General features: G+C 49.0%; 4 protein-coding genes across 5 annotated transcripts in view; 3 read left to right on the top strand and 1 right to left on the bottom strand.

Annotated features, from left to right (window-relative positions):
- Positions 1-2,213, top strand: part of LOC128833599 (antimicrobial peptide THP1-like) — a 9,802-nt gene extending 7,589 nt beyond the window's left edge. The window contains exons 4-5 of one of the 2 annotated variants that reach the window (XM_054021577.1): positions 1,305-1,392; positions 2,002-2,213. In XM_054021577.1, coding sequence (XP_053877552.1) covers positions 1,305-1,392; positions 2,002-2,013 — 100 coding nt within the window. In that variant the 3' untranslated portion in view covers positions 2,014-2,213. The remainder of the gene's footprint in view (positions 1-1,304; positions 1,393-2,001) is intronic. The other variant, XR_008444289.1, reaches the window with a different exon arrangement.
- Positions 2,214-30,727: 28,514 nt separating this feature from the next.
- XKR5 (XK related 5) lies at positions 30,728-52,782 on the top strand. The gene is made up of 7 exons (XM_054021532.1): positions 30,728-30,970; positions 33,562-33,745; positions 39,224-39,405; positions 41,853-42,062; positions 42,856-43,025; positions 43,903-44,014; positions 47,474-52,782. Exons 1-7 carry the CDS (start codon positions 30,913-30,915, stop codon positions 48,769-48,771), a joined length of 2,214 nt encoding a protein of 737 aa, XP_053877507.1. The 5' UTR covers positions 30,728-30,912; the 3' UTR covers positions 48,772-52,782.
- Positions 52,783-63,642: 10,860 nt separating this feature from the next.
- On the top strand, positions 63,643-117,327 carry TRAM2 (translocation associated membrane protein 2). The gene is made up of 11 exons (XM_054022763.1): positions 63,643-63,838; positions 90,247-90,310; positions 100,510-100,619; positions 100,900-101,016; positions 106,090-106,148; positions 107,694-107,778; positions 108,530-108,600; positions 109,420-109,524; positions 110,698-110,841; positions 111,625-111,788; positions 112,914-117,327. Exons 1-11 carry the CDS (start codon positions 63,719-63,721, stop codon positions 112,985-112,987), a joined length of 1,113 nt encoding a protein of 370 aa, XP_053878738.1. The 5' UTR covers positions 63,643-63,718; the 3' UTR covers positions 112,988-117,327.
- A 1,686-nt stretch (positions 117,328-119,013) lies between these two features.
- On the bottom strand, positions 119,014-140,614 carry EFHC1 (EF-hand domain containing 1). The gene is made up of 11 exons (XM_054021354.1): positions 140,504-140,614; positions 136,737-136,958; positions 135,026-135,313; positions 133,699-133,848; positions 132,283-132,475; positions 131,675-131,895; positions 129,697-129,837; positions 123,784-123,997; positions 122,715-122,862; positions 121,217-121,430; positions 119,014-119,331 (listed from the first exon to the last, which is right to left on the bottom strand). Exons 1-11 carry the CDS (start codon positions 140,564-140,566, stop codon positions 119,260-119,262), a joined length of 1,926 nt encoding a protein of 641 aa, XP_053877329.1. The 5' UTR covers positions 140,567-140,614; the 3' UTR covers positions 119,014-119,259.
- Positions 140,615-141,874: the final 1,260 nt, after the last annotated feature.

The raw sequence follows: 141,874 nt of genomic DNA, 5'->3' as shown, positions 1-141,874 counted from the left end.
GCCTTGGTTAGATTGCAGGGTGACCCCAACACACTCTCAGTCCCGGATTTCCCCCCAGAAATGTATGTCCTGTACTGGCCAGCCCTCTCCTAGACAGTCCAAATATATTAAGCATGTTATTCCTTTAAGGGAATAATATACACCAGTTTACTACTTTAAATGGAATTACCCAGACACTTTAACTTAAACACACTGGATTAGATAAAACAATAAAACTAGTTTATTAACTATAAAGAGAGAGATTTTAAGTGAGTACAAGCGATGAGGCATAAAAGTAAAAAAGGTTACAAGAAAAATAAAGATAAAATGCTTTCTAGTGCCTACCTTAACTAACTAGTTAAGGTACCTTAACAAACAGTCTCCTTAACAAACTATATTAGACTCAAGCAAAGTTTCTCACCACATGCTTCCAGAAGTCTTACTGCCCAAACTCTTCAGCTCAGGACCCCTCCCCCAGAGACCAACAACTATTTCTTTTGTCTTCTCAGGTGCAAAGAGTGAGATGGACAGGGAGACAGTGAGGTCTCTTGGGGTGTTTGTACCTCCTTTTTATAGTTTCAGTCCCCCACTTGAAAAGCATTTCCAGCTGAGAATCCGGAGACAAAAAAGTCTGTGTGGACGGATATTCCCTGCTAGGTTTTTTCACCTGTGTATGCTCACATGCAGGTTTCCTTTTGTTTCCTCCCTTCTCGACTCCGTTTACCACTTAAATGCAAATCAAGGCAAACATACACGCCTTTGTTCAAGACAGTCCTGTTTGACCAGTTTGGTTCTCTGTGAGTTTTGAACATGCAGTTTTAACATCACATAGGGGAAAGTTTATAACTTCACACACAATGCTGCTATACACATTTTACCATGATATCACTGGTCAGCAAGTCATGATACTTCACGAGGCATACCTTGTACACAGATTATTGCTATAATGTGTAGGGTGTGCATTCCGTCACGTTGAGGCACAGAGGGGGCTTGTAACACACTCTGCCCAGTGGGTGACACAGGCATATAATCAGAAGCACTGACTCTTCCATATAATTAAAACAGCACCAGTCCACTGAGAATGGAAACCATTTAAGAGCTCATGAATCCTTCAGTCCTTAAAGCAGCTCAGTACAGACTCTTAGCCCTTTATTGTCTCCCTTTTGAAGACCAAGGGAGGTAGTTATGAAAATCTTGGTGACATCAATGTGAACACTGTTCGGAAGTTTTTTTCTAATGTTTTAAACGTGAAGGCTTCTTTGTAAAGTTAACTTGGCCATATGGCAAATCTGCAGCCCTTTCTGTTTCTGCTCTGCTTGTTTCAGGCAGTATCTGTCAAAAACAATACAGAACGCAAAGGCAGGTCAAATTAATGTTGCATCAGGTACAGCTCCCCGAGAAGCAGTTGGGAAGGTGAGAGATTTTCCTACCTACTAAAGCACCAGAGACGCAGATTGAGGACAGGCCGTGTGAAACTGGGAGCCCCTTGGGCCTGTAGGAACTAGGCTTGAGGTGACCAGGGTAAGCAGCTGCAGGGTGACGCTCTTGGCTGATTCACTGAGCATGCCCAGAGATCTGTGCCATCACCAGGCCAGGCTGCTAGCGTGGAACTGCCACCAGAACAGAGTTAACCGTAGATAGAATTGGAATTTCCTTTCATTCATTAAGAGCAAGTTATTTATCACCTAAGTAATTATCTGTCATTTTCGCTTCAGCTGTGCCCACGGTGTGTTTGATTGAACAACTGTACCTGGATGTGAGTCGTGCTTTTCTGCAGTGTAGTTTTTATAGGCAGCCAGTTCACCTGTTTAGATACATGTGACTCTCCTCATTAAAACTCTGTAACAGAATGTCATAGTCGAGGAAATAATTTCCCTTTGCTGGAGTTAACCAGGAACCTCTTCACTCACCACAGAGTGACTGGGCAATTCCTCCTGTGCCTTTTCATTTGGAATCAAACATCATAGTATTCCTGTTCTATGGGAAAATATCAAAAAATCTGATTCTCTTTTCTTTGTACAGGAGAGAATTTGAGTGATTGTCTAAGCAGGATCTCTAGGAATCTGGGAGACAGCAACTTGCTTCTAAAATCATCAGATCCTGCTTGAATGGTACCCTGGACTGCGGGTTATAAAGAACCTTGTGAACTGGAGTAATTCCAGAAGGGAGCTCCTGTATCACCCATATAAGATTTGTTACTCTCCTTTTAATAAAAGCAAGTTGGTTTGAGCTAATCTTGCTGAAGTGTGTGTGTTTGTGTCGGCGGGAGACAAGGGGACTGTTTCTATCACTCTTCTCCTTTAGAAATCCAATTAGTTTATTTTTTTTAATTAAAAAGAAAATACCCTAAAAATGTCCCTATCACATGTTATTTCCACACCCTGGGTAATTGTAGACCAGGGTCCACACATCTCTGTCGGTTCCAATGAGCTCCTATAGGTGGATCTTTATTTCTTATAGTTATTACAAATCCTTTCAGTTTGTGGTGTCAGGGGAACTGGGTTCAGTCACAGATTGACTGTACAGTGTATAACACACACCAGGGAGCTCCGTGGCATCTAAACCTCCTCCCTCTGCTCCAAAACTCATCATCCACATTGAGGAGAACAGAGGAAATTAGGCCAATCTGCATTAAGGTCAAAGGCCTGATTCTCCTCCCTGTTATGCTGACCGCCCTAAAACAGGAGTAACTACAGAATTCATTGTACTGTAGTTACACTGGTTTAAAACTGGTGTACGTGAGTTCAGAATCAAGCACACAATTGTCCATAAAGAGACAATAACAATTTTACAAAAGAAAAAGGTTTCAGGTGTTTCAATCAGTCATATGGTCTCCCAACAGCCATATCTGATCCCACCCTGAAACTGACCTCAGCTCTTGGATTGCGCATCAGAAATTTCAGGCAGATTTGTTTTTAACCCTTTCAATGTGGGGGATCTACATTCAAAAATTTAGCACAGCCTTAATTAGAAACATGCTGCCATCTTTCCATGATTGTGTTCATTGCACCATCACTAAAGTCCAAATTTCCTTCTTTGACAAGGTTACTGGCCTAGTGGATGAGGGGAGCAGAAGATGTAATAAATCTTGATTTTAGGCAGGCTTTTGACAGTCCCAAATGACTCTCATAACCAAACTAGGGAATTGTGGCGTAAATGAAATTACTACAAGGTGGGTACACAACTGGTTGAAAAACTATATTCAAAGAGCAATCATTTGTGGTTCCCTGTCAAACAGGGAGGATGTATCTTGTGAGGTCCCACAGACCTCTCTTCTGGGTCTGGTACTATTCAACATTTTCATTAATGACTTGGAAAATGAGTGGAGAGTACGCTTAAAAAATTTGCAGTTGGCACCAATCTGGCAGTGATTGTAAACACTTTGGAAGGATAGGATTAGAATTTAAAACAATCTTGATACATTGGAGAATTGGTCTGAAATCCACAAGATTAAATTCAATAAAGAGAAGTGCAAAGGGCTTCCCTTAGGAAGGAAAAACCAAATGCACAAGTCCTAAATGGGGAATAACTGGCTAGGTGTAGTACTACCGAAAAGGAACTAAGAATTATAGCAGATCACAAATTGAATATGAGTCAACAATGTGATGCAGTTGCAAAAAAAGGCTAATAACTTCTTAACAGGAGTGTTGTCTGTAAAACATGGGATGTAATTGTTCCTCTCTATTTTGCGCTGGTGAGGTCTTAGCTGGAGCACTGTGTCCAATTCTTGATAGCACACTGTAGGAAATATATGGACAAGTTGGAGAGAGTCCAGAGAAGAGCAACAAAAATGATAAAAGGTTTAGAAAATCTGACCTATGAGAAAAGGTTGGGAAAAAATGGGCATGTTTAGTCTTTCGAAAAGAAGACTGAGGGATGGACCAGACAGTCTTCAAATATGATAAGGGCTGTTATAAAGAGGACTGCAATCTATTTTGTCTCCACATCCACTGAAGATAGGACAAGAAGTAATGGGCTTAATCTGCAGCAAGGAAGATTTAGGTTAGATATGAGGAAAAGCTTTCTAATCATAGGGGTAGCTAAGCTCTGGAATAGGTTTCCAAGGGAGGTTGTGGAATACTCACCACTGGAGGTTTTTAAGAACAGGTTGGACTAATACCTGTCAGGAATGGTCTAGGTTTACTTGATCCTGCCTCAGCACAGGGGCTGGACTTGATGACTTCTCAAGATCCCTTCCAGCCCTACATTTCTATGATTCTATTATTCTATGTCATTGGGGGCGGGGACGGGACCAAGTGTGGGGAAGGGACAAGACCCAGAGATGTGGTTAGCAGGAGTTTGTGGTTAGCTTAGCTAGTAGCGGTCACTGTTACTCAACTGAGCTGTGGGACATACAAAAGCCACATGTTTTAGAAGCTTAGGCCATCACAGAACGGAAATAAGGATGATTTTTCCCAAGTATAACATTATTGTCAAACCAGTCAAAACGGGCAGCACATTGAAAGTTGATGCATGTCCCCATCCACACTAAAGGGTCCATCCAGAATGACCTGGTGGGAATAACTTTCGAGTGAAAACTGAAATTATGAACGTGTGAAAACTGCAGATACAACAGGCACGAGGCAGCATTTCATGGAAAGCTCTTATAGGACATCTGGGCCCAGATCCTGCAAACACTCACGTGAGGAGCTGTATTGAGCATGATGGAGTTCATGCGTGTGTTCCTAGGACTGAGACCCTGCGAGCATGCAGGTGTGACAGCTGCCTGCTTGGCCAACGCACTGAGCACTGAACCCAGGCCTACCAGAGCTAAAGACACGAGTCTCTGCAGCTTGAAAGAGGCTCTGTGGGCAGGGCCTGTGACAGACTGTAGCCCAAAGGATTAATCTGCTTGCTTGCATAGATAGATAGATATTTTATACATTTAAATATTTGATGTATTGTAATAGGTTTATAGCTTTATATTCAAAACAAGTTTGGCTGTAATGCAAGAGACCTACAGGTCAAAAACCTGTATGTTAAACTAAAGCAAAATTAGCATATTTATATTAAGACCTTTTACCCAAAAAGTAAAGTTAACCTTTATTTTGTTACCTACATAGATAAGTACCCACACCTATGTTTAAGACCTTTTACCTAGACCAATTGACAATAAAAAATGGTATAGGGTTTTTTTTTAAAGTTGTACCCACAGACTTAACAAGTACACCACAAAAAACTGATGTGCGTATGTACATGTTATCAAGACACACATACATACTAGCCTATGGGCTAAGTGTACCCTAACATTTCTGTGGGTGAGGAATGAAATATGGGCATAAGAGGAAGAATTTCCGGCACTTGTGCCCTATAAAAGAGGTAACCCACCCTGCTATCTTTTCATCTTCAACTAACTAATGATGCTATCCATCCACGATGGCTATTAACTATTAATAGGTCGTACTTATTTTCTTTTCAAACTTTAAGTTCCAAGGGGACTAGGCTAAGCTTGGCTTCCCTAAACTTTTATTCTCAGTTTTGTTTATTAGGTTTTAATTTTAAGTTAAGTTAAATAAGTAAACTCTAAGGCAGCTTTAACAGCTCCTCGCATTAGTTTCCTCTGCACACCTCTGCAAAAGGTGAGAAACCGGAACCACCAAAGGTGAGGTCCTGTGTTTTTCAACACCAGGTTATCAAAACAGGGTGTAAGTATATTAACCAAAGTTTTGCAGCACATAATATTGTATTATCATATGTAGCTCTTAAATAACAGTAATACAATTGTAATTTTGTAACTCTAACTATTTTACCATTTACTTACTATTTCATTAATTTTAATAAAAAGTTTTTACGGCTATATCTGCCTTAGTGTGAGCTTCCTGTAATACCCCTGAGGGTCCTTTGTAAATTCGGTGGAGCCTAATTCAGAACAAGAACTTTATCTTCTAATCAAACAAACTGGCACGCCTAAAACCCATACTTCATACCAATTAATATTAATAATTAATTATGATTACTATTATTGTTTAATTAGAATTGCTTAAAATAAAATAAAATCAATAAATTAAATCAATAGTATTAACACACCCTATATCAGGCTACAAACAGACTCACATCTTCTGTTGCTGGAGCACAAAGGGGGATGTGTAAGACACACCATACAGTAGGTGACTCATGCATGTTATCAGAAGTGCTCGCTCTTCAATACAATTAAAAACACACCCGCCCACTTTAGGGATTTAAAGGAATTTAAAACCCTGGGTACCTTCAGTCCTTACAGCAGCTTGGTATAGACTTTTAGGCAGGACTTAAATTCTCATCGAGTATTTCCCGGAGACCCCCACGCCCCACCTCAACATGCTACGAAAACACCAAGGGGGTTGAAAATATTTATCGGAGCTCTGCTCCAGTCAGCTCCAGCTGAATTTAAGCCCTGCTTATAGGACCAGATTTTTTAAAGTATTTAGACACCTACAGATGCAGATAGTCACCTTAAAGGTATTTTTGTGCCTAACTCCCATTGACTTCAGCTCCGTTGTGCCTAACTCCATTGACTGCAGCCCCTCAAAGTTATTTAGGTGTCCACTTTCCAGTGATTTCAATGGAAGTTGGGTGCCTAAATCCCTTTCAAGATCTGGGCCTTAGTGTTTTTTACAGACGTGCCTATGCAGGAGTTAGGCACCAACCCTGCTTAGATGCTTTTGAAAATCACACTAGGCACATATCGGCATCTACCTGCAAACCTTTGCAAATCTGGCCTTTATCCTTTTATTTCCCCCTTTTCAAAATCCAGGCCATTCATTGAAAAAATCTTGGTGATGTCATTAACATTGGTCAGCTCTTTTTTTTTTTTTTTTTTTAATATTTTAAGTCTGAAGGTTCCTACAGTAAAGTTAACTCGGCCACACTGCAAATCTGCAGCCCTTCCTACCTCTGTTCTTCTTGTTACTGGCTGAGTATACCATAAAATACACAGGATACCCAGCTTAGTCAAATTAACGTTGCAGTGGCCATGCTCCCAGCTGCAGGGCTACTCTCCTGGCTGGTTCACTGAGCCTGCACAGAGATCCCTGCTATCACCAGGGGCTGCTAGCATGGAGCTGCCACGAGAATAGGGTTGAGCTTTAGGCTTACGTGATCTGGGAGGCTGTGTCACCCTGCCTCAAAACAGCACCCTGGAACCCCCATATTCACCACTGTCATATAATTCTGATATGTTCTGTACAAAGTATGCCTTGTGAGGTATCAATTTAAAACTCTTGATCTGTTGAACATTAATATCCTGTTGGATTGTATGTGCTGCCATTGTATGGGAAGTTATGCTATGTGTGTGTCACTCAAATACGGTGTGAAGTTGGGAACACCCACAACCAGCCTGTCAGGTACAACAATGGAGTTGCCAGATGTGCTGATGGCCCATTAAAAGGAATCCACACTGCCAAGGACTATCCCAGGATCTGTATACAAGGGAGACTTCTCAGAGAGAACACGTGGGCAATGGAAACTGCTTGACTCACGTCATAGCAAAGGATCTTTTCAGCAAGCTGGAAGAAACTATAAAAGAGGGGAAGTGACATCAGCACTTGGTCTCCCCCCTCCCACAATTCAACACCTGGAAACACATCTGGAGAACAACGACTGGACTGGGGAGGGTGGTCCCGGGCTGAAGGAGAGTTTCAGCCTGTGTATTGAAGATCTTAACCTGCTTGTACTATTTATCAGGGTGAGACACTGCATGATTCAAATCCTGTTTAGTTTACAGAACTTAGATGGCAAATGTATTTTATTTCTTAGCTAACCAACTTTGATCTCTACACTCGCTACTTATAATCACTTAAAATCGATCTTTCTGTAGTTAATAAATCTGTTTTATAATTTTACCTAAAAACCATGTGTTTTGGTTGAAGTGCTTGGGAAATCTGCTCAGGTCACAAAGGCTGGTGCATGCCCACATTCCTAGGTAGAAGTGGCAAATGTAATGAATTTACACAGGCCAGGCTTCTGACTAGTGCTAGACGGTACAGTTCTGGGGTGCAAGCCTGGGGAGCTGAGGGGAATTGGCTGGAGCCTCTCTATTGTTGGTTCATGAGTGGCTGGGAGAAGCATTCATGTTACTCAGCTGGGTCTGTCCCTGCCTGTGGATGTCTATGTAACTACAGTACCTGACCCAAGGGTTGTGGATTAGCAATAGCATCACGGTGTGAGAAGGAGGCCAGATTGGTGAGACAGGTCTGAGCAGTCCCACAGTTCAGGCTGCACCCCGGGAAAACCCATCACAGAGGCAGACCTGGAATTTTCATGCATTCTTTAAGAATAAATTCTCTCCTAAGTATCTGTTTTAGCATCAGCTGTCAACAAAAGTGTGTTTGATAGAACAAATGTCCATGTATGTTAGTCTCATTGTTCAGCAGTATATATGTATGGTTTCTTTTTTCTATATGCAATTGAAGTAGCCAAACATCTTCAAAATTTGCAATATCAACTAGCAATATCACTGGACTTATTAATTTAAACAGAAAAAAACAGGATTAAATTTTGGGATTTTTTTTTTTTTTTGTGAAAAGGTTGTATTGTATTTTAACCAGCTCTAATGCTTAAATAGTTGTGGGGTTATTTTTGTATCACATCACAGAGGGATTTTTCTTGTTGTGATCATCACTTTGACTTTGCAGAACATTAGTAGGAGGGACATTTTAAAACAAAATTCATGCTTGTTGTTTACTACTTATCATAACACAAGAATAAGGGTCACCAAATGAAATTAATAGGCAGCAGGTTTAAAACAAATAAAAGGAAGTATTTCTTCACACAATGCACAGTCAACCTGTGGAACTCCTTGTCAGAGGATGTTGTGAAGGCCAAGACCGTAACAAGGTTAAAAAAAGAATTCATGGAGGATAGGTCCATCAATGGCTATTAGCCAGGATGGGCAGCCTCTGTTTGCCAGAAGCTGTGAATGGGTGACAGGGGATGGATCACTTGATGATTACCTGTTCTGTTCATTCCCTCTGGGGCACCTGGAACTGGCCACTGTTGGAAGACAGGATACTGGGCTAGATGGACCTTTGGTCTAACCCAGTAGGGCCGTTCTTATGTTCTTATGTTTCCTTACTAAAGAGTTTGGGGCAGGTGAGAGGAGAGCCATGTTCAGAAGGCTGGTATGCCAGGTAGGCAGCCCGATCACCGGTTTAAACACAAATGACCAGTAAAACACTGTAGCAGAATGTTGCACTATGGAAAAGCAATGTTAAGCAGAAATATTTGCACTGATGGGGCAATTTTTCCAGTGCCTTGATCTGAAAGCAAATGTCAAAATTTCCCTTTTTTTTAATGGGACAAAATATCTGAGAATCTCTCTTCTTTGTGCAGGGCACAGTGTGCCCAACAGTGCCTCTCACTGTCTAGGCAGGATCTCTGGGAATCTGGGAGATGTCCCTTTGCTTCTAAAATCACTGGATACTGCTTCTGTGGAAGCCATATCCCACCCTAAAGAGTCTCAGAAACCTCTGCTCTAGCACTGCACATTAGAAACTTCAGGCAGTTTGGTTTCTTTTTGTCCCATTTAGTAGAGGGATGGAGGTGGGGGAGTGTGACATTACTGACAACCTGTGACCGTATAGATCATTATTGCAACCACTTTTATATATTTGCAGCAAATATTGTACAAAGGTTGTCATGTAAGGTGTCTATGGAAAGGTTATGATTTGCTGGTTATGATTATGCTATCTGTATGTGTGTATCATTTTTGTAATTGAAGTTATGAATATTGGCTATGTACTTGTATCTCAATGAGTTTTGAGTCCAAGTAACCCCAGTGAAGCATTTGGTCAGCTTCTTGAGAAAGGACTATTCTCAGTAAGTGCCCAATCAAGAAACACTTAACTAACAATGAACTTTGGGAGATGCCAATCCACATCTGAGCTTTCCTGGGAACGTTCAAACTAACATGTAAACAATGTCGGCCTATAAAGAACTGAGTCATGCATGGACATGTGACTGGCCCATGTGATTCCAACCGCCATCTTGCTGGTATGAACTTTGCCATTACTGTATGTAATTGATTCCATTTAACCAGTTCTAGCTCTCATCTATATCTTTTTCCTTTTATGAATAAACCTTTAGATTTTAAATTCTAAAGGATTGGCAACAGTGTGATTTGTGGGTAAGATCTGATTTGTATATTGACCTGGGTCTGGGGCTTGGTCCTTTGGGATCGAGAGAACCTTTTTTCTTTTACTGGGGTATTGGTTTTCATAACCATTTGTCCCCATAACGAGCTACAATGGTGGTGATACTGGGAAACTAGAGTGTCTACAGGAATTGCTTGTGTGACTTATGGTTATCCAGTTGGGTAAAACCAAAGTCCTCTCTGTCTGGCTGGTTGGGTGTGCCTTAGAAGTGGAAAAACCGGCCTTGGGCTGTAACTTCCCTGCTCTAAGCAATTTGTCCTGAATTGATACACTCAGAAGTGTCCCACCAGAGACAGCATCGTTACAGGGAGATTAGAAATCTTATCTCAAACTTAACTAGGCAGAGGCTGTGTCTTTCCACTGTCACAAAGTCCAACAAGCTGTGCTGTGCTGGTTCCTATTCCCAGGCTGACATTCCCGGTGGAAGAGCCCCTTTCTGCAGCCACTTTGGTCTAGTGGTGGGCACACAGGATTGAGAGACAAGGGGCCAATGAAAGGCCCCTCTAGAAACAGAGGTAAATTCTCCCCACCCAATCCCTAATGAGGAGACAAGGGGCCAGTGAAAGGCCCCTCTAGAAACAGAGGTAAATTCTCCCCACCCAATCCCTAATGAGGAGACAAGGGGCCAGTGAAAGGCCCCTCTAGAAACAGAGGTAAATTCTTCCCACCCAATCCCTAATCAGGAGACAAGGGGCCAGTGAAAGGCCCCTCTAGAAACAGAGGTAAATTCTCCCCACCCAATCCCTAATGAGGAGACATTAATCTCTCCTTTCCCCAGATGTACAGAGTTTCTCAGCCCCCAGATCCTACCAGAGATACATGATTAAGGCTAAGATTTTCTCAGTGATATTCTTAGTAAAAGTCATGGACAGGTCACTGGCAAAAAAAAAAAAAATTCCTGGAACAGAGGTCCCGACAGATTAAATGACTTGCCATTTACTCTAGAGCCAAGCACTCGGTCCCTGAACCACACAGCCTGCCTGGATATGCAAGAGGAAACTCTAATGGCTCTAGTCTTTTTCATTTAGTTGTGCTGGTGATGGAGTGGGTGTGAGGGCTACAGTGCCACATCCACCCTCCAAGTTGTTATGCTGATTCACCTGGAGCTTGGGATGCGTCACTTAAAGATGCAGTCAATTATCTCCCGAGGTCAGTGAGGGATTATTGCTCAAGCAGTTCTTTTAGGTGTGAATGCTTGGTTGCAGCCATGGGTGTGTCAGACAATGATGGCTGCTAATATTTGTATGGAGGCAGGCTCACATGAGAGAGACAGCTGAGCCCATGTGATCTCTTGCTGTGGGGCATTCAGCAGGGCAAGAGCCCATTGGAGCCCAGGACATTATTTCCTGGCCATTTAGGCCATTTTTCCCAAAAGCCTTGGCCAGTACATTTGGAGTTCAATGGGAAGCTGCATGGAAACTTTTTAAAAACACCATAATAGAGGCTCAAATTAAATGTACCCCCCAAATTAAAAAGAATAGTAAGAGACCAAAAAAATGCCACCATGGATGAACAGAGTAAAAGAGGTGTTTAGAGACAAAAAAGCATCCTTTAAAATTGGAAATCAAATCCTAGCGAGGAAAATAGAAAGGAGCATAAACGCTGGTAAGTCAAGTATAATTAGGCAGACCTAATTAGACTAAAAAGAATTTGAAGAGCAACTAGTAAAGGATACAAAAACTATCAGCAAAAAAATGTTTAAGAACATCAGAAGCAGGTAGCCTGCCAAACAATCAGTGGGACCACTGGACAATTGAGGTGCTAAAGGAGCACTCAAGGAAGATTCTTTGCATCGATCTTCACTGCAGAGGATGTGAGGGAGATTTCCACATTCCATTATTTTTAGATGACAAATCTAAGGAATTGTCCCAGATTGAGGTGTCAATAGAAGAGGTTTTGGAACAAATTAATAAAGTAAACAGTAATAAGTCACCAGGACTAGGTGGTATTCACCCAAGAGTTCTGAAGAAACTCTAATATGAAATTGCAGAACTACTAACTGTGGTATGTAACCTGTCACTTAAATAAGCTTCTGTACCAGATGACTGGAGGATAGCTAATGTGATGCCAATATTTTTTAAAGACTCCAGAGGCAATCCTGGCAATTACAGGCCAATAAGCTTAACTTCAGTACTAGACAAATTGGTTGAAATTATATACTTATTAGACACATAAATGAACACAGTTTGTTGAGGAAGAGTCAACACTGCTTTTGTAAAGGGAAATCATGCCTCACCAATCTATTAGAATTTTTTGAGGGGGGGTCAACAAACATATGGACAAGGATGATCCAATAGGTATAGTGTACTTGGACTTTCAGAAAGCCTTTGACAAGGTTCCTCACAAGGTTCCTCACCAAAGCCTCTTAAGCGAAATAAGCAGTCATGGCTGCTGCCGGTAGCCCCAGGCCCTTTTAAATTGCCGGGCCCCGGGAAGCTGCTCCTTTTGTGCCCTACCCCCCCCCCATCAGCGACCCTGCTGGTACAGTCAGCTGTGTACCCGCTCGTACAGGTATGCCAGACCAGACCAGCTTACTTTCACCTCTGGCTGTAGTGTATACACGTCCTCTCTTGGTGGAAGGGGTATTTCCATCGCTGTAGGTAATCTGCATCTCCAAGAGGTGGTAGCTAAGTCAACAGAAGAATTCTTCTATCCACTTAGCTGTATCTATCATGGGAATTAGGTTGACCTAACTATGTTACACAGGATTTGGAATTAGTCACAGCCCTGTTTCGTATAGCTAGGTCCATCTAATTTCTAGGTGTAGACCAGGCCTGGGAGAGACCTTGAAGCCTTGTCAGGGCTTAAATGTTGCTGGCTCTGAGCCCTGGTGTGAGGGGTGTGAATGGTCACCAGAGCTGGACATTGCAGGCCTTGTGCTAGTGTCTGAATTTGATGGCTCTGCTTGGAACAGGGTGGGATTTTCTGGTATCGATCCTAAAGCCCCCAAAAGAGCCTAGTGGCCAAAGACTAGATTTAAAGGGGTAATCCCCCTCCTCCCACTCCACTGCGCCTACTCTAATTGACTCCAGAGGGGGACACCTCACACTTTCACCCATGACATCGAAAAGGAAACCTCCTTTACCTCCTACACTCCCAGTACCTACAACCCTTGGCTGGGGAGAGGGGTTCCTCACCTTAATGTTCACAGAGACTGGTGATGGCATCGAGACGATTCAGCTCTGGCAAAAGCTCTGACTGGCTTAACACTCACACAAACATACCTGTGATCAAACGACGGATTCCCACCCTACTCCCATTCTCACAGATATACGCAAACTACAGATTCCCCCCGCCCTACACCCACTCTCACAGATATACGCATACGTGCTATACAGACACTTGGCCTTTGGATTTGCAGGCTCCCAGCCTGCCAGAAGGGGAGGGCAAGACAAGAGTTGCCATCCCTCCCACTCCCACCATCAGACAAGGAACCAGAACCGGCCTAGGAATTGTGGGGCTTGCCTGGGCCACGGTGCTGATTACTTTACTTGTTTTCCATGCCGACCCTGCAAACATCGCCATGTCCATGCACACTTACATAAGCACTATTCACAATCTTATTAAATAAACACTATTTTGTTTTAAAAATGTCTTGATTAGAAGGAGAGAATAATAAATATCTGCCATGTTATGATGTTCCCTGTTCTGGTTTCCTGCAGATCAACAGGTTCTTTACAGGTAAGGTCTACAGCACTTTGCTTTTCCATTGTAGCAGGTTCCATTGGCGTTCGTAAAGAACGGACATATCGCAAATGAACATTTGCCCTGAGTGTTCCGACATATGACAGTGTCTGACAAGATGTGTTCTGTAAAAAAGGAAAACACAGTCATTGAACCGGTCAACAAACACAACAGGATTCAACCAGTCAGGTGAGCATAGATATATGCCTAGCAAATTATATCCCAGGGAGTTTATTTTACATACCGTGGCATTTTACTGCAGAGTTTTAAAGGGGCACCGTCCATTTAAAAATCACACTGAATTTTTATTTTGACTATATCTGAAATAGATTAAAATAGGAAAATATTTTTTCCAGTTTGTTTCTTGGAATATTTGATGGCACTTTGTGTATTGTCAGCATCACAATTCCCTCTGTGTTGCCTGTTTAGTTGGCAAGCAACAAAAGAGAGGAAAATGTCATTGTAAAACCACAAAAATTGCCCGAGTGGGCCCAGGGCAGGGATAGCCCTTGAAACTATTTGCAACTCATTATTTTAAACTGACTAGATTTCAAATTGGTGGCTCCCCTTTAACATTAAAGGGACAATTATAATTATGTGCATGCGCAAATGCAACCTCCAGGATCAGTGGAAACAAAAGATATTCATATAGGTGTGTGAGCTATCGTACCTCTGTAGTGCACCTCTGAATATACATTTCCCCCATCCACTGTCTCTCATATCAGGATTCTCACATCCATAGCTAAATTCCATGTGGTTTTTTACTCATAATAAATACAACCAAAACAACCATTCTGAGTTCATCCTGCCGACAAAGGATTCTTCTCTGGCTTCCTCCAGACTGAAGGGTTGAGCAGGTTCCTTTAAGTAGTTGTTAAGTGATTAGAATCAACTCCTTCAAACATGGTTGCCTCCAGTGAGTCACCTGTATTGGTGAGCAGGCACCTAAATAAAAGTGGTGCTGAGTACCCACAACTCCCTTCTGTGCCGAGGGGAGCCAGGGGGATGCTACACCTCTGAAAATCAGACGCCTTTCATTTAGGTGGCGGAGTATGGATTGAGGTGCTTAACTGTAGGCTCCCAATTCTGGACACGTGTTGCCCTGAGCATCACGTCAGGACTGAGTTCCTCATTTTACACTGTTGTTTACTCTTTGCCAAGTGCAAAAATGGCCCCTTCCACCATGCCTAGGTTGTATTTACGTCTTACCTGTAGCACCATGGAACACCAAGAAGAGAAGAGCAAGGAGCAGGTGGAGAATCCTCATAGTGGAAGGCTGACTGAGCTCTGAGTGTCCCAGGAGAGAAGAGGCACCACGATCGAGTGAGACGAGGAGGAGAGACCCTGTGTTTATAGGGCCTTGTGGGTTGTGACCTGTGGAGATGATGAAATCTTGTTTGGAGCCAAGTGATGTTTAGAGTGTCTGTTGCAATCTCTTATTACCCATGATTATTAGGTGTACAGCACTGGAGGTGTGCATGGGGCACACCTGAGATGACAAAGCCCTGCCCTGAGAAATTTCAGGTTTCAGAGTAGCAGCCGTGTTAGTCTGTATCCGCAAAAAGAACAGGAGTACTTGTGGCACCTTAGAGACTAACAAATTTATTAGAGCATAAGCTTTCGTGGATGCATCCGAAGAAGTGGGCTGTAGTCCACGAAAGCTTATGCTCTAATAAATTTGTTAGTCTCTAAGGTGCCACAAGTACTCCTGTTCTTTTTGCCCTGAGAAAGGTTATAATCTGAATATTTACACCTGGTACTCACAGGGCCACACAGAGGTTTCGGGGGGGCAGGGGCATAATCTGGACCTGAGGCCCGCCACCCTTTTAAAAAGTCTGATGCCCCGACCCAGAGTCCCTACTCCCAACGCCTTCCAAGAGCCCCTGTCTCCATCACCCTGCTCCTTAGCTGGTGACTTTCCAGTTGTTATCGATGCTGCTGATTGCACCCAGGTTGTGCAATTTGGCAATTTTCAGATCTGAACATAAATGGGAAGCATGACTACAGTGTCACTGGGCCTGGTCCTACCACCATTTAAATCAAGGGGAGTCATTTTACTGTTTTTCCTGGGAGTTGAATCAAACCCCGTATGCAAGTTACAATGGATGCCAAGCACCTTATTGCCGACACACACGCAGCATTTCCTGGGCCTTGCCAGGCATCCTTTGCAGCCGGCACTCCATGACTGGCCTCAGCACAGTGACTGGCTCCTAGGTGCGTGAGTTGTCTTTTTACTGCTGTGGTCTACATTTAGCTGAAGGTCTTTTATATTAGTTGTCAAGTAAAATGCTATTATTAGCTGTGTGGCCAACTCTCGTGATTTTGTTGCAAGTCTCGTGATATATGTTTTAAGTACCAGCTCCTGGACTCCTGTGAATATGTGAGAGTCTTGGCTTCCATTGAATAAAAAAATAATGTTCAAGCCCTCCTGGCTGCAGAGAAAAGATTGAAATCATGAACTGAGTGCTCTGTAAAGGCTGAAAAAAACAGAAGGTAAATAAAAAGACACCCCAAATCTCATGATTTTTAAGCCAATCATGTGACTTTAGGAAGCCTGAGTCATGCTCTTCGAATGCTTGTAGTTGGCGATGCAGGGTGAGTGAGTTTATTATCCGTACGTATAGCAGTGATAATCTAAGGCCAGCGCACTTGTATATTGCTTCAGGATATTTATTCACAGAGTAAAGTTTTCAAAGTAAGATTTATTATTTGTGTTGCGGTAGCACCTTGGAGCCCTCGTCATGGACCAGGACCCCAATGTGGTAGTTTTACAGAGATTCCAAAATCTTAATATGATCTGTGCAGGAAATGCTCTTATTCTCTTTCACAACCAGGAAGAGATGTGAGTGTGTTGGTGCTGCTATCCGTCTTTCTATATAGAGGCTTGGAGAAATAACAAAGATCAAGGAACACAGCCGAGCTTTAGAGTTGATTTCTAATAGCTGTCACAATTTCCCTGATGAGTTTAGACTTTATTTAAACAGCCTGTTTTTTTTCTCGTGCAAGGTCTGGGTTAGGATTCTTTTTTTTAAAATATGTAAGCTGGGCAATGAGTGTTTTACCTTGACTGTGGATTGCAGTGCTGGAGACTGAAAGCAAAATGGCAGGACCACATACAGAAAGCTGGTGTAAACTGGCCCACGGATTTGCAGCTGTGGAGACTGCATTCATGCCAGCCTTTTGCTTACAGAGGACACTCGAATGACTGGACTCCTTTAGCAACTGTACAAATATCTCATTGCTGTTGCCATCTAGCGGTGATCTTTATGTCGGCCACTCTATGACAATCCAGTGAGTTTGTTGGGGCAGGGCCAGCCCCTGCTTGTGCATCTGGGAAACACCTAGCATGCTGCAAACAAATAATAATCAACTGGCACAAATCAGCATAGCTCCATTGACTTCCATTTACAGTGGCTGAGGATCTGGCCCTAATGAAGTACAGCAGTGTATGAAAGGAAATAAAATTTAACATTGAATTCAATAATGCAAAAAAAATTGCATTGTTGGATTATCCGTTTTCATATTTTATCCAATAAAGCCCTCTGTGTTTTAACTTACCTGAGGCTGCGACTTCAGTCTGCTATGCTGCAGAGCCATAGAGTTCAGGTCAAGCTTGCTACGGCTCACGTAGGGCACTGGTGATAAGATGAAGTATAACAGGGTGCTGGAATTCATCCCTGTGCAAAAGGCTTAAAAGGGACGTCGCTGTATAGGCATCTCTACAGAGGTGAGCTTCCCCCCAGCGAGTCAGGAACCCCCCTGCAAGTGTTTCTTATTATTATCACCACTGCTAAGCCTGGGCTTTTGCTGCTGACCCAGGGACACGGCAGAAGGTTCTAACGTGGCGTCACAGCCGGGGGCCCGATGTCACAGGGACCAGGCAGTGGAGGTTCCATGGCAGTTTGAGGCAGCCGGGAACTGGCAGCCACGCTGCACCGTGAAGGAGGCTGTTGGCAGAAGCTCGAAGGGGCAGGGCTGTGGGAGCAATAGGGTCGTGTCACTGCCGCTGCCCGAAGCAGTGCATCCTGCGCTCCGGTGAGTGCCACTTGCTGCTGGTCCCCCAGGAGGTCCCCCAAAGCCTTGGGTTTTATTAGACAGAACTCGGGGTAAAGGAACAAGGGAAAGGGGATCTGATACTACAGCAATGGGGCCAGACAGAGAGGGATGCACAGGAAAATCCGTGAGGAATTCCCACCCCAGGATCTTTCCCCCTTCAAACCCCAACAATACCTTCTTCTCCCCCCACTTCGACCCCGAATGCCCCCCCGGCCCCTTTCAAAAACCCTAAACCTGTTTTGTTACATAAATAAAACAAATGTATTGAAAGATACAAGAGGGACGTGTGGAACTCACATGCTTGTGAGGGAGCAGAGCGAGGTTGGAGCGCCAGCATTCATCTGGACTAATGGCTGGAGGTCAAGCTGGCCTCAGATATGTGGGTCCCTCTTCTATCCAGATCTCCCACTTCTCTGTAGCCACGACAGGCCAGACACACAACCTGTCACATCCTGCCTATGGGTGACACCCCTGAGACATACACTCTGTGCTCTGAGGTCAGCTTGAAGGCTGCCAAACCTGGCCCCGGCCAACCAACTATGGAGGCTGAGTGACAAGGCCCCTGTTGCTAAGAGAGCTCTGCCACTGGTCCAACGAGTTTGATTCTAGATACGGACAGCAAGAGTGTCACAGCTGATGACGACCATCACTTGAGGATGTAAGGGGTGAGGTGGATGGCCCCGGACACCTGAGTCCAGATCAAACAGGGCTTTAAAGATTGGCGCCACCATCTTGCATTGCATCCAGAAGTGAAGCAGCAAGCTAGGGCAGAGCTCTTGTCCTGGGCCTCCTCTTAAGAGGCAGGGAGCTGCTGTTGCCATGGTTGGCAGCAAGAAGAGGCCTAAGTAGAAGTCATTAGTGTCATCTAACCTGAAGGTGGGGCTGGAGGGAGGCAAGGTCACATTCTTAGCCAGTCTGAGATGATTGAAACCCTTTTATAGTGATTTTAAATGCTAACTGAATTATTGCTATTATCTGTATTGTGGTAGAGGCCCCAGCTGAGATCAAGGCCGCATTGTGCTAGGCACTGTACAAACTCAATTCTTGCCCCCAAAGAGCTTACAATCAAAATAGACAAAACAGGCAGAGCAAAAGGAAGTATAATTACCTCCTTTCTCAAAAGGGTGTCTGAGGTACAAAGAGATTAAGTGACCAGGCCAAGTTCACACAGGGAATCTGTGGCAGGGGCAGGAATTGAACCGCTCTCTCTCCAGAGTCGCACGTAGCCTACCCCTACACGGCAAGCCTCTGAAGTCAACAGACTCAGGCTAGTGGGGCTTACACTACCATACTAAGATAGCAGCATAGCCAGTGCAGCTCAGGCTTTGAAACCCAGCTGGGGGAGGGTCTCAGAGCCTAGACTCCAGCCCCAGCCTGAATGTCTACCCTACTATTTTTAGATCAGCTGCTCGAGCCCCTCAAGCCCAAGTCAATTGACCCAGGCTCTGAGACTTAGTACTATGGGCTTTTTTCGTGGTGGTGTCTTACCCCCAGGCCAGCCTACCTCTGTAAGTTTAACATGGTATGTGCCGTGCCTTGGCAGGCGGGGACAGGGTGTGTGTGCTCTCAACAACATGATTATACTAGAGGATCTCCTGCTCATTCTGCCTTTGCTTCTCTTCTCCCCAGTGAGGTGCCCGTCCCAGCTGAACCCCAGCCATCATGAAGGTCCTTTACCTTCTTTTTCTTGTTCTCTACTTCTTCCAAGGCACTTCAGGTAAGATGGAACGTGTCATAGGTCTGATGAAGAGCAGGGAGAAAGAGAACGCCAAAATAATGATTGACCAAGGAACTGAATCCTGATCCTTAAAACAATGGACTTGATTCTCCACTGCCTTGCAGCTTGTGCAATCATTTACATATAGGCATCATGGGCATCAAAGGCTACCACTAGTGGGCATGGAGAACTCTGACTTGCTGGCATTTTTCACTCACTTTGCAGCAGTGTAAATGACTTCACGAGGTGTCAGCTCATAGAGAATCAGGCTTATGGTCCAGACCCTCAGCTAACATAGATCGGCATGGCTCCATCAAAGTGAACAGAACTATGCCAGTTTACCCAGTTGAAGATTTGGCCTGAATTATTTTTATCATGGTTAAACCACTGGCAGACGGCAACTTGCCAGCAGGGATGGGAGAACCAGTTCAGTTAAATAGCCTACCCAAACCTTCTCCGGAGGTTCATAGTCACAGCGCCTCTATAATGGGAAGAAGAGGATGGTGAATGATGTAATTATAGGAAGTTAACTTCTTAGAAAATATAAGCAAGCAAAATAACAAATCGTACAGGATGGGTAGATGGCTTTAACCAGACAACCAGGTTAGTCACCCGGGTTCTTCCTTCCGACTTCAGAGCTAACCCCAGCCTTCTATATATTAGCCCTAGCTCCGCCCCCTTTATTATCATAACCATTTGTGACGATGCTGCCCATGGGAGCCAGATGAGGTCACTCAATTAGTGTGAACTGCAAACAAATCGGGGCAGACAAACCCCAGAAGCTGGTGGATATTCCAATACTTAGATTTACCAAACCAGCACAAAATAGCCTTTGTATTCCCTCACTGGTTACTTAGAAGTCCAAACAACGCAGTTTCCTTAAAATACCCAGCCTCTGGCCTCCGTCCAGACACACATGTCAGATGTGATGATGATTACTGAAAATCTTATTTTATCATATAAAAGAAAAGGTTATTTCAATCCCAAAGGATCAGCCATACACCCAGGTACAATTATAACTTAGATCTTACCCAAAATACACGCTTACAGCCAATTCTGATTAACTAAGTTAAAATTTATGAAAAAAGAAAAAAGAGAGTTTTAGTTAAAAGATTAATATACATACAGACTTGAATTCAATTTTTGAGGTTCAGATACATAGCAGAGATGAGCTTGTAGTTGCCAAAAGTCCTTTTAGAAATAGTCCATAGGTTATAGTCCAATGTCCATATTCATATGGGCTAGAACCCACTTCATCAGATGCATGGAGTAGAAAATACAGAAGCAGGTATAAATACATGAACAGATGTGAGTTGCCTTACCAAGTGTGAGGTCAATCTAACGAGACAATTCAATTAACAGCAAGATACCAAGGGAGGAAACATAACTTTTGAAGTGGTAATGAGAGTGGCCCGTTTCAGACAGTTGACAAGAAGGTATGAGTAACAGTAGGGGGAAATTAGTATTGGAGAAATTAGGTTTAGGTTTTGTAATGACCCAACCACTCCCAGTCTTTATTCAGGTCTAATCTGATGGTGTCCAGTTTGCAAATTAATTCCAGTTCTGCAGTTTCACGTTGGAGTCTGTTTTTGAAGGTTTTTTATTTTTATTTTTTTTTGAAGAATTGCCACTTTTAGGTCTGTTACTGAGTGACCAGTGAGATTCTGAAACTCAAGCACTCCTTATCTTAAAGTGATGTTTATCTTAGCAACGTGGAGACATACAGGGCCTCTTCCTTAGATGGTTTATATCAGCAAAGCTCTATTGAGCCGGATTCTCATTTACCCTCAGGCCCATTGACTTCAATGAGCAGTGCTGATTTATACTTGCAGAGGATCTGGCTCATATATTCTCCCCCTCCCCCATGGCCTTTCATCTCCCCAGAGTTCTGGACTGGGCATCAAGACTTGTTCTGAGGGTTCCTTCTAGGGAGTCATTCAGACACAGGGTCAGAGTCAGTGGCAGGGGAGAGTCAGCACTGAGAGGCCCTTCGTGTTCCTGAAAGGATTGGGTGGGTAGATAGCCTGCACCTGTGAAGATCATTCTGGGACTCAGGGGAAGAGAGCAGGCTGATTGTCAATTCTGGAGGTGGAGGCCGTGGGAGAGTAGATGGTTCATAGGTTCCAAGAGCAGAAGGGATCATCGTGATCCACCTAGTGTGACTACCTGTTATAGCACAGGCCCTAGGACTTCCCCAAAATAATTCTGAGAGCAGATCTTTCAGAAAAACATCCAATCTCGATTTAAAAATGGCCAGTGATGGAGAATCCACCACAACCCTTGATAAGTAGCTCCAGTGATTAATTCCCCACACTGTCAACAATGTATGCCTTATTGCTAGTCTGAATTTGTCTTGCTTCACCTTCCAGCACTAGATCATGTTATACCTTCTCTGCTAGACTGAAGAGCTGATTATTAAACATTTGTTCCCTGTGTAGGTACTTATAGACCAGGGGTGGCCAAATTGTGACTCGTGAGCTACATGTGGCTCTTTTACCATTAAAGTGTGGCCTGAAAGCCCCCGCCATGCCCCCCCCCCCAATTCTCCACCTACAAGCCTGGGGTGGGGAGAGCTCAGGACCTCTGCTTTTCAGCAGGGTGGTGAGATAGGGGCTTCTGCCCAGTGGGGAGGAGGGTCTCAGGGCTTCAGTGCTATAGGGTATACCTGCCAGGGCTTGGAGCTTCAGCAGGAGTGAGGCTGAAGCCTTGAGCCCCGGCTCCTGACAGGTGCACTCTGGCACTTCAAACTTCTGAAGATTGTCCTATGCGGCTCGGAGGGCCAGTAAGTTTGGTCACCCCTGTTATAGTCTGTGATCAAGTTACCCCTTAACCTTCTCTTCGTTAAGGTAAACAGATTGAGCTCTTTGAGTCTATCATGATATGTTTTCTAAACCTCTAATCATTCTCATGGCTCTTCTCTGAACCCTCTCCAATCTATCAACATCCTTCTTGAACTGTGGACACCAGAACTGGACACAGTATTCCAGCAGCGGTCACACCGGTGCCAAAAACAGACATAAAATAACCTCTCTACTCCTACTCGAGATTTCTCTGTTGATGCATCCAAGGACTTTATTAACCCTGTTGGTCAGAGCATCACACTGGGAGCTCATTTTCAGCTGATTATCCACCTCAACCCCCAAATCTTTTTCAGAGTCACTGCTTCCCAGGATAGAGTCCCCCATCGTGTAAGTACAGCCTACATTCTTTGTTGTACACATTTATGTACACATTTATATTTTGCCATGTTAAAATGCAGATTGTTTGCTTGAGCCCAGCTTACCAAGCAATCCAGATTGTTTTGTATCAGTGACCTGTCCTCTTCATTATTTACCACTCCCAATTTTTGTGTCATCTGCAAACTTCATTAGTGATGATTTTATGTTTTCTTCCAGGCCATTAATAAAAAATGTTAAATTGCATAGGGCCAAGAACCGATCCCTGCATGACACCACTAGAAACACGCCTGTTTGATGATGAATCCGCATTTACAATTACATTTTGAGACCTATCAGTTAGCCAGCTTTTAATCCATGTAATGTGTGCCGTGTTAATTTTATATCTTTCTAGTTTGTCATGCAGAACCTCGTCAAATGCCTTACAGAGGTCTAAGTATATTACATCAACACTATTAACTTTATCAACCAAATTTGTAATCTCATCAAAAAATATATCAAATTAGTTAGACAGGATCCATATTCCATAAACCCATGTTGATTGGCATTAACCATATTACCCTCCTTTAATTCTTTATTAATCGAATCCTGTATCAGCTGTTCCATTTATCTTGCCTGGGATCAATATCAGACTGACAGACCTATAATTATCCGAGTTGTCCTGTTTACACTTTTAAAATATTGGCACATTAGCTTTCTTCCAGTCTTCTTGAACTTACCCACTGTTCCAAGACTGATTGGAAATCAACATTAATGTTCCAGTGAACTCCTCAGGCAGATCTTTTAAAACTCTTGGATGCAAGTTATCTGGACCTGCTGATTTAAAAAGCTACTTTAGTGGCTGCTGTTTAACATCCTCCTGAGATACCATGGAATGGAAAGAGTGTAATCATTTGATATGATTATATCATGAGGTTTTTTTCCCAAATACAGAACAGAAATATTTATTGAACATGTCTATCTTTTCTATATGATTACTGATATTTCTACTATTTCCATCGAGTAATGGACAATACCATTGTTAGGATTATTTTTGTTCCTAATATATTTTAAAAAAACTCCTTCTTATTGCTCTTAACTCTGCTGGCCATAGATTTCTCCTTGTGTCCCTTTGCTTCCCTTCTCCATTTTCTACAGTTCCTAATTTCTGATTTATATTCATAACTATCTATTTCCCCTTTCTTCCATTTGTTATATATATATACAAAGCTCCCTTCATTTCCCCTCTAAACTAGATTGTCTTTTTAACTAATATGGCCTTCCTTGATTGTGGGATTATGGCTTTTGGGGAGCCAAGTGAAATGTTCTGAAACAATTCCCAATTATCATTCACATTTTTCTGATTAAATTCTTCCTCCCAGCTGATTTGGCTCATAATTGTGTTCAGCTTTGTGAAACGGGCACTTTCAAAGCACCAAGTGTATATATCACTGGTCTCAACTTTGTTTGGTTTGTACACCATAAATGTGATCTACTCATGCTCACTTGTACCTGAATTACCATTAATTTTTAGTTCTGTGATCAGTTCCTCTTGATCTGTCAAGACGAAGTCTCATATAGTATATTAAGTATCAGAGGGGTAGCCGTGTTAGTCTGAATCTGTAAAAAGCAACAGAGGGTCCTGTGGCACCTTTGAGACTATCAGAAGTACTGGGAGCATAAGCTTTCGTGGGTAAGAACCTCACTTCTTCAGATGCAAGTAATGGAAATCTCCAGAGGCAGGTATATATCAGAATATATCAGGTATATTAAGAATCCTGAACTTGTCCTGCCTCCCACCAATCCTCCTTCTTGTCCACTGGAGTGTCCTTGTGGCCAGCCAGGGATTAGCTAGTTTCCAAATTCTCAATACCATGTTCGGCCTCCTGGGACTGGGCACTAGTATCGATGAGATGAGAATTCTGACACACTTGTTTCCCTTCACAGGCGCGGGACGATGCAGGAGGCTGAACGGCGTGTGCCGACATACCCTGTGCCACCACATCGAAACGTATGTTGGCCGATGCCATCACGGGATGGGAAACTGCTGTCTCAATGATGATGATGATGATCGAAAAGAGAAAATGTAGAGCCCCTGCTGATGTGGGAAGCAAAGAAAAGCAGAGGAGCAATCCCAAGCAATGCTGATGATTCTGTGCTTCCATGGTGCAGCAGGGTCAAAGCCTGTTTTTTCATTGTTCCCTTAATAAATGATCATTATATAGAGATGCGCCCAGTACGTACCGTGCCATGCTCTTCTAAGACAGCGGATCACAACCTGGGAGTCAGAACCCTCTGGGGGCTTGCAAAGAGGTGTCAGGGGTTGCAGCTGCCCTGCCCTTCCCATACTGCTAAGTGGGAGCAGGGTCTCAGCTAGATCCTAGCTAGATTGGAGGGAGGACTAAAGAGATGGGGGTGATCCAATGCCCAGAAAGGAAGGAGGGTCTAGTGGTTAGGGCACTCACAGGGGACTTGTGAGACCCAGGTTCAAGTAAGTCCCTGCTCTGACTTCCTGTGTGACCTTGGGCAAGTCACTTAGGCCCAATAAACACCTTAAAAGTCAGGTCAGCACAGCTATGGTGTTCAGAGGGGTGGATTTTTCATCCCCCCCGTCGCTGTAGCTATGTTGACCTAACCCCCAGTGTAGACACAGCTAGGTTGATGGAAAAATGCTTCCGTTTACCTAGGTACCATCACTCGGGGAGATAGTGCTCCTACAGCAACAGGAAAATCTCCCATCGCTGCAGGAAGCATCTACATTATGGAGTGATGCCAGCATAACTACAGTGCTGTAGCTATGCCACTACAGTCCTCATAGTGTAGATATGGTCTTAGTCTCTTTGGCTCCAATCACTGAAAGTTAGGACCCTAAATACCTTTGGGGATCTGGGCCTCTGGGCCTTAGCTCCATCTGTGAAATGGGGATAAGAGCACCCCCTTTCTCACCCGGGAGTTGTGAGCATAAATATATTGAAAATGGTGGGGTGCTCAGACACCACAGTGTGGAGACTATATCAGCACCACAGACCAATAGGAATAGGGGGTTGCAGTGTGGGAAAGGCTGAGAACCACGGCGCTAAGCCAGATATGTCGAATCTAAGTCATAAATTAGTGGTGAGCAAACATCAAAAGGTTCAGACTCTTCCCCCTCCCCCTCTCTTTCCCATAAGTTTCCTTGCTGTCCCTCCTCCCACAATGGACAGATTCCAGGGTGGGAGGAGGGACAGCAAGGACCTAAGGATGAGGGCGTCCCAGATCAAAGTGTAATGGATCAGCCTGGGGTACCCAAACCAAAATACCTCAGCACAGGAGTAAACAAACAAAGTGATTTTAAATCAACTGATAATAAAGTTAATAAAAGACCAAACAAACAAAGTGATTAAATCAACTGATAATAAAGTTAATAAAAGACCAAACAGGCCAGAGAAGGATTTTACATCCAAGCAAAAATGAAAGCCCCTAAAAGTAATGCATCTGCCTCTCCAAGACAGCTACTTCTGTTAGGAACTAAACCAAAGGAGGGATGGTAACAAGGTAGTAGGATTAAAGTTGGTTAGACTGGAGCAAGGCCAACCCTGCTCCCTAGGCCCTAAACCAAAGGGATTAACCAGTAGCAATCCAGAGTACATTTAGCATGCTCAGGGAACACTAAGGAGCTTCAGGCTCATAGTAAGGCCTTGTCTCTATCTAGGGGCTTTGCCCTGCATAGCTACACAGGCATGGCTGAGTGTAGTCTGTGATATGCACCAGTGTGGGTTACCAGTGCATGTCCCAGTTTAGCCAGGTACAGATAGATAGGCATAGCCACATCAGTGTAAAAACCCATGGGCGGCAGCTTTCTGCACCAGCTGAAGCTTCACACTAGTCCAGGGATCGGCAACCTTTGGCACGTGGCTCGCCAGGGTAAGCACCCTGGTAAGCCGGACCGGTTTGTTTACCTGCCACGTAGGCAGGTTCGGCTGATTGCGGCTCCCACTGGCCGTGGTTCGCCGCTCCAGGCCAATGGGGGCGGCAGGAAGCAGTGGTCAGCACATCCCTCAGCCCGCGCCGCTTCCTGCACTCCAACCACTATATATATACAGAGAAACATTCTGCATTTGCACATTTAATACTCACGTGATGGTTCTAGCTGTGGTGGAAATGACCTGACATTCCCCCTTTAAAATGGCTTCATTCAGAGGACGCTCACGTCATTTCCGCACCAGAAGGGAGAAGTGATAACAGCAAAGTCTGATGGACTTATTTGGTTTTCCCCCCTTGTACGCTCTTCCTGAGTGGAGTGAGGCAAAGCAATGATTAGCAAGACCAAGTTCCTGACAAAAAGGACCTCTCTCGATGAGCTTCTCAAGGAGCTGCCAGAACCATAACCGTGACACATATGTTAGTTGTTGCTTTGCTCAGTGTGATCTGGGCATGAGTCCATGTTGGTGGGGGATAGTGGTTTTGTTGTCGGGGGTAGTGCCAGCTTTAAGCAGATGCAACATATGACCACTTGGAGGTTGTCACCTGTTTTGGGGCCAAGTGCTGACTTAGGACCCAGTCCTGCAAAGACTTGTGCGATTAACTTTCTGCACATGAGTACCCTCATCATTTCTAATGGGATTACACACAGCCATATGTGCATATTTGAGGTTGGGGCCATAGGCATAAGGGTACATCTACACTTCAGTGTGAACCCAGGGGTAGTGGGACTCGAGTCTGAGGATCCTGGGTTTGAAAGCCCCGGGCTTGAGCATCTGCACTGATTGGTGACCCTAGGTTAAGAATTTTTGAAACCGGGCCCCACACTGGGGCTCCAACATCCACACTGGAGTACGCAGTCCCGAGTCCAACCAACCATATCAAGTTCCTAGCACGCTCCCGAAATGTGTCCGCTCTAGACTTTTGTTCATGGTGCAGGGGAAAACTTGCCTGTCCATCCTGCTTGTTACAGGAATTTATCGCAGCCTGCCAACACATCCTGCCGAGCCATCGTTTTAGTCTGCATGCTCCCAGCAACTGTAGCCAGCAACATGGAGGAGTCACCATTTCAAGAGCTCCTCTTGCTTGTGCTTTCACTTCTGTTTCAGGAAATGAGCAGAGCTTCCCTGAGATGCTGGTGGACATTTCGCCAATGTTTTCTGGCCCACCAAAGGCACCTGATGGAGCAGGTGGGGGACGATACAGACATGGCAGACTCAAACTGGATGATGCATTTCATGACACTCGGCATAGCCGCTGATGCCCCCTTCATGGACTGGCACTTCTGGAGCAGTGCTACAAGCACAGACTGGTGGGATCACATTGTCATGCGGATCTGGGATGACCAGCAGAGTCCAGAACTTTTGCATGAAGAAAGCTATATTCCTGGAGTTTTGTGAGCAGATTGTTATAACCAACTGGAAGCTGGCTACACCAGACTGCTAAGAGTTCACTGCTAAATAGTTTGGGGTTGGAAAGTCAATTGTGGGTAAAGTAGTGTCGGAAGCTGTGGGGGCAATCAGACGTGTGATTTACCCACAGGTGGGAGGAATACATAATATCCCTGAAGTAACTGCTGGTTTTGAGAAAATGGGGTTTCCAAATTGTGACAGGGCTACTGATGGGACTCATGTGCCCATCGTTTGCCCTCCTCAAGGAGCACATGAGTACATAAATCACAACATCCTACAGTATTATGCAAGTCCCCATGGACCACAGATGCCAATTTATGGACACCAACATGGGCTGCGCTGGAAAAGGTCATGATGCCAGGGTTCTCCTACCATCAGAAGTCTACATTCATGGACAACCAGGGACATTATTCTATTGCCATAAATGGAGCTATTGTCCCCATTATCCTAGAGGACCCCGCATATCTCTTTTGCCTTGGCTTATGAAACCATATGCAGAATTTTTCTTATGCATGAGATGACAGTTTATGGGGGGTGGGGGGGCTGTGCATTTACTTTATGGATTCTTGTACATAGACGTATTGAGAGATTGAGTTTGGATATAATTTCCCTATTGTGCCTTACCATGTGTTTATCTTTATTATTCCAAATACACATTGCATAATGTGATGTAATAATGGCAATACATTTTCTTAATTAAATAAAAGCCTTTATTTGTGAATACGGATGTATTACAGGGAGAGAGAGAGGTGTTTGGTGTTCTAATGGTAGCTGGTGTACAGTTTATATGTTAAACCAACACTAAAACCAGTAATAAAACAAAGTGCATAAACCAAACACTGCCTGGTGTAAACAGTGAAACCAGTGCCATCAAAACAATCCCCTAAGTTTGCGAGTCCTCTGGCATGTTCTGCTTTCTCGTTCATGTGCGTTTAGCATGCACTGGGTGCCACTGCTTGGAGGGTGGAGTCTGCAGGGAGGAGGGGTCAGCATAGAGGTGGATGTGTGCTGGGGGAATAGGGTCTGGATGGGGGTGGAGGACTGCAGGGGGTAGATTTGCCCAGTCCAGCTACTGTTAAGTCCTGGTTGTATGGGCCACCCGCCAACCATGGAATTATCCAAAGTGTTCCTGGTCTGCAGCGCATGGTACCGTGGAGGGGACTCAGACTCGGGCAATGCAGGATCCTGCACTCTAGTGGCCATTAGTGAAAGCAGCCTCTCAAACCGGACTTTCCACTGCGCTCTGTCTTCCTCACTCAACTCACGTTCCTGTTTCAGGAACCAAGATGCAAGTGTCAGCTCCCGCAGTGCTATTTTGTCCTCGAGCTCTGCAGCCTGCCTGTTCTTTCAACTTGCCGTGAATCCTTCCCTCTTTGATATTGCACCTGCTTGTTGGCCCTGTCCAGATTGTCAACCATAATTTCATCACGGAAGTCCTTCCTCTTTGACCGATCCAGGATGAAATGAAGACCCAGGGTTCTGCTGGCGTGTGCCCGAGCTGCCGAAGTACAATGGCCAGTTGAGGTTGAGGGACCTGCAAGCACACATAAAACAGTCTGTTATTGTCTCAGTAATTCACGGACAGTTCAGTGCATGAGCACAGGAAAAATCTTTATGGATTCTCAAGGCCAAAAAATGAGAAAAGCTGAATTTCACATATATTGTGAGAGGAATTCTTCAGGTCCCCGAAGCTCCATGGACTGCTTACTTTGCTTAAGAGCCTTCGGTGTGGGACCTTGCCAAAGGCTTTCTGAAGTCCAAGTATGCTATATCCACTGGATCACCTTTGTCCACATGTTTGTTGATCCCTCAAAGAATTCTAATAGATTGGTGAGGCATGATTTCCATTTACAAAAGTCGTGCTGACTCTTCCCCAACAAATTATGGTCATCAATGTGTCTGATAATTCTGTTCTTTACTATAGTTTCAACCAATGTGTCTGGTACTGACGTTAGGCTTATGGGCCTATATGACAGTCTGTACCCTCGTGTTCATCCTTTTTACAAAACTATAAAAAATCTTGTACAAAGCATGCCTTGTGAAGTATCATTTGAAAACTCATAATTTGCTGATCATTATTGTCACGGTAAACTGTATGTGTCAACAAAATCAAATGGACTATCACCTGGTTAAGCGGCCATTCTTTGGCAAGCAGAAGGGTGTAAAGGACAAATTTACCTCCCATGTAAACAGACTGGATGTCACCAGAACTCCAGCTGGAGATAATTCTCAAAGAGGATGAAAAGATATAAAAATGATGAACGGGGCTCAAAATCACCTCTTTTCCCTCATCTCTACTTACGGCCTCAATAATGTTTGAAAGACAAAGGAAGCATCACTGAACTGGGGGAGTGGTCCTGGCTGAAGGAATCCAACCAGACTGCTGTAAGCATATGGTGAGAGAAACCTTTTTGCTTTGAATTCATCCCCAGTCCGGAGCCTACACCCCAATCCCCTGTCCCAACCCAGTGAAAGTGAGTGAGGGTGGGTGAGATCAAGCGACTGAGGGAGGGGGGATGGAGTGAGCAGGGGCGGGGCCTTGGAGAAGGGGCGGGGTCTCGGGAAGGAGGCGGGGCAAGGGCAAAGCTTTGGGGGTTTGTGCCATTAGAAAGTTGGCAGGGAACCAGTGCCAATCCCTGCAAATGCAGCTGCTGCCCCCCGCCTAACCGACCCCCAAGAACTCCCTGGCATTGCATAGGCGGGAGGCAAAGCCCTGGGCGGGCGCCGGCTGGCCCTTGAAGGGGAGCCGGGCTGCTCCGGAGTCCTTGCACCGGAGCTGGGCGCCGCCGGGCTCGGGCCGCCCCGGGCGAAGGAGGAGGATGCGCGCAGCCTTCGCGGGACTCTCGCTCCTGCTGCTGGCGGCGGAGCAGAGCGCGCGTGAGTCTCCCGGCCCGGCGGGACCTGCAGCTAACTAGCGGGGCTGCACGCATACCCCCTCTCCCCCGGCCGCCAATGCAATGCCCCCGTGTAACCGCGCTGCCTGCACCCCCGTCCCTGCAACTAACCGGGGGGGGCGGCGCATCCCCAACACACTTGCATGTCCCTCGCGCGCTGCACCCGTCTGCCTGCAACTAATCAATGGAGCTACACCCCGGAGCTGCGCCCCCACCCGAGCTGCTTCCGCCGCCCCGCAGTGGGCACCCCGGTAACTGCGCCGCTGCACCCCTTCTGCATGCAACTCGCCAGCGGAACTACACACACTCACCGGGCACCCGACCAAGCTGCACCCCACCTCCCCCAGCCCCAGTCCTGCGAGCAGCCGCTGTGACCTGCGGAGCAACTGTGCTGTCCCCCCCCCGCCGCCCTACGACTGCACGTGGAGCATGCACATGGCCGGCTGGTTTGCACGGAGGGGCCGGGGGGAGAGCGTGCAGGGCTGAGCCCCTGGCACCGGTGCAGGATCGGGCCCGGCTCCGGCCGTTTCCTTGCAGCGCACCAAGGAGGGGAGCGCCGCTGGTTGAGCGCGCGCGTCGGTTTTAAAATCTTTAACCCTTTGCGTGCTGGGCTCTTCCGCGAATCCTGCTGCCTTCCCCTTTCCTCTGCATGCTCCCCCGGGGCGGGGGCGGGGGAGGCTTCTGCTGCTAGGGTTGCCAGCCCCCCAGGATGGTCCTTGTATCTCCCGGAATTAAAGATGATTCTTTAATGAAAGGTTATGGCATGGGATGAAATCAGTAAACCTCCAGGAATGCATCCAACCTGAATCTGCAACCCTACCGGGTCCCTACCGGAGCAGGCAGGTGCGTGGGAGAAGCTTCACCCTGGGCAGGCTGATGCCCCTGGCTCAGAGCTGCTGGCTAGGGAGGGTCCCAGGCCCAGCTCTCCCTTATTCTCAGTGACTGTCCTATGCCAGAATCCTGGACCTGAGCAAGCCCAGAGTTTGGGAAGTTCGGATCTGGATTGGCCTGAGCCGTTCCTGGGAGTCCCACTGGGCTATTCTAGATCCATCCCTGACAGCAGGTGACAACAACGAAAGGGCAGACAGAAAGGATTGCTACTTCTTTGAGGGGACAGTGTGGCCTATGTGAATAAAGCGCTAGACTGGGACTCAGGAGACCTGGATTGGGTTCCTGCCTCTACCACCGGTCTGCTAAACCTGAGACAGGTCACTCCCCCTCTCCTGCTCCCTTAATTCGGGGATAATAAGGCTGACCCCCCTGGGTGAAACACTGTGCAGTCTACTATGAGCGCTCTGGGTTATTTATCATTTTACTCATTGCTTTACACACACCCTCCAGAAAACAAGCCCCTACGTGTTTAAAAGGCTTTGGTTAAATTGAGGAGAGAGTATCTGTGATTTGTAATGCCATAGTGCCTAGGAGGCCCAGTCATGGAGCAGAACCCCATTGTGCCAGGCGCTGGATCAGTGGTTCTCAACTTGCAGCCCGGTCAGTACGCAGCTGCGGCCTATGTGACATCCTCAGGGCCACAGAGGTAGTATTGGATGCGGCCCACAGTGTTAAATAGGCTGGATGCACACATAACTTCATCTTTTTTACAAATTATCCTTTGCTAACATGCATAGTTATGTTACACATTAACCAACACTTAGAAATAAGATTTCAAAAGTGTTAAGGAAGAAAAAAACCTCTCTCTATATAGAGTTGAGCCCAAACTGAAAACCTAATCCGAACCTCTTTTGCTTTAAGAGCAGAGAACTTATTTTTATTATTAATTTGTATGGTGGTAGCATCTAGAGGCCACATCTATGGATCAGGGCCCCTGTGCTGTGCAAGCAAGATAATGAAAAAGACGGTCACCCAGAGAATTCGCAATCTAAATATAAGACTGTAGACCAGGGATTGGCAACCTTTGGCACGCGGCCTGTCAGGGAAATCCGCTGGCAGGGTGGGACGGTTTGTTTACCTGCAGCGTCCGCAGGCTTGGCTAATCGCAGCTCCCACTGGCTGCGATTCACCGTCCCCGTCCAATGGGATCTGTGGGAAGCGGCGGCCAGCACATCTCTCGGCCCACGCCGCTTCCTGCAGCCCCCATTGGCCTGGAACTGCGAACCGCAGCCAGTGGGAGCTGCGATCGGCCAAACCTGCGGACACTGCAGGTAAACAAACCGCCCGGCCCGCCAGCGGATTTCCCTGATGGGCCGCGTGCCAAAGGTTGCCGATCCCTGCACTAAATGGATGCAAAAGATACAGACTAAGGGAGCACAAGGTAACAGTGAGATCTTATGCTAAGTGTAACAAACAGAGGTCACAGCACAGGAAATAAATAGCCATTGCTGAGCATTGTGTAGCTATTGTGGGAGAGGTGAGTTTGAAGGAGTTGAATGTAGTGCCTCTGTGGATCTTTATGGGGAGCTTTGCCCCAGGCATAAGAAGTGACATGGGAGAAAGTGATGATGCTTGTGGGCAAATGTGATTTGGGCCACAAAGGCTGGTACACTGTTAGAGCCCAGGTGGGAGAAGTACCCTGTCTGTCACCATCTATCATATTGTTTCTTTTCCCTTTTTCAGGGGTCTGCACCATCGTCCATTATCTTCTCTCTGGCCGGTATCTCTGGTGCTGGTTGACCATTGCCTTGCTTCTACCTGACTATATAGTTCAGCTCCTCAGCTTCTCTTGGTTCCGGGCAGATGGGCACAGAGGCTGCTGCTGTCTGGTGATTGTGCACGTGCTGCAGCTGGGGATTTGGAAGCGGTGAGAAAACAACTCATAACTTTTGAAGCACTAGGAGGCTTGAGGTCTAAACTTCTGAGGACAAATATATGTACTTTGCATGGAAAGTGTGTGCGTGCCTGTGTGTGTTATGTTGCAAGGAGAACCATTGGAGTTGTGCTAGGTCAGGGGTCGGCAACGTTCGGCACGCGGCTCGCCAGGGTAAGCACCCTGGAGGGCCGGGCCAGTTTTATTTACCCGCTGACGCGGCAGGTTCGGCCGATCGCGGCCCCCACTGGCTGCGGTTCGGCCGCGGTTCGCCGTCCCGGGCCAATGGGGGTGGCAAGAAGCCGCAGCCAGCACATCGCTCGCCCGCGCCGCTGCTCGCTGCCCCCATTGGCCCGGGACGGCGAACCGCGGCCAGTGGGGGCCGCGATCAGCTGAACCTGCCGCGTCAGCGGGTAAATAAAACTGTCCCGGCCCGCCAGGGTGCTTACCCTGGCGAGCCGCGTGCCGAACGTTGCCGACCCCTGTGCTAGGTGTCTCTTTCTGCAATGTAGGACCAGGATTTTCCTATGGTACACTGAGACTTCAAACCACAGAACTGTGTGTAGACACTGTCTTCTAGAAAGTTGCTAGCCTGGTTTCTAATTACAGTAGAACCCTGATTTTATGGGCATTGGTCTCACAAATGACTGGTTGTCTGAACCATCTTTCTACCACTGTGTGTGACTCTGATCCTTCAACCAACATAGAATTATAGAACTGTCAGGCTGAAAGAGACCTCAGGAAGCTATCAAGTCATACCCCTGCACTGAGGCAGGACCAAGTAGACCTAGATTGTCTCTGACAGGTGTTTATCCAACTTCTTCTTAAGAAACTTCTAGTGGCACGGATTCCACAACCTCCCTTGGAAGTCTATTCCAGATCTTATCTACTAACTAACTAATAGAAAGTTTTCCTAATATAAATAAAATTAATGGAGATATCCCATCTCCTAGAACTGGATGGGACCTTGAAAGGTCATTGAGTCCAGCCCCCTGCTTTCACTAGCAGGACCAAGTACTGATTTTGCCCTACATCCCTAAGCGGCCCCTTCAAGGATTGAGCTCACAACTCTAGGTTTAGAAGGCCAATGCTCAAACCACTCCTAGCTAACTTAAATTTCCCTTACTGAGAATAGAGCCCATTACTTTTTGTCCTATCTAAGTGGACCTAGAAAACAGTTGATCACCATCCTCTTTATAACAGCCCTTTACATATTTGAAGATTATCAGGTTCCCCCCGTCAGTCTTTTCTCCAAAAGACTAAACGTGTCCAGTTACCTTAACTTTTCCTCAGAGGTCAAGTTTTCTAATCCTTTGAGCTTTTTGTTGCTCTCCCCTGGACTCTCTCCAATTTGTCCACATCTTTCCTTAAGTGTGATTCCCAGAAGTGGACACAGTATTCCAGCTGTCTTACCAGTGCTGAGCAGAGAGGGACAATTACCTCATCATGTTGACTCTCACTCAATTTGTGATCCACTTAAGTATTCCTCCTGTGTCTTGCATATAACCCTTCCGTTGATGCACTCCTTTTTTGCCACTTTATATCAGTGGATATTTGCATCTGCAGATATAAATTTTGTATCCCTACAGGGCTCTACCCATTTTATAGTTGCGCTTTTGATTTTTCCTTCCTCAGTGAAGTACTTTGCACTTGTCTTTGTTGAATTTCATCTTGTTGAATTCAGACCAAGTTCTTTTTAAATTCTAATCCTGTCCTCCACAGTATTTGCAGCCCCTCCCAGCTTGGTGTCATCTGCATATTTTATAAGCACATTCTCCATTCCATTATCCAAGTCATTAATGAAAATATTGAATAGTACTGGACCCAGGACTGACACCTGCAGAACCTTACTAGATATGCCGTCCTGGTTTGACAGCAAACCGTGGATAACTACTCTTTGAGTACAATCTTTCAACCAGTTGTGCACCCTTCTTATAATAATTTCATCTAGACCACATTTCCCAGGTTTGAAAAGACTAAGATATTTGGTGGCAAAGATGAGGTGCAGTTCTCTCCCTCAAAGAAAAATCAAGCACACTGTATCCAGTTGTTACCATTCGTTATATAAACTATCATTGAGCGATTAAAGAATTAACCTATGCACCACACCTCCTGGAATCTTGAGATGTTCAGTTTGATGAAGTCAATCCCCCATAAAATAGGGAATAATCAAATAGGGGTTCTACTGTATGGAGGAAGATGGGACCTGAGAATAAGATGTTGGGAAAGCTGACATGTTCTGGCAGGTTGGTGACATGTAAAGACATCACACCCTTAATGCTGTTATTCAACTTGAGTGGTCCAATATGATGATACTAGTTGAGAATGCTTCTCTCTTCCCAAGTAGTGGAAAAAAGTCCTAGGGACTGTCCATTATTCCTGTTGTTGAAAGGAAGGCTTATTTGTCTAGGTTTTTTTGCTTTGTTTTTGTTCTTATTTTAATTGAAGACCCTAAAAATCCTTCAGATCTTGTCCAGATTAAATTGGGACGTGGGGAAGGGGAGTGGAAGATGCTCGATTAATGCTCACAAAATTTGTTTGCCCTTTATATGTAACTTGTGATTAATGCCAATAATGTGTGGGGGGGTTTTTTTTATTCAATAATGTTTCCTCTGTCGGTTTGTGAAGCTTCTATAAAGTGTATAATAGTGCTATTGTAAACGGATATCTCAAAGGACACATTGCGCTTTTCTTAAAGCAATTAGTCACTCTCAGAAGTTTGAAACTGGAAGCTGTCTCCATAAGGGAACTTCTTATCTCTGCCCTTGAGCGTATGCAGTTACATTTAATAATGTTAGCAGATGATTGGGGAGAAACTGTCACAGATTTCTTTTCAGGCCAGGATGGACTTATCATCTAGTCTGACCTCCTGCATAATGCAGCCGTGGAATCTCACCCAGCGATTCCTGCGTCTAGCCCAGAGGCTCTCAAACTTTTTTACTGGTGACCCCTTTCACATAGCAAGCCTCTGAGTGCGACCCCCCCCCTTATAAATTAAAAACACTTTTTTATATATTTAATTCATTATAAATTCTGGAGGCAAAGTGGGATTTGGGGTGGAGGTTGACAGCTCGCGACCCCCCATGTAATAACCTCGCGACCCCCTGAGGGGTCCAACCCGCAGTTTGAGAGCCCCTGGTCTAGCCCAATAACTTGTGGTTGAGCTAGAGCACTACCTGACAAATGAGATCTAGGAGGGTGTGAAATAAGGTGGTAAAAGCACCACCTGTTGGAGCTCTTTTACAGCTAGATTGGACAAAGTATTGGAGAATAAATTGCAGGGGATGGTGCTGCACACTGCGAGAAGAATGAACTAAATGACCAAACCACATCTATATTACAACTACTTAGTCTAGGGAACTGGTTACAAAAGTATTCCGTTTTGTAATGTAGGTGAAACCTAACCATGGTCACAAACCATGCAAAAGCCTTTGAGATGCCATAATTTGGGGACTCTGTTAACCATTCAAATAGAGCCACATGAAAACAACTTGGTGCACGCACAGCGCTCCACCATTGTAATTGCATTGATTTAACAGCTGACCTTTAGTTGAACTAGTAAAATTTCTGTGTGTAGACATGGCCTTGGTGCAACACAGTTGTAGAGCTGACTGGTCCTTGTGCTGAGGGATTAGGACTCTAGTTGCATGGCGGGGAGACACCCATTGTATAAACCTTTGAAACAGATGGGTGTTGGAGGAAGAAGGCTAAACGTTGGACTTGTCAATTTTTGCACTGTCCTTTCATGATGGCACTGAAGGGGTTATTGGTTTCTCAACACTCATGTTCATTCTAGGGATGTAAATACTGTTGAAAAATTTAACCGTTTAAACGATTAAAAATATTTCATTTAAATGGTTAACTGATTAAGCGGCTGGGGCCGATCCGGCAGGCATGGCTGCTCTGGCCAGATGGGCAACATGGGGTCGCTGCGGCCACCGGCACGGGGTTAACGGTTAAAGCCGGTTACCCAGTAAGACTACTGCTTACCAGTTAACCAGTTAACATTTTACCTCCCTAGTTCATTAAATCCAGTGTCTCTGTTAGGAATGTCTATACAGGCCTGAAGTATAAAACTAAATAGCCTCTGGCTAAGGGCTGGTCTGCCAGATGGCTGTATTTACTGTGTGCATAGGGTTTATTGCAAAACCCCAGTATTTACCTTAAGTAAACACCTCTAAAAGATTACAAGTTGTGACATAAATTGCATTGGTGGGTATCAGTAACAAGTCATTGATTAAAATTGTGTCAATGTTAACAGATTAGCTAAAGTTCATGTATTGAACCGGATCAAATAGTGGCTCTGGAGGTGGAGGAGCACCTGTAATGCACTGTAATGCACTCAGAGCGACTGGAAGGGAACTCTCAAGGGTGTGTGTATAATTAGTGTGTGTGTGTATTTAATAACTTTATCATCTACAATTCCTGCTCAGAATTATTTGTCTAGCAAAGGGATGGGCAGCCTTTGGCATGCGGCCCGTAAGGGAAATCCGCTGGCGGGCTGGGATGGTCTGTTTACCTGGAGTGTCCGCAGGTTTGGCCGATCGCAGCTCCCACTGGCCACGGTTCGCTGTTCCCGGCCAATGGGGGCTGCAGTAAGCGGTGTGGGCCGAGGGATGTGCTGGCCGCCGCTTCCCGCAGCCCCCATTGGCCTGGAATGGCGAATTGCGGCCAGCGGGAGCTGCGATCGGACGAACCTGCGGACGCTGCAGGTAAACAAACCATCCCAGCCCGCCAGCGGATTTCCCATGACGGGCTGCGTGCCAAAGGTTGCCGATCCCGGGTCTAGCACCAGCAACGTGCTAAGTGCTTTACAGGGAAGCATGAAGCCAAGAGTCCTGATTTTCCACTACTTCAAGCCATTTGTAGTCATTGACGCTGGGTGTAAAATGCCCCTGGATCAGGATGTTATCACTTTACACAAGGGGAAATGACTGCACAGGGTCCAAAGGGCCTGATTCTCCTCTAGATCAGGGGTTTTCAACCTTTTTCTTTCTGAGGCCCTCCCAACATGCTATAAAAACTCCACGGCCCAGCTGTACCACAACAGCTGTTTTTCTGCATACAGAAGCCAGGGCCAGCGTTAGGAGGTAACAAGCAGGGCAATTGCCTGGTGCCCCATGCCACAGGGGGTCCTGCGAAGCTAAGTTGCGCAGGCTTTGATTTCAGCCCTAGGTGGTGGGACTTGGAGCCCCCGGCTTCAGCCCCAGGTGGTGGAGCTTTGGCTTTCTGCCTGGGCCCCAGCAGGTCTAATGCCAGCCCTGCTTGGCGGACCCCCTGAAACCTGCTCGCAGCCCCCCAGTGGGCCCTGGACCCCTGGTTGAGAACCACTGCTCTAGATCACACCTGTGTACATCAGAATTAACTGCTGAAAGCAGTAGAGTAACGCTGTCAAGTTGATGGAAGTAGGATCAGAATCAGGCACAGGTCCTCGGCCTCGAAGAGCCCTGATTGTGGTTTGTACTCCTTCAGGCATTGGGACGCTCTGTGGACAGCTGCGAAGGCTGGAGGAAGCTCCATTGCTGGAGATCTCCTCATGCAGCTGGGGGACCTGTCAGTTCTGCGTCTCTTGGAAGCCCTGCTGCAGACCTTGCCCCACCTGTTGCTCCAGAGCTACGTTTTCGTAGCGGTGGAACCGACTGGCCTTGTCCCAGGTAAGTGGGGAGTCTTTAAATGTAGAAGGAAGGTGATGTATGTGTGAGATGTGTCCTCTAATGTATGTGTCTTCTAATGTTCCCAGGGTAGATGGGCACAGGTAGCAGGAGTGGACTTTCAGGATGAAGGACCATATTGCAGACTAACTGGAGAAAAACATATTCAGAACGGTGCTTTTAAAAAATTAGCCTCTTGCGCTTCTTAGCAGCAAAGGCTGGTGTCTCTCCTCTCTCTCAACGGTTCCCCATCTTTTCCCAACCGTTTTCTTGTGACCCCCACGCAGTGGATGCGTTCCTTTTGACAGAGAACAGCCAGAGCGTGCCCTCTTCGCTCCTTAATCTGCCTGCAGTATGACTGCTCTTCAGCAGCTCAGCGGCCAGTTCATGCCGCAGCAGAGAAACGGGGAATTGAACTTGGGTTTCATGTGTGGCCAGGATGGAGGACTGTCGGGAGGCCCGTGTTTGTCTCACCTCTGGAGGAGTTAATCACTAGGTTTACTGGGGTGCGTGATGGCTTGAGGACTGATCTTGGGGTAGGCATAGAATCCTTGCCGTTTGAGATGGACTATCCAGTTCATCGCCCTGCAAAATTCAGAATTATCCTGCAATGGCACAGAGAGCCTCTCTCCTTGTATAGAAGGAGCATTCCACTTCCCCGGCAGGTTCGAATCACGAGGATCGTCCACTGAAAAGATAAAATTAGTGTTCTCAGCCCATTGGAGAGAAGTCACTGTGGCTGATGCTAAGGGACAGTCTTATGAGAGAAGCCACAGACTGAATGAGCATGAAGAATTAATAACCATGGTGCTTAATACTCTCCATGTGTAGCTCTCCAAGCACTTTATAAAGGTCAAGTGTCAGCTCTGATTTGCAAATAGGGAAACTGAGGCACAGAAACGTTGTGAGTTGCCCATGGTCGCACTGTAATTCAGTACTAGAAACACCCTACTAGAGGAACTGCTGGTTCCTTCAGACTAGGGGTATGGGAGGATGGGATAAACTTGCCCTGCCACTGCCTGTGGTATTCCTACTGTGTGTGTGTGTGCGGGAATAGAAGACTCAGCTATCCAGGGCTATCAGTCCCACAAATGCTAGGAGTCCCTCTCTTACACACAAAGATTTCCCCATAGGTGTTCAATGGAACATACTTGTGAGAGCGATTGCAATCGCAGGCAGTATCTTTGGAGGGCCATTGTATTACATTTATGAATGGTTTCTGTGTGAGTGTATTGTAGTCCATGGAGGAAGGGTACGCACAGCGCCTCCAGGAACTAAAACTAGGGTTGGAGGCGGGGAGGGGTTAAGGCGAGTCACTGAGACTAAACAGTTCGGGGACGGGGGGAGTTGCCTAGACTGGCTCAGGCTGGGTTTTTCAGAGACTAGGGAACAAAGAAAGGGTTTTTGGTATAAAAGAATGAAAGGGGCTTCTTTCTGACTAACCCTTGCAGAAGGGTTGGAAAGACTTTGGCCTATGAGAGCCCCATAAGATGGATGGGTGACTCCTGGTATGTTTCGTGTGGCTTTAAATCTGTATTATTTTTATTATGTTTTCTCTGTAATGCTTTTACCTTAAGAATAGACGTGCTTGTGTAACCCACACACTTCCTGGGTGTAGTGTTCTGTCCCATCTAGTGGCGCTGAGACCACTTAGAGAGAGAGAGATTATGGGTCTGCTCTACAGCCTTAGCTAACAGCCAGTGGCTTTTAGCTCTTGCGGTAGAGGCTCATGCACTAAGCTCCAAAGGCCCCAGGTTTGATTCTGCCCGACGACGACCGGGGTCTGTCAGTGTTACACTTGCTCAGAAGGAGTTGCGTGGTAACTGAGGGCAATACAGTGTTCATCACCCTCAGAGAGAAAGCAACACCCAGGGCCTGGCTGTTGGGCAGACTGGCTTGCTGGGGTATCACAGTGTAAGGCAGGGAGCTGTGCAGCCTTAAAACCCCCAGCTCAGAAAGGGGTGGGCAGGGTCCCTGCCCAGAGACAGGTGATGGCTGGAGACCTGACCGGGCGTCCCTGGACTGGACCATGGGTGAGGAGATAGAGGTGCAGTTACACTGAAGTTGTGACAGTACTGATGAAGTAGAACATACATAAGAACGGCCATACTGGGTCGGACCAAAGGTCCACCTAGCCCAGTATCCTGCCAGTAATAAGAAGGTGTGCTTGATGCACTGGTGTGTATTAGCATGAGAACAATTGTCAGTGGATTGATGGTCTTTTAATGGCTGTTGCAAAAGATACTTTTAATCCTAATAAAACTGATAACTGGGGAAGGAAAGAAATCGAGGTGAGGGTTTAGTGGAGAACAAACACAGGTCAGTAGAGGAACATTTGGTCAAGTGCTTCAGCTGGAGTGAAAACCATCTGTCCTGTGGAATGCAGGTGCCGTGGATTTCTGACCCCTCATGGTGCCTTTTGAATAATGTCCCTCCTCCTTCATTTGTAGGTGTGAGTGCTGGACTTTCCCTGCTCTCCCTCTCCTGGTCTTTAGTCTCTTACAGCCGCTTTACATGCCTAATGAAACCAGGTCATCTCTACATGCCAGCAGCGGCCTTCCTGTGCCAGTTGTTCTGGAGGACAGGAATGCTAGGAACGAGGGTCGTGGCCCTGGTGCTCTTTGCCAGAGTCTATCCTGTCTGGGTTTTTGTCGCAGCAGGTAAGATGAGATTTCCTGTGCATGCTTGTGCAGTTAATAGTCTCCTGTGTCCCCTGTTGTGAACAGACACTAGGTGGCGTAAGTCTCCTGTTTCTCTCACCGAGGAGGGTTCATAGAATCATAGAAGATCAGGGTTGGAAGGGACCTCAGCAGGTCATCTAGTCCAACCCCCTGCTCAAAGCAGGACCAACACCAACTAAATCATGTCTACACTGCAAAGAAAGACCCACAGCGCTCAGTCTCAGAATCTGGGTCAGTAAACTTGGGGCCTAGGTCTAAAAATAGTGGAGTAATCCCACTTGGTCTGGAGCCCGGACTCTGAGACCTTTCCTCCTCGCTGGGTTTCAGAGCCCAGGCTCCAGCCCAAGCCCTAACGTCGGCACTGCTCTTTTTAGCCCCGCAAGCCCGAATCCATTGACCTAGGCTCTGAGCCTCAGCGCTGCAGATTTTTCTCTGCGGTGTCAGTGAATCCAGGGTTCCTCTGTTCTTTTCAGTAAATACACAGCTCATGATCAGTGTTGGCTTGACAGCTCTGGGGCCGCAATCCCTCTCCCATCCAGGATTGGTACAACACGGGCAAAGCTTTCCCTGTGCTGCCCCGCAGGACACGGTGTAAGGAGGAGAGTCAGTTCCTTTGCACGTCGATCCTGGCAGTGATCTGATTTCTCCATCCACCTTCAGGGTTTCTTGCCAGTGGTCCCTCACTGCTGATGCTTGTGAGATTTGCTAGCTTCCCCCCCTCAGCTCACCACAGCACCTAATTTGCTTTTTACTCTCTGCCTTCCCCGCCGAGGTGCTCACTGGTTGGTGATGTCCTTCTGGCTGGTGTCTCAGCAAACTGACATCATAGCGAGTTCCTGTCACTGGAGACTGTTCAACTTCCTGGTGGGGGCCGTGTACATCTTCTGCTACATTAACTTCCAAGCTGGCCCCTCCAGGTACAGAGTGGCTGTGTTTTATGCGGTAAGTGCTTGGTCTCCTCTTGGCTCTTAGAGTCACAGTCACTAACAACAAAAACAATTAAGAACTAATCTAACCGTAAGACCTGTGCAGTAAGGGCCGTGGCCGCTTCTGTGTGTCCTACAATGGAGCCCATAGAGTCTGGCCATAATAAACAGTAACGGGTTTCCAGCAGTGACCTTCACCTTATGCTTCCGGTGAGCCATTTCCCCATTTCCTGCTTCTAACAGCAGTGCTCCCTGGGGTGGCACTTACTTTCTGACCCTTATAATGATCAGTCTCTCCCTTGGGGCATGATATTTGACTACCGTTAGTTTAGCCTGCATAGCTACATTTTTATGTTGGCAACATCAGTTCCACTTGAAAAATCCTGCTACGCTAATTGGAGTGGATACACTTTCCTAGAATCGAAGAGGTTATAAAGATTAAGTGAATTTAGCGCTCATGAAAGGTGCAGAGCGGCAGCCCTGGGAGGATCCTTCTAAATACAATAAAGGCTGCTACTATTATTGTTCGTGGGAAACACATGCGCGTTGCTGGTTCTGTGGTGTCTGGCGTTGCTCTCAGATCTGTGCTGAACCCGTTCCATGTTGCTGGTGTGTGGAGATGCTTTGGCACAGAAAAGGTACTATAAAAACTTGCAATTTGTTTTCACAAGCAAAGAGCCGTGTTTCATTTCTATTCAAAACCTACGTGGGGGAGAAGGCCAGAATAGTACCGGGAGCTCAGAGTATGATAGCAAGTGAGAGCAAAATAAATAGGTAAAGCTTAGAACTTATTCATGTGTGTCATTTAACTCCCTCCACAGTAGGAGCCGTGTCTACAACCAGTTGGCGCACATGCAGCTCTGAGTGACAGCTATCTTTCCTTTGCCCTGCAGATAATGCTGACAGAGAACATCTTCCTTTTGATGTTGGCCACAGACCTCCTGCAGGGGGCGCAGCGGGAGAGCCTCTTTATGACAGGGGCTGTGATGGCTGGATTCGTGATTGGTAAGATCTATTGCTTTCTCACGGTCTGAATCAGAAGGTGCTCGGATACTATGCTGATGAGAGCACTAAGAACCTGCCTAGAATAGTGTTGCCAGCTCTCACAATTTTCTCATGAGGGTCGGTATCTTTTCTAAAAGCTTTGGTTTCTGGAGTCATATTGGGAGGATCCGAGGGTGCAGGTCTAGAACCCAGGGGTCTCTGGATCACTGACACTCCCTCTGGGCCAGCCAAGGGAGATAGGCAAAGCATCATCTCGCTGAACTTGGAAAGTCAGGCCCCACGGGAAGTTCTGTTGGAGCACTAAAGGCCTGCAGCCGCCTGATTGGCTCACATCTGCTATTTAAGCCAGGAAGTGACCGAGTGGGCCGTCCAACCTGTTGTGAAGACTTTCTGCTGCGGCCACATCGGACCGTGCTCTTGCCTGTCTCCTGTAACCCTGATCTAAGCCTGGTGCTGATTCCTGCTCCACTCCTGACCTTCTCCTCACTTCCAGCTCCTGCCTTGATCCTGTTCCATGCCTGATTCTTGCCTCTCCCCGATTCCTGCCTTTTCATATTGCTCCTGACCATCGGCTACCAACCCTGGCTTTGACCCTGCCCCCGACTTTTGACTGGCTCAACCCTTGGCTCTGACATTTGATATCCAACCCTGACTCTGATCCTTAGCTTTGGTTCCTGACCCCAACTTGGCTCAGCCTTCTGGCTCCGGTATGTGGGAGTAAATGCCAGCTCCGACCCTTCGCTTCCATTCCCTGCCTGGATGCCTGCACACTAGATCTAACCCCCTTGCTCTCACAGTAGGCCAGACCACCTGCGTCCTGGTTTCTAACATGGAGTCAATCTTGGCCTTCCCTTTTTAAAAGGGTGACTTCCTAGCCCTCATGGTAGCACAGGGATGCTTGAAAAAGTGACTTCAGTGCACTCTGAAGGCCCTGAAACCAGGAAGCAAATGCTATGGTTGGCTTAAAAAAGTCTCGTTATTTTGCAGGCCTGACTTGTGATTTTTGAGCATTTGGGGTTGGTGGTGCTGTAGTATGGAGGATCACTGTTCAGAAACTCTTGCCAGTGAAATGAGTAGGGATACAAGACAGATTGGTTTTGTTAAGGTGTGTTCCTTTCTTCTGGCTGAGAGTATGTTGATGAAGGACTATGCAGCAATGTGGGTGGGGGGAGATCCCCCTCTTTCAGGGACCAGATTTGGCCCTTGGTGGGTGATCGTGCTCCCATTCAGTCAGGTGCATGCGCTTGAGGACTGAATGCGGCCCTGCATGTGAAGGATGTTGGGCATGACTATCCCTTTGCAACAATGTAGTGACTTGCACGGGAAAACGTTAGCCTTGATTCTCTCGCATTGTGCCTGTTCTCCACAATATCCTCCCCATTGTAACTTACTGCAGCTCAGCGACTGCCTGGTGTTCCTCTCCACCTGCATAGACAGGGTGGGGGAACTGGCTTCTCCACAACATGTTCTCCACCCCAAGAGACTGTCCCAGGCATGCAGTGACCTTGGGTCTCGAGTCGGGGGTAGGAGGGGCACAGGACAGAGCTGGGAAGCAGCCACTGAAGCCGTGAGTGGATTTCTCTCTCCAAGGCTGTGACTCCCGAGTCCATAGTGGTGAACGGTTAATGCGCTCGCTCCCCTCCCACCTACCTCAGGAGGGACCAGCTGCCATGGGCAGGGTTGTGAGTAGGGAAGCCCCATGGCTGTCCTTCTATCCGCTTTGTTGTGCTCGGCTCTCCTTGCTGACCCTTGGGGATTTGCCAGTTGCCTCCTCCCCCCCCATCCCGCTCTCCAAGTTGCGCAGCCTTCCATTGTAGAGAGAGCCTGGCTCCAACCTTGTCAGGATCTCCTTGGTAAGTTGTTTCCTTTACTGTGGGGGAGGGAAGCATCAAGCACCTAACTCCTCACTAAACCACCATCGCTGTTTTTCTTCCCTGCTCCCCGTCATCACTCCATGCACTGCAACTCATGCCAGCGGCCGGGACTTGGGCAGTATTCTATCTGGCACTGAGCAGATCCTGCATTTGATCAAGATGAGGCTCAGAGGGAATCGCGCCGTCTAACTGATTCCAGTAACTTCTCTCCTGCCCTTGGCTTTATTTTTCAGAGTGTCTGGGGGTAATGTTTTCAAAAGCACCTCAGTCACTTAGGAGCCTTTGAAAATGTTGCCCTAGACGTCTCCTTTGGGTCTCTCTATTCCTGGGCAGACAAGGAGCTGTTCTTCAGAAGCAGTTCTGTGTTGCTGTTTCACTGTGCGATGGCACCGCTAATCCACTGTCCCTTCCACCAGCTTGTTTTCTGAATGCCATTTCCAGAAATATATAACCCCGGATCCCAGCAGCTCCTGTTCTTCACTGCTGGCGTCTGGCCTCCAACCCAGGTGTTGCTCTAACACCGTCTCTCTGCATACTGAGCTCTGCAGAGTTTGAGGCTGTTCTTCACACAACCCTGTTCCTGGCCTCCTAATGGCTGTGCCCTGAACCTGATGCAGAAGTCTTTTCTGGACTGGCGTCAGGAGTGACGTATGTTCTTATTTTTGAGCTGCTATTCGGCCACCCACGCCTTGTCCTCCTACATCCTCTGCTAACCACAAGCTCTTAACCTCAATCTGCCAGTGACAAAGGACGTTGGTGGCCCTAATAAAATGAGGAACACCCTGCAGCACAACAGGAAGGCTGGAATGCTGGGAGAGTCATAGAAGCAGTTTAGTCTGATTTAAAGAAAATGTTAAGGGGGAGGGAGAGCTCAGTGGTTTGAGCATTGGCCTGCTGAACCCAGGGTTGTGAGTTCAATCCTTGAGGGGGCCATTTAGGGATCTGGGGCAAAAATCTGTCTGGGGATTGGTCCTGCATTGAGCAGGGGGTTGGACTAGATGACCTCCTGAGGTCCCTTCCAACCATGATATTCTATGAGTCAGTACTCTGGAATAATTTCCACTGGCAAGCAGTAAGTCTGCATTGAACAAGTGCTAAATTTGGGTCTAAAACGAAGTGACATCTCTTCTGACTAGGTAGCGATGGTACAGAGATGCTTAGCTCTGCTCAAGTCTCCTGTTGGATCCTTGTCTTAGGTGGATGGTTGCCCCCACATATCATCTCCCAATACTTAGGGACTGCTTATCTCTGCACTTGAACCTGTCGAGCGATGGTCCTAGCAGGTGGTATTGATGCTCCCAGAAGCATTCTTCGGATAGATTCCGTGCAGCAAGGATTGCATCTAACTACTGGTGCGTTTTCCCTCCCCATGACACAGCCACAGTTGCGTCCTTTATATAAGCAATTGAAAATGCTTAAATTGTAAAACAGACCCTACCTCAAAAACTTTGAGTACCACTGAATATCAGCAATGGTACTACTGCTTGGATACCTAATCACATCAGTATTCCTAACTGTTTCGCACTATATGCCACAGTGAGGTGTTGGCAAAAACGTCACCTTATTCCTTTTTGCTTTCTTTCAGGCTCTGCGGCTCTGGTCATCTATTACAGTCTGCTACACCCCAAATCCACAGAGATCTGGCAGAGTTTCCTGAAGAAATCTTGCAGCATCACAGCTGCAAAGTATAACGGGACAGAAGGATCCACTTTCCGGTCCATAAACGAAGCTGGGGAGAGTTTTGGAATTTCAGGTCAGGGGGACATTGTCTCTTCAAATGCAGAAGTCTCGAAGGTGGTGCATACCAGGCCTGCTTCTAGAGCACACAGTGAGACCTCACTTGGAGAACTTGAAGGTCATACTTCTGTGAAAGACACCTGGGTGAACCATCATCATTGGCTGTTGGTAAAGCTAGCCTTGAAAACTGGGGATATGTCCAAGATCAACGCAGCCTTTGGAGATGGTGGAATTGGGGAGCTTTACCCTTCAGGATGGGTGGCAAGCAAACACTGCAGTGCCATGCTTGGGCCGAAGACCAAACTTGGCTTTTCTTCGGTGGGAAAATGCCCTGGAACCCCTAAAGCCAGAGTGGTAGGACAGAGACTTCAGGCAGAAGAGAACAGCACTGGAGAAAGCCTGAGCAAGAAGGAGACTACTTACGTCACTCTAGCAAGCAGCGAACACAACATGTGCTCTGTTAGAACAATGCCAACCCTGCAAGAGGAGCACAGGCCAACACCAAAGGCCCCTGACTGCACAGACTCGACGAGCAGACGTGAAGCTCAGGCAGACAAAGCGGGAGGCATGTCTGCTCCTCTGACTCCAAACAGCAGTGCCAACGGCAGCACTGACTTGGAAGCTGTTGTGGAGCACCCAGAAGGGACAGCTCAGATGCACGAGAGTCCAACTCTGTACTTCAGTGCCAATGCAGAGGCCACTGCATCTCTGAACGGAGGTGGGGGAGCAGCCAGCTGTGTGGCTGATGGCCTTGTGGAGCTGGTGGAGGACAGCAGGCTCAAGCCTGTACCAAACAACATTGTAGGTAAAGGAGAGGGCTTCCCCATTACCATGGCTAATATCAGTCCAATCCTGGGCGTTGGCACTCCTGGCTTTCTGCAGAGCCATCCGTCCTTCTGCTGCACCAGTCAGTGCAGTGCACTGAGTTCATCCGAGGAGACCTCGGAGTTCACGGAGCAAGCACAGTGCCACCACTGGGGAACCGCGTCCCTTGGGACTTGGGTTGCTGCTGTGAAGAGGAGACTACGGCCAGCTGAGGAACCGTGCTACACGTCCACTCCCAAGACTGACCCCCCCAGCCAGGACTGCAGGTTGAGGGAGGCAAAGGAGAGGACGAAACTGACGGGATTGATGGAGCAATTGTAATGGAGTGAGGCTAAATTAACCAGCTAGGGCCGTGTGTTTGGTGTCCAATCCAGTCCTCTGACATCTTGTTAATAATTTACTCTTAAGTCTCCATAGGAGCATACAGCTCCAGTTCTTGTCTGTCTGGAGCTCTAACCTTTTCCTCCTGCTGGGGGTACGTTGCTAGATTCCTCCTTCCTGCACCCACGTACTGTATCATGCAGAGTAGCTCCCCAGTTGTGTGCTGTCTCTTACCACTCCCACTAGAGTCCAACTCTGGAGCTGTGCGCTTGCTCCATCTGAAATGGCCATGGTCTTCTGCAATCTGGGGACATGATGCATAGTAAATTGGCAGTAGCAGAACCTGCTGTAAGTAGTGGGGCAACGATTCTGCTGCTTAACGGAGGTTGTGACGATAGTACTTGGGTATGTTTGGGGTTCTGTGGGTGGGCCAGGAGGGGTGTTCCATTAGATGTGAAATCCTGCGATGGCAGGCATTCACTGGAATGGGCAAGGGACTGTCTCAGGGGACTAACACTGGGCTACAGAATCTTCCGCTGCTCGGGCACGAGAGCATATCCAGCACCAGACATGATTTTCAGTCACTTTTACAGCTTAAAAGTGCATCAAAGCAAAAGTGCCAACATTTTTCTAATGCATTAACTGCTTGGGAAAGGAGGGGGGGCTGATGGAAAACGGGCCGAGTGTCTTCCACAGAGCATGCTAGCAATGCCAGTGGGTACGACGAATGCCAGAGACCCTCTCTGCCTGGCTCTGACTCTAGGGCTGAGGCTGCAGCAGTAGGAACTGTAGTCTCCTCTACGATGGCCTAGCTCTGCTGCCTGCAGCCAAGGGAAGGTACAGATGTTAAATCGGGCATTTAAAGATCTTACTAAGCAACTAAAGCATGGGGCCTCTTACGTATTTGTGACAGCGTCTTGAAACTCGGCCATTAGCAGCCGTCCTTCCAGAGGGTTATTTCCCCAGCTGCTTGCTTCTCCCCACCTTGGAGGAACAGCTGCTGGCTGGGTGGTTTTTGTATCTTGACCTCTGCCCGAAGCCAGAGGCTTTCCCTTTCCGGGCAAACACGAGTTCACAACCAGGCACCGTGATCTTCCCTTCTAGGGTGGGGACGGCCGACCAATCCCTGCTGCAGGGTTCAGAAGGCCTTTGCCCCCAGGGGACTTTTTCACCTCCACTTCCAGGTGGCACCATGAAGGAGCCCCGCTCCTCTTTCTACTCCAGGCTGAAGCCCCTCAGGGTATGTTTACACTGCAGCTGGGTGAGTTCCCAGCCCAGGTAGACAGACTTGCACTAGCTTGGCTTGAGCGAGGGTGCTAGAAATAGAGTGTGGACGTTGTGGTTCCAGTGGAGACTCAGGCTGGCCATGTGAGCTCAGATCCAGTAGAGCCTGAGCTGCTGCCCAAGCCGCAGTGTCCACACTGCTATTTTTAGCGCACTAGCTGAAGCCCAGCTGGCGTGAGTCTGCCTGCCCGAGCTGGGGGGCTCGCTCCCAGCTGCAGTGTAGACATACTCTAAATCAGGAGCAGAATCCTGCCTGTCACAGAGCCGCTTCCTACGCTGGCCTCTGCTCAGGCTTTCTCTCCAGCCTTCTTGCAGTCCTCCACCCAACTGCTCCATCTCCAGGCCTCTTTCCCCGCTCCCTAGGGAAGGCTTCACTCCAGATCTTGCTTCAATCCTGCTGTCTCCCAGACCGAGCACAGAGCTTGCCTGCCCCCAATTCAAACCAGGGCTGACTTCCCGCTTGGTCACGTGATCCGTCGGGGGAAACTGAGGGGCTGAGCCTTGGAGCAGGGGTGGTTGGACCTACGTGTGCCCTTAAAGGGACACACTGCACTACAGCTCAGAGGGCTGCTCAGCGAGCTGCTGGCTTGGCTCACAGTCTGTAGTGTGCCAGTATCCAGCGCACAGACACAGAGAACAGGGTGAATAAATGGCCCCCCCAAAATGTCCTTGCTATGTCTGAGCATTCCGTTAAAATGGATGGTTTGTCAGTTCCAGGCAGTGACTCCAGCCCAGCTGAAGCAGGAACAGAAAACAGGTGGGGATGGAATTGGGCGTTTCTTAGCTTAGCCAGAACAATAATGTTTGGAGTCATTTATTTCAAGCCCAGGCAAATTCATTTCCTTCCTCGTTTAACAAAAGAAGTGAAGTCACATTGGTCTTGGAGCACTATCCCACTCGTATTGACTACACCTGGCAGAATTGTCCTGCTGTGCCGCTAACATGGCCTGCTGCCAAGGAGGAGAGCCGTGATTTACTGACCAGGCGAGCAATCAGTAAAAGCTGCCTTCCCTATTTTGATTGAGTTTTAACAGCTTGGACATGCCTAGTTGGGCAGGTTTCACAAGATGGATTTTCATGTATTTAACTAACGCTTGGGTGCTAATGTCACACTGAAGCTAGTTTCCAGTGTAACTAACTCGGGATTGTATTTTTTTATGACTATACAATAGCATTTTGGATGTACTCGGTATGGAAAGAGACAGTTGTAGTGAGTTCTAATCTCACTAACTACATCAGCAGATATATTCTGGAGGCACTGTAGTGGCTCCATTCTTCAGCTTTTATTACGCTTTTACCTTGGACAGTATCTCTGACTGACTGGTGTTTTAAAAACCACGAAAAGTAACAAATCCTGTCTGAATTTTTGGCTGTGTTGTGTTAACTGAGGGGTGCTCAAGGGACAAAATATATCCCCAAAAATGTAATTTGGGCTGCTCTGTCTCACCTTTGGAAAACAAAGCCACTGCAGAGCTTTACAGCAAACAACAACTAACGGCAGCTCTGATGCAAATACACTGTCGTTCCATTTCCATTGTAGAAAAGAGGAAAAAAGTTATTTGTCCCTAAACTCAAAAGAGTCACACCTAGAATAGCCAATGAAGGTCTCCGCCTTGATTCAATGTGTCTTATTTCTGGTTAGAGCAGGCTCAAAAACCAGAAAACAATATTGAGACAAGCTCAGGTTTTAGATTCCATTTTATTTTTGTCCATTTTTGATACGTGCTGATTGGTTTGGTTTGGTTTGGTTTCGCAAAACAACCTTCTTTTGTTTGAGAAATTCAGCCGTTCTCACGCTGACATTTTGCCCCAGAAAAGGAAATGCGCGCGTGACCATGTTGAACCGTTCAGCCAGACTCGCTCTCAATGAGGAGAAAGGAGGTTTTGCAGGGAGCTCTCCGGCATCACACAACTTCCCCCTGCCCAACCAGGCTAATGAAATGGAGGGGTGATGGAAATGGGTGTGGCTGCATCTCCTGCAGCCTAGGGAAGCCTGGAGAATCAGCCCCAAGAGCACTTGCCTAGGGCTTTAGAGCTGGGTTCAATTCCCTTCTCTGCCACAGACTTTTTGTGTGGCCTTAGGCAACTCACTTAGTCTCTCAGTGCCTCAGTTCCCCATCTGTAAATGGAGATAACAGTACAGCCCTTAGAGTTTAAAGTGCTCAGATACTACTAGAGTGATGGGAGCCAGATAAGTATCTTAAGTATAGCCAGAGGCCTGTGCTCCTCCCTGGGGCCCAAGAGGGAGCATATTGCTCTAGTTGCAGGCAAAGCCAAGGTGGGGGCCTGCAGCCGCTGTGAAGGGAGCTTGGAGGTCAGCGAGGGGTAGGAATGTGGGTGGGAACTTGGGAAAGTCACTTAGCCCTACTAGACTCCAGTTGCTATTGCCATCATATCTACTTCACAGTGAGGATCCATAAGGTTCTTAAAATCCCCCCTGCTGAACTGTGTAATCTAGTGAAAGTGTGACAAGCTGCATGTAAGAGGTCTGCTGGATTCCAGGCCCAGCTGGACCTTCAAACAAAAAGCCAACACGCATATTGTGTGGGAACATGAACCGTCCTCAGCTGGACAAAAGCAAGGAGAGCTGGAGGTAAGCCGGATTCTAGCTTAGCTCTGCTGTATTTAAATAATGCAGCCATTGATTGATTTTCTGTGCAACGACTGCCGGGGACACCCCAGAGGGAGTTAATGCATGTGAGCCAATTTCATCCCAGCAGGGGTGACTGTGACTGCCTTAGTTCAGAATATCCTGGCTTTCCTAGATGAGTCGATGCACTCTATTTCAGCTACTTTTATAGCTCCCTTGACCCTCATGTCTCCCTTACACTCTATTAAGTATGTTTCCACACAACGGCCCTGGGTGTTAGGAAAGCACTATATCCCAAGTTACAGGTAGGACACTGAGACACAGGCTAAGTAACTTGCCTAAGGTCTCACACAAAGTCAGTGGCAGAGCGGGGACTTGAAAGCTCATGTCCCAAGTACTAGAATCCTGTCCTAACTGCTGGACCATCCTTTCTCGTCAGAGAACTGCCTTTATAATTCCCCCATAGGATTCATAGGAGGTTGGTGCCCCCCCTTTATAGCATTGATATACTTTGTCCTTGTGGCTTGTACAGTGTGAATGGTTCTGCCACGCAGGGGATTCTGCTTTGTGTCAGGCTGGAGTTCACTTCACCAGCATCTTGCTACTGGGGAGACTTTCAAAGGAACAGGTGGGAGCTAGGGACCCATCTCCCCCTGACTTGCAATAGGAGCTGGGCTGCTTTGAAAATCCTCGCCCTTGTTTATTATTTAGATGTACAGTAACTCCTCACTTAAAAGGAGTTAATGTTGTTACGTTGCTGATCAATTAGGGAACATGCTCGTTTAAAGTTGTGCAATGCTCCCTTCTAACGTCCTTTGGCAGCCGCCTGCTTTGTCTACTGCTTGCAGGAAGAGCAGCCGTTGCAGCGAGCTGGTGGGGGCTTGAAACCAGGGTGGACCGGCAGCCCCCCATCAGCTCCCCTCTCCCCTAAGTTCCCTGTGCTGCAGCTGCCTGCAGTTCAGCTGTGTCCCTCCCCCCACTGCCATGTGCTGCTCCTGCCCTCTGCCTTGGAGCTGCTCCCAGAGACTCCTGCTTGCTGGGGCGGGGGAGGGAAGGAAGAGGGGGGCTAATGTCAGGGTATCCCTCTGCCCCTGCACCCCGCTTACCCCATCTTCCATAGAGCAGGACTCAGCTGTGGTCTCAGCAAGCTGATCTAATTAACAAGGCACGGTACTTAAGGGAAATGCGCATCTATCCCTCCATTCCTGCTGCCTTGCAGAGTGAGAGAGTTAACTCTTGAGGGTTCAGCCAATTGCTAGTTCATCATTTAGCAGTAAGGGAAATATCCCACCCTCTGACTCCTCCACCACAACCAAGCTTCACAATCATCATCACTGTGTACCAGTATTAAATTGTTTGTTTAAAACATATACTCTGTGTGTGTCTGTATATATATAATATAGTCTTTTGTCAGGTGAAAAAAATTTCCCTGGAACCTAACTCCCTCATTTACATTAATTCTTATGGGGAATTGGATTCGCTTAACATCGTTTCACTTAAAGTCACATTTTTCAGGAACATAACTACAACGTTAAGTGAGGCGTTACTGTATTACGGTAATGTACTCCCCCTCCCCCAGGGATGTGCTGGGTGCTGTACAAACACGTATTTAAAAAACTGCCTCTGCCCGAAAGAACTTTCTGTCTAGGTTACAAGTAGATGAAACCCAGGGCTGAGGGGAAGATGGCGGATGCTCATGAAGCTTAATCAGCCTGGTTTTAAAAGCTTGATGTGTGCAGAGTTAGGGGGAAGCAAAATACACCCCCCACCCCAGGCTGCAGCCCAGTCAATTCGTAGGTTTGATCTACGGATGCAGCTTCTGTCCCAGTAGTGTGGGAGCCATGGGGTTGCCGGATCCATTGAATATTATACCGTGAGCACCTTGGGGCAGGGACTGTGTGTGGTGTTGGTGATAAACAAAAAGATGTTCCCCTCTATCCCACAGGGGCTGACATGGAGCCCACTGTAACAGAGATCACCTGTCCACATGCCCCACCCACTGCCTCCTCCTTGGTGGAGCCAAAGTTGGGACTTATATGGCTAGTGAGGATCTTGCCTGAATCTTTCATCCCAGGGTAGAATCACCCTTAAATGAAATGAGGAATACAGATAGTGAGCTGGGAAAATAACTGGTCCAGGACCTGACTTGTCTTCCCAGATGCACAGGGAACTCTCCTACCTGCGTGAGCGGGGACAGGCTGTCTCCTAGGGCTTAGTGTCTGCTGGGAGCCTGGCTGCATCGCCAGGAGAGCTTTCTCTGGGATTTCATTTCTTCTCAATGGAAATGTTTTCTGACCTTGCTCCAGTCTGCTTTGGCCTCTCATTGAAATCCAGGCTGCAACACCAGGGCTTTTCTTTCTTTCTGCTTGGTTACTGTATATCAAAGGAAGTGTAAACACTTGTTGGCTCGGCACACCAGAGCCTGAGCAAAGCCACTTTACTGAGGAGTTTGGTTTTTGGACACTCCCTTTCTGGGTTGCCAGGCTGAGGGATTTGCTGATGTCTCAGGTCAGCTTCATCCATGGGGGCGCGTGGCAGGACCAATTTTGCAAACTCATCACTGAGCCTGTTGCTCGTTACTGTGAAATTAATGGGAATCGTCATGGTAGCATGCACTAAGGCAGGGGCGGCCAACCTGAGCCTGAGAAGGAGCCAGAATTTACCAATGTACATTGCCAAAGAGCCACAGTAATACATCAGCAGCTCCTCCGCCCCGCTCCCAGCGCCTCCCATCCACCGGCAGCCTCTGCCGATCAGTGTCTCCCCCTTCCTCCCCACACCTCCCAATCAGCTGTTTCGTGGCGTGCAGGAGGCTCAGAGGGGGAGGAGGAGGAGCGAGGACACTGCAGGCTTAGGGGAGGGGGCGGGAAGGAGTGGAGTGGGGGCAGGGCCTGTGGCAGAGCCAGGGGTAGAGCAGTGAGCAGCACCCGGCATATTGAAAAGTTGGCGCCTGTAGCTCCAGACCCGGAGTTGGTGCCTATACAAGGAGCCGCATGTTAACTTTGGAAGAGTCACATGTGACTCCGGAGCCACAGGTTGGCCACTCCTGCACTAAGAGCTGATACTGCCCCCTCTGCCCATGGTGAGTCGTGCCATACCGGGCTGGCTCTAGGCACCAGCCGACCAAGCACGTGCTTGGGGCGGCACCTCAGAAGGGGCGGCCAATGTTGGGGTGGCGGGGGCCGCTCAAGGTTTTTGTTTCGTCTGGGCAGCGCAGGGGTGTTTCCGCGGCGCAGCGCTGAGTGGGGGGGCGGGGGTTTGGGCGGCCCGGCGTGGCGCTCTTGGGGTTTGGCTGGCCTGGCCTGGCCTGGCGCTCCGGGGGTTTGGGCGGCCCGGCACGGCGCTCGGGGGTTTGGGCGGCCTGGCGTGGCACTCGGGGCGGGGGTTTGGGCGGCCCGGCACGGCGCTCGGGGGTTTGGGCGGCCTGGCGTGGCACTCGGGGCGGGGGTTTGGGCGGCCCAGCCCGGTGCTCCGGGGGTTTCGGCGGCTTGGCCCGGTGCTCCGGGGGTTTCGGTGGCCTGGCGCAGCACTGGGGCGGGGGTTTGAGCGGCCCGGCGCTTCAGGGATTTGGGTGGCCTGGCCCAGCACTGGGGGGGGGTTGGGCGGCCTTGCGCGGCGCTGGTGGGGGATTTGGGCAGGTGTTTGGGCGGCCCGGCTCGGCGCTGGGAGGGGGGATGGGGGTTTCAGCGGCCTGGCGTAGCGCTTGGGTCGGGAGGGTGTTATGGCGGGGCGGCGCTCTTCTTTTTTGCCTGGGGTGGCAAAAAAGTTAGAGCCGGCCCTGGTGCCATACTCTGCCGATAGCCAGCAGAATTCAGCCAGGGGTGTTTGCACAATTACACCCGAAGAAGGATCTCTTCATTCTTCAGTTGAACAGCCACATGCACACAGGGGACAGCATATCTGAAAAGGCACTGCCAGCCTTTTCGGCTCAATCCCATTCTGCAGCTTCATTAGAGGATAACATTGCAGTGATGCTACAGCCAAGGCGGGGGAAGCAACTGCATTCTATAGGAATGCCTACCCTGCAATCAAAGGGTGTGATAGCAGCTGGCATAGACATGTAGCTGGAGTATGGGAGTAGCAACATGAGCTGTACAAGCCTGCCAGGAATCCTGGCTAATTACTTGCAGGGCTAGCCAGTGCTGAAGCACATGCTGCCACAGCTTTGCTGCCTGCCGTAGCTTGAATAAAGCTAGCTCGGGTGCGGCCGCTCAAGCTGCAGTCATACCGAGTGATTGTAATGTAGACATACCCTATGCACAGCTGGCACTGGATCAAGCTCTTAGAACCAAACTCCCTGTGACGTTCCCCTGTGTTCTCCGGAACGGTGAGCTGCTAAGTCACTCCAATTCTTGACTGGAAGCCAGCCTTACCCTGCTCTGCTGTGAGAACCCCCGCTCCTGGGCTGTTCACGCACAGCCTCTGGCATGTAAACTGCTCCCAGCTACTTGCAAGCGAATGACACTCGCCGATATCTCTGGTCCCAGACACAACCCTAGGAACCTCCGTCTTGCAGTGCTACACCTGCTGGATGCCGCAAGCTTATATGAGTTTGTCAATTTAACAAGGAAATTGATATGTACCAAATTTGTTATCTCAAGGAGAACCTCTGACACACTTCAAACCAAGCGCATTGCTTCAGGTAGAATAAACAAACAGATTTATTAACTATGAAAGATAGATTTTAAGTGATTATAAGTCAAAGCACAAGAAGTCATTTTGGGTCAGATTTACCCCTTCGGAGTCAGGTGAGCATTACCTCATTGCAGTCCCAAACTGACCAAAGGAAGGGGGGTGATTCCCTCGAGAGTCCAACAGATTCTTTTGTTGCTGTCTAGGCCAGTGTCATTTGTTCCTGTGAGGCTGAGCTGGGTTTCTCCCATACATGCCCTGATGAGGTGTGAACTGCCTCTCAGCTCTTGGAGAGTTTTTACCTGGGCTTATTTTAAGCCCTGAGGATAAATTTTCTGCCTCATAACTACATACATGAAATTATAACCTATAACATTACTGTAACAACAAGCCTCAGTGCATCATGTGCCTTCCGAAGACACCCGCCATGACAAACTTTGCATTGGATCCCACACAGTCATTTTACAAGGATGAACATGGGTGTGTAAGGTGTTCCCCCAAAGTACAGAGCGTCACATTCCCCATTTGAATTTAGGGTAGCACCTAAGAGCCCCTGTCATGCAGCAGGACCCCATTATGCTTGGTGCTGTACCAACACAAAGCAAAAAAGACAGGCCCTATATCTTGAGCTGATGTCTGTTTAGTTCATTCTAAATGCCTAGTTTTGGCTGGAAGATTTCCCAGCTGCATATAACATACTTGGAGGAAGAGGGGTTTGGAATTATCAATTGGGCATAAAATATTTTGTCTGTTCCTGGCATTCATTTTTGTGTCAGTTGAAACCTGTTAATCTGGAAGGGGTTATTTCTTCGGTACATGCAGCTAGAGATCGCAATGGGCACATGTTATAAACTGGACCAATAAATAAGCTCCCTGCTGATCATCTTCCTATTTTGTCTCAGCATTGATTTTCTCCCACTGGAAGTCTAAATGTAGCATGCCTTCCAGCCTAACAAAGGGTACATTGGATCCCCAAATCACCAGGCCAGCCACTCTGACCCCTGTGTATTTAAAGGGACATTGTCACACTACAAATCAGGGGTCTGATTTTCATAGGTGGCCCTACCAACTTCAGCGGGGGTTGGAGGTGCTCATCACTTCTGAAATGGAGTTCAATATTCTCCTAAATTCCTTTTTGCGATTGCTGCTGTTGGTTTTTATTATTCATAATAATGGCACTTGCCACCTCCTCGTTCGTTTGCATCCAATTTTGTAAGGAAAAGGGAAGGGTGGGGAGTTCATAGTCAAGGCCAAAAGCTCTTTTACCCTGGTTCTGATCCACACAGAAACAACTGAGTGGTGGTGGGGCTGAGATTGGTCATGCTGATTTCTCTTTGGCCAGGAGAGGGAGCTGCCGTTCAAAGTCACAAAGCAGATCTGTTACAAACGGAGCATAGCTCGGGATACAGGAGGACGAGAGCTTGCAGCATTGCTTGCACTGGTATATGATACCACCCCGCTCCTGTGAACAGATGGGAGCCGAGGAAGATGGGCGATAGCCAGTGTGTAACACGTATGCAGGATGATATGTCTACCTAATACCTGCAGCCAGTGTGTGTTGTAACTTCACCTTTGGAACCCAGCACTGGTGTCATGGTTGTGATGAAGTTCTAGGTACGCATTGGATTCTAGTGTTAGGATCCAACTCCTCCATGTGTGAATGTCCCCAGGTGCCCTTAAGGAAGTGGATCTCTCCCACCTTACTGCCGTTTATTATGGATTTTTTGCCCTTTTAAAAATCCTGGTGCTCCTACTGTTCGTAAATCCAAGTGCTAGACTCTTGCCTCGGGATGTTGCTGTTGATGTGTAGCTGTTTAGACTTATCCAATCATTGAGCTTTCTGCTGGGGCTTCCAACAAGGAGTCAATACAGCGGAGTGCTCAGACCCAAAGCTTACACACTGGCAAACAGTGCCATATAAATGACAGATCCTCAGCTGGTGCCAACCAGCATCACCGCAGCTGGTCTGTCGTTTTTTAAAAAAACAATTTCACTATAAGCAGCGGGTTCCTAGAAACAGGATTTGCACATTCCAGTTCAGTTAAACAATGCAGCACTTTCATTCTACACCAGTCTAACCAGTAAAACAGGGATGGATCTGGGCCCCTCACCCCAAAAGCAAGGGCTGGGAGTGAGAAGCTAGTTGATGTTTTTCTGTACCATGTAGCTTTGCTGAAAAATGAATTTTTTTCGCAGAATTTTTTTTTTTCTGGTTTGCAAGTGAATGTTTCTTCAGGTTTTGAAAAACAGATTTCAAAAATCAGTGTGTATTACGGGTTTGATTTTTATCAGCCAAAAAATGTTCAAAGGAATTTCAGTGAAAACAAAAAAGCTGCAATTTTTTCAGTATTTCCCGGGAAAAATAATTGGTGTTTTTCAGCTAGCTCTGTCGTTCCTGGGTTTCTGAACGCTCCCAAAGCCTGGGCAAGTTCAGAGCTTAGGCTTTGACTTGGGCCCACCTCTAGTTAGAACGGAGCGTCACCATGTCCAAGTTCACTCTAAGCAGCTTCCACTCCACCTCCAGCAGGATACGTGTCCAAAGGACAGGCCTGGATTGTCTTGCATTTCTGAATATCCCTGAGTCTATGATTCATGCTCATTTGCCCCCTCCTATACCTTCCCTGGCCCTGTAACAGAGCATAACTGAGACCCTGGTCTATCAGTGGTAGTTTCATTCCACTTTTTTTTAAAAAGGCCTAACGTTTTTGGACGTTGGAAAGAAAACCAACTGGAACGGCTTTTATTTTAAAAAGCAAACTCTGCCCAGCTCCATATAGGGTCTGGCTGACACGCCATAGCCCAGGAATGCTGACTCTAACACAGTGCAGCTGATTCGCCAGCTGACTCCCCTGTGAGCTCTTTCCGCCCACTCCAGTTCCCAGCTGCAGACTGAAAGCAAAACAACGGCCCCTGAACATAGACCTGATCCTGTGAAACAAGCCCAAGTTGAGGCATCTCCGCTCCATTGAGGAGCATGCCCCTGGGTCTTGATCCTTCTCTCCCTTATTCCAACATAACTCCATGGATTTAGGTGGAGTCAATCTTGTTCTGCCCCGGTGTCAGTGATTAGAAAATCAGTTCCTCCATCTAGGTGCCTCTAGCTTCCCTGTGGATCCTCTTCCTGTGACACTAACGATTAAGTGATCTGGTGGCTCAGATGGACGAGAGAAGAACATAAGAGCTGCATTACTGGGTCAGACTAATGGTCCATCTAGCCCAGTATCCTGTCACTGCCAGTGCCAGATGCTTGAGGGGGAGTGTACCAAACAGAGTAATATTGGAAAGATCCACCCCCTGTCTTCCCCTTCTATCTTTTGGTAGTCAGAGGTTGAGGGTCACCCCAGGCATGGGGTTACATCCCTGATTATCTTGTCTCATAGCCATTGATGGACCTGTCCTCCATGAACTTATCTAGTTCTTTGAACCCCTTTATACTTTTGGCTATCACAACATCCCATGGCTATGAGTTCCACAGGTTAATTGTGTGGTTGCATGAAAAGGTATTCCTCTTGTTTCCCCAGCTCCAGGTTTTGTACATGTTTTCCCGATACCCAGTCTAAACGCCCCACTTTGTTAATTTCACCCCCCTTACAACCCCTAGGTACTGACCCAGCAGTTCCTCCCCACCCTTGGTGATGGCACTCTTCAGATTAGACTGTTCTCAAGCCCCTCCTTTAGCAGTCGCTTAGACAAGCTATTTTATCTTTTAATCTTTCCTCCTTCATTGGTCCCTCCAGCCCCCTCCTCATTTTTCTCGCTCTTTTCCGAGCAATGTTCAATTTGTTAATATCTTTTTGGCAAGAGACCTGCATCTCCTTAGGGGTTTGGACAGCACCAAGCACAGTGGGGATTGCAATCCTGAGCAGGGCTCCTGGGCACTAACACAGCACAGGCAATACTTAGTGACACAGAATAAAACACAGTGGCTCAGGTGTGGCCATGCCTGAGCTGATCAGGGAGGGACCATCATCTGCCGGCTCCAGGATGTGATGCTTGCGAGCACATAACCCCAAATCCAGGGATCTTTTACTGTATGGCATGTCTAATTCACTGCTATCTACCTACGGTACTTATGTGGCCCTCATTACAATAGTATCTGAGCACCTCACAGTCTCTAATGTAAAACACCTCTGGGAACTGCTATTTTCCCCATTTAACAGATGGGGAACTGAGGCTCACAGAGGCTAAGTGACTTGCCCAGGGTCACACAGGAAATCTGTGGCGGAGAAGAGACTTGACTACAGGTCTCCCAAGTCCTAGGCTAGTCTGGTCTCCCTCAACATCTGTGCTTCCCTAGTTTCTCCTTCCCACTGAGTCAAGGCTTATCAACCTTTTTCTCCTGTCTGACTAGTGTTCCCGGAGCTCAATCCTTTGTTACTAAGTTATATGTCGGGGTTAGCCCTTGATCCATTAACTTCAATGGGCTTTAGATCCAACTCTTAGGATCAGGCTCCGAGCGTTGTTGTAGCTATGCCGCTGTAATGTAGAAAGAACAGGAGTACTTGTGGCACCTTAGAAACTAACACATTTATTTGAGCATAAGCTTTCGTGGGCTACAGCCCCCTTCATCAGATGCATAGAGTGACAGAAAGGGTTTTTCCATCACAATCCCACCCTCTCGAGAGGCAATAGCTAAGCTGATAGAAGAATTCTTCCCTCAACCTAGTTGAGTCTACAGTAGGGGCCAGGTCAACCTAACTACGTTGGGTAGGACACGAAATTTTTCACAGCCCTGAGCGTTGTAGCTAGATTGACCTAAGTTTTAGGTGTAGACCAGGCCTTAGTGAAAGAACCTTTGAGTTTCTCAGTTGCTTATTCTAAGCAGCATCCAGTGCTCAGTCTAAACAACACTGTAGGGGTCTTATGGAGAGGAAAGCACAGTCAGTGGCACCAGTTCATCAGGACCTAATAGGGATGTCTGCTTCAGTAGAGCATAAGGCCAGAAATCTGTTCCCTGTGCTGTATGTGACTGGAGGGGGCACTCAATGCTCTAAGTGTCCGGTTTGAAACAGCGCAGCTCCTTCAAACCAGCTGGAGCAGTCAGTCCTTCATCCTTCTTCTAACTCTCCCAGGACAGAATGGGCCAGATCCTTAGCTGGTGTCAATCAGCATTGTTCCACTGAAGCCAATGGCGCTCCGCTGACTTACACCAGCTGGGGAGCTGACCTAGTGGGTTTACTGTGTAGGTCTTTGAGATGACATCTTAAAAACAAAGTGTCTATTTCCAGTTTTTCTAAGCTATTTGCGGTCACCTGTCTTCGGTGGCCCCCTCCCATGCATGGCATGACCCCAAACTCATCTGCAAGACCCTACCTGGTCCACATTTAAGTCCCTCTTAACGACCCACTTTTGCCTTGCAGGCTATAGTGAACTGATTGACTTGTACGTAAATTGCCTATTGTTGATCCCGCTCCCCTTACCTTTGTCTGCTTGTCAGTCTGTCCTTAGACTGTCAGCTCTTTAGACAGAGCCCAGCCCTACTCCAGTGTTTGGAAAGCGCCTCGTACTTTGGGGTGCTGCCATCAATAAATAAGAATGGATATTAATGAGTCCAGGACACTCTGCGGAGAGTTCTGCCCTGGACGCTTTGGCCAACTTATTCTTGTCCTCCAAATTATCCTCTTTCGGCCTGGCTACTGCTCTCTACCCCAGAAGCAGCTGCATTCCAGTGCTGCTCTGTGTGTATAACTTGTGAAGCACCGTGAACACTGGCGTCTGAAGGGTGTTCAAAATGTGCTGCATTATCCTTCAATAGGTGTTTGTGTCCATGTTAAAAGGGGAGAAGCCTAGGGCAAGATAATAGGGATGTGAACAGGAAGTCGGTGGGACCTGTGTGGGTTTAATGCCTCTGAAAATAAAGTCAGAGGGGCCCAATCCTCACTAATAGGCTTTAGTCAGGCTGCTCACATGAATAATGCTCAGCGGGTAAAGGCTGTATGTTTCTAGGACCTCTGGAGGTGGAATAAAGTGGGCTTGGGAGGCAGCATCACCTAGGCTGCAACTCTGGCGACCTTGCTTCTGTTCCCAGCTCTGCCCCTAGCCTGCTGGGCGATCTTGGGTAAGTCAGTGTCCCGCTCCGTGCCTCAGTTTCCCCGTCTGACCAGCGGGGATCGAGATACTGACCTACTAGGTCGGTGAAGGGGGAGGCTGAACAGTGGGAGGCAGGATTGAAGGCGGGGTGGGTTGAATGCCGGGGGACAGGGAGCCGGGGGAGTAGCTGAGGGACAGGGAGCTGGGGAAGGGGGGGGGTGGTAAGGAGCCGAGCCCGGCCGGCCGGCGGAGAGCCAGCCCCACGGGCAGGGACGGGTTAAGCGGGCGGGGGCGGTCGGCGCAGGCGCGGGCCCGGCGCTGCCGAAGTTGTCCGGGCTCCGGGCCGGGAGAAGTTTGCGGCGCTGGGCGGAGGCAGCGGCGGGCGGCCGGGCTGCTCGCTCCGCTCCGGCCATGGCCTTCCGCCGGCGGGCCAAGAGCTACCCCCTCTTCAGCCAGGAGTTCCTGATCCACAACCACGCGGACATCGGCTTCTGCCTGGTGCTCTGCGTGCTCATCGCGCTCATGTTCGAGGTGAGAGCGGGGGGCCCTACCCCCCCCGGGGGCACCCCCTGCACCTCTCCCGGGGGACCCCCCTGCACCCACCTTGGGCGACTCCCTGGGACCCTTCCCCAGGACTTCGCCCTGTGCACCCTCGGGGTGCTGCCCTCACCACTCTGGGACCCTGCTGCACCCCGTCCTGCAGATGCACCCCAGGCCCTCGCGGTATACTGCCTGCTGCACCCCACGGGACCCTGCTGCACCCCAAGGGACCCTACTTCACTCCTTCCTTGGAGGGGGGACCCCTCTGCAGCCCCCTACCATGGGACACTACACCCCTTCCTAGGGGTATTCTCTTGTGCCTCTCCAAGGGACCCCAAGGCAGTCCCTCCAGCTAGGGTGTCCTCCCTGGGGACCCCAATGCACTGCACCCCCCTGGGGGGTGGATCCCAATGTAATTCCTTCCCAGGGGAGCCTACTACCCCACCCCTATTGGAGGGCTCCCTGAATAGAAGGGTCTCTAGCAGATCCTTTCCTTGTCAGTGGAAGCAAATTCCCACCTCCCATGGTGCTCCCCTGGAGAGTGCACCTTTGCCATGCACCCCTTCAACGTGTGGGGTAGAAGATGACCCCACCGCATCCTGCCTGGGGAGGGAGCCCCAGTGACTCTGCCTTTCGACATTACCCCCATTGCGCCCATCACGGGGAGCGCCGTGCACTAAGCCCCCCAGACCCCACCATCCTCCTTTTCCCAGCCCCTTTGTGGGTTAGTTTCCCTTCCCTACACTGCACTTCCTTCCCCCTTTCATTCGCCAGGGATCCTTCCCACTTTTCCTGTCCTCTCCCATCGACCCCCACGTAACTTCATTTCCCCTCTTCCATAACCCCAGCTGCTTCTGCACTCTGTCCACACCCACAACTTGGACTCCTGCAACTTCCAGTCTCCTCAGTACATCCTTCCCCCTCCCCAGTGCCTCCTTCTCCCCCTCCAGTTTGCAATCTCCACTCGCCCCCTCTTCTCCCTCCCCCCCCCCCCCCCCGCAGCTCCTCTTAGACCTGAATCAGTGCCCACCAGGAACAAGATTTCCTCCTGGCCTCTAGCTGCTGCCCTCCTTGAGTCTGGTTGAGTGTAGGTGGGCATAGGGGGACACTGACTAGCTACTGCCAGGGGATGGCAGTGCTTGTGGGACCCCTGTCCACGGGGTGGGATAATGTCGTTGTGTCAAGAGACTGAATGATGCCACCCTGCCAGTCTCTGTGTTTGGGCATGGTGCAAGCAGCGTGATGACCGCCTTGCACTCCCCTCCACTGGGGGGTGGAGGAAAAGAGGTGAGGCTCTCCCTGAGCCTAGAGCTCCAGGGGAGGGGGACAGCTGGCTCTGGACAATGTTTTCCCCAGGATTTGGAGATGAGCCGACAGATGGCGTTGGTTTGTGCCCCAGAAGTTGGGGGAGCTGATGGGTGAGGGGAAGTTCTGCCCAAACTGCTCCGTTGGGTGTGGCTGGAGTTGAAGTGGAGCGGCTTTATGGCAGGGGTGTGGGGAGACGTGTTGTGATGGGGTCACAACCTTTTGAGGTTTGGTGGGAAACCCTGCAGTGTCCTGTCATGCTGTGGTTAGCAGGGGAGGGGGCAGTGAGTGCCCACAGCCAGGCCACCTGATGCTGTGATCCTGGCAGGTCTCGAGCTAAGCAGAGCAGGCTAGGTGAGGTCATTCCTTGGCTGGGAGACCTCTGAACAGCCGGTAGGTGCTGCTGGGAATGGTGATGGCAAGTCAAATGGAAGGCTAATGCTCAGTCTGATCCAACGCCCCTGTGCTGCTGGATTTCCCCATCTTTCAGGTGCACTGTGGCCGTGAGATGCAATGTTGGATTTCAGGTGAGGCGCATAACTGAGAGAGTGACTGCTCCTGGCCTTTTAAGACCTGTGGTGCTTCCTGCCAGGATTGGCTGTTGATCTTGGTGTCCTTCCTAAATTCTGGCTTGCGGTGTTACATTTACCTAGATTTCCCCCTCCGTGCAGTTCTTTGCCTCCTGTCCTCAGTACAGTGCGGATGGATTGCTGGGCTCTGTCAAAGGGGCACTATCAGATTTTAATTGTTTTTTTAATCCCTTATCTAGGTTACCGCTGATATCTTTGATTACCAAAATCAAAAGAAGTTTAAAAATCCAGCCCACTTTTCACCATTTGTGTAGCTTGCTCTGAGTTTCCCGCAGCTGTCGTTACTTCTGTGTTTGTTTATAACCCCTTTCTCGCTCTGGATTCTTGTGTGCCAGCACCTGGTTGCAACGTTTGGGGTGCAAACTCTGCAGGGGAATATGTAAATCCAGACCAAATGGAGTTTTTTTTTAAAGAAGTGGAAACATTTCTATAAATAGGGTTCATTTAAAGAAGAAAAATGGCTTTGCCTGCAGGGGGTGAGAGGCAGTGTTGGTGGAGGACGTCTGCCCCTTCCCTTTCCCTGAGAGGAGGAGTTAATGGTGGTGCAGCTGTCCCTTTCCTTTGCCCATAAGTTAGGCTTGCCATCTCTGAGGTACAAAAAACGGGGACATTCGGGATGATCCTGAGCACGTTCCACACAACCAGCTGGCCAGTTTTTGAAGCACCCTGACCGACACCTAGGATAGTTATCTCAAACAGTGACAGTCCTGGGAGAATCTGGCCAGGTGGCAACCCTACTATTGAGGTACTTGGGGTTAGGTATCAGTGGGGGCAACTGGCCTACCATTTTCCACCACCTCCTTTTGTTCCCGCCCTCCCTAGCGTTGCCCCTTTCCTGGAGGGAGTTGTGATCCTGACCTTAGAGAAATGTCCTGATGGAGGAGAGCAGTGCCCCCTCCCAGGCCACACGGTCCCCAGTGCTCCTTTCCCCATGCTGGGGGCATCTTCCTCGCCACCAACCCCTGAGCTCGCCAGGAGCCTCGTTCTTCCTCTTTCCAGAGACATCCCAGAAGCCTGAGGTGCTCTCCTGCCTCCCTCCAGCCAGCCCCCACCTGAGGGAACCCCACGAAACCTTAGACACCAGTGTCCACTCCTCCTGTGGGAGGGGGAGTTATTTATCTGCCCCTCCCCAGTACATATGATAACAATGGAACCCCTGGTAGTGGGAGAGGAGCAGACGCTTCGCCTCTTCCAAGCCTGGCATCAGGGCTCTTCCTCCCTGTCCCTAGCAGGGAGAGCAGGCTCCTTGCAGCCCCAGTGCTTTGCATAGAAATGTCAGGAATGTGGAGCTTCCCCCCCCCAACCCCCCTTCCCAGCTTTCTCCTCTCTTTCCTCTCCTCTTTCAGGGGAGGAGACGGGATAGGGAGGGGGCTGAGGATTCCTGCCGAACAACTCAGCCCTTCAGGCTTGCTCCATACATGGAGTCTGGCCAGCCTGGCACCTCAGGGGCGGGCGTGCTTCTGCGGTCAGTCTGAACCATGTGTGTGTGATAGAACCGTGTCCCTCCCGGGCCCCCAGCCGAGTGCCACGTTTCAGGGCAAATGGAGATGAGATGGAAGCTGGTGGTGGGGCGGAGAACTCCTCGGAGAAGCGGGAAACCCGTTTCCTTAATTAAAAAAACAAAACAAAATTTAAAAAAAGACGGTTTCTCCCTCCCTTGCATTGCAATGCACTGAATGAACAAGTAGTTTTCAGTACATAGAAATCTTAATGTCTTTAAAGGAAACATCTAAATTAGAGCCAGAAAGGCCAGCTGGCTGGGGTATAAATTCCAAAACCACATGCAAATGCTGCAGAGTTGGACACACCGGCTGCAAGTTTCAGAGTTGTACTTTCAAAACAAAACAAGCAGTGACTTTGAGCTGGAGGGGGTTTTGTCTCCCACTAACACAGCAGGCCGAGGGTTTGCCCTTTATTGTTGCTGGTGTTCACTTTACCAAACTTCCTTTCTCTAGGGCTCTGTCTACCCTGGCACTTTTGTCAGTATAACTTTGCCAGTGTGGACAGTGCTATGTCTTTGGGAGAGCGTCTCCCGATGACATTGCTACTGCTGCTTGTTGGAGGTGGTTTAATTATGTCCACGGGAGAACTCTCTCCCATCAGCATAGAGAGGCTACACAGGAGATCTTACAGTGGTACAGCTGTGCGGCTGTAAGCTGTCTAGTGTGGACATGGCCTTAGCCTCAGGGCTGCATGTGGAATAAACTCATCTGGGCTCTCTTTAGAAAAAGCTGATTGAATTTTTGCACAGTTGGACGATGTCAGCTTGACAGTCCTGGTGACGGGACTTGTCTGCGTTGGTATTTTCATTAATGTCCCACCGTTGCGGCTGCACTAGTCAGAATCCTTGTGTAGACAGGGCATTGTTACCATCTAGACCTCAGAAGAAAATTGTTAGAAGAACCTAAATGATGCTTTTGAGAGAGCAGGTGGGTGAGGTAATATCTGTTATTGGACCAACTTCTGTTGGTGAGAGAGACAAGCTTTTGAGCTACACACAGTTCTTCTTCAGGTCTGGGAAAGGTACTCTGAGCTTTTCAGCTAAATACAAGATGGAAGAGATTGTTTAGCATCAGTGGTTAGCTCACATTCTAAAGAACCATTCAAGGTGAAGTAGCCCATTAATACATCCGCAGCCATAGGAAAAAAAAGCAGGGTTAGTGGGTTACAGATTGTTATTAGAAGCCCTAAATCCATGATTTTCAGTGTGTGGTGGAGTTATGCATTTAAGCGCCCAGGCTTGTCTTTGGAAAGTGTTGTGCAGGTTTCGTTCAAGGATGCGGACTGATGGGTCAGATGTAGAGCGATGGCTCTGTGAAAAGTGGTCACCCACAGCTGCTGGGGTGTTTGTCTTTTATCATTTTCCTGTGAGAGTTCATTCAACGTAGGTGCCTTGGATAATTTTACTCCCTCATCTAGACCTGCACTGAGACAACACAGTAATAAAAACACCCGTGTCCTCTCTACACTGGAGCTGCCACAACGGAGGAGAATCGAAGAAGAATGTTAGTGTAGGGACAGTCCAGGCAGAGTCTGTATTAGCGTAAAGGAGACCTGTGACGGGACAAAAATGGTTTTATTCTTTTGTTCTTTTTTCTTTTTTACATACAGAGAGAATTTGAAGTGTGTTTTGTGCTGGAAATGCTGGCCTTGTATCCCCTGCTTTCTCCCAAACCCTCTAGAAGGGTCTATGGATGTCTGGAGAACTTGTAAGATTAGAACGTGTGACATACCATGCAAATGAAACCTGCTTAAATGGGAAGGGAAGAGAGGGTCACAACACACCTACTCTCCACCTTTGCCTGTCCCAGTGACCTCACACCCTCCTGATCTCCTTTCACTTCTTCTCTTCAACTTCTCCCCTTTTACTGCTGCCTTTCATAGTACAAGTATACTATGGTCCCCACACCCTTGAGCTGTGCCTGCACATACGGCAGCATGTAGAAAACAGGCACTACTTGTGTATCTACGTGTCACAATGAAAGGCTCCAGCCACAGGGAGCTGCTGGGGCCTTTTCCCACGGCAGGAAAAGGCTGTGGTAGTGGGGCAGTATCCTGAAAAATACCAGCGTAGAGGTGGGAGGCACTGCTTGGGCGTATAGGTAGATACGCTGGAAGTTCAAACGTGTATGGCGTTCTGCTTGCTTAAGCCGTGTCTCACCTTCTAAACTGCTGTTTAGAGCCCTTCTAGCTGGGAGTGGGGTGTCTGTATTTTACACACCTCTAAGTGTAGATGTACTTTTAGAAAGTCATTTGTTGGCCCCAACTGCCTCTTCCTATCACATCATCGCCTTTGTACCCTTCACACCTGAACCCACAGCATGCAGCATGCACAGGCAGCACCTCCAGTTCCTGTCTTGCATCCTGGATCCCTTGGGTGTCTCTGTCCCACTTCAACTGCTGTCACAGAGGTTTCTAATGGCCTCTTCCTGGCCAGGGGAGTCCTCAGACTCTGGTCCAGCCCCCTAAACTGCCGCTTTTGGCTGCGTCAGTCATACCCCTCCCCCCCCCCCCCCCCCCCGACGTCTTGTCCTCCCTTGGTTTTTGTTGTGGCTCTGTCCTTTCTTGGTTCTCCTCCGACCTCTCTGATTGGAGTCTCTTTTCGTGGGTGCTTCTCCCCCTTCCCACTCTGGTGAGGTGCCTCAGGGCTCTGCTCTTGCCCCCGCCTCGCTTTACAGCCTCTCCTTGTGAGATCTGATCAGTGATCTTTGCCGGAATGACGTCTCTCTCCACTCCTGCCCTGCCCCCCTTGCTCCTGCCCTGTGTCTCTGCCTATCTCTGACAATTCCAGCATCCCTGACTGTGCATGGCTAAAGCTGAGCTGGTGATCTCTTTCCAAAGCCGCCTTTACCCCTCCTCTCCTCCCCCCAGTCTTGATCATCATCATTGCTCAGACCCACAACCCGGGTAGCCCCTTTGACTCCTAGTTTCCTTTCTCACCCCGCGCAGGCATGCTGCTTCCATGTCCTGCCGCTTGCTGCTCCATGATATTTCTAAGATCTGCCCTACGTCTGCTAGCGTCGGAGACTGTTTGCGTGGTGGAGTCTCTTCTCCAGGGATGGGTGAATGCAGGCCGCAGGGGCTTTGAGCAGCCTTTGGGCCATGCGTTAGGCCTTCCTCAAGCTGGTGTGGCCTGTGGTGGAGCTCAGAGAGCATCGTCTACAGAGCCCTTCTAGACTGTAGTGGCCAGAGCTCAGATCAAAGCGGAGAGTCTCAAGCTCTCTCCTAGGCCACGCCGCTAGATGCTGCCTTCAGCTGGTGAAAGGTTTGGCACTCCTGCTGTCTGGCAATACAGACATGGAGAGACTGAAGGAAATGTCAGAACCTGCCTCACAATAGACCATTTCCTGCAGGGAAGGATTTCTCTGGGCTCACGGAGGCTGTGAATGTGTGACTGTGACTTAACCATTTCCTTCCAAATCTGCAGCTGGCACACTTCTGACCTAGACAGCCGCCGTTGTGTGTTTGTGAGGGCCTGTGGAGTTGTCTGCTCACAGGTGGTGAGCTACTATCCGGCCGCAGTCCTTGCTGCCCTAAAGCTTGCTGTGTAGCTCTGTGCTGCTTAGGCCTCAGCTGAAGTATTGTATCCAGTTGTGGGCACCACATTTCAGGAAAGATGTGGACAAATTCGAGAAAGGCCCGAGAAAAATGCAACAAAAATAATTAAAGGTCTAGAAAACATGACCTGTGAAGGAAGATTGAAAACATTTAGTATGTTTAGCCTGGAGAAGAAAAGACTGAGGGGGACATAAGTCTTCAAGTATGTAAAATGTTGTTACAAGGAGAAGGAAGAAAAATTGTTCTCCTTAACCTCTGAGGATAGGACAAGAAGCAATGGGCTTAAATTGAAGCAAGGGAGGTTTAGGTTGGACATTAGGGAAAAACTGCCTAACTGTCCGGGTGATTAAACACTGGAACAAATTGCCTACGGAGGTTGTGGAATCTCTGTCATTGGAGGTTTTTAAGAGCAGGTTAGACCAGTGGTTCTCAACCTATTTACCACTGTGGGCTGCATATGCAGCTCTCTGTGTTACGTGGGCCGCATCCACACAATAAATATATATATACACACACTACCTGTATGGCCCTAAGGATGTCACATGGGCCGCTGCTGCATGCTGATTGGACTACAAGCAGGCCGCAGGTTGAGAACCACTGGGTTGGACAAACATCTGTCAGGGATGGTCTAGTTATTACTTAGTCCTGCCTTGAGTGCAGGGGACTGGACTAGATGGCCTCTCGAGGTCCCTTCCAGTCCTACACTACTATGATTCTATGAACATGGTGGCTGATACAACTCTGAACAGCTGTACAGCGTTTCACACACAAAGTACTGTGAGTATCAACTTCTTAGGGCCTGACCCTGCAACTCCTCTTCACACACACAGCTTCTATTGATTTCAGTGGGAAATCCCTGTGCAGAGCGCGCTTTGTAACCAAGGCCCTGCCTTGGCAGGTCAGACTAGTGCCCTTTGTAGCCTGGTTTTCTGTCTTGGACAGTGGGCAGTTGCCAAATGGCGAAGAAGGACAGTGCAGCAGTTAGAGCACTAGCCTAGGAGTTGGGAGATCGGAGTTCAAGTCTCTGCTCCACAAAAAGGTTTGTGTAACTCACTTAGCCTCTCTGTGCCTCTGTTTCCCATCTAAAATGGGGCTAATAGTGCTTCCCCCACTTCACAGGAGTGTTGTGAGGATAAATACATTAAAGATGGAGGCGCTCTGTGACGGGAGCCTTGTAAGTCCCTTACTAGGTAGATGCCTTTGAAACTGGACACCATGCTATACAATGTACTGTAGGTAGAGCCTTCCCAAATTCGCAGTCCGTTTGGGTAAATTTCACGTCGTAGCATTTTTAAAATTTCCTGGTTTTAGATAGTTAAACCTTAAATGTCAGTGTTGTCACAAAGCATGAATATGTATTTAAAAATATAACCATGTAAAGCCCTTAAAAAAACAACAAGGAGTCCGGTGGCACCTTAAAGACTAACAGATTTATTTGGGCATAAGCTTTCGTGGGTAAAAACCCCAAGAAGTAAGGTTTTTTTTACCCATGAAAGCTTATGCCCAAATAAATCTGTTAGTCTTTAAGGTGCCACCGGACTCCTTGTTGTTCTTGTGGATACAGACTAACACAGCTACCCCCTGATACATGTAAAGCCCTTAAGTCAGCATTTCTCAAACTGGGGGTCCCGACCCAAAAGGGGGTTGCAAGGCTATTGTGGCAGGGCCACGGTATTGCCACTTTTACTTCTGCGTTACTTTCAGAGCTGGGCAGGCAGAGAGCAGCGACTGCTGGCAAGGTGCCCAGCTCTGAAGGCAGAGCCGCCCCCCGCAGCAGCACAGAAGTAAGAGTGCCATGGTATGGTATCGCCACCCTTATTTCTGCGCTGCAGCCTGCAGCGGTGCTGCCTTCTGAGCTGTGCCCCTGGCTAGCAGCCGCCACTTTCTGGCCGCCCAGTTGTGAAGGCAGCGCAGAAGTATGGGTAGCAATACTGTGACACCTTCTCTCCTGCCCCCCCCCCCCCCCCCCACCACCACACACACAACTAGACCAGTTTCATGATCTGTGCCGTGTTTTTCATGGCTGTGAATTCAGTAGGACCCTAACTATAGGGAACAGTCTTGTCTTGGCAGTGAGATGGAGCACGTGATCTACTATAGGCTTCTCCATCTGTCGCTTCTAGGATGAAGGCTGATGTGATGAAAATATTGTTTTGGATTGAACCCAGTTTCAGTCACCTCTTAATTCATGTTGGATCTGGTTCCTGTCCAGACCGATGGTGTGAAAGTTGGTGTGAGAGTCAGAAAGCAGCGCTGGATTTTCTACAGCTCCTGGCCTCTTTGGCAAGCCGTCTAAATGGGATTCTACTCCTGACCGGGGTCAGTGCAGGAAGCTACAGGACAGCCCACGCTTTGAAAAGACATGCTTTCTCATTCTAAAAGTAAATTGAAGTGACGGCAAAGAATCACTTCCACTATTTTACTGATTAAAATTACCCCATATTTAAATTAAAATAAGTTCTCTTTATCCAAGCCCCAAATTGCTTTTATTTCACTGGCATTTTTAAGCCATGTTCTAGCAACAAATGAAACTTAAAAAGGATTTGATTTGCAATGCCAGTGTTATGACATGGATGATTGCACCACCAGTTGCTCTTGCTTTGACCAGGTTATCCTTGATAATACCAAACTCTCACAGTGTCTTTCATCCCTCGATCGACAAAGCACTTTACTGAGGAGGTCAGTATCATTATCCACATTTTACAGATGGGGAAACTGAGGCACAGGGTGATGATGTGAATTGCCCAAGGTCACCCAACAGGCCAGTGGCAGAGCTGGGAATCGAACCCCTATTTCCTGAGTCCCAGTCCAGGGCTTTCTCTTCTGGCTTGCAGAGCTGTAGACATTTATGGTAATAAAATCTTGCTGACTTGTGTTAAATTCCTATTTGTCTCAAACTGTTCAGATAAGCTTGTTGCTAAAGCACACTTGGGAGGTGCAGCAATGCTACTTTGTATAACCTGTACTCACTAAACTTGGACACTTCCCATGCCTTGAAAGTAGGTGGTTTTAGTTAGTCTAAACCAAAAGCACATCTGGATTCTAGGGTTACCACACAGCTTGGTAGGAGGAGAGATGAAACTATTTTACCCAGAGCCGATAAAGGTCAAGTTGCAATGATTTTTCCTGTATTCTTGTTCCCATCCTTGTTTGGAACGTTCACCGCCGTCATGGTCCTGAATCCTGATCTCCCAAATATGACCCTGCCAAAGGGAGGAGGCTGACAAATGAGCTCCTGTTTCCAGACTAATACTAAATATACTCTGCCCTATTATAGCACCCTCCACGAAAAGCTCTTAAAACGCCGTACAAACAGTAACGAATGAAGCCTCACAATAGCCCTTTGTTGTAGGGTATTGTGTCATCTGTGTCTGATGGACAGGGAAACCGGAGAACACAGAGGTGAAGTGACCTGGCCAAGGTTGCAGAGTTTGTGGCGGAGCTGGGATTAGAACCTAGATCTCCTAGTGCGGTGGGAATAAGTAAAAGGGAAATGTGTGGTAGACGAACTGTTGTATGTTAAAATAGGCCGGTATATTTGGACAGTGTGTTGTGAATCAGATGCTAAAAAAAAGCCCTCCTTTTTATTCTTGAGCCTCAGCGTTCAAATCTGGGAGTCCAAATTATGTGCAAGTCCTATTCTGATGCATCTGGAATGTACTCGGATTAACAGGTGTTTATTTTTGTTTCAATGGGCACTCAAGCCCTCAGAGGACAGCATTAGGAAGCAATGCGTATATTTTTTTAAATTGTGTGACAAACATCTCATATGAACAGAAATATTTTAATGCTGTAAGGAGGCTGTGGAATCTCTGTCATTGGAGGTTTTTAAGAACGGGTTAGAAAAACACCGGTTGCAGACAGTCTAGATAATACTTAGTCCTGGTTCAGTGCACGGGACTGGACTAGATGTAGGGTCACCAGATGGCCCAATATTATAGGGACAGTCCCGATTTTTGGGTTTTTTTCTTCTATAGGCTCTTATTACCCACCCCCACCCCGTCCCGATTTTTCACATTTGCTGTCTGGTTACCCTAACTAGATGACATATGAAGGTTCCCTTCCAGTCTTGCATTTCTATGATTTATTTCTCAGCAAACTTCCGGGGCAGGGCCAGGTTTATGCATTTAAAGGTGTTGTAAACCAAACCCAGTAGCCCGTGAGCTGCGGACAAGTATGTGGGCACACCTGAAAGTGAAACTAACCGGGTTCTGACTAGAAACTTTTTGTCAGTTTCACTTTTGATTTTGCTGCATGACCTGCAAAGTGCCAATAGCTTGAACAATGAAGTACATGGGGTCAGGATTTTAAGATGTCCGATTAAGACCTATTAAAGGGACCTGGTTTTCTGAGGGGGAGGGGATGCCCTTTAATAGGTCTGTTTTGGATGCTCAGAATCTCTAGTCACATCTAAAAATCTTGACATTTTAAAATTCCAGCTTTAATAATCCAAGGTACGTCAGTAACAGGGCCATGAATTATTGATATATGGAGCTGCACGTGCTCTAGGTTCTCTTCTAAAGGCGGGAAAGGGCATCCCAGCATTTATCTGGGATAAGCAGCTCCCACACTAAGAATTATTTTGACTTCATTCACTCTCAGTTATAAGTAAACAGGTGGGCTGTGCATTGTGACTATACGTCTTCAAATACTTGTCATAAGAATTGTGCGGTGTTCCTTTTAATTTTTGGATCCCATTATCCCATTCACTTCCCTATGGCATGTTGAGTAGTTCCCAATGTGAAGTTCCTCTAATACTGGCAGTGCTGTATTTGCTAGAGGTGACTGTACCCCTCCCCATGCTGAATTTTTCTTCTTGGCCCAGATATTCTCCTTAGCTGCACAAGAAGCTGCTATTCTGACATCCTCACAAGGTTTTGATTTGTTGCACCATTTGCCAAGGATGGCGCTTGTTGCATTGGACACAAAGGGTGTTGAAGGCTATTCTAGCATGTGCCCCCCCCCTTGCCAAGGGTTCTGCTAGATGCAAGCAACTGAGGGCATGTCTACACTGAACAAACAGTGCCACAGCAGAGAGTCTGAGTCCAGGTCTACATACTAGGGATCACGCTGCAGGGCTAAAAGTAGCAGTGTAGACGTTCCTGCTCAGGCTCTGAGATACACCCCCTCGCCGGGTTTCCATGCCTCCGCTCCGGTCCGAGTGGGAACGTTATACTGCTATTTTTAGCCCCGTAGCACAAGCCCCATGAGTCTGTGTGTGTAGACCTAGGTTCTGAGGCTTACTGCTGCAGGCTTTTTTGTTTTGTTTTGTTTGCAGTGTAGACATACTGAGTGACTGTTGGATGCCAGCCTAGTGCTAGGATTGGGGTTTTAATGTCACCAGTTTAGGCTCTCATTGGATCAGGTGTCAGTATCGTATTCACAGGAGCAGATTCCCGTCTGAGTGACTGGGAGATTAAAACCCATCTGGCTAGTAGCTGGAGTAGGGCAGGAGGGCTGTAATTTGCACAGCATTCGGGAAGCTTCGTTTTGGCTAATGCCGTCCCTAACCCTTGCAAACAGTTCTGTGCAAACAGTAGCTCCTCTCCCATCCGCTTGCTCATTACTCATTCCCCTAATCTGACTGTTCTCCACGTCACCAGCTGGCATTGCACTCGATGGATTCCAAACTCCAGCTGGTGCCAGCGTGTTTACGCAGGCAGCAGGAGAGCCTGGCAAACGGCCCGCGCCCAAGTTGCTGCACAGCCTTGCAAAGAGAGCGCAAGGTAAAGGCATCTTGGAGCTGAGACACCGGTTTATGTTCTCGCCTGTGGTGCCTGTGAGGGAGGCGGGGCTGGGCTGCTGCTCCTGTGCTAAAGGGAAGGTGGTTTGGTGTCTATTTCTCAAGATGGTCCCAGGCTGAGGGTGGTGGTGATGGTTTAACATCTGTATGGTGGTAGCACCTGGAGGCCAAACAGCTATGGCGGTGGGTGCTGCATAGACAGACAGCACATAACCGTCACTGTCCTAAAGAGCCGACAACCAAGAGGTGAGATTTCCAAAAGAGTGTAAGTGACTTAGGGAACGTCAACACGGCAACCAGGGGTGTCCTTTCCAGCTCAGGTAGATGTACCTGTGCTAGCTTTCATCAGGCTAATGCACTCCCAATAGTAGTGTGGCCGATGGCTACGTGGGCAGTGACACGGGTTGGCTGCCCGAGTACATACCCAGTGTGTGAGGGGTGTAGCTAGCCTGTCCCATCACCCACATAACTCCAACGCTACTGCTATTTTTGGCTCACTATCTGGATCAAAGCTAGTGTGTGTACATTTACCCAAGGCAGAAGTGACACCCCCTGGCTGCAGTGTCAATGTACCCTTAGGAGCACAAGTTCCTGGGAGGGCTTTAACTTCCGCAAGTCCCTGGGGCTGAGGCTCCTAAGTGACTTAGGGTGGTTTGATAAGCCCATTCCAGACCCCATTGATATTCAGTGAGATTTAGGTGTCTCACTCCCTTCGTCTCTGAAAGTCCCAGTCTACAAGATGAGACATAACAGGTAAATGAGACAAGCAGGCTGAGGTGAAGGATTCTGGGTATAACACAAATCCTAGGATGTGCCTAGTTCGTGGCCAGCTTTGAGCTGATTGCAACTTGCCACCTGCAGTCTGACCTTTCCCTCTCTGGTGCTGTCTTCCTCTTTGGATCCACCAGTACCTCCCAAGTGACTTACAAAGGGTTCTGCTTCTTTCTTTTCTACTTCAAGGACTTAGAAAAAGCTGTCACCAGCGCCTCCAGGTTCTGCGTGCCCATCTTTGGACCAAATAGTTTTACAGTTGCTGTTTCTATTATAAATTTATTGGACACTTAATGCGGTTCATCCTAATGCTTTGCAAACACCAGTGCTGGCCATGCCCCTGTGAGTTTGGGAAGTCTTATCCCCATTTTACTGATGGGGAAACTGAGGCACAGAGCAGTTGTGGCTTGCCCAGAGGCACAAAGCCAGGGCTAGAGCTCCTGAGTTCCTGTTTCACTGTCCTGTGCGTGGGCCAATAGATCACGCCCCTCTGTCTGCACAATACCCTGGATTATGTTAAACAGCATATGGCAGTACACTGGGTGGTATAAATACTTGGTGCCACTCCTGCTCCAAATGAAATTATCAAGTCACATCAGCTCATATACAGGGGGTCAAATACTGGGGTGACCTCACTGTGATGGGTACACACTGTTATGACTGAGCAGAATTTGACACTCTAATTTACATGTGGCCAGCAGGACATTACAGGTGTCCTGTTAAATACCCCTCTTGCCTGCCAATGGTGCATGTAGCCTGTCTATACAGCCATGTATTCATCTTGCTGAAGTCCTGATTGTCCCTTCTCCATTCTCTCTGCTTGCTTGTTACCTGCATTTTGTTTCAGTTTAGATTGCAAGCACTTTGGGATCTGAGTGTGTCTGCACAACCCCCAAAATGATGGGGCTCTGGTCTCAGGGCTTCTCTACACTTAAGATGCTACAGTGAGGCATCTGCTATAGTGCTTCAGTGTAAAAAACACTAGCCATCCAGATAGGAGGGGTTGTTCCATCGACACAGGTAATCCACCTCCCTGAGAGGTGGTAGCTAGGTCGATGGAGGAATCCTTCTGCCAACCTAGCACTGTCTACATGGGACATAGGTCGGCTTAACGTTGCTGCTCAGGGATGCGGATTGTTCACACCCCTGACCAACGTAGTTAAACCGACGGAACTTTCTGGTGTAGACCAGGCCTCAGTCTTTAAATCAAGACTGGAGGTGCTTCTAGACCGAAATGCCCTCGTTCAGCCCCACCACTTTGGGCTCTGAGCAGGAATCGGGGTGGGGGGGTGAAATGATGATGGCCTGTGTTCTGCAGGAGGTCAGTCTAGATCAGTGGTCTCAAACTCACGGCCCGTGGGCCATCTGCAGCTTGCGAACTTCCCCAATGTGGCCCGTGGGGCTCCAGCAGTTTTGGGGCCGGGTCTCTCCCTCGGCTCCACCTGTCACCCCCGAGTGCTCCCCTCCCCCCCAGGTGATTTAAAATGGCCTGGGGCCCTGGCAGTGCAGCGGAGCTGAGCGACATCTGCCTGCTCGCTCCACGTGTCTACTGGCCCCTCCCTGCAGATCAGGGGCAGGGCTGTGCCTCCGCGTGCTGCCCCCGCCTCAAGTGCCCCTGCGGCCAATGGGAAGCTGCAGGGGCGGTGCCCCCTGGCCCACCCCGCTTTGGAGCCCCAGGTAAGCACCGCACCCTGAACCCTCTTCTAGAGCCTGCACCCCCATCCCCTTCCCACACACCCCCTCCTGCCCCCAAACTCCCTCCCCAAGCCTGCACCTCCATCCCCTTCCCGTCCACAAACTCCCTCTAAGAGCCTGCACCCCCTCCCCACACATCTCCAGCCCCCAAACTCCCTCCCAGAGCCTGCACCCCTCCTCCCTCCCAGAGCCTGCACCCCCCCGCCCTCCTCCTGCACCCCCACCCCCCTAGCCCAGAACCTGCACCCAGCACCCAAACTCCCTCCCAGGGCCTGCACCCCTCCCCCCTCCTCCTAAACCCCCACCCCTTGCCCCAGCCCAGAGCCTGCACCCAGCATCCAAACTCCCTCCCAGAGCCCAACCTCTCACGCCTTCTGCACCCAAACTCCCTCCCAGAGCCTGCACCCCAATCTCCTACCCAGACCACCTCCCTCACCCAAACTCCCTCCTAAAGCCTTAGGCAGGTGAGGGGTGGAGTTTTGGGGGGCGGGTTCTGGGCATCATGAGTGACATTATTGGCTGGCTGGGAGGATTTGAGGACTGGCACTGGCCCTAAAGTAAACTGAGTTTGAGACCCCTGGTCTAGATGATGAGAGTGGGTTGTTCTGGCCTTAAAATTTTATTTGCCCTGAGAGGGCACAGCTAATCTTGCCAATTAGGTTAAACAGTGGTTCCAATTGTATTCTTCCAGTGACTTCATTGTTATTAATCTGGGCGCTTCCGGGTCAGTGGAGACCATAGAGAGCAGAGTTTAGTTTTAATTTGTAACCACATCTGGAATGGTTTGAAGCCTTCGTGTGAAGTTAGTGCCAGTGGTGGGTATCCGAATGAACGCTCCAAAGGCTTCGGTCCTCTGTGCATAGAGCATGTACAGTAAAAGCAGCAACAATGCAAACTTCCTCCCCACTTGGGAGCGAGAAGCAGTACTCAGGGTATGAACTTTGACCCTGCTAGTGCCCCAAGGCAACATCACAGTCACACTAAAGAAAACCAGAGTAACCCAATGAATTGCTGTAGAAACACTGTGTGCCTCGACTTGGACTCTCTAGGCAGCCCACTTTGCTGGACTTGCATAGCAGATACAGTCACCAGCAGGTGAAACTGGCTAGGCCTGTGAATCTCTGATCACATGGTGCTCCTGGGTTTCTCCCTAGAGGGACAAGGAAGACACGGGTGTTATCGGTGGTAACTGACAGTGTGTGGAATAATTTCACACTTATAGAAATTCTGATTTAGTATGAAGGAAAATTTCACAGTCCCTGTCATATCAGCCTCTTTAAAAGCTGCCCTTGTGCTTTGGTTCCACCTCACATGCAGATAGGAATGGGGGGAGGAGGCGGGGTTGGGAAGAGAATCAGCTTCCAGATGCAGAGAATGAAAATATTTGGTCCAAGGTCCATGGCTGGACCTGCTGTAGTGTTAGACAGAAGGCCTGGCAACAACATTACTGTCACAAATCTCGTGAGCCCTCAGGCCTGCAAAGCCGTTGCTGTGTAGCCCAGGAAGGCTGGGATTCTCAGTTCCCTACTGATGTACCACATCTGTTTCCAAACCTGGCTGGTCATGAGACTTCAGACATTTAAAACTGAATCATTCTGATGACTAACTTGCTTTTGATTCCTTTCCGCTTCAGTTCAGACATGGATTTTAGTAGTTGCTATCTTGATTTCCAAAGCTAGTAGAAAACCGTGTTTTGTGCCATCTGAAAGTTTGGAACCCTGCTTTGAAATAGCAGAAATCGTTAACTTTAGCCATTCATGAGATTGTCTGCTAAAATCACATTGGAATTGACCAGAGCTTTGGGAGTAAAATGGTAAGGATGTTGTGGTGTTAAGGTATGAAATCTTGCAACCAATCATGACTGGAAGTCCTTTTGTGAGCAGTACAAGTGCTTTAGGACCAGTAAACTTTACAAAGCCCTGATCCAGTGAATAGAAAGAAATACTTTTGTTCTCTACTATGTGTCCCTATTATGTGGCACAAGGTCTCTGAGATATTCACTAAGGATTTGGATTGCAGGTGGGCTGCAGGAGACCGGAATTCTGTTCCCCCACTCAGCCGTTGACTCGCTGTCTAACCATGGGCAAGTACCTCAGTTACCCATCTGTAAAATGGAAATGATACAGGGCTCCTCCTTACAAATCTGAGACATACAGATTATAGCGCTGTGTAAGTCATAATGTCACTAGCTATTATTGCCTAGTTATCGTGTAGGGCTTTTTAGAATACAACTGAAATGCAGCAACCTCTGGGGTGGAGGGTGGTTGCTGGGCAAACAATTGTCATGCTCAGTAGTTGTGCGGGAGAGAAGGGAATGTTTGGCCAACACGGTGGGCAAATCCCTTTCTTGTATTAAGTGCTATGAGACCTTTAATATCCCCACAGAATCTTTGTTTTTTTTAAGGCCTTATCTGAAAGACACTGAGACAGATAGTTGCAGTGTTTTATAGATTGCAGTCTTCTAAATGGCAGTAGTTAACCTTTAGTAAATGCAGCTTCTGTCTATTTGTGTTGAAGCTCACAATGCACTAAGTCTTTTGTTGCTAAAGATCTCCACTTGCCTGCGTGGTATGGAAGAAGCTAGATGGTTCATAGGGGGTGAATAGAAAACCTGTGTGTTGCCACTTGCTTGGAAACATTAACGTTCCCAATGTTCCAGGTTTTAATTCTCTGATTTCAATACAGACGATTCAGCTTGTCGCATTTTGTTACCCCAAGTCAAGTGCTGGCTGCTAACACTGCACTCTGCGGTGAAGGGGGTCTTTGCAAACCGTGAATTCCACCTCCCCTGCGAGGTAGGGTAAATACTCCAATTTGGTAGCTGGGGAAACTGATACACAAATTAAGTGACTTGCCCAAGTTGACTTTGTCAGTAGTTCTGACAATAGAAACCAGGAGTCTTGATTCCTATACAGTGCTCTTCATTAGTAGATCTCAACTCGATGTACAAAGCAGGTCAGTATGATTATCCCCATTTTACAGATGGGGAAACTGAGGCCCGGGGGCATGTGACTAGGCCAAAGTCACCCAGCAAACCAGTCGCAGAGCTGGGCAGAGCTCCTTGGTATCCTGAGTCCCAGGTCTTTGCTCCATCAACTAGACAATACGGCCTTTACATTAAATGGCATCAGTGCTAGTTGATATTTATCTGAATTCTCTAATCACCTTTGTGTGTGTCTGTGTAATAACAATATATTTTACATTGTAAAAATTACTCTAGATATTTAATTACCTTCTTTGAGAAGGTTACTGGCCTAGTGGATAGAGGGGAAGCTGTAGATATGATGTATCTTGATTATAGTAACTCCTTTGATACATGACATTCTCATAAGCAAACTAGGGAAATGTGGTCTAGATGAAATTACTACAAGTTGAATGTAAGTCTGATTGGAAAAACTAGTAGTTATCAATGGTTCCCTGTCAAACTGGGAGGACATATCTAGTGGGGTCCTTCAAGGGTGTGTCCTGGGTCTGCTACTATGCAGTATTAATGGCTTGGCTAATAGTGTGGAGAATATGCTCACAAAATTTATGGATGATACCAAACTCGGAGGGGTTGCAAGCACTTTGGAGGACAGGGTTAGAATTCAAAACATTGGATTCTTGATTCAATCTTGATACACTAGAGATATCCCATCTCCTAGATTTGGAGAATTGGTCTGAAATCAGCAAGATGGCATTCAGTAAAGATGAGGGCAATGTACTTCCCTTACGAAGGAAAAATCAAATACGTAGCTACAAAACAGGGAATAACTGGGCCTAGGTGGTAGTACTGCTGAAAATGACCTGGGGTTGTAATTAGGCTTGGCAGAGTACGATTTTTATTTATTTTTTAAAATAAATTTGATGGATAATATTGATGCTTATTTTTAAGCATTTTTTTCTATTATTGATTTACATTTTCACTGTTGCAGGGAATTATTGGGGGTGTCAGATAATCATTTAATGACAATAGACATTGAGATTCAAAAAGTAAAAACTTTTTATAACCATTAAAACACAAATTGTCAACATCATGTGTCAAAATACACAAAGTAAATATCCTCAAATCAAACTCTAATACAGTCTCAAGCAGCATTTTTCTTACTCTGCCTATCTGTAAATTTCTGTTATCATTGATGGAGGTATTTTTCCATCTGTTTGTGTGTATGTGTAGTAAAATCAACATTTACTGAAATTTACCGGTAAAAATCCAACCCTTCCAAGCCCAGGTATAGTGGATCACAAATTGAATATGACTCAACAATGTGTTGCAGTTGAGAAAAAGGCTGATATTAACAGGAGTTTCATATGTAAAACATGGGAAGTAATTGTCCCTTTCTACTTGGTACTGTGTCAAGTTCTGGGCACCACATTTTAAGGAATATGTGGATAAATTAGAGAGAGTCTCCAGGAGGTCAACAAAAATGATACAAGGTTTAGGAGGGGAGGCGGGGCGGGGTGGGGTGGAAGGGCTAGCTCAGTGGTTTGAGCATTGGCCTGCTAAACCCAGGGTTGTGAGTTCAATCCTTGAGGGGGCCATTTAAGGATCGGGGGGGGGGGGAATCTGTCTGGGGATTGGTCCTGCTTTGAGCAGGGGGTTGAACTAGATGACCTCCTGAGGTCCCTTCCAACCCTGATATTCTATGATTATCTAAAACCTGACCTATGAGGAAAGGTTAAACAAACTGGGCATGTTTAGACTTGAGAAAAAAAGACCTGGGTGGAACCTGATAACCATCTTCAAATCTGTTAAGGGCTGTTCTCAAGAGGACAGTAATCAATTCTTCTCCATGTCTCCCAAGGGTTGGGCAAGAAGTAATGGGCTTAATCTGCAGCAAGAGAGATTTAGGTTAGATATTAGGAAAAACTTTCTAACTCTAAGGATACTGAAGTAGGGAATAGGCTTCCAAGAGAGGTTGTGGAATCTCCATCATTGGAGGTTTTTAAGGACAGGTTAAACTTGTCCGGGATGGTCTAGGTCAGTGGTTCTTTTCTTTCACGGACCACTTGAAAATTGCTGAGGGTTTCGACGGACCGCTTAATGATCTTTCCAAATGTTGTTTGTACTGTGCACTTTGGATAAAAGCGCTATAAAAAAAGTAATAATAATTTAATGTTGTTTTTTTTTGTTCTACAAATAAAAGCATACAACTCATATTTTAATATCAATAGTCTTACCTTTCTAATGCGATGGATGTGCCCTCTCTCCTCAGCCACGGCAACCCCCGAGCTGGGGCTGGGACAGAGGGGGGGTCTCTCACCCACCACAGCCCTGCACATCCCAAATTCCCCCCCTCTTCTCACCCCACTGCCCCCTCCCACCTACCCCCTATTCCCCCCAAGGCCACCACCTCATCTTACGTGTGCGTCTTCTCCAGGGTCCAGGCACTTAATTAGTGGAGCCACGCCTGCTGCCTCCACTAATTAGATGGGTGGCCCTTCATTCTCTTGTGTGCGGCCGCCCAGGCGCGCACCTTAAAGGGAACTATCCACAGACCACCTGAATGGAGCTTGCAGACCACTGGTGGTTTGTGGACCACAGTTTGAGAACCTCTGGTCTAGGTATACTTTGTCCTGTCTCAGTGGAAGGGGCTGGACTATATGGCCTCTTGAGGTCCTTTCCAGCCCTATGTTTCAATGATTCTCTATATAAAGTAGCTTCCCAGAGACCACACAATGCTCCCACACACTTGTATTTCCCTTCTTCTAAGCAATTTTACGCTGTTGTCTTCTCTTCTTTGTTCTTAATTTAGGAATGCCTATACTGGATCAGACCCAGTCTATCTAGGTCTGTATTCTGTCTCAGACCGTGTCCAGTACTAGGTGATTCGAAGAAAGGTAAAATAAACTGCTATTATGAGCTAGCCTGCCTCCCAAGGAAAGTTTCTTCCTGACCTCTGTTAGTCATAGCTCAAAGTATGAGGTTTTATAGCCTCTTGGAAGAAAACATAAAATCATCACTAATAAAGATTGCAGATGCTGCAAAAATTGAGAGCGTGGTATATGATGAGGATAGATCACTGACTCAGAGTGATCGGGATCACTTGGTAAACTAAGTGCAAGCAAACAACGTCCGTTGTAATACAGCAAAATATACCCCTATGAACAAAGAATGTAGGCCATGCTTACAGGATGGGGACGCTGTCCTGGGAAGCCGTGACTCTGAAGAAGACTTGAAAGTCATGGTGGATAATCGGCTGAAGATGAGCTCCCAGTGCAACCCGGTGGCCCAAAGTTAGGCTAACGTGATCGGGAGATGCATAAACCGGGGAATCTTCAATAGGAAAGGAGAAGTTATTTTACTCTGTGTTTGGCACTGGTGCAACTGCTGCTGGACTATTGTGCCCGGTTCTGGTATCCACAATTCAAGAAGGACGTTGATAAATTAGAGAGGGCTCACAGAAGAGCCATGAGAATGATTAAAGGTTTAGAAAACCTGCCTTGTAGTGACAGACTCAAGGAGCTCAGTCTATTTAGCTTATCAAAGAGAAGGTTTAGACGTGACTTGATTACAGTCTATAAATACTTACATGGAGAACAAATATTTGACAATGGGCTCTTCAGGCTAGCAGAGACAGGTACAACTCAATCCAGTGGCTGGGAGTTGAAGCTAGATAAATTGAGACTGGAAAAATGTAAATTTGTGACTGTGAAGGGAATTAACCATTGGAACATCTTACCGAGGGTCGTGGTGGATTCTCCATCACTGGCGACTTTTAAATCAAGATTGGATGTTTCTAAAAAGGTTGTAAATTCTTTGGGGGTAGAGATCTGTATGGTATTTATGGTCATGCAGGGGACTGGACTAGATGATCTCTGAAGATCTCTTCCAGTCCCATGATTCTATGGCATTATAGAGGCAATCACATGTGTGGTTTGCCGTAACATTTTGTTACTCATACCCTTTTATGTGCAGTTTCCTAGTGGATAGAGCACTGGACGGGGACTCAGGAGACCTGGGTTCTATTCCACTAACTTGCTGGGTGATCTTGGGCATTGCTGCTCTGGGCCTCCGTTTCCCCATCTGTAAAGTGGGAATATGAAACTGACCTCCTTTGTAAAGTGCTTTGAGATCTACTGGTAAGAGCAAGATATTATTATTATTTTATTAGGGTCATTGAGCTGAATTGCACTTCCGGTTCCCATAGCCTTGTGGGGACGTTAGAATTGGATTGAAGTGACTTCTCAGTGGACTGTCACTTTGGGGGCATGATTCGAATGGGCAGTTCATGAACTTGTGTAGTGTGCTGTAGGGTCAATCCACATCAAATCTGTGCAGCACGAGGCTCAGGGTACGGTGTGATTCTAAACTCTGGGATGTGCAAGTTTTTGAAGGTTCCCAGGAGTTCTGTTCAGAACTAGCACTGCAGTCTCTCCCCCAGCCAGATAGTCTCTCTCTGTGAAGTGGGATGGGAAAAACCTGTAGCTGCTGTTTACTTTTATACTAAGCAACTGGTTTATTTAGACAGGCACATGTGCCTTAACCTTTAGCACTGTGCATACCTAGGCACCTCAGGAAAAGTGATCTGGCTTTCAGTGGGAGTTGTAGGAGCTCTGCACCTCTGAAAATCAAGCTACTTTTATTTAGGTTCTGAACATTAATTAAGCAATCACTTTGGCGGGATCTGAGGAATAAGTGGGTTTAGAATACCTAGATCTTGTATTGCACTTTTCATCCATAGTTTTCAAAGTGCTTTCCAAAGAAGGTCTGGGTGGTTATCCCCATTTTACAAGTGGGGAAACTGAGGCAGAAGGAGGCTAAAGTGACTTGCCCAAGGTGACCCAGCAGGCCAGTTGCAGTCAGGACTAGAATCCAGGTCTTCTGAGTCCCAGTCCGTTTCTCCGTTTGCTATGCCACACTTCTTCTCATTAGTAGCTCAGTCACCCAAGACTGAAATTCCTGCCTTAACCGCTCAGTGCCTCAGTTTCCCTACCTCTCAGAGGTGATATGCTTGAGTCACGGAAGTGGTTAGAGACCCTCGGTGGAAGATGATAAATCAAGTGGATACATCTAATCAAATCCATCTTCTAATGAGGCCGGTTGAATTGCAGCAATCTCTGCCCAGGCAGCCTGCCTACACCCCATTGCGGGCTTTACTGTCATCCATGCAATGTATGGAAGGCGCAAAGCTCTTGAAGTGCTCAGTGTCGCTGTTGATTGGCTGGCCCTGGAGACAGTAGCTGTGCTGCATCGATAGCATTTGATCGCTGTGGTCTGTCAGGATAGAGCCTGGGGTGTCAGCTCTGGCTCTGTTATTTTAGAGCTGTGGAATTGCTTGATTTAATGCTGCCTTCTCCCAGGCATGCCCACCTTTGGGGCTCAGTTGAGCGTTGGTGGCCCAGGCTTTGCTATGGGAGCGTGCGCTTCAGGACCTGCTCCCTTCCATCTCGCTCAGGGTCGGGTTTCTGGTATTGTTTTTGGCTCTGTTTCCTGGGGCGGGACGTAGGGAGTCCTGTCTCGCTCAGCGTCGCAGCCACACCTCCCGCTTGGCCTGTCGTTCGCTTGGACCCTGCTAGCCTGCGGGCAGATGGATCCATTTTGTGACTGAACGCCAATGAAAATGCAGCCTTAGATCTTGGTGCCAGATGGCCTAGTTGCCTTGTTCCCAACCTTTCCCCAGCCGAGCAGCGTGGACTGGAGTCCCAGAGAGCATGGGCGCGATCAGAGCTCCGTGCTCCTGCAATGAGGAACTGGAAACTAATACTTGTCTACTTCTTCTTCCTGCCCTCCCCTGACGGACTTCACACTCACCTCTACTGCCATGCTAACCTCTCCCCACCTGAGCTCCCAGTGCAAACCTCCTCTCTTCTGGTTCTGGGCCCAAGGGTCGGATTGAGATCCAGCAGCAGCACCCAATCACAGCCTTCCAGAATTATAGAATCATAGAATATTAGGGTTGGAAGAGACCTCAGGAGGTCATCTAGTCCAATCTCCTGCTCAAAGCAGGACCAACACCAACTAAATCATCCCAGCCAAGGCTTTGTCAAGCTGGGCCTCAAAAACCTCTAAGGATGGAGATTCCATCCCCTCCCTAGGTAACCCATTCCAGTGCTTCACCACCCTCCTAGTGAAATAGTGTTTCCTAATATCCAACCTAGACCTCCCCCACTGCAACTTGAGACCATTATTCCTCGTTCTCTCATCTGCCACCACTGAAAACAGCCGAGCTCCATCCTTTTTGAACCCCCCCCCCCCTTTCAGGTAGTTGAAGGCTGCTATCAAATCCTCCCTCACTCTTCTTTTCTGCAGACTAAATATAACCCAGTTCCCTCAGCCTCTCCTCGTAAGTCATATACCCCAGCCCCCTAATCATTTTCCTTGCCCTCCATTGGACTCTCTCCAATTTCTCCACATCCCTTCTGTAGTGGGGGGACCAAAACTGGACCCATACTCCAGATGTGGCCTCACCAGTGTCGAACAGAGGGGAATAATCACCTGTAAGTTCTGGCCTTCCTCCCTGCATTGGGCAGCCCTTGCTCATCCCCAGCCTTAACACCTTCCTGAACTCCAGAAGGCTCGTAGAGTAGCCAGCTCACCAAGGACCGAACACACGTGGGATTTCAAGGAGCAAAGAGACCATGCACAGATGCTGGATGGACACTTGAGGTTATCATGCACAATACAGACACATGATTTTGAAAAATCGTAGCCCTGGTATCCTTGAGGTGTTGCGAGCAGGATAGAATTAACCCTGAGGTGCTTTCCAGGCTCTCAGCCCAAAACATGGACTTTACGGGATGTATCTATAGACGTGTGCCATCTGCAACAGCTTCCATTTGATTCCTAAAGCTGCTTTTCCTCCCCACCCAAGGAGTCTTAACAAGCATCTGCCGCTCTCCTCAGTGGTTCTGGCATGGCTAATCCCTGCGTCTGTCACCAGTAGGAGGGATTATGGTAAAGATCTGCTGGCTAAACCTGTTTACAATCTACAGCGCTTTGCACCCAGCACAGGGCTGAGGTTATTCTGGGGAGCCTGGGCATTCATTTGTGAACCAAAGCCAGTTAACGTACTGTGCTGGTGTCCCTAGGAGCCGATTAAAACCAAATAGTTTTCAAAGTCAAACACAATAATGCTTTAGCCCTCTCTGGTTCCTCTCCTTTTTAAGAGTAAGAGGCTGGGGTGGGTGAGTGAGGGCCTGTCCCTCAGCCTAATGTATTGCTCAGTCCTTTGGGGGCTTTGTCACGCTATGACTAGAAATCCTGGTTCCTCCTTACAAGGCTCCATGTAAAGCATCCTTAGATTGAACTGATCTTGTGTGATCACAACGTGCAAGGATGAATGGAGCATGCTTCATCCTGAAGGACTTGGGGGCACTTCACAAATGGACAAACGGGGCACGTAAGGGCGCAGGGCGTGTAATTCCGTCCTGATCGCTAGCTGTCTGTAAGTCTGTCCCCCCCCCCCCCCCCCCCACTCCCCATCGCTTTCCAATGTGGCGCTTTGCTTCTTAGTCCGGCTGTTTGCATGGCTGCTCCGTAGTTAAGTTTAAATCCAGTTTCACTCCCCTCCATGATATGATATCATGACTAGAACGTGGTCCCGCCTGCCCCTTTGCCATTTCCCTTTTAAGCTTAGTCTGTTGCAGCAAGGTGAAGGCCCCAAAGAAACAGCTGATGCCTCCTGTTTACCCACAGAAGTGGTGCAGCGGGGCAGAGTAATCTCCTCCCCCCACGCTGCCCTGCTGGTATGTCTCAACCCTGATTTTAAGGGATCTGCTCTAGGCGGTGAGCTGCGATGATTAACAGGAGCTAATAGTGGTAACAGACTTCACCTGCAAACTGGATTGGACAGAAAGTACCAGCCTTGCCCAGGACGCCAGCAAATCGTCGTCTCCACCCCCCTAGTCTCATAAATCAGTTTAGACTGTTGGCTGGGCAGAGGATCTGGACTTAACCAGTATGCACTGCAGTGTGATTGGGGATGGGACATGTGACCCAGGGGGAAAGAGGTTGCGAACAGGACTGGACTTTGTCTCCTGCATGGAGTTCCTTGTGATTGGTTACTGAGCAGTCGACTTTGTGGAGCAGAGGCAGCTGGCTAGGAAGAGGCAGAGGGATACAAACAGATGTAGCTGGCTCTAAACAGGGGACCGACCCTTTGCCATGAGCCGCACAGAGCTGGGATTTCAGTGGGGACGGTTCCTGCAGGGTGGATTGTTCTGACTGCCCCTCCCCCCAAATATCCCAATCTGTACCTGGTTCATTGAAAATACTATGATTTACTTTAACCAGGTGTGTGTTTTGTCTTTAACAGGCGACCGCCAAGACTGCCTTCCTATTCATCTTACCTCAGTATAACATTAGCGTGCCTACAGCAGGTAAGAGCAGCCACACCAGAGCAGCAGCCCTGCATACAAATCCTCCACAGGACCTCAGCAGACTCTGCCACTCGCCCTCATTACTAAGCTGAATGGGATAGTCTCACATTCCATAAATGTATGGAACACGGGGGATTTTCTCCTAATAAAAAGCTACTTTCAAAAAACCAGGCTAGCAGTTAGGGAGTCGCTCCGTTACTGTTTATCTGGACTGTTAATCCTCATGAGTCAGGGCATAAACTTCCCACTAGCTGGGGTCAGGAAGAAAATTTCCCTAATGACACATAGTAGTAGTAATGCTTCTTCCATCCCTCTCCCACAAAACCACTTGGCCAAACCAGTCGGGGCACTTCACAGCATAATCCTCCCAAACTGTCTTAACGTTCAGACAAAAAATAATTGCCTGGCTCTATGCACCGGGTGTTTTTTATTGTCCGCTAAGGAGCATTTGGTTGAGACAGCATGTTGGACTGCATGGGATATTGGCCTGTTCCAGTTTGGCAATTCCTACAACTTTTAATTCTTGATGTAGTTAGTTGCTGGGTGGAAAGAAAAAGATAGGGAACAAGATCACTGAAAAACATTATTGTATAAATGAAGTCAGATGTGAGTGCCACAGTAAAAGAAATGCAGCACAATCTACCATGCTCTGTTCAGACATATAGTAAATGCCAGTCCTTTCCCCAAAGATCTTGCAGTTTCTGATCATCCTAGCCGCTGGAGATGGAAAAGATCTATTAGGCTGTCTTGCCTGTCTCTTACCCAGAGCTCTTCCTACAGTATCTCTTCCAGTGCTCTGTCCTGTCTTACTTTCATTGTCCTAAGTAATGACCCATCTGCTGTGTTCTCTGGGAGACTAGCTTTAAGCATTCGCTATATGTAGCTTGGTTAAGTGGTGCCTGAGGGGATGAGTGTGTGGTGCGTGGCAATCTGCAGATATTTAATGTGTGTAAACGCCAAGGAAGGAGAGGGAACTAAGGGCTGGTCTGCACTGAAATGTTACATCTGCATAGCCTCCACTCTGGGGAGGGCACTTGAAAAACTCACACCTCTGAGAGATCGAGTTAGATTAAATTAACACCCGTGTAGACAGCCCTAGATCAGAGGAAGAATTCTTCTACCAGTCTAGCCACCACCTCTCCGGGAGGTGGATTAACTAGAGCGATGGGAAAATCCCTCCCTGTCACTGTAGGTGGTGTCTACACTGAAGTGTTGCAGCTGTGTTGCTGCAGCATTTGGAGTGAAGACATAACCTAACAGTGTGGGGTATAACTAAGGCTAATGAGATGAAAGGGAATGTTTCTGATCATGACATTCATGTTTAGGCTAGAAGGGACCACTCTGATCATCTAGTTTGACCCTATAACACAGGCCAGAGAATTTCACCCAGTGGAGTGAATTTTGTGAACCTATGGAATAATCTCCCAAGGGAAGTGGTGGGAAGCCCCGTCATTTGGGACATGTAAAAACAGGACCAACCATTGGGTATAATAGGGAACAGCCCAGCATTGCAGCAGGGAGATGGAGTAGCTAGCCTAATAGGGCTCCTTCCATCTCTGACCCAATTTTTCGGTAGTGCAGTAGAGCGCACTTGTAGGAAACTTCTGTTGCTAGCTTCAATTTTTCTTGGCTCAGCTTCATCTCCATCTCGAGATGAAGACACTGTCACACTAGCTGCTCATAAATCCAACAGACCCTAATTAAGTTACTGAGCGGTACCTTCTCCTGCAGTTAGCAAAAGAACAATTGCAGGTAGAAAAGTCTGTGAAATACTTTAAAGGAGATGGGATGGTCCAACTATTGTGTGTCAAGTAATGAAACTGCTAAAAACCTCACAAACCTGCAACATTTAATATAGGAATTACCAGACTAGCTCAGACCCAAGCTCCGTGGAGCTCAGTATCCTGCCTCTGATAGTGGCCAGCAGCAGATTCCTCAGAGGAAGGTGTAAGAACCATGCAATGGGCAGATCACACACAGGTTTTGTCCCTGTCTGAGGGCTAATATCCTTTACAAAATGTTCGTTGTCTTTAATTAGAACTCTGGATATTCTTGTTATGAAGATAAATGTCCAGTGCTTTGAATCTTGCAAAGTTGTTGGCCTCAACAATTTCCTGTGGCAATGTGTTCCACAGCTTAAGTTTTACATGTAGTAGTATTTCCTGTTGTTTTTGAAATTGCCACCTTTCAGTTTCATTGCATGTCCCTTGATTCTTGTGTTATGAGGCAGGGAGAGTAGATGCTCCCAATCCACCTTCTTTAGACCAGTAATTTATTTTTTTTATCAGGACTCCGATTATTCATCTGTAAGGTATCAGTCCCTTCCTAGGAGAGTTTTTCCAGGCCCTTGATCATTCTCATAACTCTTCTCTCAGCCCTCTCCAGTTCTTCAGTACTTAAATGTGATCAGATACCACAAGCAGCTGGCATTATACAAACTCCATATTTAAAATGTGACTCATGCTGTCTGGAGTAGCTCACAATTGTGAGTGCCAATCTAAGGCTAGGTCTACACTACCGGGGGGGGGGGGGGTTGACCTAAGATACGCAACTTCAGCTACGTGAATAGCGTAGCTGAAGTTGCGTATTTTAGGTCGACTTACCTGGCTGTGAGGACAGCGGTCAGTCGACCGCTGCTGCGCCGCCGTCAACTCCGCTTCCGCCTCTTGCTGCGGTGGATTTCCGGAGTCGACGGCAGAGCCATCGGGGATCAATTTTATCACGTCTTCACTAGACGTGATAAGTCGATCCCCAATAGATCGATTGCTACCTGCCGATCCGGTGCCCTCATCTCAGTTCAGACTATCAGAAAACAGGGTAGACACCCCAAACTGGTGGTATAATTGTATTTTACCAAGCGAGTAACAATTGTGAATTTCTGGATCACTATATTAGCCTTACCATGGAGTCACAAGCAGTTCCCTTAGGCTGTCCAGCCAATTTTGCCACTTGGACAAACTGGACTTTGTGATAATGGTCCCTTATACCAAATATCACTTGACATTATGTTACTCCCAACCTCAAAAGGTCAGTCACTTACCCCGGTCTCTATCTCACACCAAAGGTAGCTCTGGTAGCCAATTTTTCTAGTAAACTAACTAAAAACCTTTTAGTTAAGAAAGGAAATGAGAGTTACTGAGAGGTTAAAACAGGTAAAATACATTAACAGGTGAATCAAAGTTTGTAAGTCCAAAATGATAGTGGAGATGTAGTGATTTGCGAGTTTTCCATACCCCTCTCAGGGTTACCCAAAATAACTTTGGGGATCTCTGTCTTGCTTCTGGCGTGCTCCCCTATGAGTGTCCAAACAGTCCAGAGATACAGGCTCGATCCCGGGATCCATCCTTACAGCTGCTTTCTGTGGAAAGCAACCTGGCAAGGGTTTTCATCACAGCATGGGCTCTCTTTGCGGACTAAATACAAACTGAGCTGGTGACTTTCCGTTGTCAAACACAACAACCCATGCTTCGAAGTTAGCAGTCTTTTACATTTCCAAGGCTTCAATCTTGTGTGATGGTTAAACCTAATGTAAACATAATGTGAAAGCCAGAAACAATCCTTCATTAGTTTTCATGGAGTTTACACATCCAGTACATTCACATTTTAATACTAACGCATCCTTTAATCTAGGATTAGCTAATTACCAGGTATACATAGTGTAAAGGGATAGTAAACGACAGGTTATAGGTAAGTGAAGACAATAGTATTAACACTTCTTTGATATTCACCCACAAGTGAATTGGTCCATGGCTTTTGTCTGAGTTGGCCTCTTAGTGTCACAGTGACATTGTCCACATTTGTTAGGCCTCAAACACCAAAATTGGCCTATTTAAAATGAGTCCTGCCTGTTTAAAAGATTAGGCCCCACTGTTTAAAAGTACATAAGCATTGCTGTTTTCAGCATCACATTGAATTTCATCTGCCTTTTTTTTTTTCTTTTTGCACAGTCATCCAGTTTTGTGAGATCTCGTTGTAGCTCTTCACAGTCAGCTTTGGATTTAACTACCTTGAGTAATTTTGTATCATTGGCAAATTTTGTCACCTCACTGTTTACCCCTTTTTCCAGATCATTTATAAATCTGTTGAACAGCACTGGTTCCAGTACAGATCCCTTAGGGACACCACTGTTTACCTCTCTCTTGAAAACTGACTGTTTATTCCTGCTCTTTGTTTCCTGTCTTTTAACCAGTTACCGATCCATGAGAGGACCTTCCCTCTTATCGAACGACAGTTTACTTTGCTTAAGAGCCTTTATTGAGAGCTTTTCAAAGGCTTTCTGAAAGTCCAAGTACACTATATCCACTGGATTGCTCTTGTCCACATGTTTGTTGACCCCCCTCAATGAATTCTAATAGATTGGTGAGGCATGATTTCCATTTACAAAAGCCACGTTGGCTCTTCCCTCAACAAATCCAGTTCATCTCTGTGTCGGATAATTCTGTCCTTTACTATAGTTTCAATCAATTTGCCTGGTTCTGATGTTAGACTTATTGGCCTGTACCTTTCAGGATTACTTCTGGAGCCTTTTTTAAAAAATTGGTGTCACATTAGCTCTCCTCCAGTCATCTGGTTCAGAGGCTGATTAAAGTGATAAGTTGAGGGATAGCTCAGTGGTTTGAGCATTGGCCTGCTAAACCCAAGGTTGTGAGTTCAATCCTTGAGGGGGCCACTTAGGGATCTGGGCCAAAAAACAGTACTTGGTCCTGCTAGTGAAGGCAGGGGGCTGGACTTGATGACCTTTCAAGGTCCCTTCCAGTTCTAGGAGATAGGATATCTCCATTAATTAAAAAAAAAAAAGTTACAGTTAGTAGTTCTGCAATTTCATATTTGAGTTCCTTCAGAACTCTTGGGTGACTATTGTCTGGTCCTGGGGACTTATTACTGTTTAGTTTATCAATTTGTTCCAAAACCTCCTTTATTGGCAACTCAATCTGGGATAGTTCCTCAGACTTATAACCACCTCTGCAGTGAAGACTGATGCAAAGAATTCATTGCATTCTGAAGCTAAATGCTACTATGGTGGGATTCTTTGATATTTTTCACCCCCTCAGGCATGTTATATTATGGTCACTCTGACCAAGCAGTTCAGCTATATTCACCTCTTGGAGCAGGTCCTGTGTTCCACTTAGGACTAAATCAAGAATTGCCTCTTTTCTTGTTGGTACCAGGAGTAATTGCTCCAAGAAGCATTCATTAATAGTGTCTAGAAACTTTATCTCTGCAACCCATCCTGAGGTGACGTGTTCCCAGTCAATATGGGGATAGTTGCAATCCCTCATTATTACTGAGTTTTCTATTTTTATAGTCAGTCTATTCTCCCTGAGCATTTGATAATTACTATCCTGGTCAGGTGGTCGGTAGTATATTCCTATTGCTATATTCTTATTATTCAAGCATGGAATTTCTGTCCATAGAGATTCTATGGTACCGTTTGATTCATTTAAGATTTTTAATATATTTGGCTCTATGCTTTCTTTCACATATAGTGCCACTGCCCCACCAGCATGACCTCCTCTGCCGTTCCTGTATATTTTGTTCCCTGGTATTACCATGTCCCATGGTTGTCATTCCACCAAGTTTCTGTGATGCCCATTATATCAATATCCTCATTTAATACCAGGCACTCTAGTTCACCCATCTTAGTATTCAGACTTCTAGCATTTGTATACAAGCGCTTACAAATTTGTCACTTTTTAGTTGTCTGCCTTCATGTGATGTAATTGATTCAAACTCTTTTTTTCATTTGACTCTTTCTTTTCAGTTCCTACCTGTACTTTATCAACTTGTGTCTTCTCCTCTTTACTTGGATATAGAGCCTCCTGCATGGGATGTCTCTGTCTGAACCACGTGCTCCTCCGCACCTGTCGACTTTCCCCCAGCGCTGAGTTTAAAAACTCCTCTACAACTTTTTTTAACTTTACATACCAGCAGTCTGGTTCCATTTTGGTTTAGGTGGAGTCCATCCTTCCTGCATAGGCTCCTCCTTTCTCAAAAGGTTCCCCAGTTACTAATAAATCTAAAACACTTCTCCCTATACCGTTGTGTCACCCATCCATTGAGACCCTGCTGTTCTGCCTGTCTAACTGGCCCTGTGCGTGGAACTGGAACGATTTCAGAAAATGCTACCATTGAGGTCCTGGACTTTAATCTCTTACCTAGCAGCCTAAATTTGGGCTCTGGGATTTCTCTCCTACCTTTCCCAATGTCCTTGGTACCTACATGTGCCACGACCACCAGCTCCTCCTGGGCATTGCACATAAGCCTGCCTAGATGGCTTGAGAAATCTGCAGCCTTTGCACCCAGCAGGCAAGTCACCATGCAGTTCTCCCGGTCATCACAAACCCAACTATCTATATTTCTAATGATTGAATCACCCATTATTATCACCTATCTCTTTCTAATAACTGGGGTTCCCTCCTCTGGAGGGGTATCCTCAGCGGGAGAGGATACCATGACATCATTTGGAAGGTGGGTTACCACTATGGGATTGTTTTCTTCCACTCCAGCTTGATGTTCTCCTTCCCCGAGACTTTCATCCTCCTTAACAGCACAGGGGCTGTCATACTGGAGGTGTGACTGCTCTTACTGTGTCCCAGAAAGTCTCATCTATGTACCTCTGTCTTGCTTAGCTCCTCCAGTGCAGCCACTCTGGTCTCCAGAGCCCGTACTTGGTCTCTGAAGGCCAGGAGCTCCTTGCACTGAATGCACAAATACACCACCTGCCCTCAAGGCAGGTAATCATGCATTCAGTGCAATAAACTGGATAGTTTCTGCTTTGCTGCTGGACTTCTGCCTGCATTCTTTTTACTCCTGCAAAAAAAGTAGGAGGGCTGTTTAGGGGTTTTTCTTGTTTATTGGCCTCAGGTTAGAGAATGTTAGGTGTAGCTGGTTTTCATGCTGCCTTTCTCAACTCCCTCACAAAACTTCCCTCGGCTGCTGCTGTTCGCTAGCTCCTTTGCTCACTTAAGAGCTGGCTTTTTAAACCTTCTGCTCGCCCTGAGTAACCCTGCCCCCTGGTTCAAGGATCCTTGCACAGATATTAAGAGAGGGTGGAAGCACTCAACATAAGCTACCACAGGAGAGTTAAGGCAGCCAGTTTGCTTGGTAGAGCATTAGCTCAATGGAAGCTAGCATGCATATGTCTGCCTGAGCTGGAAATTAAGCTTCCAGCTGCTGTGTAGACGTACCCCGCCGAGCACTCTTTTGCAGTTTAGTTTAATCCTCTTCCAAAGTGGATTAACCTAGACTGGACAAAGACACTCTGAAGTGGAGTAAGTGCATCCATGCGGGGAGTTTTGCTGAGTGGCTACTCCACACTTCGCTGTCCTGGGCTATTGCCCCATACAGACAACCCCTGCATGTTCCAGTGGCTTTACAAGGGAAAAGTAAAAATGGTGCCACCTGTTTCAACAGATCAGCTCCCTGCGTGTATTCACGCCGTGTCTGCAGACTTGAGTCACAACCTGGTTCCTAAACTTGATCCCGCTTCCGAAGTGCTGTGCTGACCCAGCTGTGGGAGGGTCAGCGGGGTTCCTGTCTGGTTTGCTCATCACCAGAATTCCTACTAGAGGGGCAGATTGGGCTCTCAGTCACATCAGTGGGTAAATCCGCGGTAACTCCATTGATTCAAGCAGCAGACGTGGCCTGCACGCTCTGTATTATAGCTGCTAGTGCCTGCGTCAGAGAGAATCCGACCCGAGCTCTGATCTCGGGCAGAGCTTGGTGAGGTGGCAGTTAGGGAAAACTGCCGTTCACTTGTGAACTGAGCAGTCTTGTCGAGGGTCAGGGAGAGGCGACAAACATGGAATCCTCCTGGGTCCTTTTACACCCCGATTCTGCAAGGTACATCAGCCTGCGGAGGAGTCCCGTGGGGTTCCCCACGTGCCCTGCTGCACGAGAGTCTTATCACTATTCAAGGTATAAGTGTGTCTCACAGGCCGCAGCGAAGCTAAGCCCCTAGTGTGGGCTTAAGTGCATCTCTGTTCAGCCAAGCACCTACCCGTGAGTTTAACCCTTTGCTTCAGTGCTCTGCTCAATTGGACCCTCACTTGGCAGGGGCCCTAAATGTAGGTTGCATTAACCAATACTGAACGAGAAGCATCTTTGTGCTTTTCTCAACATGAGCAAGTTCCTCTTTTGAGGGAGTTCAGTGCTACCATTCATGCCCTAATCCTAGTCCTTCCTGTTGACGTGACCCCATAGTCATAGGTGCCGACTCAATGGGTCCTCCAGGGTTGGAGCACCCACGGAAAAAAATTAGTGGGTGCTCAGTACCCACCAGCAGCCAAGTTGCCCTCCTGCCCCCTCAACTCCTGCCTGCCGGAGACCCCACCAATCAACACCTCCCCCTCCCTCCCAGCTGTGCCAGGGTGTGCATGAGTTGCTGGGAGGGAGGGGGAGGAGCAAGGATAGGGTGTGCTCTGAGGAGTGGGCAGAAAGAGGTGGGGAAGAACCCGGGAAGGGGTTGGGCCTTTGGGGAAGGGGTGGAGTGGTCAGGGCCGGTGCAAGGATATTTTTGCGCCCTAGGCGAAACTTCCACCTGGCGCCCCACCCTCCCTCTTGCACATCGGTTCATTGAGGGGCAAATCCCAACGAGCCTTTCTAGACCCTAGGGGCCAGCCATGCCCAGGGGCTGCTCCCCAGACCAGGTTCCCCCCTCCCCGCCCCCTGAACTCCCCTGGAGGGTGCACAGCCCCCCCCGCGAGCCCTCCCCACCCCACCCAACCCTGGCGGCCACCGCCCTGAGTCCACTCACTGGCTTTGCAGGGCTTGGGCCGCTGCAGCAGCTCGGCAGGGAGGAGCCGCCTTCCGGAGGCACCGGAGAGCCAGAGCGCGGGTGAACCTGCTTTTTTTTTTTTTTTTTTTTTTTTTTTTTTTTTTTTTTTAATAAAGTGTCCCCGTCCCCCCGGAGATAGTGAGCAACAAGAACATTAACCCCTAACATCCTGGCTAATTCTTAACAGCCAGTTCCCTGGTCACAGCTAAGGGGAACTGAGCACCGGCAGGAGGCCAGTCTTAGCAACTGGCCAACCACGGTCCCCATGCAGTGCTAATTGGGTTAGGCTTTTTGGGTGCTCATGAGAAATGGGCTTTGGGCCTGTCCGTCTGCTCCCCCCTGCATCTCGGCTATTGTGAGCTGGTGACTCTCTCGTGGGGTGGGTGTAGCTTTAGTGAGGGAAGCCTGTGGCTTTCGGTCAGCAGTGAACTCGACCCTCTAGCCCTGGGTCTGGGCTGAGTCACCAGCAGGGGTTGGGCGAGGGACACCTTCACTTGGAATCTGAATAGTGAGAAGTCACTGGTCTCTCTTTGAACAGTGACTGCTGTGAGCTGTGGAATTAAAACCCTCTCTTATAAGAGTCCCTTGTCAGGCGGTTCTGTCTGCTGTGTGGGTGGTATTCCAGAAAACCCGCCCCAGGAGCCAGGCTTGCTGGAGGACTGTCCTGCAAGTGGTGGTTGGGTTACCCAGCTGCACTCTTTTGTGACTGTGTTGCAAGCTGTATTATAAGACTGGGTGTGGTCCCCCCCTTTTGGGTGATGCTTAAAACGTCCGAGGGACGAATCTGAAGCTGGCTGTCTTATGGCCCTTGTTACTATAGTATCTGAGCATCGACACTCCTGTGAGGCAGGGCATTTCCCCACGGGCCACCCAACAGCCCGGGAAGGCCGCTGCCATCTAGCGCTGCCGTGTGTGTTTCTAGTCCCATGGGAACAAGGGTGCCATTCACAGGGCCTCAGTTTGACTTCTGTCAAAAGGAAGGATGGCCCAATGGATAGGCTGCTAGTCTCGGACTCAGGAGACTTGGGCTCACGTGCTGGCTATGCCACAGACTTCCTGTGTGTCCTTAGTCACTTGGTCTCTTTGTGCCTCAGTTCCCCATGTGTACAATGGGGATAATAGAACTGCCCTGCCTCCCAGGGGTGTTCGGAGGATCAATCCATTGAAGACCGCAAGGCACTAGGGAGCTGTATCTAGCTCAGCTACGTGTCAGTATGGGGGGAGGTTTCCCTGCCGCTGCCCATGCTGGGCCCAGATGAACAGAGGCCTCCAGGCTTGGTATCCAGCTTATTTAAAAAAAAAAAAACTGCATTTCTGGGTGCCTTCAAAACCCAACCCCTGCCCCCCTCTTTGGTGTCAGAAATCAATGGCCTCTTGGCCTCGCCCCAACAGTTGCAGTGATGATGTTCGTGTCTCTCCCCAGACGGCGAGCTAGTTCACTACCGCTACGGGCTAAAGGACTTGATCACCATCCTCTTCTACGTCTTCATAGCAATCATCCTGCATATGGTGTTGCAGGACTACGTCCTCGATGTAAGTTCTGCTTCAGTTCTGAGGTAAAATCCCTGGAGGGCCTCTTGTTAAAGAGCCGCAGGCCTCTATGTTGACGCTTAGTGGCCGCAGCCAGCCTCTGCATGCTGGCTGGCCTTTCTGTGCTGGTTGGTTTGATCTGGGTGGAGGGGGTCTCTCTAGGGCTGACATGGTGGCAGGTGAGCTTTCACTTCAGGGGCAGGAGGGAGTGGCTGGTGTTGGGGAGTGAGGAGGGTGAATTGCCAGCATTGTGGCTTATGCCCTCTTATTATTTTTCCTCTAGAAAATCAACAGGCGGCTCCACCTCTCCAAGGTCAAACACAGCAAGTTCAACGAATCAGGGCAGCTGGTAGCGTTCCATCTCACCTCCATGATCTGGTGCTTGTATGTAGTGGTGACGGTAAGCTATGGCCGAGGGCCCAGCCGAGACTCGGCATGGTCCATTTCAGGTTTTCTTTTACAGCAATTGGGCCTAGGTTGAAGGAATCTGCAGCAGATACCTGCCCGCATGGGTACTTTAGCATTCCCTCTGCTGGGTGTTTTCTGTGCGTGTTGGTTTGAGGCAGGCACGGCCCATGCTCTCATTGGTAGGAATCCCTCCGAAGTTACTTACTGTGCGGGGTCAGGGAGTCTCAAGAGAGCAGGCGACCGGACTCCAGAGCAGCACGTACAGTGGAGGCTCCGTGTACTGCTTGGCGAGCTGGACTTAGTCTCTGTCAGAGTTAGGGGATTGCACGGCAGACGGAAAATTCGGTGTCCGTTTCACTGAGCTAAAAACGGACTTGAATGAACTCGATTTGAGAGCGAATCATGCAGTCGGTGCGGCAGCAACTGTGCTGTTCATTTTGATATTACATTTACTTGATTTGAAGCTGTCTCCAGACTTTACGTTGTCAATGTGACACCGACTCTGTATTGACAAGGCATAATAATAATGATAATAAATACCTGCCTTTTATATAGCACTTTTTATGACCAGCACTTTTTATGACCAGCACAATGAAGCTGCATTGTAGAAGTTGTCATAGAGAGCGCTGGAGGATCTTGGCACCTCGGTGAGGGGTAGGAGAAAGTTTGGGACAGCAGCTGTCATTTAAACTGTCACTTCAGGATTCAGAGTCAGCACACGCACACACTGAGGTGAATGGGACAGTTAACCCCTCTAAGCTGTTGTTTCAGGCTGCCGGCAGACTCAGGCAGATGTCACCATGTCAGTTTACCCTTGGTTCATGTTTTCAAGGTTTTCTTTGCAAGCATGAAGGCTACAAACATAGGGTGAAATTCTGGCCCCACTAAAGCCGGGGGAAGTTTTGCCGCTGACTATAATGGCACCAGGGTTTCACCTAGCCTGTGTTGTAGGGAAAGATTCTGGAGCACATTTCTATGACAAGGAGAAGATTCTCAGGCAAAACCCCTAACCATGGAATTGTATTGTATCCTGGGCCCTGCTTTACAATCCCTTGGCAGCCTGCTCTCCCCACTCCCTGGGAAGCCTGTTGTTCTGGCTTTCTGCTACGTGAGGCCCCTTTATTCAAGATGAGAAAGCGGGAACTGTTCAACCAAGGGAGCCATCCGATCGACTGGAGCCAACACAGTACTGTATAGTCAATGAAGCTGCTGCAAGGAGTAGCTGGGGGTGGGGCTAGCTGTGTGCATTTTAGCAAGAGCAAATCTCTTAACCCAGGATACCAAACCCCTGGAATGAGCAGAGAGACGGGGATAAACTCTGCTAACCACGGTTAAGGTCTCTGAACTCCAAGTGTCTTAGTGCCAATTGCTATTCTGCTCACATTCTGATTCCAAGCTGGGAGAGCAGCATAGCATAAAAGACTGGAGACGCCAGGAGACTTTAATATGCAGGAAAATGTAAACTGACTCTCCACTGGATTTGGCTCAGTTTCCTGGGGGGGCAGGGGACTAGACAAGGCAGAGGCATTGTGCAAACATACTGGAATATGGGGGTTTAAAGCATTAGCCAGTGTCCCCCATCCATGTCCCCCTCTCCCCCCCAAAATCCCAACCAAAACCTACGTAATTTCAACTTGAATGCCACAGAACGTAAATGCAGTGGACAGAAGTCAGGCAATGCAAAAGTTAAGGATCCTCCTGGCCAGAGCCGGCTCTAGGCTTTTTGCCGCCCCAAGCGGCACCCCAAAAAAAAAAAAAAAAGCCGCGATCGCGATCTGCGGCGGCAATTCGGCGGGAGGTCCTCCGCTCCGAGCGGGAGTGAGGGACCGTCCGCCGAATAGCTGGACGTGCCGCCCCTCTCCGGAGTGGCCGCCCCAAGCACCTGCTTGGCAAGCTGGTGCCTGGAGCCGGCCCTGCTCCTGGCAAGGCTAACTCAGCCGGGTGTGTGTGGCGGGGAGGTATGTTTGGATTGCTCTTAAATACGTGCATTAATACGTGTCCCACACAAAAAGCTTCATGCAAAGAATTGAAAGGGTGCTAACAGTTACTAAAGAGAGTTACCACTTAACCAGCTGTGTTAAGCCTTTCACATCCCCCAGTGTCAGGAATGCCCCAGTATGTGGTATCCAGCCAGTGCTGGATAGTAACTGACTATTCACTGTCGCAAATTACATGTGATTCCAGCCCTTCAGTAAATAACCCTAAACTCCATCTACAGCACCTGCCCCATCACCCTAGTACCATGTCCTTCCCAGCAGGCTGACAGCTGCATGCTGCCTCGGGCCCCAACTCCACCTCCAGCGCGCTGGCTCCACGCCAGTTTTACCCCTCCAGATGTAACTCACCTCCCCAGTGCTGGGCCCCAGCCTGAGGGAGGTGGGTATCAGGAACCTGCAGTGTGTGTGGAACGGGGGAAAGAGAGATTTGCACACAAAAAATGGATCAAGACCACTTGCTAAGACTGGCCTCCCACCAGTGCTCAGTTCCCCTTAGCTGTGACCAGGGAACTGACTGTTCTCCACTGTTAAGAATTAGCCAGGGTGTTAGGGGTTAATGTCCTTGTTGCTAACTATCTTGTGGGGTGGGGAGGACACTTTATTTAAAAAAAAAAAAAAAAAAAAAAAAAAAAAGGGCAGGTTCACTGTAATTTTGTTTCTGACTCATGTAATTTCCCAGTCTGGTGTAATAGGCTCCTGGCCAGGCCCAGCGCTCCCAGTGACTCTTTAATTTCCAGTTAATTAAAACCACCGAGTAAATGCTCCTTTGGAAGCTTCACCTGGCCCTGCCAACCCCTCCTGACCTGCACTGCTTTGCAAGCCAATCACGGAGCATCCCTCTTTCTCAGCCTGTATTACTTTAAAGTCCATTCGTTCCTGAGACGCCTGTGACTGGTGGATGCTCCTATGAATGATATGGGGCCTGGTCCATTGAAACAGGTGGCAAAGCTACCGTTGGCTTCAATTGGCTTTGCATCCGCCCTATGGTGCCTGTTCTCTCATTGCTGGCGGTGGTCACCCTGTCTCTTGTTAGTGCGGCGTTAACCCTTTGGAGGCTGCCCATGTAGGTAGCTATTTCTGCTCCCCTTTCCCTCCCACCAGGAAAGCCTGGTGTCCATAGGGTTAAAAAGACTTTGTCCATCCTCCAGCATCTCTTATGACCTTAGTGTGGGCTGCTCGTGCTCCCTGAGAGCGAATTAGCAGCATCACCCTTGTTTGAGTGCTTCACGGCTGCAGTCTCCTCACCGCCAGCATCATCCTACTTCAGACATTTTCACTAGCCAGGGGTGGCAGAACTGGTAGGTGGAGGGGGACTAGAGCCCCTGCAATGGAAATATTGTGGGGGCGCTGTCCCTGCATCAGCTTGCACATGCCTAGGTGGATTGTGTGTGTGTGTGGGGGGGGGGGAACCCAGAGGGGCTAGAATGGCTGCGTCAGGGCCTAGGACCAGGCCAAGGAGCAGGACCTGGAGGAGCTGAAATGGAAGCCCCAGGACTGTCCTTCTGAGGCTGAAGCTGGCTGCCCGCTCCCACCCCCGGCCAAGTCTCATACTCCTCCTCCTATTCCTCTGTCCCCCTCCCCCATTTTGCAGGGCGCTTCCTCTCTCCTGCCTCTAACTGGGGGCCGCAGCCTCCTCTGTAAACATCCCAAGCTGCTGCTGTGCCAGGGAGCCCCGAGGGGCGTGCCAGCTGACTGAAAGAGGCTTCTGAGCTTTCTAACTCTGTGTGCTCTGTCCCCTCCTCTGTCATGAGGATCTAGCGCAAGGTAGCTATTGCGCTGTAAAATCACACCCTGGCTTCGTGCGCACTAGCTGCTCTGAATATTGAGCCACTTGTATCTCTCAATTCCAAAGCAGCCTGCAGTGTTGAAGACACGTGTCTGGTAAACCGAAGTAAATACGGATTCCATGCAAAGATGCTACATTAAAAGAGCACTTAAGTTTGCAGAGCAAAGCATTAAAAAATAAATCTGGGAATGTCCAAGTTCAGGTTTCCCGCACAACCATTATTTATTTGTATCCTCCTAGCACCCCAGAGCCCCAGTCAAGGACCAGGAGCCAGGACCGCATTGTGCTAGGCACAGTGCAAACACAGAATGAAGAGAGGGTCCCTGCCCCAAAGAACTTACAGTCTAAGACAAATATCAGAGGGGTAGCCGTGTTAGTCTGAATCTGTAAAAAGCAACAGAGGGTCCTGTGACACCTTTAAGACTAACAGAAGTATTGGGAGCATAAGCTTTCGTGAGTGAGAATCTCACTTCTTCAGATGCAAGTCTTGCATTTGAAGAAGTGAGGTTCTTACCCACGAAAGCTTATGCTCCCAATACTTCTGTTAGTCTTAAAGGTGCCACAGGACCCTCTGTTGCTTTTTACAGTCTAAGACAAGTGATTACAGATGGATAAAGGCCAGCAGGGGAGCACAAGGGAACACTGAGACACAACTTGAACGTCACCCCTTTGGGCTTATGATGGGGTTTAATTACAGGATCTCATCCCGTCACCTCTACCGGACCCAGAGCTTGTTCAGTGTGCTGGCCGGATGGTGCGCACTCTTGTAAGCCCTTTATAGCTTGGTGGAATCTTTCACTGGAACCCTAAAAGGCAAATGGGACCGTCTCCATCCTTGAACTGTCAGGTTTCTGCCCTTTCCCACTGAGAGATTAGCTGGGCTGCAGCAGCTTTATAACAGAAAACGCTCCCTGTGTTCAAAAATGGCTGAAGAAGTTTTGCGCAATCTTTATTTCAGTTCCCCTTCAGATACAGAGGGGACCTGGAGAGGTGCAGCCCCGTTATGTGGAAGTTGGACAACATTATCATCAGCCGTAAGAGGCTTATTAGAATGGCAGTGTTTTGGCAACCTTAATGCTGGCCTTACCTAACGTGCTTCAGCTTGTAGTAATTGCAGCCGCTCTGAAAGAATCCAGCCTCCAGGCCCCTTTTCTCGGTTTCTCATTATTGACCCGGCATTTAGCCTGCGTGGTTAGAACTGGCACTGATGTGCGTAACCCCAGAGCCGACACGGGCTGATGATTTCCTTTGCTTAGAACTTGCCTCTCCTCTTCTCTTTCAGGAAGGATACTTGTCAAACCCGAGAAGCTGGTGGGAAAACTACCCTCATGTTTTTCTCCCGTAAGCGCTCTGTTCTTCAGCTGACCGCTTCCTTCCTCTTTTTAGGTTAATGTGAGGATGTGGCTTGGGAGTCAGTGCCATGTGAATGGGCAGCATTTACCCTGCTGTGTATTTTCAAAGCACTGTACAAAGGATCCCACAGCCCCGTCCCATGCTGGGATTGCCAGTAAACCCTGCTTTCTACAAAGGTCTTGGGGGACATTTGAAATCTTAATACAAATTCAGGGGGTGGCGGGGTGTGTGTTGGGGGCATTGTGTGATCAGGCGCTTCAGAGCACGCCTGCCCCGGTGGTCTGGGACTCGAGAGGCCTGGGTTCAGTTCCGAGCTCGCGATGACTTCGGGCAAGTCACTTAATTTCTCTGTGCCTCAGTTTCCCATCTGTAAAATGAGAGATGATAATTCTCCCCTCCTCATAGGGATGCTGTAATGGTGAATTTGGGAAGGTTTGTGAGGCTGGGGGGAATAGATAAGTACCCAGACAGAAAGAGGGTGCTCCAGTCAGTGTATAGCCAATGTCTGGCAAGCATGGGTTCAGAAATTCAGGGGTGATCTGTCCACTCATTAGGATGCTAATGGCGGCAGAGAAGTTGGGACTTGCCCAGCCAGTCAGCGGCAGAGCTGGGGTTAGAAGTTAGGAGGTTCCTGGCTCCCACTTCCATGCTAAATCCCCAGGAGGAGCTCAGTGGGGTTAGGGGCTGGATGCAGGAATCCCTGGGTGAAATTGGCTGGCCTGTGTTACGCAGGAGGTCAGCCTAGGAGGTGACCACAATGCTCCTCCTGGCCTTGAAATCTGTGACTCCACATTGTCCTGGCCCAGGAATCCTGGATTCCGTGAATGATTAAACCTTTATATTTGGCCCCTCCTTCCTATGTGCGCACTCCCCTGAATGCTAGTGGGTAAACGACTCCTAGTGTAGGTGCAAAGCAGTAGGGAGTGGAGTGCTCTGTGGTGCCCCGTGCAGTGCACATGGCATTCTAGTACCCACAGGCCAAATCCAGAATCAGTCTGAGGCTGCCAGGCCTGCCAGCAGACCCCCAATGTTGCATTTTGATTGCTGGCAAATTCTCCTCTCTCTTCCCTCCCATTCCTGGGGTGCCATAGCTATTAGCCCTTGAAAAGCAGTAACCACTTGACTTCTTTGCCTAAGGCCCTAGGCCAGTGCCTTTTTCCCAGTCCTCAAATAAGCGATTAAAAAACTAGCCTGAACCTGACCTTCATCCCCCAGACTGTTTGGGAAGGGCTGCTCCCTGCAGGCTCTCTGCTTTGCCCGAGGCTTCCTCTTTCTGGGGAAAGTCAGCAGGGGACATACCTCCTGCTGAGTTAATTGGCCTAGTAGATCAGGCAGTCTTCCACCCCGGCTGCTTTGATTTCCAGGGGTCAGCTCGGGGGATGTGCTTTCTGCTCAGAGGAGTTCTCCCCGCAACCTCCAAAGGGGTGATGCCCCATCCCAGTTCATGGTAGGGAATATTTACACACCTTGAACTTCCAGTCTGGAGCTGGGTTTGCCCGCCAGGCTTTCACCTGTCCTGTCCTTGCATTTCAGGTTCCAGGTGAAGTTTTTCTACCTTTGCCAGCTGGCCTACTGGCTGCACGCACTGCCCGAGCTGTACTTCCAGAAGGTGCGCAAGGTGAGTGCCGGACAGGCCGCGCTGCAAGCTTTGCAAAGGCTGCCTCATCAGGTGGAACCACTGGCCAGTGGATTTGCAGTAGCTTTAAGAAGCAAATGCCAGACTGTGTACGTGGAACGTGGGGAGAAGTGCAAGACTGGGAAAGGCACGGCTGCTGCATGTTCCCCTTAGAATCATAGAATATCAGGGTTGGAAGGCACCTCAGGAGGTCATCTAGTCCAACCCCCTGCTCAAAGCAGGACCAATCCCCAGACCCCTAAATGGCCCCCTCAAGGATTGAGCTCACAACCCTGGGTTTAGCAGGCCAATGCTCAAACCACTGAGTTATCCCTCCCTCCGAGTCCTCAAGCGATGCCTTCTGAAGTTCTTGGGGGATATCACAGGGTGAAAGTGTCCTTCTGCCTGACCAGGGACATGAACCCTGGACCCTCAGATTAAAAGTCTGAGGTTCTACTAACTGAGCTAACCAGGCTGATCTTAGACTTACTGAAAGCGAGCTTGGAAGCTGCTTTCTCTCAGCTGGCATAGGTTCCCTTGCCACCACATTGCCTTTACACTTGGCCGATTAGGTGGAATCGTCACGGCCGCAGGATGACGTTGCATGTATCGCTGGGGAGTGCTCCACAAATCTTGGAGGAGCAGGGAGAGCCCCGGACTTACTTCCGTGCTTTGCTGCTCCATGGTGTGCACTGATTCAGATTTCCAAGTGAGGAAGGTGGAGCTTAATCTTAAACCTTTGTTCCTTTGCCAGGAGGAGATTCCTCGTCACCTGCGGTACATCAGCTTCTACCTGATGCATATAGCTGGAGCATACCTCTTAAAGTGAGTGTTGTGGAGTTTGCTTTATGGGGCCTGCTAAGAATGATGGGAAAATCCTGGTTTCCGGAGGGCGGGTGCTCAGTACTTGCTGAGGGTTGGGCAGCCAAAATTGCTGGTCACTGTGAAAATCTTGGACAATACATTGAAACTTGAGTAAAGAAGGTGATTTAAGAACCAGCAATAAACGCAACAAATGATTAGCCTGTGGAACTCCCAGCTACAGTGTGCTACTGAAGCCAACAGTTTCTAAATAGGAGAATAGCTACTCTTAGGAATGAAGATATTGTCATGTCAGATCAGCTAGGATGGATGACATGCTGGCACCTAATACTTTCAGAGCATCATACAACGCAAGTGTCTGCGAGCTGTCAGTCTCAGGCTGGAAGGTGTGATCCCCTTTTTGGTGTCAGGAAAGTCTTTCTCACAGGGTTGGTATTGCACAGTTAGACAAATGCATTCTAAAGGCTTCCATACACCCTCCTGGGAAACACGCAGCCTGTGTGAGAGGAAGCAGGATCCAGTGACTTGTGCGCTGGATTACAATTCAAGAGACCTTGGCTTCTGTTCCTGGCTCTGCTACTGATCTGCTCAGTGATAATGGGCTCTGTGCCTCAGTTTCCCCTTAAACTATGTCATGTCTGTTTCGATTGTAACCTGTCTTGGGCAGGCATGTGTATGTCCAAGGCCCAGCATAACAGGGTCCTGATTTTGATTGAAGCATGTAGTCCGCAGAACAAACACAAAGTAGTGGTAATACGGTAGATGGCTGACTGGAGTTCAGGTCTGTTCCAATATGGCAATGCCTGTGTCTCCTCTCTTTAGCTTAACCCGCCTGGGGCTCATCCTCTTGCTGCTGCAGTACTTTGCTGAATTCCTCTTCCACATGGCCCGTCTCTTCTACTTCACGGATGAGAACAACGAGAAGCTGTAAGTACGCCGAGCTGAGAGGAAAGATTCGCCCCTTGCCAGCCAGAGCTATCATCAAATGGAGTCTAGGGGGAGCAGGGGAGTCTGTCTTCCTTCTCCAGAACGGATCCCCAAGAGGTCTCTCACCTTGGGGCTGGTGGGAGAGGTCATGGGTGCTACAGTTCCTGACTAGCCTGTTGGGAGTGGGCTGGGAGATCTCCACAGCACAGGTACGAAGAGGGCACTCAATGCTGGATTAACTCCCAGGCTTGATTTGATAGGTATAAGAACACCTGATCAGTGCAGCCTGTGAAGAGCCTGGGACCTTGTGTAGTCATGTACGGTGGTGCAAAGTTGGGGAGGTGGTGTGGTCTGGTGTAGTGGATAGAGCACGGGCCTGGGAATCAGGAGACCTGGGTTCTATCCCTGGCCCCGCTGCTGGCCTTCTGAGAGATATTGGGCCAGTCCCACCTTCTCCCTGTGCCTCTGTTTACCCTCCCACTCTTTGTCTTGTCTATTTAAACTCGTCAAGACATACTCTCACTAGGTGTATGTGCAGAGCCCAGTGCAGTGGGGCCCTGATCTCCGTTAGGGCAGCAGGGTGCTTTCCTAACACAAAGAATAATGAATATAAAAAGATACTGGAATGGTGGTGACGTTTGATGCTCCTGTTGCAGTGGGGTGCATGACCACACACAGCAAAGGGCATCAGAGAATCGGACTCGAAGTCCCCCGGGCCTGAAATTCACGAGTGCCAACTGTGGGCGAATGTGCCAGGAGACCCTACGCGCGTGCACCAAGTGGTGTGCTCTGGAGTGGAAGGTTGACAGCCCTGGGGACTTAAGCTCTGCCCATCCTGTTCAGCACAGGCACCAGCCAACCTGCCTCCCGCTTGACTTGGCAGGGCCACCTCACGCGTGGCCCGTTCAGGCAATGGCACCCATGCTGAGGCCGCAGGAAGGGGGCCAGCTGTGACACTTGCATAGCACTCCTGGGCTGAAATCACCTCTCTTTCCCCCAAAGTTCAACCCTATTAAAAGTGGGTCCCCATGAACAACGTGCTGCTCCTGGGCCGTTTCCTGGCCTGAATGTCTGCGTCTTGCAACTCCTGCTGCCCTTCTGGGTAGGCTGGGTGTGTGCCCCCACTGCGGATGGAGGCTTGTCCCAGTGACGTTCCTGTTTGAATTCACACAGGTTTAATGCCTGGGCAGTGGTGTTCGTGGTCACCCGGCTCTTCACCCTCACCCTTTCTGTGCTGGTCATTGGCTTTGGGCTGGATCGGGTGGAGAACCAGGAGTTCAACATAGAGAAAGGAAACTTCAGCACTCTGTCTTCCAGGTAAGACATGGCCATGTGCTGCTCCATCGGCTTTCTGCCCGTAGGCTGAAATGCTCTGCCGGATTGCTTAACGCATGCTCACGTAGTCAGGAAGGGGACTGATGAAAGCAGTAGGGATGCCCGTGTTCAGGTTCTCTACCCATCCACTCCCACTCAGCTCCCCAGGGTTGGGCCTGCAAAATCAGAGGGGTCTGAAAAGCCAACTGTCTTCTGCTTGGCACTTCTCCCGTACCGAGGGTTCTGCAGATGCAGCATAACACTGGGCGAGCAAGCTGGATGCGAGGCTGTCTTGAGGCTCAGCAAAATTGTCTGTGAACCGTAGTGTGAAGAACAGAAAAATCCTTGTTTGCTCAGTAGAGGGACGAAGAGAGCCTCCAAGCAGATCTGTCATGTAAGGAGGTGGCACTTACATACAATCCCTTTTCTAGCCATAACTGCAATTTAAGGGACGTGGTCAACATGACTCCTACTTCTGTCTGGCCGTGTCTTCCCTCCTGTTGTCAGAGGAGCCTAGAGATGTGGCAGGAGTGATTGTACCTAAGCAAAAATTGATGTCGGGGCTGGTACCTGGAACAGCTACTCCCTCCCCTCAGGTGTCCTCACAGGACTGGTCTGTGGGCTCTGGAGAGCACCAGCCTCTGTAGCATTGAGATCGCTGTGGTCTTTGGGTGTGAAGGGCCATTTACTAGCTGGCTTGGTTGGGTGTGGAAGTGGTTGCAGGGCCCCTGGCTTCAGCCTCCCTGCTCCGTTCTCAGCCTGACTCTTCTCTGCCCCCGCCCCCAGGATGTTTGTGCTGTCCCTGGTGTGCCTCTTCCAGGCCTGGCTGATGTGGCACTTCATCCGGTTCCAGCTGCGGCGCTGGCGGGAGTACCGGAACGAGCAGAGCGCCAGGCAGAGAGCCACCGCCCTCACCAAACAGCAGTCCAAGCCCGTCAAAAGGGAGTCGGGTAAGTGCCGGGGTGGGGTGCTGAGAGTAGGGCCGGGTGCGGCTGAGCTGGGGGCGAGAGGTAAGGGCCCAGGGTGCTGTCGGGTCCCTTCCTCTGCTGCAGAGGGATCAGTAATGGCCAGGAGCCATCAGGGCCCCAGCTCTGTCCTAGGGTTGTCAACTTTCTGTTTGCAGACAACCGCACTGCCCCGCCCCTAGCCCTGCGGCTCTCTCCCTTCTCCGAGGCCCCACCCTCCATTCACTCCACCCCCCCCTTCCTCCGTCACTCGCTCTCCCCCACTCTCTCTCACTCGATCATTTTCACCGGGCTGAGGCAGTGGGTTGGGCTGCAGGGGAGGTGAGGGCTCCAGCTGGGGGGTGGGGCCAGAAATGAGGGGTTGGAAGTGCGAGAGGGGGCCCACGGATGGGGCACAGGAGGGGTTTTGGGGTGCAGGCTCTGAGCAGCGCTTAACTCAGGTGGCTTCCAGGAAGCAGCTGTCCCTCCAGCTCCTAGGCACAGAGCAGAATTGGCCACGGGGGCTCAGTGCGCTGCCCTCATCTGCAAGTGCTGCCCCCGCAGCTCCCATTGGCCATGGTTCCCAGCCAATGGGAGCTGCGGAGCTGGTGCTCGGGGAGGGGGCAGCGCGCTGAGCCCCCGTGGCTGCCCTTGAGCTTAGGGCCCGCAGGGACCTGGCCGTCGCTTCTGGAAGCTGTGCGGAGCCAGGACAAGCAGGGGGCCTGCCTTAGTCCTGCTGTGCCACCGACTGGACTTTTAACAGCCCGGTCAGCAGTGCTTACCGGAGCCACCAGGGTCCTTTTTCGAACAGGCGTTCTGGTCGAAAACCAGATGCCTGGCAACCCTACTCTGCCTGTCTAGCAGCGTAGTGCCCCCAAGGCTGTGCTGGGGCCTTGCTCAGGAGCGACAGTGTTCCATGAGGCAACCTGAGGCCGTGGGGTCTGGTGGCACCACAGCACAAGGTGGAAGGGGCTGCAGGGTGCTGATGTCCCTCTGCAATCCTGCATGAGCCCAGGCCAGAGGAAGCTGAGGAGATGACAGTTCTTACCCCTGGCGCTAAGCGCTCGCCCCTTCTAGGCCAATGAGGCCCCAGTTGAGTGTCCCTGACTCGCTGCGCTCCCCTGCCCCCAGGTTACCATGAAAACGGAGTGGTGAAAGCCGAGAACGGAACCTCCCCACGCACCAAGAAGCTCAAGTCTCCGTAGAGCTGAAGGCTCCTCTGCCGGGGAGGAGGGTGAGAGACCAGGACTAAGCCCCAGCCCCGCCCTCGGCCTCCCAGGTGCTGAATGGCTTGGAAACGTCTCATCTTCCCAAGGTCTCTCCCCCTTCCTCCCTCCCCAAACCATTTGCAATAAAACCAAAAAAAACCTTGCTCCGTTACATGGCCTGCAGGAGCCAGACCCAAACCTCCCGTCCTCTCCTTCCTCTTAGTTTTATTGTCAATCAGTGTGCAATTCTCCCCCCCCCCCCCTTCTTGAGTGTTTTTTTCTTCCTGTTGTGTTTTTGTTACAACTGCGCCATGGGATGGTTCTAAACAAACAATTCCTCTTCTAAAGCAGGTTCTTCCCCTGCCCCTCTGGGCATTGCCCTGCGTCCTGGCCTTGGAGGGGCAGGCGGCTGCTTTAAGGTGCCCTGTGATCATGAGGGTAGAGGTTTGGGGAGCTGGGGGAGCCATGCCCTGTGTGCAGAGCGCCTCTCTGTAGCAGGGTGGCGTCCATGGGTGGTGGTGCTGCTGCTGGAGTTCTTGGGTGAACTGCAGCGCAGCCTTGCATCCAGCACGCCCAACGGGATTGCAGAGGCGGGCCAGGTCTGGATTGGGCTTGTTGCATCAGGGCACAGGGAGGTGACCTCAGACATGCTTTGCATTGTGCTGGAGCTCCGGCAAGTGGCATCCCTAGCAGTCTGCGGCCAGTGCTGCCCACCTCTCTCCCTCCCCTGGGTGCAGTGACTGGGCTCTGCCTCTGCCCTGCAATTCCTAGTGCCTTACTTGGGATGATATCAGCCAGGGCCTAACTCAGCCCAAACTCAGTTGAGGATTTGTAAGCCCTGAGCCACACACCAGCAGGTCAGCCCTGGTCCCACCCCTCACTGCTCCTTCAGGATGTGCCGCTTTACCTCACCCAGGGGCTGGCTTAAATCTGTGGCGCTGTGTTCGCGTAGTACTCGTGCTGCGTGCAGGAGAGCAGATTCCCTGCCACTCAGAGTTTATCTGCCTTTCACCTCATACTTCCCCGCTGCCCCTGCTATCCCAGGCCAGGTGTGCCCTCTCTGCTTTGGCTGCAGCTGCCAGCTTGTCTTTCCGCTTCACATGCCTCATATCTCCTGAGGGGATTGGTTAATCCGGGATCCAGCCCATGCATCCCTTCCTGGGCTGGGTGGGAATAGCAGAGAGCAGCCTGTGGAAGTGGGCGTGCCTCTCGCCCGATCCATGCCACCCTCCCCTCCCCAACTGGTGGGTGGAATCATCTCAAATCTACCTCAGAGGCCGCCTCTTTCATACAACCACTCTCCCTCGACCCCTCGTTGGCTGCGAATGTTGGGAGGAGATGTGCGGGAATTGTGCGAGCACCCACTGATTCTGTCCACTCCCTGGTCCGAATGGATGGAGCTGTCCCACTTTCAGGGCTTTTCCAGTGCCATGTGCTGGTCAAGACTGGCCAGGTTGCCCTGCAGCGGAGGGTATTTCTCTCTGAGGAAGGTCCCCGTAAGCCAGATTTTGCAGTGGGCATGTTTCAGTGCAGTGAGGTGACTTGGCGCTTCCCTTCTGCTTCGCTGGGGTGGGAGCTTCCCTCTCGGCAGTGCTGGCTCGGCTGCCCTTTCTGCTGCTGCCAGGATGGGTAGCATTTCCCTTTGGCTGAGCGTGGAGAGGGTATCGCTGCTCCAGACAGGGCAGGGAGAGAGGCGGGCAGGGGGTAGCAGGGGTGAAGGGTCATGGAATCACTTCTCATGCAGATTGGGATCAGGGTTCTTCCTTCCTAGCGGGGGTGAGTGACATGGACCAGAATAAACCAAACACGATGTTCCTGGCTTGTTTCATGCTCCTCCCCGTGGCCTTCCTTGCTGGAGGCGATTGTAACTCGTGCTCTCCGGCCTTTTGTTTTTCGGGGTGGTGAGAGGAACTGGCTGGCTGTGCTGCTTTCACAGATTTTGAGTCCTCTCCACACCTGTTCTCTCCCCAGCACGGGCAGGGGCTGCCAGTGGGGGAGAAAGAATACCTGGGAGCCTGAATGCAGCTGGTCGGATTCCATTCCTTCCCCCATCCCCCAGGAGCTTTGAATGTCAAAGGAGGGCCACTAGCTGGGATCTTCCTCCCGCTCCCCCAGTATCTTGGAGCAGAGCACCTCGGATCACCTTGTAACTGTCCCTCCTTAGCCCTGGCTGGACAGATACTAGCAAAGCCAGCACTTGGCCAGAGGGAGCTCTATTGGAGGAGCAGAGGAACCGGGCGAGAAAGGAATGTTACACCAGCGGGAGAGCGAGCTGGGACACAAGCTGTTGGCCCCTGGGCCTAGGACAGTTCACCCATCCATCCCTCTCCCCTTTCTCGTCCGCTCCTAGTCTTGCAGGGAGTGACTACTCCCCCGATCTCTCCAGAGCCGGCACTGGCCTTGCTCCTCTGACGTCAGCTGAGGAGCTGAGCCACCTGGTTAAAAGGTGGCTTGTTGTCAGATCCAAATAAACCAACCTGCCCTGCTCCAGGCAGCCTTTCCTCTGGCACAAGCCTGGGAGGCCGTAAAGTAGCTCATTGTTCTCTATATACCAAGTGCCTTACATTGCGGTATAGTCTGTACTCTCTTGCCTATGCGCTGCCTCACCAGCTCCGTGCCCCCAGGCTCTGTGTATACGTCTGATGTGTGTATTCCATATTTAGTCACTGGGGAAAGGGACAGTTCACGCTGGAAGTAGCCCCTCGTTTTCTATGCCTTTTCGATTTGTAGACTGCTTCCTTCCTCGGTGGCTAAAATCCCCTTCCCAGTTTCTGCCTAGATGGGTCGGCCCCTGCAGCGATGCCCACTGGCTGCCATTTCAGAGGCATCGCTGGGGTCATTTGTGGCCGGAGGGGCTCCCATCCCATCCCTCCCAACACAGAAACTCTTGCTCCTCTCTGCTCCAGTGCACATACCGTCCCTGGCTCTGCAGTTACTGGTGCAGCTCTCCTTGCATTTCCTAGCAAACCAAAACTTCTCTATCCTGGAGAACCTCGTCCTCGTAGAGATGGATTCTTTTCTTTTCCAGTCTCTAGTGTTAACTCTTTCATTGACCAATCCACGTACAAAGGTGCAGAGAGCCAGGGGAAGGGGAGACCCACTTCTCGAATGGGTTCTCTTCTTGGGCCCCATCCCACAAAGTGCTGCGTGTCTTCTGCAACAGTTTGAGTGCCCCTATCTGCTAGAAGGCTGAGGGTACTCAGGATCATGCAGAATTGGGACCTGGGTCCCGGATTCAGTGTTATAGCACCGCTACTCCACTCCCTCCTGGGTTGTGCAATAACCCGCCTGGATCGTGGTCACTCCTGCAGTGCTTGCATCCATCACCAAACCCTGGGAGGGGAGGATCCCTGAGCTGAGGTCAAATTGTGATAATTGCATGGAGCACAGAACGCCTCCTCACCCGGGCTTTGGCAAAGTCTCTTAAGAACCAGCAGTTCTTCTCCCTCTCTCCTTGTCCCAGAGGGATCTTAGAGGGGTGGATGTTGGGGAGAATGTAGCATTTTGCAGATCAGTATCTTTTTTTAAAAAAGTTTGTTGAATGAATCTTCCTTGCTCAACGGGGCATTAAAGTTTGTATTTTTGTAGGATGACTTTTCCCTGCCTATCATGCACAGATGTAGCGAATAAGGGATGGGGTTCTCCCTGGTTTTTCTATGAAGTGGAGGATGGTCTCTTTTCAGAACTAGTCTTGAAATCTGTAGATGGGTGGGCTTCATTCCAGTGGATTGGAGTTACGGCTACATCTGACTATGGAGTCCAGTAGTTGGAAGCTGCTGCTACAGCTGACTTTTCTCTACAGTCGAGGGCGTCTACAGCTATAGCAGCTCCTTTTTGTGACCTTTGAGTGCGTAACAGATGGCTCGAGTTGGCAGTCTTTGTATTGACGCTATAAACTGGGTCACTCGTCTCCCTATGTCACGTGTACTTCTTGCCAGAGGGAGGGATGGACACAAGATGCAACGTTTGGGTGGGTGCTTGTATCTCTTTTTAACCTGTTTAATTCTGCGGACCAAACTTCAACAAAGAAACTCAAGGAAAATTCTGTTCTTCCATATTTATGCTTTAGTGCAAACGTTCTCTTCCTTTGTTGTGTATTTTAATTTGTTTTGGTTTGAGGGGGGGGTGGTTTTTTTGGATAACCGTTTCAACTCTCCTCCCCCCCCCCCCCCCACCACCACCACATGTTTTTAGTCTTCCTCTGTCATTTAAAAAATAAAAACCAATTTTGTACGGAATTTTTTTTTTTTGTTTGTTAAATGGCTTTTGTGAGCAAACTCTCAACAAAGATATTTTCTGAAATAATAAAAGGCATAGAATCATCAACTGGTGCTTAACACTGGTGTGTGTGTTTCCTCAATTCGCTAATACCTCGTTGCTATGACTAGCTATTCTAGTGTTCCCAAAGCATGACGGGACAGACCCACCAGCTATGGCAGAGAGAGGTGCCATCTGCTCCATTTGGTGTTTGACCTTCTGTCTTTGTCATAGACAACACATCTGCCGGTGGCTGGCTCTTTCCCTGGCTAGGACCCGTTCCATGGTTTGGGTGCAGGCAGCATGTAGGGGAAGTGATTCCTGCCCAACATGCTGAGAAAGCAAGTGGATTTTGAAGGGTGATTCTATGGCTCGATGCACCAGTGGCCTGTGCTAAGGGCCACTGACGTCCATGGTAGGGTGACCAGACAGCAAGTGTGAAAAAGCGGGACAGGGAGTGGGGGGTAATAGGAGCCTATATAAGACAAAGCCCCAAATATCGGGACTGTCCCTATAAAATCGGGACATCTGGTCACCCTAGTCCATGGAAAGACTCTCAGTGATTACGACAGGCTGGGGATCGGGCTGCAGCTCTGGGCCTACGGGTGAGGAGGGCTGGAAGCAGGTTCTAGAAGCTGAAGAGGAGCGGAGATGGCCCAGTGGTGGGCTTATCGATGCTCTGAATAAAGAACGACACGGATAGCCCCAGAAGGCGAGAGCGTAACCTAGAGGGTGGGATCCAGTGTGTGGCTGAGCCCCGTGTGTGGTTGTGTGTTGGAATTCTCAAGTATCTGAGAGGAAATGGGAACCCTCACTCCCCCCACCCCGAAAAGGGACGGATAAAATAAGCATTTTGCTCAGAAAGGGTGCCTAATGGTGGAGACCTGCACGGGCTCTGTCCTAGTTGCTCCTCACTGGTGCAGTTGGCTGGCTGACCTACGGCACAATGGGGATGGGTGGGTCTGTGGCAGCTTTCTTCATGTAAGGGGGAGCGACCAGACTTTTTAAACAGTGAGAGTGCTATAAACTCACCCCAACCATGTCTCTCTCTTCGCTGTAGGGAAACAGCACTGTGCAGGCAATAGCATCACTTCCTCACGGGACCAGCCTTTCTAGTAGAACAAATAAAGTGAGAGACTATCCAGTGTGTGTGGGGGCGGGGGTGGTGGGAGGGGTGGGAGGAGAATATGTATCTATATCCATTCTCCATAATCTGGGGCACGTTATTTAATCTGCTCTGAATCTCAGTTCCCCCATGTGTTAAAATGGGGATAACAATCCTTCCTTTCTCCCATTACTTCGGGTATGGCGGGAAGAGTCTCCTGCAGAATCTAGCCCAGCAGGGCTGTTGCCAGGGGCCTGCCTCTACGGGAATTGCTGTCACGAACCGCACAAGAGCGCAGCATTAAATTCTGTTTTAAGCCAGCAGAATGCTATTTATTTGATCTTTTGCTTTAATCCTCAGCTATTCAGGCTACTTGGTGGGTGTATTTACAGCAGACACACGTCTCTGCCATTTCACAGCAGACATGGCTGCCGGGGTTCGGATACCATAGCACCTCACACAGTGGGGCCTTGCTCCATGGCTGGGGCCTTTAGGCCCTTCTGCAGCAACATCATAAATTGAAATGGTACCCAGTTGCTTTTTGCTTCGCGGGAGATTGTCAGTCCTCCTTGGGCAGTCGGTATGAAAGGCTTGGAGCTCTCAATCCATCCAGGCCACCCGTCCCGCCTCAGAGCCCAGGAAGAGACAACCTGGAACGATGTGGAGTCATTTCTTTAATACAAATGAAGCTTTTTCTACAGGCTCTGCTTGCAGGCCCCGCATTTGGGACATTGAGCTCAGTGAGGGAGGAAGGTAAGTGGGGCAGAGATGAGGTGACCTGGTGCCGAAGGGCCGAGCAGCGCGCAATGAAGCGACGGGGGGAGGGAGTCTAGAGGTACAATCTTTGAATATGCGTCATTTCAGCTGGGACAGTTGGCTGGGTTGTGTCTCCCCTTCCGGGGGCTGCTCAGCAGGAAAACGCTCTGATGAAGTCATGGTAACTGATCTGGTTCTCCCCATGCGAACACAGGCTGATCAGCTGGAAAAGAAACAGCAGCGTGAGGACAGGGGAGAAGTACAGTCACGTTTCCCTAAACGATAACTCCAGTGAGAAGTTCCTGTGGGCCAGGGCAAAGGGCCCTGTTCTTCCCTGTAGGGAGCAGCCTACCTACAGGAGAGGAAAACTTTCCCTTATAATAAATAGCCCCATTCACTCAGGAGTTACCTGCCCCATGAAGTTTCAACCCAGCTTCCTCCTCATTCTAGCAGGAAGAAGCCAAATGTTCCCCCCCCCCCCCCGCTTCACCTACAGACCTCGGGGGATCCACAGGAACTGAGAGGGACCCACATGGGTGCCCCTTGCCTCTGCTGTCCAGACACAGAAGGTCCCACTGACACAGCTCCTAAGGAACCGTTTCCCTGTGGCAGCAGCTTCCTAGCCCCTGCCTAAAGGCGGCAGAGGGAACAGCATATATGAACTGGCACTGGCTGTATTACCATCCCTGGGGGCTTTTAGGGAGTGGGTAGAGTTTTTAATGGGGTAGCTAGTGTCTCCTCTTTAACACCATGGGATTATCATAACTCCTTTGAAAGATTTACTCACCCTTTGTCACCTTGTTTTCATGGTCACTTGCATAGTTGGTTAATTCTTTTCTGGTTTGGAGGTAAGCATTAGCTGCTGCTTGGTGTCTATTTTTAGCCTGCGGCTCTGTTATCTAGACTAGGGCTCTAGGCACCTTATGTATTATACAGCTAGACTGGAGGGGAGGTCCTGGGGCTAAAGCCCTGGCTTAGGACTCAAAGCTGGGTTCAATTCCTGGCCTTGGCCGGGGTGACCTAGGGCACGTTATTTAATCTGTTCTGAATCTCAGTTCCCCCATGTGATAACAATCCCTCCTTTCTCCCATTATTTTGGGTATGGCAGGAAGAATCTCTCGCAGAATCTAGCACAGCAGGGCCCTGGTGATGAAATAACCTTGTTGCCTTTACTATAATACCAAAGAAACAAGTCTAACTCAAATGCATTGTTTGATCCCTTGGCTACCATCCAATCTAATTTTTGCTAATTTTATTAAGAAAACGGGGCACATAGTCCCCAGGTCTTATACATTTCTTCAGCTGGAAAAGTTTTCTGCACTTGTATCTCTAACAGACGCAGCAGTTAAGTTAACATTTGTGTTCAACTATGTTTGGTTTCTTCCCTCACACGCATGGTTCTCAGTCCTGTTTCCTGCAAGGCATCCTGTGATCTCTGTTGGCTTCTGCTCATGGCACCATAGCTATATTGCCGTTTACCCTTATTCGCTAAGCCCATAAGGTTATCCGGCCTTAGCGGAGGCCTGAGGTGGAGATGGCGGAGATGCCATGCAGGCTTTGGCTTACTATACCTTCTTGGCAATTCAACTGGGATGCGGTATGCAAAGGCAATGGGTGATCAGAAGCTGCCCTGCAGGAGGAATGACTGTGGTGCCCATGACAACATACCCGTAGAGGAAGGCTAAATACTTGGCTTCCAGTGCTATCTTGGGGCCTATATGGGATTGGATTTCCCCCTCTCCCCCCGGCTTCTGTTTAACACACACTGGGGTGAAGTGGTTTTCTCTTCAGGGTTTGAAGGAATTTCTCCCACCTCTTCCTAGCCCCACTGCCAGACTGTATGTGTGGGTCTCCTCTGCTTCTGGGGCCCTGAGTAGAGATGCTCCGGGTGGGTGGGGGGCGATAGCACACAGTCTAGTTCATGGCATTGCCTGGGGATGGGGCACTGCCAGCAATTGGGCTTGGCTGCCTTCTGTAAATGGAGAGGCCTTTGGAAGAGCCGAGGCAAGTGAGAGAGGACAGTGCTGTGTGCAATATTACGTGGCTCCCAGGTCAACGTTTCGGCTAAAAGCCGAACTTCACACACGCTGACCACGCTGCCTCCTGACCTTGTTAACCAGGGCGTCGTTGACCGGCAGGTTGAAGCGGTTGCAGAGGGCAAAGAACTCTTCTTTGTCAAGGAATCCGGAGCTATCCTTGTCGTGGTGAAGGAACGCCTCCCGCATGCTGCTGTTAATCAAGTAGTTATGGTGCTTCAGCTGCTCCTGAACCTGCTTCACTAGCTCTTCCAGTTCCTGCCTGCCCATCCCCGCTGCTGACTGGCTGTGGAGGAAGGAAGGAGGGAAATGACTGCATGCAGAAGTCACTCTTGACACATCTGAGCTAAGTCCTTCTCTCGTGTGTTCCACCAACTAAAATCTCTGGTGGCCAGCTGTTCTTCCTCGGATTTATGACACAATTGGTTCCTGAACATCTTGTCTTAAGTCAAAAACATCGTAACTCTAATTTCCCATAGGAACAATGTTGGATCGAGAGTTGTAAAGTCAAAACAGGCATCATAAAGTCGAAGCACAATGACAATTTATAAACATAAGTGCCATTCGTTGTAACTCTAATGTCGTAAAGTCAAGGACTGCCTGTAGTAGGCTTCCAAAGACACGCTCCTTTGAATAACAAGGTCACCTGCTTGGTAGACAGGACACTGGGCTGGAAGGCAGGGGCCAAGAGGCCTCTGCCCAGCTCTGCCCCTTCCCCCTGTGCCTCTGTTTCTCTTCTCTCCTTTTGTCTGTCTTGTCTATTTAGAGTGTAAGCTCTTTGGAGCAGGGACTGTCTCCTTCTGTGTGTTCATATAGTGCCAAGTGGCCCCATTCTCAGCTGGAGCCTCTATGCACTGCCATAAAAATCAGTGGTTGGAGCCCACAACAGCTCGGTGTTGTGGCGTGGTCTCCCAAGGAATGGGATGGAAGCCCTAGCCCCAGGGAGAGGAGAAGGGAGGTCATATAAAATAAGGCTGAACCCTAGACAATAGGGTACGTCCCATCCTTTACAGGCCAAGGAATGGCCCAAATGACCTAATAGCAACGGTAAGAGAACTCTCAGTTAGGCTTCTCTTAGCCAGAGTGCAACAAGAGGCTGGTGCTGGTACTGTGAGCAGCACTATTACTGAGCGCTGCCGTCCTCCACAGGAGGAGGACTACTTAACTGCTCCTAAGCAGTGCTGAAGACAAATCTTTGCTACAGGCCTCAGGGAGGAGCCAATGCTCCAAGGGAGATTTCAGGCTCCCGGGCTGTGGCAGCCCCAGCTCAGCAGTTCTTAGATAAGCAGCCTTATTGGTACCTTGCATAGACTGAATTCCTTCTCTCTGTGCCCAAGGAGGGGTTCCTAGAGTGGAACAATCAGCTGATCAGTCATTAGCCAGCAGTCCCAGAGTAACAGGCTAGAGCGTGGTCCCATTGGTTAATGACACTCTACGCAACGTTGCACTAGAACGCACAGCACTAGGGGAGCTACGGCAAATAAATAATAGCCATTTGACCAGCTAAAAGTTGAATGACTTATTAACCCCAGCTCTCACTGCCTCTCGTGTGCTCGCCATTGAAACCTACCTCTCCGCTGCCTGCACTGCCGTTCGTCGAGGGGCAAAGTGATCCCGCAGAGACTGCAGCGTTGTTGCAGGGAAACTCTTGGCGTTGCTTTCCATGTAATTCAAGACGTACTCGTCAGCATCGGTGATGATAAACCTGTGGCCAAACACTGGGCAAGCGACAGCAAACCAAGTGTTACTCCTGTGTATGGGCGAGTCATGTTATTGATGCAGGAGAAGACAAGGTCCATGCCCTGAGGAACTTGCAATGTCAGAGCCAAATCAGAGCAGTTCACGCAGTTTTTTATTATCTTGGTGTAGGAAAAGATCTCCATGAATTCCATGGGTGTTTTTTGCCTATGTCAGGAGCCACTGAGTAAAGGCCTCAGGATTGGGCCCAGAGGAATTATGCATTTAACACTGTCTATTTTCTAACATGCTTCAGGATCTGGGTTATTTTCCTCCATGCATGAACTGATGACCTAGGCTACTGGATTTCATCTAGCCCAGTGCTCCAGCATTAACACTTAGAATGCTGGCATACCCCAGAACACCAGCTGCACACATGCTCAAGAAAATATAGTGCTCTCTCTCTATATATGAGAGGACCAGCTAAATGAATGGAACTACACCATTTTCCCACCATCTGCTGCATTTTACACTTGATCCAGAACTAACAGTTTGTAGGCGGAGGATGTTGTGTGCAATATCTGTGCAAAAAGGAAGGGCTTGTCTACACTTACCGGGGGATTGACATGCAGCGATCGATGCATCAGCAGTTGATTTAGCGGGTCTAGTGAAGACCCACTAAATCGACCGCCGATCACTCTCCCATTGACTCCTGTACTCCACTTAAACGAGAAGCGCAAGGAGTGTCAATGGGAGAGCGTTTCCCGTTGACATCCTGTAGTGTGGACCCCGCGGTAAGTAGATCTAAGTATATCGACTTCAGCTACGTTATTCACGTAGCTGAAGTCGCATAACTTAGATTGATCTCCCCCTGTAGTGCATCAGAAAACTCATTTAAAACAACGAGCCTGCTCTAAAGAATAGATGCTCTAATGGCTCCATCGAGCCAGTTCCAGATCTACCTTCAACCATGGCACCGATGGTGAGGTCCGCTGGCTCATAGTAAACAGGGTTATCTGTAGTGGAGCCTGGCTTGGGGACTTTGGTCTTTCCTAAGTATTTGCCTCCAATGATGCCTGAATTGCGGACAGGCGGCTCATAGATGCTGATCATGTCAGTGGAGAGGAAATAGGAGAGGATGAACTGGCGCTTTCTCTCCTCAGGGTTTGGCGATTCCTAGAGAAGAGAAGGACCGGAGTGGGTTGTGTGGTCAGGAAACACATATTTGGACATTCAAAGCTAGCTGCTTTTCTTGGATACTCACAGATTACTCCTATACACCCCCAAGCGGCCAAGGACCGAACCTGGAGCTTTCATTTTTACACCTGTCTAAACACCTACAGCACTTGGTTCGAGCCCCTGCCTAAAGAAGGCAAGAGGAGTAACCAGCCTGCTGCACTGTAATAAAACCACAGACTACGTTCAACGTCGGGATATCAGTGGCTCATTGGACTACTCCCAGCTCAAGGTACTGCTCCGCATGCCTAACCGTGGCAGAATCTGGTCCACTCATTATGTTCAGCACTCCAGGAGCAATGCGTATCCTGTATGAAGTGATTCATCACGCAAAGAAGGATTCGCTGTAGAATTAAAGTCTGTACCGCCGTGAGGGCTGGACAGATCCCAGCTCCTAACCACAAGACAGAACCCGCTGAGCACGCCACTGGATTTATGTGGTTAGATTAAAATTAGCTTTGATCTGAGCTCTAAACTATGGCCTTCAGGAACAAATACAGCCAACGAGAGAGAACAGCCATGGCATCCCCCTTAGAATTTGGGAGGGGCAGATGTCAGCTGACCCAAGGGTAGCATAGGAACTACTGCTACAGCGCAGAGGCCATGCACATGGCAGCTCAAAAGCTGCTTCTGTGTGAAGAGCACAGCTCTCAGCTGGGCTCCCTCGCCAGCTTCCAAGCCTGCAAACCGCTGGACAGTCCTGATGTAACGGACCACAGCTGGCTTCTGAAGCTGGGATTAGCCCTGGGGGGGAGGGGGCAGGGTGCACAGGTGCTGGCAGGTGTTACTGGAAGAAGATGATGTAACGTGGCATGGACGTGGGGGGCAAGGATGGATGAAAGTCAGGTTCAGGCTGCAATACTACTCATCTGAGCATTGATCCAACACCAGTCTGTTTGTTTGTTTTGGTTGTTTGAAGGACCGTGTGCTGTGGCTGGCAGTTGGAAGCTGTGAGCTTCAAAGGAAGGTTTGAAAGCTAGAAGCCTCTGGTAAGTGGCTGAGCCTTAATCAGTGGGCGGGGCATTCATACAGGCCAGGGCTTTATAAAGCAGCGCACAAGCGACCAGGGAGCTTTGCGAACACGGGCTGCTAACAGGGAGTTTCGCAAGGGAGTTTGGAAGGGAGCAGGAAGGGGGCGAGGGTCCCTTGCCAGTTCCATCTGTTTTCTCTTGATTCCCCTTAATACCTATAAAGCAACTACATTCTAACTGTTCGCTTAAACAACCCTTTCAGCTGACAGGGGGCTGCAGACGGGAGTTTGACAGAGGGAGGCTTACGATGGTTAGGAAGACCCGCAACACCTGTGCCAGCACTGCTACTGTCTCCTCCACCTGTGCCTGTAGCCAGACAGAGCGCCTGAGCATGGATGCCTCTACCCAGATCCTGGTGTGGTTTTGCAAAGACTGTAACTTGCAATTTCCACTTACTGATATCCAGGCTGGGGGGACCATCCAATGTGAAAGGTGCCTGCTGGTGGAATCTCTCAGGCAGCAGGTGGGAGAGCTACAGGAGGAGGTGGCTAGGTTGAGGAGCATCCGTATCCACGAGCAATTCCTCGACAGTGTCCATGTGGAGACAGCTGAGGTAGCTGTCCCAGTACACAGGACTGCTGATACACCACTGGTGGAGGAGGAGATGGCTCAGGGTGGACGCTGGCAGCTGGTTACTTCTGGCAGCAGGCAGTGCTCCACCCTTGCTCCGAACCCTCCTGCCGTGGTTATAGGTAACCGTTATGCTCTTCTTGATACAGGAAAGAAGGAATCACTCCCTACAGTAAAGGAGGAGAAGCCTCGTACCCCTAAGGCTGGAGAGTCTGCTGCCACCACTGCGAATAGGAAACGTAGGGTAGTGGTGGTCGGAGACTCTCTGCTGAGGGGGACGGAGGCGCCCATCTGTCGCCCTGACATTTCATCTCGGGAGGTATGCTGCCTGCCGGGGGCCCGTATCCGAGACGTTACGGAGGCATTGTCGAGGATTATCCGGCCCTCTGACTACTACCCCATGCTACTCATCCATGTGGGCACAAATGATACTGCGCGGTGTGACACTGAGCGGATCAAGAGTGACTACAGGGCTCTGGGAGCACGGGTGAAGGAGTTTGGAGCGCAGGTGGTATTCTCTTCAATTCTTCCTGTTAAAGGTAGGGGCCCGGGCAGAGACAGATGCATCATGGAGGTGAATGCCTGGCTGCGAAGATGGTGTCGCCAGGAGGGCTTTGGCTTCCTAGACCACGGGATGCTATTCGAGGAAGGACTGCTAGGCAGAGATGGCGTTCACCTTTCGAGGAGAGGGAAGACCCTATTCGGACACAGACTGGCTAACCTAGTGAGGAGGGCTTTAAACTAGGTTCGACGGGGACAGGTGAGCAAAGCCCACAGGTAAGTGGGGAACATGGAGACCGGGGAAATGAGTCGGAAACAAGAGGGAGTGTGGGCTATATTGGCAGAGAGAAAGGAGAGTCAGGAAAAAACTGGGAGGAAAGATCAAACCAGTATCTTAGATGCCTATATACAAATGCGAGAAGTATGGGGAATAAGCAGGAAGAACTGGAAGTGCTAATAAATAAATACAACTATGACATTGTTGGCATCACTGAAACTTGGTGGGATAATACACATGATTGGAATGTTGGTGTGGATGGGTACAGCTTGCTCAGGAAGGATAGACAGGGGAAAAAGGGAGGAGGTGTTGCCTTATATATTAAAAATGTACACACTTGGACTGAGGTAGAGATGGACATAGGAGACGGAAGTGTTGAGAGTCTCTGGGTTAGGCTTAAAGGGGCAAAAAACAAGGGAGATGTCATGCTAGGCGTCTACTACAGGCCACCTAACCAGGTGGAAGAGGTGGATGAAGCTTTTTTCAAGCAACTAACAAAATCATCCAAAGCCCAAGATTTGGTGGTGATGGGGGACTTCAACTATCCGGATATATGTTGGGAAAATAACACAGCGGGGAAGAGACTATCCAACAAATTCTTGGACTGCATTGGAGACAACTTTTTATTTCAGAAGGTTGAAAAAGCTACTAGGGGGGAAGCTGTTCTAGACTTGATTTTAACAAATAGGGAGGAACTCGTTGAGAATGTGAAAGTAGAAGGCAGCCTGGGTGAAAGTGATCATGAAATCATAGACTTTGCAATTCTAAGGAAGGGTAGAAGGGAGAACAGCAAAATAGAGACAATGGATTTCAGGAAGGCAGATTTTGGGAAGCTCAGAGAGCTGATAGGTAAGGTCCCATGGGAATCAAGACTGAGGGGAAAAACAACTGAGGAGAGTTGGCAGTTTTTCAAAGGGACACTATTAAGGGCCCAAAAGCAAGCTATTCCGCTGGTTAGGAAAGATAGAAAATGTGGCAAAAGACCACCTTGGCTTAACCACGAGATCTTGCACGATCTAAAAAATAAAAAGGAGTCATATAAAAAATGGAAACTAGGACAGATTACAAAGGATGAATATAGGCAAACAACACAGGAATGCAGGGGCAAGATTAGAAAGGCAAAGGCACAAAATGAGCTCAAACTAGCTACGGGAATAAAAGGAAACAAGAAGACTTTTTATCAATACATTAGAAGCAAGAGGAAGACCAAAGACAGGGTAGGCCCACTGCTTAGTGAAGAGGGAGAAACAGTAACAGGAAACTTGGAAATGGCAGAGATGCTTAATGACTTCTTTGTTTCGGTCTTCACCGAGAAGTCTGAAGGAATGCCTAACATAGTGAATGCTAATGGGAAGGGGGTAGGTTTAGCGGATAAAATAAAAAAAGAACAAGTTAAACATCACTTAGAAAAGTTAGATGCCTGCAAGTCACCCGGGCCTGATGAAATGCATCCTAGAATACTCAAGGAGCTAATAGAGGAGGTATCTGAGCCTCTAGCTATTATCTTTGGAAAGTCATGGGAGACGGGAGAGATTCCAGAAGACTGGAAAAGGGCAAATATAGTGCCCATCTATAAAAAGGGAAATAAAAACAACCCAGGTAACTACAGACCAGTTAGTTTAACTTCTGTGCCAGGGAAGATAATGGAGCAAGTAATTAAGGAAATCATCTGCCAACACTTGGAAGGTGGTAAGGTGATAGGGAATAGCCAGCATGGATTTGTGAAGAACAAATCATGTCAAACCAATCTGATAGCTTTCTTTGATAGGATAACGAGCCTTGTGGATAAGGGTGAAGCGGTGGATGTGGTATACCTAGACTTTAGTAAGGCATTTGATACGGTCTCGCATGATATTCTTATTGATAAACTAGGCAAATACAAATTAGATGGGGCTACTATAAGGTGGGTGCATAACTGGCTGGATAATCGTACTCAGAGAGTTGTTATTAATGGTTCCCAATCCTGCTGGAAAGGCGTAACGAGTGGGGTACCGCAGGGGTCTGTTTTGGGACCGGCTCTGTTCAATATCTTCATCAACGACTTAGATATTGGCATAGAAAGTACGCTTATTAAGTTTGCGGATGATACCAAACTGGGAGGGATTGCAACTACTTTGGAGGACAGGGTCATAATTCAAAATGATCTGGACAAATTGGAGAAATGGTCTGAGTTAAACAGGATGAAGTTTAACAAAGACAAATGCAAAGTGCTCCACTTAGGAAGGAAAAATCAATTTCACACATACAGAATGGGAAAAGACTGTCTAGGAAGGAGTACGGCAGAAAGGGATCTAGGGGTTATAGTGGACCACAAGCTAAATATGAGTCAACAGTGTGATGCTGTTGCAAAAAAAGCAAACATGATTCTGGGATGCATTAACAGGTGTGTTGTGAGCAAGACACGAGAAGTCATTCTTCCGCTCTACTCTGCTCTGGTTAGGCCTCAGCTGGAGTATTGTGTCCAGTTCTGGGCGCCGCATTTTAAAAAAGATGTGGAGAAACTGGAAAGGGTCCAAAGAAGAGCAACAAGAATGATTAAAGGTCTTGAGAACATGACCTATGAAGGAAGGCTGAAAGAATTGGGTTTGTTTAGTTTGGAAAAGAGAAGACTGAGAGGGGACATGATAGCAGTTTTCAGGTATATAAAAGGGTGTCATAAGGAGGAGGGAGAGAACTTGTTCACCTTAGCCTCTAAGGATAGAACCAGAAACAATGGGTTTAAACTGCAGCAAGGGAGGTCTAGATTGGACATTAGGAAAAAGTTCCTAACTGTCAGGGTGGTTAAACACTGGAACAAATTGCCTAGGGAGGTTGTGGAATCTCCGTCTCTGGAGATATTTAAGAGTAGGTTAGATAAATGTCTATTAGGGATGGTCTAGGCAGTATTTGGTCCTGCCATGCGGGCAGGGGACTGGACTCGATGACCTCTCGAGGTCCCTTCCAGTCCTATAATCTATGAATCTACTGAAGTCAAGGGGAGTCTTTCAATTGACTTCAATGCGGGAGTGGTGCAGGCCCATGTAGTATTGTCTGGTCCTGCTTTTATTCTGCCTTTATTACTGCTTGTCCAAAAGGCCATACTGGAACACGTGACCATCCTCAAGCAGAGGGATGTTCTCTGGTGGCTGCTGGAGATCTTTCTTGTAGCATTAACATAGGATAGCACTTGGAGGCAGCTAACCGAGAACACACCTCTCCCCCAACCCTTCTGATTTGGAGAATGTAACCAGGTAGCGCTTACTCCTGGACCAAGCTCTTACCAGTGCAACCTGATAGCGCAGCACCTTGTGGTCATTCTCTAGCATCTTAATAAAGTTTTTCCTGGGAGGCTGTGGCAGTAGGGAGAAGCAGTTCTGCAGGGAGTCTTCCAGGAAGCCGTAACCATTGTAGGGAGGAATGATCTGCACCCAGAAGAGACAGGAGGCACACGTGGTTACAACTAACAAAAAGACAAGGGTCAGGAAGCAGCTCCGGGCAACCGTTCTCTGCAGCGAGAATTGTGCCAGTGCTGAATACCTTCCCCACGGGCAAGGCCGTTTTCCCCAAAGCTGGACTGTACAGCCAGGCAGCATGGGCCAGGCCCTCAGCTGCTGTAAATCAGCAGGCCTCCCATGACTTCAGTTACAGCAGCTGGCCCTATGTCTTACATGCTCTGGAAGAACAAGTCCGAGTTTAAGGCCAGAGGGACCAGCAGGTCCTCCAGTCTGACCTCTTATCTCCACTCAACCCCCCCGGCCACCCCCTCCCCAAGCCAACAACCAGCATTAGATCAAAGTATACCAGCCTGCAATGGGCCAGGCAGAGAGGTGCACCAATCCCCAGAAGCCCCTGCAATGGCAGGGAAGTGATGGCATTGCAGGGTTTCCGGTTTATTGTCTCTGACTCCAGATCGAATGTGCTCCAGCCAAATGATGTTTGTTTTCCTAGTTCCAAACCCTGCCAATTCAGCCTCAAGCTCGAGGTTCAAGCTGGGTTCTTTCCTTTCCAAGCAACCCTATAAGCTGTAACTGATTGAAGCCAACGAACCCATTCTGCTGACAATACAGATCCTGTGACTTAAGCTCCTAAATCACGTAGGCCCAATGGGAGTTAGGAGACTAACTATCTTTGAGGATCTGGGCATTAGGCATCTTGGCAAACGTTACCTATAACATTTGCTCTGTACTATGGCAGCCACCCCGAGAGCGGAGAACCTGGCCAAACTAACTGACTCATCAACTCAACCCGATCACCCCGCTGGTTGGAGGTAACCAAGCTACCCAGATGTTTCCTACATGAGCTGTGATGTTAAGCCTTTCCCCGCTGCTGGAATGGCATCCCAATTAAAGTACTAGCCGCTCTGGAATTGCCATAGTGGAACAGATCAATGTCCATCTACTCCTGTATCCTCTCCCGACGAGGGGCCAGTACTGGACATTCCTGAGAAAGACATGGGCCCCTTCGGCAATAATGTGCCTACCTGTGTGCAAGTGTACAGTGTAGAGGGGCTGCAGTTGTCTCCTTAGCCCAGCTGCTCACCCAACCCCCTGAATCACGGTGATAGCCCCTGTACTTAACCGTGTGTACTCTCTTTGGCCAAAAGCCTGAGTTATTTGTTCAGTTTTCATGGAGTCTTTAGTAGGACTCTACTCGCATAGAAATGTAGGGCTGGAGGGACCTCGAGTCCAAACCCCAGCACTGAGGCAGGACCAAGGAAACCTAGACCATCCCTGACAAGCATTTATCCAACCTTCTGAGAAACCTCCAGCGCTGGGGACATGTGAATAACTGCTGCTCTGTGAGTCAGGGCTGCAGAGTTTGGCTCTGAGTAGGGTCCTGTGGCGACTTATTCATATCACCATCTAATGAGGTTTATTGGTTTTTAAATCTCAGACTCAAAGCAAATTCCACAAGTCCACTCAACACTGTGGAAAAGGCACAAGGTGCATTCCAGAGCATTAGCAGATGTTTTGTCTTCCAGCCGCTGTGTCATTCAGCAATGGAATTAACCTTAGAAGTAGAGAGCTATCCAGTACTTCACTGCTATATAGGTTAAAACTCACAGCCCTACTGCCCTGGCTGACACACACTAGTCTTTCCCTCTGGCTTCCCCTTAATCTGACACTCTTGAGCAACACAACATTAGGAGAAAGTATTTCTAAAAGGCTTACGCTAACGGCACTGAGGAGTCCTAAGGGTCTTTGCCTTGTACAGACTGATGGGTTTCTTTCCCGCCCCCTGTGAATTTTCTCCCAGTACCTGTGGCACTTCCTCTGGTGGCTTCTTCTTTACATCCACCGGCTGGAAGTCAGTGATGCCAAACTTCTCGTAATAGAACTGTCTTGTGAACTCATCACAGTCGTAGATGAAGAAGCTGCGCCCCAGGAGGGTGATGGGCTTGCCAACGGCAAAATCTTTAACAGTGTACCACTCCAGCACCTCCTGATTGGAGATCTCCAGCACGCAGCGGGGGAAGGTTTCTGGAGAAGATCAGGGGTAGAAAAGGCAGCTCAGTGAGCTAGACGTAGCCTTTATTACCGCATACAAAGCAAGAGACGAGAAAAGCCTGTCTGTATGTGACAGGTATAACAGCTTCAGTGGGCCAGTGGTGGAATGCTGGAGATGTCGCACTTCCTTTGGCAAATCGGCAGCAAAAGGTTAAATGTTTTAAAACCAATAGATAGTTTCTTTTGGAAAGAAATTGTAAACTCAAGAAAAGTTCCTGGGATTAATTACATAGACAGTATATTTATAATATGAGACACGCAGATGTCCACCCATCTATGCTCACGTACACACACACACACTCTCTCTCTCTCTCTTCCGGCTAACAGAAAACGGGTAAAGCCCCCAGCACAGACTCTTACTCATCTTGTCCACAAAGCTTTTGGGCAAGCGCTGGCGTCTGATCAGCACCGGGAAAGGGTCTCTGCCATCGTTGCGTTCGTGGAGTTCCCGAACCTCCACCGTGTCGTCAGCCAGGTAGAAATGGATGATGAAAGGCCGGTTCTCGCCAAACATGTTCTCGGTGTCGTCCCATATGGCGTAGAAGCGTAGGACCTGCAGGTGGTGGAGAGCCAAGCAAGGCCATGAACCCAACATGAAACTAAAACATGCCCTGTCCGGATTAGGCTGGTGTGATTTGGGGGCTGTGTATGCAGAAGGATCGTGCCCAGAGCACAGGGATGCCAGTCGGCCTGTGTTAAGCACTGGTGAGACTGGCCTTGAACTCCTGCACTGGTTTATGGGCTCTGGTCAGCAAAGTCATTGAAGGAGGCAGTTCAGAGAAGAGAAGCAGAAATGATTCGGCAGCAGGAGGGTTTTGACTAAGAGAACCAAACAAAACTAGCTGGGCTAGACAGCAGCTGAGGGGAGAGAAGACCCATTTACAACTATCTGAAACACCACGGAGGGACAGGAATTATTCAGGGTTGTTCAGGGGACAGGAGGGGGAAGAAAGTGATCAAAGGAAATATTGGGGAAAATGCCCTAGCACTGAAATGTATCAGTTCCCAAGGGCAGCGCTTGGACATTGATAACTAGGCTGGACAACACACTAGAGAATAACAATCTAGCACCGGCCTCATGAGCTGGACTAGCTGATCCAACAAGGCTCAAACTGTGACCTCTTCATGACAGAACTTCCTTCCAGCCCAGATCACAGGGAGACACGGGTGGCAGGCATCTTGCTCTCAACCATCAGGCTGCCTAAACACCATAGCTACTCTCGGGTGGGGCTGTGGTTTATTTGCCTCAGAGGTCAAAATCATCACACAGCAATGGATGTTTGCAATGCAACATCATTACCCATTGAGGTAGCAGCTAGCCACAGAGCTGGATTATAATGTGCCTTTCATGACAGCAGATGTGAAATCAGGAGTCTTCGGATGCCAAACAGTCAATGCCCCTGACGCACTCGGGCAAGTGGTTGATTACCCTACCTGGACATAAGGCTTTCTGGAGCGAGAAAAAGAGAGAGGAGGAGCTAGAGTGTGGGCTGAGCTGTTCTGAAGGAGGAACTCTAGAAGCAGCCAAGCCTGGGGAGAAGGTAAGAGCTGAACTTTGTATTCTCTTTTTATTGTTTTCTTTATTGACAAAGCCAGACACCCAGAGAAGTAGGATGTGTTTGGCCCCTGCACAACGTATGGACTGCATTTGCAGAGCTGCCTGGGGGAGGCACCTGCTCACGGACACCCACAAGAGTCACGTATAAGTACCACTCTGAATCACAGACACAACAGGGAACGACCCACCCTAAGGAAAGGCACCCACACCCCACTCACCTGCTTGTCAAAGGTCAGAAACTGTTTGAGCTGGTCGAAGCTCGACGGCGTGACGTACATGCGCAGGGGCATCTTCCGGAGCTCCGTGTACGGGTCGAAAATCATTTTCTCAGGAGGGTTCAGTTCAATTCCTTGGCTCTCCAGAAATACCTAGGGAAAGTGTCTGGGCCATTAATGCTGCGATGGGCTCTTAGGGTCAGGAGGCAAGGAAAGCTCTGGGCTGGTTTGGGAGGGTATCAGCAGGAGCCTGTAAGCTCACTGTTTGCAGTTGCACCTAGAGGCCCCAATCCCAATATGCTAGGTGCTGTACAATAATCATAGACTCGTCGACTTTAAGATCAGAAGGGATCATTGTGATCATATCATCATTCATAAAGGTTTTTAACTGTCAGTTGCCTCTTTGTTTCCACGGACCTTTCAGACCTCATTGAAAGCCAGATCTTGAAGTCCTGCCTCCGGTTAGACTCGAGCAAACCTCCCATTGGCTTCACTCCTGGGAGTTTTGCCGGAGTAAAGACTGAAGAAGGACTTCAGATCTTGTCCCTTTATGTTTCTATTACAAATTGAAAGGGCAAGTCTCTCTTTTTTGGTTTAATTTGCGATGCTCCTGGAAGGCGCCAGCTCTGGAAAGCAGAGCCCTATTTCTACACTCACGGCACTCACCCGAGAGAGCCACTGAAGCCAGTGGGACTGCTTGCCTGCCTACGTCACCAAGATTTGGCCCAGAACACAGGCAGCTTGGGAAGCAGCAGCACAAGCTTCCCCACCAGGGAACTGACCCCTGAGTTGGAGAGATCACCACCAGGGCTGAGAAGGAAGGGTCGGGCTGCATGGCTTAGTAGTTCTGGCCTTCAGGATGCCAATTTATGCTAAATGTAGTGGCAGGTTTGAGATGCAGACACTTTGAAATGGGAACTGGACGACATCATCAACTCATTTTACATAAGCGACCAAGCGACCGTAGAGTCATATCAGGGACTGGATCTACAGCTGGTGTAAACAGGCATAACTCCACTGACTTCAATGGTCACTCAGTTCCAGTTTGCACCAGCTCTATAAAAGAGATCAGGCTACATCACAGGTTCTCAATGTGTTGTCACAACCCTGCGGGGTGGGAGTATCAGAAATGGGTGTCAGGGGGTCATGAGTGACCATCACACCTGTCCCATGGTCTTATGTGGGGTGAGGCCCCAGTATGGAAGAGGCTGAGAATCCCTGATCTTACTCATTTGTGTGTTGGGAACAGAGCAGGGATTCTAGTGAGCTTTGCCTATCGCTAACTCCTAGGATTCTCTTATTCGGCTAGTTCCCTGCATCCCTGATGCACCTGTGTGAACGGGTCACAGTCGACTATGCGGAAAGTCTTGCCATAGATGGTGATGTTCATGCCCCGATTCAGGTCTTTCCAGTGGTAATGGTCCCCTCGGTCATTCTTGGGTATCCGCTGGCGTTTGATGAGCTTGCCCTGAGGAATACCCGAGTTCTCCACGATGGGCTCCATGACAGACATGCTGTCGTCCTCCAAGTAGTAATAAATACCCACTTGGCGGATCCGGAAATGCTCTTCTGTGGATATAGGAACATCTTCCTGGAAATAGGCATCAAACTTCAACACCTGCAACGTGGGGAAGGACCCCAGAAGGAGAGAAGGAACTGACATTAGTGACGGCATTAATCAAAGGTCTTGTTAACGTTTGCCCTCGGCTTTGACAACATGGGCCACTAGGCTTAGTACTTATCATGCCATCGAGGGCCCCAGAGTCTGACCACAGACTGACTGCAAGAGCATCAGGGGAGCTTTCATTGCTGGTGGTTTTTCTAGAGCCCAATTTTTTGTAAATTTTTCCCTTGTCTGAGGCACCCAGGGACCGAGTGTAAGTGCCTTGAATAAACATAGCACCTGCCCCCCCAAAAAGATCTCCAAGCCCTTTACAGCCAGGGGCCCCGCCTAGCAAGTTGCTGAGCTCTCCGGTTCCCATTGGTGGAGCTTACTGACATACACAAGCTTCTTTAATATGCTCAGCCTCTCAGAGTCAATGTGGCTGCCGAGCTGCCAACAGGGGAATCCATTCTCATGTTCTCTGGCTCCACTACTGAAGAGGTTTCCTGTGCTCTACTGGATTTGAGAATCTGCCTCGCTCTCCTGCAGTTGCATTTGCCCTGCAGACTGACACCGAGACCCAGACTGGGCGTGGGGAGGTGGTGGCGAGGGAGGGTCAGGGCACAAGGCGACTGCCCTGTCTTGGTCACCCAAGTACAGCCACAATCACAGTTCCTGTGCTTGGGCGAAGCACAAGGAATGTTTCCTCCATGAGATCCCAGGGTGTGGAGTAGCTAGGGCCATGGACCTGCCTGCTTCTCCATACCAGCCCACAGAGCTGGCCAGGCATGCTGTGGGCAGCAGATGGTGCCACCCTAAAAGCTGGCCCAGCCTACGCATTCCCCCTTGGGCTCTCCGAGCTCAGAACGGGATTGCAACTTGCTGGGGCATGATCCCTCCCAGGCTCTGCAAGGGGTGGTGCAGCACGTTCCTTAAGGACACAGCCTGGCCCGAAGCAGATACGCTGACGACGACTAATGCAGGAAGTCTATATGGGGCAGTACAGGCACACGGACACTGTGGTGATGAGCACGGTATAAACTCCCAGCTCGACAAACAGGAGATGCCCCCTTTGCATGGGCCCTTTAGGAGCCTGGCTCCGTTGCAGCTCCAGCATAATTTTGCAAGGAGAACATGAGAGGGTGGGACTTACAGGGAGATTGTTATAAAGTGAAGCATCCAGAGTTCATCCGAGTTCTCTTTAAACTACTGGAAATGTCCTTGCGTAGCTCGTGGGGAATGCTTTATAATGTTTACTTACTGTAATCCTCTTCGCAAGCAAAGAAAGCCTCTTTCAATCCAGACGTCAGTTGTCTATGACTAAGGACTACAGCATCTGGAAAATACATTCTATACTGTCTGTTCCCCAGACCCTGGCGTTCACGGCTCACAGCCCTGGGTTTGGCTAGCAATGCTCCTGAACTAAGGCTCTCTGTACCTTTTTGTCAAAAGCCACATGTGCTGGAATGAAGTCGGAAGGTGGGGCCTGCTTGGCTTGCCCGTAGGTCAGCGTGGGTCTCTTGTTGGACAGTTCATCTAATTCGGCCTGGGACAGCTGGTTCACATAGAGTCGCTCCCTGCCTATCCCCATCGTCGGTAGCCGTGAACAGGCAAAGCCATTCCTATAGCCCAGTGTCTGGGAGCGATGGAAAGCCGATTTCTAAGGAAAGCAATTCAACCATTAAATACAATCTAGCACCAGCTAGATCTTGATACACAAAGTAAATTCTTTTACCAAAAAAACAGCTCAAGGTGTCAGATATCCTGAAAAATGGCATCCCATGTTACTGTAGTCTCTTGCAACAATTATTACTTTAACCTTTCCTGGTCCCACTCAGCCAAAGGAGGTTGCAGAGAGGACAGGTGTTTTGGGGAGCAGGCACTGGTTTGGAAATCCGGAGATCAGTGTCGATAGATCTAAAGGAGAATCTCAATTTGTCCTTAGCAGGATAGAGCCTCTGACACACTGTTGAGCCGTTCTCATTCCATGCCATAGAAGGAGGTGGGAACCATCACATTACAGTATATGGAAAGAAAACTCCTTCCGCGCCCCATCTTTGCAATCAGTTCAGCCTTGAGCATGTGAACAAACGCCCAATTGTTAAGCCTCTAATCCTATTTCTAATCCCAAGGTACCAATAGCATTCCAAGTACTTGCCCATTTTTCCTTAAACCTAAATCCAGTGGCCTCTGCCGGCGCTGCTCAGGACAGAGCAGCAGTGAAGCAAGAGGGTTTATTTAAGAGAAGTGAATGGACAGTTGCATCAATATTATACTTGCTGCAGAATAACCATTTCCTGGTGGTAAATAAATGCCTGGGCGAAGTGGAGGTGTTTGTGGGAAAGACAGCTGAGACAAAACCAGGACGCTTATCTATTAAAGCGGGGAACAGCAATCCTGTGACAGAGTAAACTGCAGTGTATTGGGGCCCAATCCTGCAGCCCTTAAAGGCACTAAGGCAGTCGCCTAGGCACCTGATGGAATTTTTAAAAGTGCTTATCTGCGTCCTTAGGCCCCTAACTGCCTTTACAGATCGGGCCCATAAGGACTCCCAGTGATGTTAAGAGGATCTGGCTTCCAGATCAGGACTCTCCTACCCAATGACTGATGTGAATGTAAAGAGAGAGCCCTAAATGTGAGCTGCTGCAGCTGGTCTCAGCTACGCCAGCAAGTATCTGAAGGAACAACCATTGACTTCAGTGCAGTTCCTAGCCCATTCTCCCCCTCAATGAACACATCTACCATTTTTTGCCTTCCTCGTGCAAATTGCTGCCCCCAGCTCAGCACTTCTGAGCAACCCTTTAATAATAACGCGACTCGCCAACTCCTGCTCGCGGTGGATGTTTTTGCTAGAAGATCCGCTCCAGTTCAAACAGAAATTAATTCAGCAAAGTTCTCTGGCCTGTCCTATAGAGGAGGGAAGGCTAGATGGCCACAACGGGCCATTCTGGCCTTCGAATCTAGAAGTGACTGTGAATTACACCAGTTGTCCTGCTGATGTCAATGAAACGACTCACTTGAGTATGGCAAGCAGGATTTCTACAGGCCTGAGGAAAGAAACATTTGGACAAGGAACTAGATTTGAGGTTCAAACTTTCAAGGGGCTATAAACAAGGGTGAGAAAAAAAAATTAAATGGTGAAGAGCCGGGACAAAGCCTTTTTAACTGTGTCTGATCGGTGTGGGGGCAAGGAGTGACAGCTCTTCCCTGAACAGCTGACTTCTCAGTGGCTTGTCAGGCTGATTGATTGTGTGCCTCAGAATGCAACTGGCCAACAATTGCATGCTGAGCTGAGCTCTGTGTCTCCATGAAAATCATAATCCATGCAAATGTGAAAAAAAGCAGAGGAGTGGTTAATGGGTCCTCAGATCCCATCAAGGACGACTGGGGAAATTAAGTTCCATTGCGGGACACTGAGTTTCAAAAGGAATAGGGGAGTATCCAATCAGCAGTAATGGGGTTATCATAGGTACCACTGGGGTAGCAAGCGAGCATGGGATCTTTGCCCAGGAGAGAATCAGATCCCTTCAGGGATCGCAGGCTCTATCAGGGGCCAGGGGGGCAGATATTCAACCAGTGTGTTAGAGTGCAGTTGGAAGGGTATCTGGGGAACACTACAGCCCATTGGGGGGCATTGGGTTCCCATGGAGGTATCGGGATGCAGAGGGTCACTATCATGGAGTATCAGGTCCCATGGGGATATCAGGAGGGTACAGAGCTATCAGGCCCCATGGGGCACAGAGGTACCTATCCTGGGGATATCAGATTCTCATGAGGGTCCCATCCCTATCAAGGAGGGTGTGAGGACCAATGGGGGTCTGAGGACGATTTGGAACCAATGGTCCCATATCCTCGAGCATTGGGTGGGTACAGGGATCCCTGTCGTGGGGTAGCAGTTGTCATTGGGTACTGAGTCCCATGGGAGGTATTGGGGGGCACAAGGTTCCCTGTTCTCGGGTTATTGGGTCCCCGAGGGGATCCTGTCCCAGGAAGTGGGGGATTGGTTTGCAGGGGAACTGGGGGTTACTTTTGGGGGTATCAGGTTTCTGGAGTTGGGGGAATCAGGTCCTGGGGACTGGGTCCAGGGGAGGGGGGATCCTGTGCAGGGGAGTGTGTCATCTTGGAGGGGTAGAGATTCCAGGTGCCAGGGAACATTAGAAGTCCCAGGGGTATCAGTCTGGGGATATTGGGTCCCATGGGGGGCAGGGGGCAGATCTGGTCCTGGGGGCAGGATGATTGGGTCCAGGGAGGGATATTGAGAAGACATGGGGATCAGGTCCCGGGATATCCATCTGGCGATATCTTGAGATCAGGGGGACCAGACAGCAAATGTGAAAAATTGGGTGGAGCCTATATAAGAAAAAGACCCCAAAATTGGGACTGTCCTTATAAAATCCGGACATCTGGTCACCCTACTTGAGATCAGAGGTATGGGGTGCAGGGGGAGGGGAGGATTGAGTTCCAGGGTCATGCATGTCGATCCATGCGTATCAGATCCGGGGGAGGGGATTGGATCTTAGGGTCAGGGGTATCAGTCCACCGGTATCAGGTCCCGGGCGGGGCCGGGTCCAAGGGTCGGGGGATGAGAGGAAGTATCTGGTCCCGGGAGAGTTTTTGTCCCGGGGGTAGGGGTGGAATTGGGTCCCAGGGTTGGGGGTATCAGCCGGGGGTACCAGGTCTTGGGTTGGAGGTACCGGGTCCCAGGGGGTCTTGGTTCGGGAAGGGATCCGGTCCCAGGCTCAGGAGGGGGAAGGAATCGGCAGAGGGATCGGGTCCCGAGGGGTATCCGGTTGGGGGAAGGATTGAATCCTGGTGGGATGGGGGGTGGGGATTGGGTCCCAGGGAATCGGCTGGGGGAGAGTATCGGGCACCAGGGGAATCGGGTCCCGGGGGGCTCGGTCCGGGGGGGGGGAGGGGAATCGGGTCCCGTGGAGGGAGGAGGGTCGGGTCCCGGGGGGGCTCGGTCCGGGGGGGTGGGGGAGGGAGACCGGGTCCCGGGGGGGGGCTCGGCCCGGGGGGGGGGGAGGGGAATCGGGTCCCGGGGGGCTCGGTCTGGGGGGGGGGGGAGGATCGGGTCCCGTGGAGGGAGGAGGGTCGGGGCCCGGGGGGGGGAGGGGAATAGGGTCCCGGGGGGCTCGGTCTGGGGGGGGGAGGATCGGGTCCCGGGGGCACTGCCGGGGGGGGGCGGGCCCGCGCTCTCCTCACCGTGGGGTCGCTGAAGGCGCTGCCCGGCAGCAGGGGCAGCCCCTGGACGGGATGGGCGCTCATGGCCAGCGGGCGCCTGGCGCTGCGGCTCCGGTCCCCAGCCTGCCCCGGCGCCCGGCAACGCCGTCACCCTGGCAACCGTAAACATTCCAGCGCTCGCTAAGCGCGCGGGCTGCGAGGGATGCGCCGCCTCTGGGCATGCGCGCTGGGTGCAGCCGGCTCCCCCCGCGGGAGCCGGGGGCTAGTGCGAGTGTTTCCCGGGGTGGGGGCTTTGCCCAGAGAGCGCTGCCAAGCCCCACCTGCAGCCCCCTCTTCCCTCCCCCCCCGTGCCAGGGTGCAGCGCAGCACCAAGCCCCTGCCCCCTGCCTGTGCGCTAGGGCCCCTTCCACCGGCCGGGGGGGATCGTCACACACCCTGGGCTGGCCAGTCCCCTGCCCCCCTGCCTGTGCGCTAGGGCCCCTTCCACCGGCCGGGGGGGATCGTCACACACCCTGGGCTGGCCTGTCCCCTGCCCCCCTGCCTGTGCGCTAGGGCCCCTTCCACCGGCCGGGGGGGATCGTCACACACCCTGGGCTGGCCTGTCCCCTGCCCCCCTGCCTGTGCGCTAGGGCCCCTTCCACCGGCCGGGGGGGATCGTCACACACCCTGGGCTGGCCTGTCCCCTGCCCCCCTGCCTGTGCGCTAGGGCCCCTTCCACCGGCCGGGGGGGATCGTCACACACCCTGGGCTGGCCTGTCCCCTGCCCCCCTGCCTGTGCGCTAGGGCCCCTTCCACCGGCCGGGGGGGATCGTCACACACCCTGGGCTGGCCTGTCCCCTGCCCCCCTGCCTGTGCGCTAGGGCTCCTTCCACCGGCTGGGCTTGGGGTGGGGGTCCCCTGCCCACCCCTCTGCCTGTGCGCTAGGGCCCTTTCCACCTGCTGGGCTGGGGGGGTCCCCTGCCCACCCCTCTGCCTGTACGCTAGGGCCCCTTCCACCGGCCGGGGGGGGGGGATCACACACCCTTGGCTGGCCAGTACCCTGCTCCCCCGGGAGTGTGTACCAGGTCCCCTCCACCTGCTGGGCTGGGGGAGAGGTCACACTATCCAGGTGTAATCAGGGGCAGGGGGGATGGTCCTGCTATTGTGAGGCACTTTCCTGGCTTATACACTACCCCAGTGGACTGGGCTAGCAAAAGGATCTTAGTCCTCACTCCCACTTCCTTTACCCAGAGGCCTACCTGACCTCGAGGACCCCCCTTCCAGTCTCCTGTGTGGCAGAGTCCTTGTAACCCCGACAAGGCTGGGCCCAGGATTCCTGAGGGGCTCGACACCCTGATCTTGTTGTGGTCACTTAGGACAGGGGCTAGGGTATCCCCATTCTGGGATACTCTC

This window comes from Malaclemys terrapin, chromosome 3, assembly GCF_027887155.1.
Source record: "Malaclemys terrapin pileata isolate rMalTer1 chromosome 3, rMalTer1.hap1, whole genome shotgun sequence".
NCBI lineage: Eukaryota > Metazoa > Chordata > Testudines > Emydidae > Malaclemys > Malaclemys terrapin.
Note: the sequence above shows the minus strand (reverse complement) of the source record. Positions and strands in the feature narration are given on the sequence as shown.

What these genes read in the sequence shown, in the direction of transcription:
- XKR5 (XM_054021532.1), top strand. Translation starts at nt 30,913, where the DNA reads ATGCGCGCAGCCTTCGCGGGACTCTCGCTCCTGCTGCTGGCGGCGGAG. An exon ending in GGCGGCGGAGCAGAGCGCGC is followed by an intron (nt 30,971 to 33,561) that starts GTGAGTCTCCCG and finishes TCCCTTTTTCAG; the next exon opens with GGGTCTGCACCATCGTCCAT. An exon ending in ACCGACTGGCCTTGTCCCAG is followed by an intron (nt 39,406 to 41,852) that starts GTAAGTGGGGAG and finishes CTTCATTTGTAG; the next exon opens with GTGTGAGTGCTGGACTTTCC.
- TRAM2 (XM_054022763.1), top strand. Translation starts at nt 63,719, where the DNA reads ATGGCCTTCCGCCGGCGGGCCAAGAGCTACCCCCTCTTCAGCCAGGAG. An exon ending in TGCAGGACTACGTCCTCGAT is followed by an intron (nt 100,620 to 100,899) that starts GTAAGTTCTGCT and finishes TTTTTCCTCTAG; the next exon opens with AAAATCAACAGGCGGCTCCA. An exon ending in ACTTCCAGAAGGTGCGCAAG is followed by an intron (nt 107,779 to 108,529) that starts GTGAGTGCCGGA and finishes TTCCTTTGCCAG; the next exon opens with GAGGAGATTCCTCGTCACCT.
- EFHC1 (XM_054021354.1), bottom strand. Translation starts at nt 140,566, where the DNA reads ATGAGCGCCCATCCCGTCCAGGGGCTGCCCCTGCTGCCGGGCAGCGCC. An exon ending in GCGCCTTCAGCGACCCCACG is followed by an intron (nt 136,959 to 140,503) that starts GTGAGGAGAGCG and finishes TGCTTTCCTTAG; the next exon opens with AAATCGGCTTTCCATCGCTC. An exon ending in TGCGCTATCAGGTTGCACTG is followed by an intron (nt 123,998 to 129,696) that starts GTAAGAGCTTGG and finishes TCTCTTCTCTAG; the next exon opens with GAATCGCCAAACCCTGAGGA.